Source organism: Gallinula chloropus (assembly GCF_964237585.1).
Source record: "Gallinula chloropus genome assembly, chromosome: 7".
Lineage (NCBI taxonomy): Eukaryota > Metazoa > Chordata > Aves > Gruiformes > Rallidae > Gallinula > Gallinula chloropus.
Window position 1 is genome coordinate 13,076,536 of NC_140092.1, and position 144,179 is coordinate 13,220,714.

Sequence of the window (144,179 nt, forward strand, 5' to 3'; positions counted from 1 at the left end):
GACATAGGGAACAGAATACTGTGTGCATGGAAGCGAGCTCATGTGAGAGCTAGTCATGCCATTTACTCAGCATCTCAATACGCTATAGGTTCACTCTGCATAACCCATGAGAAGCCATTTTCCACCAGCCCAGCTCCAGAGCTTGTTTTTCCCCCTCCCAACACTGACACTTCCCAGAGCAATAATCCTGGGTCCCCAATAATCACAGTCAGAGGAGAATCCCAGCACCAGCCCTCAGTTGGCTTATGAAAATGTTTTCCAGCTGCCATAGAAAACCTGAAGTAGCAATTGTTTCTCACAATTATGCTGGACAAGGAAAACCAAGCCTTCTCAACACAAAAACTCCTCCAGGATGGATTACTTTCCACAGTCATCAATTTTCTTCAGCAGTTCTTTCCCAGCCTCAACTGTACTGGTAGCTCTAGGCTTACTCTCTCAGGCCTCACCAGGGACTTATTCACAGACAGCCCACTCTACAGAATCCAAGCACTGGATCAGAAGCAGCTCTAACATTTTAAGCTGGCAGCATTTTTAGCACAAAATTTGGCATACACATGCAAGAAATTTAAGACTACATTACTGTACAAAACAAGAATAATATAGATTATTCAGTATTAAAATAATGCCAACAGGACCGGACTAGTTGTTATACACTGAAAATTGTCCATTACATTGCAAAGATCTCTGAAGTTTCCCTCCACGCACCTCTGCCCCCTGAAATCAAGCTATTGTATTCCTGTCCCTCTGAGCTTGGATAGCAAAATCCTCACTACTGTAATGGCACATCAATGCATGAGAAATCTAACAACTAAATAGTCATATACACACATCCATACATATGTGTGTGTGTGTGTTCCAGGTTTTACCTGAAAACCTGAGCTTTGTTTCAGGTTTTACCAAGATTTCATGTATTATCTCTTCTTGAGTTATTTTCATAGCATCATGCCAGGATGAAGGCAGGAAAAAGAACTTTAGCCAAGTTTCAAAAGCTTTTTTAAGGGTGGATTGACTCCCTCACCAAAATAAAAGCCACCACAGTAATTTGTTTTAAAAATCATACAAAAGATGCTGTACATATCTGGTTTTTTTACATACACACACACAAAAGCTAATTTGGAAATAAACAAAGTACTTTTAAGAACTTTTTATAGATGAAGAATTAGCATGCCTATGTGACTAGAAGAGTCTTCAGATGATTGCAGCTGGTAATAGGAGTGGAAGAAATTACTGAGATCTAATCCCTATTGATTTCACTTGCTATTTCTTTTCATTTCCTATTGTACCTTTGTGAGAGCGCCACTTTTCTTTCCTGTCTAATGTAAAAATGAAAAGCTGTGGTGACCTCATAAGCCTTGCTGTTTCCCAGCATAAATTAATCTTTCTGAAGACATAATAAAGAAATCTTACCGCTTGTTTTTGTCAACTGATTTTTTAAAGCACTGCACAATTACATCAATTCTCAGTTCTTTCTGCAGCAATGTACACATAGGTAACATTACACACTGCACACATGCAGTGATGTACATGTTACACATAGGTAACACTTTCTAATTCCACTCCTAATAAACTGCAGGTGTTCTGCAATAAAAGGGTAAAGAAATGTTTGTAATAGTCAAAATTCAGGTGTCAGTAGCCCTGTTCTTTTCATGTTGCAGCCAAGGATGGTACTTCAACAAGGGTGGTAAAGGCTCTGGAGGGGAAAACTTATGAGGAGAGGCCAAAGTCCCTTTGCTTTGTTCAGCCTGGAGAAAAGGAGGCTGAGGGGAGACCTCTGGCTTCCTGATGAGGAGTGAAGGGGCAGGCACTGGTCTCCTCTCTGGCAGCCAGTGATAGAACCCGAGGGAACAGTGTGAAGCTGTGACAGGGGAGGTTTAGGTTGGATGTTAGAAAGAGGTTCTTTACTGAGAGGGTACTCAGGCACTGCAACAGGCTCCCCAGGGAAGTGGTCACAGCACCAAACACATCTGAGCTCAAGAAGCATCTGGACAATGCACTCAGTCCCATGCTCTGAGCTGGCTGGTCCTATGTGGAGCCAGGAGTTGGACTTGGTGATCCTTATGGGTCACTTCCAACTCAGGATATCCTATGATTCTGTGATTCTTTAGTATGGACCAAATTCATGATGTGACATTGTCAGACTAAATGAGCTTTGTAAATTGATTGGCGTTGTAAGAATAAACTATAAGAGTTTCTATGGACACAAGCCTGATGTGCAATTTACAGCAACACAGAGAAAGAAGAGTCAACATATACTAAACAAGAAGTCAATACGTTATTAACTTTATTTTAATACTTCTTCCATTCAAAAACCTAGGCAATTAGAAAAATGTGAACTGTAAGTGTTGGTAAGTTTAGAGTTGTTACTGAAATGCACACTTCTCAGGATACCTGGCACATTTCCACATGCAATTTGTCCTCCTTCATAGCAGTGTTTTTATCCAGATCAAACATATGCAATGAATGATTAATACACTGGCATTGCTAGAATTAAGGCGTCTACACAACAGGCTACAGAATAGATATTTTAATTAAAAATAAAACAACCTCAGGTGAGTATCAGCAGAACATCCTAAAAACATGATAAAGTGGTTCCAAACACCTGTTTACTTTTTAGAAAAGCCCCTGCCATTTTTGCATGGCCTCTTTTTATCCATCAGCTATCTTTTCCCTTTTGGTAGAACCTCCCCAGCAGAGACCAGACTTTAGATCGTGTATCACAGAGCAACAGGTATTCAGAGTAATGGGTATATATTTACCACCTAAGGTTATTTTCCATTTTATTTTCAGCAGTTCCTCATTCCAGTTGTAAACAAAGTAAAAAGAGAGGAATTAGGAAGAAATATAACCATACTTTAGAAGCACCTCTTAGTGTCTTTAAACAAAATGCTTTTCTAAAACAGAATTTAAAGAGATAGAATAGGGTATCATTTCAGCAAGAAATAAGTAGTATTTTTAAAGAAAAATGTTTATATTATGAAAACCTTCTCTCATGAAAATGCATGAGACCTTAGATGAGACCTTAGAAAGTATCAATGCTTAGAGGTATTATCCTAGGCAGACTTGGATGTAACTTCAGGTCACTTTTATTGGGTTGCAGAACCCACCTTTCCAATGTATTTCAAAGTGGTTTAATAATAAAAAAGCAAAAATTCGATTAATTGGAAATTTTCAATCATGTGCTATATTTATTATTCACTGAAGCTTACAATAAACTGCAATACAGAGAGCAACATACATACTCAAGCAATCATTTCTTACCACCTCTGAAAACTGATTTAACCTGTTGCCAAAGCATGGCATGTTTCACTTAATAGTAAAACCAATTTTCAGTCCATTGCACTGCCTTCTCTGTCTCCATAGATGAGATATTTCATGGAAAAGGACTACAAAAAAATAACTAAGTGTACATAAAGCACTATTCCATTTGTTCTCTTGGTTATAGTCCTTAACTGTACATAAAGGTATTTGTCCCAAAAGCACAATGAAGCAGATGTGCTAAAGGTTATGGCAGACTAATGGCTGAAATTCTTCACTATTTTAAATTAACATCACTTCACTGAAAGCAGAGCCATGCAAGTTTCCAGCAGGTAAAAACATGATCAATGCATCTGGGATTTGAGGTTGCTGTCAAGGTCTGTACTTATAAGATAGAGGAATCTTCATGGCAGATAGCTTTCACTAGTTCCTAAATAACAGAGTGTAGCCAACATAAATCTTTGTAGAGCATAATTTTCAGTTGAAATACTAATATATATTTCCTTCTTTTAGCATTATCTATATCAAAGACGGTCTACAATATTTAGAATTTGGGGTTTAATCATGTTAATACAGCCCTGACACTGCATCAGGTTATTTCCAGTTAATGATTTGCTGATTAGTAACAAAGAACTCCAGCTACTGGAGTGACTGCATTAGTGGAAAAGAGAAGAAAAATGGATGTGATATATCATCTACCTTGACTTCTGTGAAGCCTTTGACACTACACCACACAACAACCTTGTCTTGAAATTGGAGACATACAGGTTTGATGGATGGACAAGGAAATGTCTCATCCAAACAGCTGAGGCCAATGTCCAAATGGAGATCAGTAACAAGTGGTGTCCCGCAGAGGACCAATATTATTTACTATCTTCATCAATGATGTAGGGGGTTTGAATGCATCCTCGACAAGTTTGTGGACAATACCAAGCTGATGCCATTAATATACTTGAGAGAAGACATGACATCCAGAGGAACCTTGACAGGTTCTTTACTGTAAGGGTGATGAGGGACTGGAACAGGCCTCCCAGAGCAGCTGTGGATGCTGCCTCCCTGGAAACATTCAAGGCCAGTTGGATGGGGCTTTGGACACCCTGGTCTAGTGAAAGATGTTCCTATCCATGGCAGGGGAGTTGTACTAGATGATTTTTGAAGGTCCCTTACAACCAAGACATCTTATAATTCAATGACTTCTTCCATTGATAGAACATTATAAATGTTTTATACTACTTAATTATGTGCCCTTTTATTAACTTGAGGATTAAGTTGTTAGTGTAGTTCTTACTGTGGGATCCCACTTTTGGGACAAGTGTTTTTTACAGTTGTTAATGCTTCTTCATACAAGTCTTCACCTTCCTTCCTACACAGAATATAGAATCACAGAGTAATAGAATGGTTAGGGTTGGAAGGATCCTAAAAGACCATCAAGTTTCAACTCCCCTGCCATGGGTAGGGACACTTTGCTTGCCAATGTGCAAGTGTGTTGTTTTTAATATATATAAAAACACATATATATGTTTACATATATATAAATATGTATATATAAAAATATATATAAACCACATTTCCATGTGGCTTTCAAATAAACCTTAATTCTATTCATCAGCACTGATATTTACATTTATTTTTATTCAGAAAATGTTTCTTTTTCTTATAGGTCACAGTATGACACCACAGCCCACTCAGCACTTTCAGCTGTGTCTCAACAGCTGTTCTGCTGTGCCTGAGAGAACTGGTGTTCCAGACTGGAGAAACTTCTGCCTTTCCATGTTTTTCCCTCATTCTAGAAAATTATCTTTATGAAAGGTAGATAAATTAAGCAACTACTACTGCCAGGTGCTTGATTTTCTGCCCAGACATTCATGATCCGATATTTTAGAAACAATATTTATGCCTTTAGAAATCTAAGTACTTTTTACAACTACCTTCAGCACGAGGAAAATGTTGGGACCCCTTACTCTGAAAGTATAGGTCCAGTTTCAGCTTCTATGGGAGCGAAATAGATCTTTTACTCCACAGGAAAAAAATTATAAATATTCAGTTGATTAAAAGTTGGATGCAAAATATTTGGGGGGGGAGGGGGGAGGGGATCACTGGGGGTGGGGGGCAGGGGGGATGGAACTAAGGCCACTTACAGGTATCACCCTGTAAATTAAGTGGTATTCAGCTTTTAATCCAAGATGGTAACATTTGTACTGTGGCTGAAGGGACAAAACTTATATATAGACACACAGTGTTTTGGCATGAATCAGTACCTATATAGTAGTGATAAGTAGAACTGATTGAAGAATTCTGGTTTGTAACTACATATTTTTGCACCAGGGCTATATAGGGTCAAGTCTCAAAAAGAAGACAATACATGGGATCCTGCTCCTCCCCTGCCATACAGCATCCAGATGGCGTCTCCCACAATTACTTAATTTTCTTCTCAGATTTCTTATCACCTTTTCATCATAGAGTGACAGTGGATTATTAAAACCATTGGATTATTAAGATTAGGAAACACCATTACTTTTCACATAATACACCTAAACACCAGTGAAAAACAATAGCCCTCTACAATCCACAGTGTGGATATATAAATAGTCCATTGGTTACTGTAAACAGTAATCATAAAAAATAATCCAAACTCCCTCAAGCAGGTAAAAAGGATAGTCCCCCCCCATCTGATGCTAGACATTTACAATATGTACTTCAAATCTCCGTGAAGATTTATCTGTTCCTATTGTTTGTAAAAACTGTTTAACTGTTTTCTAAGTGGCACAGCAAACCATGGGAACAGGCACAAAAAGAAAATGCCAAAGAAGTTAAGATGCACAAAAAATATTGCAACTAATTAGTCTAATCACAGCCCAGGTAAACTTCATAAGCTGCTTTGTGTGCTGGTCATTTCAGAGCTAATACAGGTTTTGCCCTGAAATGCAGACTGTGCTATTATCCAGTCTAAATTAGTATTTCATAGCAGACAAATATTTTTTCACCTTCAGGTCAGTCATTTAAAGCCAACTCCCCTTGTTAGGGGAAAGAAGTTTAAATTTACCATCTGTTGTGAGCCTTTTCTGAAGTATGTCAATGATCTCTGCTGAATTCAAAGCTGATGTGTCTGTACCACAGCATTCTCTCACATGCCATTTGACAAAGCATCTTGTTGCCAGACTTGGGCAGAACAGATATTTTAGATTTCTCTTTTCCATCAGTAACTGTTACAAATAAGAAAGGGTATACATGAGTGAAGTACGTGTACAAAGTACTTACTAGGGATGTCCAATTTTCGTTGGTTTCAGATGAATATAAAGCACAAGGCATGGATTCGTCACCTGTGCAGTGTCCAAGAATTCAACAGCCGCAGGGATGGCTACAGCCATCATTCATATGTGCACACCACACACAGTAGCTGACCTTTCCTGGCCCTTGTGATTTCAAGAGTACTATGGTACAGGGCTATCAGGGTAGCACCAAATCTCTGCACTGCCTTGCAAACGTTTTGTCAGTCTTTAAATTCACTTTTTAAAATGTGTATGTGCAAAAGTCCAAATAAAATCATCTAATAAGATTTAGTGGTTTCCTAACACTATTCTAAAATGTTTCTTTAATAGAATATTGTAGTACATAATCTTATAACAGGTATCTCTTAAGGTTTGCTAAAAGCCTTTGGTAGGCTTGTTTTCCCAGAAAATGGAGATAGATGTGTTTTCCAATTTTGACTGCCTTCAGTCCTATTCCATTTAAATTGTATTTAAAGTTGCATCAGCTTTATGTCAAGAAATGGAATGAGATAAACATAGTGTTTTGTATTCAAATTAAACAGCAGAAACTCCTCACTCAAGAAAACAGTTAGAAAGGTAAGCTGTTCTTAACATCGAAGGTCTTCAGAAACAAAAGAGAAAAGTATGCAAAATCTGAATTGTGAAACACAAATAATTAGGTATAAGAGAAGGAAACAATAGAGTTACCTGAATTAATAATTGCCTCTGTTGCAGTGTATTCAGTTTCTTCCATATTCACCTAGGATTTTTCTTCCTTCCACTTTTATTGATACTGAAGCAAGTAAGAGACAGAGTTGCTTTTTGAGTACTGTGTAACCACTGATATCATATAGGGTCGTGTTAAAACACACTTTTATAACATCCTTTATTCAAGGCTTCAGACATACTTCTGAGCTGCTTGAAAGCTTGAGACTAAAGCAAATCACTCAACTGACACTTCTGATACAAAGCCCTCTCCTGATAGATAACATCCTTTAAGTGCAGAAATGGAAGGTCCAGATATATATAGTACTTATTTTCTTGCCCCAGCTTGAGCCGATCCCTTTAGAAAGAAGAATCCACAGTTAAATACCAGCTAGTCAGAAGTAGGGCCAGTGACAGCCTGTGCATATTCCCCCGTGCCTGGTCAGAAGCACCGCGAGAAGCCAAGACAGTACAGTTCTGGTGCAGATGCTGTAGGAACACCAGACCTCTGTGTGCAGCTCCAGCGGATTAAAGATGTCTATATACCCCCCCTCCATGGTATGAGGGTACTAACCTTTAGAAGAACTATGTTAGGAGAGAATTTTCCATTACTGTAGAGAAATACGAGCCTGTTAGGTCTCCAAGCCTGAGGATACCCATGGATTTTATAACACCACCTAAGTACATTTTTCAGGTCTTCAGTGTTTCAAGAAATACAGGAGTCTAGCTCTGAATCACTATGATTAGATTGTATTTAAAGCAATGTATTCATCTTAAAACAACATGATGGATTAACCTCTCCCGTATGTGAGAATGAGGGATTCACAATACCACATATAACATAAGGCAAGGAAAGAACAGCCTGAACTGAGATATTAAAAGAGTGAGATAAGTGACAATGGCTGCCGGGCAGCAAAATTTTTGAGATTCAGCTTCTGCCCTAAGAATATGCATGTCTGCAGTTTCTCACCTATTGTGTTCTCATTTGACAGTCTCCCATCTGCTTTACTCCAGACTTTTTTTTAATATGCTTTCACACCTTGTCGTGGTTTAACCCGGCCGGCAGCTAAACCAACCACACAGCCATTCACTCCCCACAGCAGTGGGATGGAGAAAGAATCAAAAGAAGGAGACTCATGAGTTGAGATAAAGACAACTTAATAGGACATAAAGGGAACATTATTAAGACAAACAATAGTAATAGAATATACAAAATAAATTATGAAAAGCACTATCGCTCACCACCCAAAGCTAATGCTCAGCTAGTTCCTATGCTGATCCACCTCCTGGTCAAACCCCAGTTATATACAGAGCACAATGTCATATGGTATGGAGTATTTCTATGGACAGCTTGGGTCACCTGTCCTGGCTGTGCCTCTCCCACTCTCCTGGTTGCCCCCCACCTTCTTGTTAGCAGGACAGCGTGAAAAGCTGAGAAATCCTTGTCTGCTCAGCAACAACTAGAAGTATCAGAGTGTTATCAACATTACTCTCTTCTTAAATCCTAATCAGTACTATACCAGCCACCAGAAAGAAAATTAACTCCATCCGAGCCAAAACTAGGACACACTTTTTAGTTCGTCTGCTCTCTCCCTTGTCAGCTAGCCCTCCCTGGTTGAGTAATGGCAAGCTAAAAGATAAGTCTGGACAAGATAGACCTCCTGTTCCTCTCACATCAGCCCCTTCCGTATTTTTTTCATGACGCTTGGCAAACACCCTCTTTTTCCCCATTTTTTACTCTTGCAGCACAGTCTCGGTTATTTGTTCATTTCTCATTCACTAAACTTTCATCAGCATCATGGATATCTAACACTACTCTTTGTCCAAAAGCTTCCAGTGCTCATCCATGCTCTAAACATTATAACTTCATCTCAGCTCTCATACCATTGTTTGCTGGGATCTAACCAAGTTCTGTTCAAACCGCATCCTTCCTTCAAACCCCTACACTACGTTCCTTCACATTACCAGATCAGATCTGGTTTTAAAGGCTTACCATCCTAGATTATTTCTTGGACCTTGCCTCCTGTCACAACCACTTAGTCAGAAATGACTATTTATCTCCTTCCCCTGAAACTTTCACACTTCCTCCAATGCTGCCCACTCTGCAAAGTAAAAACCTTCTCATTCCAATATGCCACCCCACCCTCCCCCTTCATACACACATTTTCATTCAAATCCCTCCTGATACCTATTTTTGGTAAATCTTAAATAAAATTCACATTTCTTCATCCCCAATATTTAGCTGAGAGGATGCTGAAGTTCTAAAGGGAAAATTTAGCTACAAATATGCTTCTTTTTCCATCCTGTCAGAGATTCTCCCTGTAGTCATCTTCCAAAAGTCACTGCTCCATCCTGATGCCCTCTGCAAATGATGCAATTCTCATCTTTATGTAGTCACTACTTTGTCAACACATAAATCTCTCTAAAAGACATACTTCTGTCATGCTGCTTGTTCTCTCTCAAAACTGATCTGTGAATTGGTTAAGTTGTTAGAGAGCTCACCCCCACCATGGGTACTGGAAGTTCTTCACACCAAAGACAATCTCCCACTTCTGTTGGGATCCAGGAGATGCTCTGTGCATTTCAAGCCAGTCACATCTAGATTTTTCCCCTCCATTTTTGCACTATATCATTACTCAACTTTTTAAAGAGCCAAATAAATTCTATTACAGAATTTATAAGAAATAATACAAGAAACAAATCAAATGATATTCTCAGCTGCAGAGGTAGGTGCTTTATAAAAATCAGACCCATGACTGTTCCAGAAAGATTAAAAGCAGCAAGTATTTCTTCAATAAAGTGTAGACAGTGGGTTTTGATTAAGTAACTATATATATTTAATTTTATACAGGAATAAACCACTTCAGTAAACAATGAGATGATCAAAGAAAAGTAAGATACACCACTAGACTACAAGGTATAAACCATTACGTTTTTTCAGCCTTCCAGTGTGAAGGCTGCTTACATCTACTAAGAGAAACGTCGTCGAAGTCCTTTCTCATTTGCATTGTAAATGCACACAGCCTACTCCCACAGCCAACACTAAAAGCCAACCTGGTACAGCAATTCAGAACAGATTTCCTTGCTGCAGCAAATTCAGCGCCTGCTGTCACCACAGCACTTCAGAGAAGCAAGTCTGAAGTGTTACTCAAGTGGCAACTTAGAGCCCATTTTAAAATACATATTACAGTTACAATCCAGCAGTTAAGTCCATTGTTTCTGGAAGATCTCTCTGACTTCTCTCTGAATTTCTTAATTAAAACTAATTAGAAACTACTTTCCTGTTTAACCTCAGCAAGAATAATTATGTGAATAACTTCAATGCTCTCATAAGCTCTCTAGAAAGGCAAAGAAGGGGCTGCCCCATGAACAAACACTACTCCCTGCATGGGCAGCCCACGAGAATTTCACATTGACCACAGAAACACAGACCAAGCAGTGGGCTCCAATGCAAGGATTTCACTTTTTTTTTAAATCACATGCTGACTTACAGTTATTTTGTCTTTATTTCTCTTTGATCCTGAATAAAAATAAAATCTATTAGTTCAGTACTGGCTTTTAGCTCTGAAGATCTGCTGAGATCTTACTTTAAGTCTCAGCAGGAGTGGTTCTCATGTACCACAGAAACTCTGCAATGAAAACGAAGGTACCAACAGGACTGAAAACCAGCAGCGTTGCACATGGCCTTTCCTTACAAAAGTAACTTTTGAATATTTTCACTTTGAAAGCTGCCATTTGCACACAAAGACTATGTTGATACTCAGAAATCATCAGTCTCTCAGAGCAGCTACTAAGTTGATAAAACCTGTGGCATTCAACACAAAGGAAAGCATTTCCATTTTCTGCAGCCATTGAGCCACTTTTAAGATGTCATCAAGAAGAACGTATAGATTAGATCCACACTTCTAACCTCATTTTCACAGAAAGCTCAGAAATAACACAGCTCCTCTAAAACAAAAGTGATAAAAGATGGGATTTGGCTTCACTTCATAGATATATAATCCATTCAGGTACATCAAATAAAAAATACCAACTCCTGGAAATATGCAAAGCACATTTTCCAGGCCGGTGTTTTATTATCAAAATGAAAGTGTTTACATTGTGTAAACTACCCACCTCATAACCCCCTGAGTAATGTGGTGAGGCAACAAGTTGTTGGCAAAAAGGAAATACAGGAAACTGTCAGAGTTATTCATTTACCTATTGACCCGCTTTCTGACCAGGTCTGAGACACCTCTGAAAGTTATACGGAAACAGCTATAATCCTAATGAGAATTTCTGGTAGAATAAGTTATCAGAGGGATTATACTGTTCCATGACTGGGATAACCATTCTGGTATAAACAAGAGTGCAGAAGCCTCAAGGATTCATTAAAAATTTGCACATCAGTTTAGAGTAAACAGACATTTATTATGTTTTTTAATTAAAACAGTACAAGCAGCTGGATGTTATTTATTCTAGACTCAGCGTGCAGCTCCCATGAGGTGACTGACTCTTATCCAGCCTTGAAAGCAGCTGGCCACGGAATCAAACTGACCTGATCGTCTTCCTCTTCCTAATATGTAGTAACATTAAATGAAAAACATTTTATAATGTAGGTTCAAAATTACAAAATATGTTACTGTGATCGAAGCCAGACAACTTCAACTCAAACTTGAGAGTCTCTACAGCTCATCAGGTACTTGCCATCAGTGCTGTTGGGGAAGAGAGCGAGGAAGGTGAAGCTACAGCCCTTTTTCCACCATTATTCCTTGGGGCATATGGCTATATGCAGAGTGGCTGGTTTGTGCCCAGAGAACAGTATTAGCTAAGTAAAACAGCGATTATCAGAGTCTTTGGAGGAGGGACCTTTTACCATGACCTGTCTGATCCATGTGGGATGATTACAATGTGATTGCCCTCAGCTCTGGTGCAAAGAGCTAAAGGCATATCCATGATTTGCTAACCGACACCTCTCTTGCAAAGGTAATTTAATCCTGAGGTGAGTTCATTCATGACCAGGCTTCCACAGGTGATGACACTCAAAATAGTCAAGTTCATAATAATGTTAATCATATTTTGCTTATTCTTGTCTATAACACTTTAGGCCATTAGCCACACAGACACCAAGGAACAGCACTCAGCAGCAGTGACATGGCACAGTAATATGGTTATACAAAGGCATTGTATAACATTGCTCTTGGCAACAGCAAAAATCTATATCACATGCCTACAGTCACATCCTGTAATCCTTGGAACATGAGAAAGAAAAAGAAAAAAAGAATTTGTCAGGCAACTACTGCCACAGCTCACATCACACAAACAAATGCTGCCTGATGTCACAGCAGATATCTTGTATCAGCAGAATTATCCTTACAGTGAAAACTCAGAGAACTCTGATCTTTTGGAGCAGTATATTTGGCTCAATGAAAGAGAAAAAAAGCATGTCTTCCTTTCAGCTGCGCTATGTGTAAATGAGTTATAAGTGGGCCTCCATAAACCATTTTATTGGCCTTTTACCCACTGCAACAACAGCACCTGGCATCAACACTACCCATACAACTTCTCTATTGCCTTGTGCCTCACTTTGAAGAGGTCTGCAGAGCATTAATGACAGGTTTTCCTACCAGGAAACTTTTGCTCTCAGCTCCATTTTCACAGCTATCCCCATGCTAGCAATTCACTTTATGTTGCATAAGTTTGATAAAGTACATATGCAAGACTTGGTCCTTAGCTGATATAAATCCATGGGAGGTTCATACCCTATGCAGGAAAGAAAGTATGAGCTGTAGAAGTGTAGATGCAGCAGAATGTGCACTGACCTCATGGGAAAGAGTAAGTGTCCCTAGCCTAGGGATTGCCCTGATCTGCTAAACTAACATATTTCTGTATGTTTCTTTATGAAGTTTTAGCCTGAAGGAATGGATTGATGTCTTTCTCCCTGTCACCCCCCCATATGTTGATTTCTTACTCTTTTCCATAGCATTTTTTGTTTTCAACATTAACATATTCCAATGTTCTTAAAATAGCCTTTATCATCACAATCCAGTCATCTCACTACAGATATTGGAAAAAGCAATACAATTACTGATATACTGATTGTCGCATGTGTCAGCCTGACCTTTATGTCAGATGCTTCACAGTATCCTTCTTAATTAACATTTATTAATGGTCATAGCTATGAATGTTCCAATAATTAATTTTTATATTTTACTGTTTCACTGCTGTGAGCTACTCTTCCTTTTTCCTTTTCAATCTGCAGAAGCTCCATTGGACACTCTTGGAATCAGAAGAAACTGTTTTTCTCATTTGATTTACAACACTTCCCTTCCTGTTCCTCACCTTTTTTTTTTTTTTTTTACACTATCTACAAAGTATGGCAATCATGGTTTTTCAGACAAAAAGCCTCCACAGAGTCATCATATGTCTCAGTTGATACCAATGTCAGCATGAAGTCTCAGGTATATGGGGACAGGGGTGGGAAGACCCCAGTCATGTGCTAATGCACAGTTCAGTCCAAATGCTACTAGCCCAAGAGGTTCACAGTTTAGTGCAGCAAGTTCCTCTGCTGATGCTAACAGCAGACTCATTTAAACCATTTTACCTAGAATAGGTTCATGTATTTCAGACACTTATTTACATTTATTGCAAATAATGCTTAAAGAAGCAGCCTATTATAGTAAAAACTTTTAATATCACTGTCCAAAACCAAAGAGAGATGCATGCAAGGCATGTTACAGATAACTACTAAGGGCATCTCAACTCTCAGCAACGTTTTTGTTTGCTGTTTAGAGTAACAGTGAAAATGCCAGTTCAGAGAGCTGCCAGAGGAATCGGTCATAAATGTCAACATAAAATATTTTATACAATAGAATCATGTTCTTTATATGTAGTAAAAGCAAATTGCATGATGAATACAGTACATTAAGAAAACAACCTGACCAAAGTATAATGAATACAGGAACAATGGTAACATGAATCAAGAGTTCAAGTAAAGAAAAAAGAACAGGAAGATTACATGAACTGAAGTCACAGAAGTCCTGAGGGCACTAAGTTATAAAATTTGGCTTGACACACAGTATCTGGTTCTATGAGATTGGGTTATTCAAAGTGCAAGCTAGAGGAGCATTAGAATGCAGTTCATAGTGCTGAAATACAGTACAAACTCATTAAACTTATGGCTTCATAATTGTTCAAGCCTTATATACTTACTACTTTGTATCTCTTCCAGAGTCTGAAAGCAATGGACTCCTCCCTTTCCAAAGAAAGCTAAAAACCTGCATTTCCCTGTTTTGAAAGTTACAGTCAATTTTGAGTGTTTAGAACTCATAATTTGAGCTCCGCTCCCAATGCAACACCACAGTATTAAAGCAGATGAAAAATGGTTAAGTTTATGGGACCCTTACCAAAGTCAGAAATACTTGTATATTCTCCCACACACAGGGCTTAAACTGTTCTATCTTCTGTAGAGATGTTTGTTTAGTTGTGTCCAGGCTAAGGTAGTGGCTGCCAAACCTTTTTTCTTAACCCCCTAAACAGAGATAAACATATCAATAGAGCAAACACATACATTTAGTTGCAAAATCAGCTTGATCATCCTCAAGTATGGCTATCCAAAACCTAAAACACTGCTTGCTTCAGCTCTATTTTAAGCACAGGTGTTCTGCATTGAATGTTGGGAGGGTAGGTGGTGTCCTGATATGCTGGTTTATAGAAGTTTATTTATTTTTAAATTGACAATGAGATAACAATTACTTAGTGAGAAGGTATAAATAAAATGGATCCAGATTCTTCTGCAAAGTGCACAGCAACAGGCATGTTACAACAAGGAAAATTCTGTTTAATTTTAGAAGTTTCACCATGGCAGTGGTCAAGTATTGGAACAGGTTGCTCAGATGCTGTGGAAACTCTGTTCTTGGAAATACCCAGAATTCATCTAGGCCAACCCCAGATTTTCCAGGTGAGTTTTGAGCATCCCCAACTTCCTATAGGAATGAGGATGAAAGCAGCATCTACAGCTCCTTTCCAAGCTAAATTATTCTATGAATCTATAAATGACAGGTAAGTCAAAGGACCAGCGCGGCTCATAATGAACTCAAATAACTGCAGCCTAAGTAAAGAACAGGCTACATATTGTCAGATTCTTCTTTTTAAGTTGGGCACTACTGAAAATGCACAGCACTTTTTCCATTGTCCTTCAAAGAGGAGCACGTGTGAGAGAAATCAGACCATACAGCTTGCGTTCTTTACAAGTCAGCCTTTCCTTTAATCTTTGATTATATCAACATCAGTAAGAATATAATGAAGTTCTATACAGTTTTCAAATAACAGAAGTTAAGGTACTTTGCAGATGGTGTTGGTAATTTTAACTCATGTTTGCTCTCCACAAGATACATGCTGGTAATTCCTCAGCAGTTTGCAATGACGATCCCCTTTAAATATGTAAGATCCTGAGTACATAACACCTACATACTCATTTCCTGATACCAAATGGTGGGGTTATTACGCAAATGGTGAGGCTGTTTATACAACAAAGCATTTTGGCAGCCAGGAAATAAAAGTTTTACTAAAATTTTCTCCATAGTTGAGTAAAACTACGGAAGTATGATCCCCAGAAGAGGTAGTATTAGGAACTGGTCCTCAAGCACCCAGCTGGTGTGCTTGCACATCAAATATCCAACAGCTGGCATTCCATGCACCCCAGCCTACAGCTGTACTGCAGACAACAGCTGAGGGAAATGCAGATTCAGAAAATACCATCTCAGTGGCTCAGTCCCAGACTTTTTACAGCATTTTCATGCAATTTTACAATATCTCAGTTCACTTGAGATGAACAAAAACAGCCCAGCCCAAAACTTTCTGTAGTATAACAAAGATTGAGTCTCAATTGGCAAGACAGAACTTGTTAAAACATTGCCAGTAGATTCAAAGATATCTAATGATTTTAATGAGATGTTGCTGTTGTAGTTTAAAATACTAATCACTTCTCGCACTGAAGAGAATAACCCATGTGTGCTCAGAAAAGCAGCATGAGCCAATCATAACAAAAAGAGCAAATTTAAATTTGGAATTTCAGGGTGATTCATTGACCTGCCTTATTTAAAAGGAGCCTTTTAGCAGCTGTCATAACAGAGTCATGTGAAAACAAGCAAATATTTTAAGAATGCTCACTTTGCTCCCTTATACAATGAATCAAGCCATCTGTGCTACACTGGCCCTTCACTGATATTCCGTACACATAGAAGTTACTAGAAATCTTTCTAGTTTAGACTTCTGAGCCAATGCTTCCCTGAGGTACACCTCCAAGATGTTCTCCAGAAAGGCAGACAAAAATTAAGAAGCAACCATGTTTAGGATAACTGGGATTTCTGGTTTTGGGTTGGGGTTTTCTTCCCCTTTTCTCTTCTAGGAGAATACAAACATTAAAAGAGAATACGTGGATGCTTGGAACCACAGTGTTCTCTAAAGCCTGGAAAGACCCTCCAGGCAGTAAGCAGAAAACTTCAAAGAACCCCAAATCTTAAGAATTTGTGTTCTCAGCACACTGATTTCAATCCTCTTCTAGATACATAGGTTTGATCCATTTATTTCAATGCAAACAAAAAATGCCATTATTGAGTGGCAGTGATAGAAAGACACAATCTTATCTTTAGTTGTTTCCAGGTCTGTATGAGCATCTTCATTAGCATTGGAGCATTCAATCTTGGCACCCTGTGGCTTTTCTGTGCCTCTCTCAATAATATATTTATTGCTTTTTCCTCAAGGCTGAGATTGTGTATTTTACTAGAACAGGGACACAATTATAAGGTCATAAGAACTCTCAAGCCATAAAGAGATTTAATCCACATTTCTAGGAGTTGTTTTGGAAGTTGCATACATTTAAAAGACCCAGAGACACAAAGTATTATCACTGAATTACACTACACAGACTTTTACTTCCAAATCCCTTCTAAACTTTTTGTCTGAACAGCAACACCACCTGTGCATAGCCAACAGAATCACTGTCTTCCATATTGCCAGAGGAACAGAGCTTGAGAGCACACCAGTCCTCCCACCAATTGCTTTTGCTTCGCAGTAATGCTGAGGCAGCCAGCTGGCTGTAAGTTAAAGCCAGACCAAAGGTCAACATGCAGACAATAGAAGCTTGATGTAACTTGGGTTAACAGTGAACTCAAGCTAAGAGAACAAGTCAAGTGCAGCAGTTGAATCTCTTCACCTTACATTTCAGTCTTCAGCTCTTCCTGAGCATGATGGTCCAGGCTCTCATAAACAGTGGTCTGAGCAGAGCCATAGCCCAGCAACAGACAACACTTAGCAAAGATTTGTTGCTTTTAATTTCCTCTCTAGTAGGGCTGAACTTCCTAAAACAAAAAGTGACATCCAGTATCTAAACAAGCTTACTAAAGTGGTGTTCTTGGAACAAAATTACAGAGATGATTAATTAAAATTTAAAGCAATAAACAGTTATGTACCCAGCTACCTCTCCTCAAGTCTTATGCTCAAAGAGTAACTTCTTTAGACAGTGTTCAGTCTTTCCTCCTGAACCACTACAAGGTCCTTCTTCTGAGTTTTCTGGTTGTCTTGTGGTTCTCTTCCCCCATCCCCTCCCATGTTTTTTTTTGGGGGGGTAGCAGTTTCAGTCTGTCAGAAAGACACGGTGACGCTTCAGGCCAGAAGGCACACAGGCTGAGTATATGCCAAAACTCTGCTCTCCACTGTGTTAGTGGGTAGATTTAATTCACTTCATTTGACTGCATGTAGTGTGAATTGTCCTTTTTGTCAGTCCTAAGAAAAAAAATCTAAGAAAAGTTAACTGCTCATCATCTGAGTTTTAAGAGGGTGGCCTAATGCAGTTCTTCAAAATTTGACCTTGGATGATATAGATGCCACACTACAGAGTTACTATAACTCAATAAACTTACCTATTGATGGCAAATATACATCATTAGGCCAGGAAAAACATTAGAACCTGTCCTTCCTATAGTGTCTCTGAAGCAATTGAATAAGGTTGAGTTCAGAGAGCATACCACTTAACCAACTGGGAGAAGTTTGACAGCCATTGCCTCCTGTCAGCCCAAGTAAGCTCCACAAAGTAACATAAGGCAGAAGATATCCTTATCATCCTATTGCATCCTGGTTGTCACTTACTCATAGCCCTTCTACAAAGCTATCTGAGTTTTGGCATTTATATTTTGTATGGCTGAACAGATCATTTCAACAATCTTCAGCCACCATTATGAGCACCAGAAGGCAAAAGGTCCTCTTGGAAGTGTTTTTTACTCCATGTAACTGAAGTCTTACAATGTCCTTTCGGTCCCAATACACAGAATCAAATAATTTGCATAGGCAACCAAAAATTAGAGTAATGGTGGTAATCAGCAAAAATTTATATAAAAACATATTTATTCCATTTCTTTTTAATATCATTTGCTGTAAAATACAAAGCCAAAAAACAATTTTGTATCGCTTCTGAAACATTAACAGAAAATATTTAGATGGATTAAATGTTCAAACATAGAATTTACTGTAACTTACTCATGCATGCCCTTCAGAACGCTCTGGAAAATGCAGTAACTCATTTCTCATTTTGAAGTTAATGTTTTTTGCTTATGAAATAATAATTTTTAAGTATGATCCTGATGATAAAGAGCCTAATCTTATGGGGGTTATTTTGAGCACTTCCGAATTTGAGTACATTCAAATCTGTAGACCATAAAAAGCAACTGCTAATTTCAGTCTATATTCAGGCTCAGATTTTGAAACTGTTCCCCCACTTTCTACTACTTCTGTGAGAAAAAGTTCTAAAGCAACCTGCATCTAAGGGCAGTCTTTGTCTGGTTTCATCGATGTATTTTAAATCTTCTAAGCAAGACAGTCTAAAACATGCCTTAAGAGAAAAAACTATGCCATTTTTACAGAGGAAAGTGTTACAAACACAGAGATCTGTTTTTTTACACCTATTTGTGTTAAAGACACAAGACAGAATCAAATGCTCTAAACCAATGCAACAACTTCATTAGGTCACGATATTCTATCAAGCGAGCACATGAAGCGATGAATCATTCCACCTAGTGCTACTCCCATTGCCATTATGCTAAAGACTGCACTTCATGACTAACAAATAGAACAGACTTATAAGCATTTAACTTAAAAACCACACGACTTTTTGGATGCAGATGTCTATATAGAGCTTATCAGAGAAGTTTTCAGGGTACAGCAACCTTACACTAAACACATCGTAATCTACCCACACAAAATATTTTCTTGCATTTTAAGAAGCAGTAGTCATCTGGCTAACAAATATTCAGCTGTCTAGACAAGACAAGATTTGGATTGTAAAGTCAAAGGACTCTGTGGGTGGCTGTACAGATGTATTACACTCCACCAGCTTCACACTGGACAAACCCTGTCCCAGAAGTTTCAGACTTACATAGGTTCAACTACAACTGCCAAATTCCAGACAGGAACACTGAGGATGTCAGAAGTGCATCAAAGTGTTCTGTGAGTCTTGAGCTGTGATAAAGACAAGCCTTGAATGAACACACCCAAAAGATTCTACAAGTAAAACTAATCTTAACTGATTTTGTACTTTGGGGTTACAGATAAAAACATAAAATCAAGATATCCATGCTCATGTGATGCATGAAAGACTTTAGAGTCTTACTTCATTACTAAGAACAACAGACTTTTGTGTAGGAAAATTTCAACTCCAAAACCAGACTCAAGTTTAAGGTTCTTTGCCTTGAAAGAGACAAATATTGTTGTTTTCTATTAAACCTGAAATCAAGTTTGAAAAAGATGGAATTAAAAGCACATTGCTATTTGCAAATTTCTCCAGTTATGCGTAAGTATGTTGCAAGGCACAGATGTGGATTTCACCTTGACACTAGAGGATCCAAAGTTCATTTACAGTCTTAACACCGCATAAAGAAGGCATTTCTCATGCATATAGAACATCTATGTTAATATAATCTAGCTCGAATAAAGCCAGAGCTTTACTTGTAGGAATCCACTTACATGTTAAAAATTAAATCTTATTACAAGAATTTATTTTCATATTGCTATCAATACCACTTCCAGAACGCTACTAAGAATAACATAAAAGCTTGAACGTAATAAACTTAATCAACCAAATGCTAGAGAAATTGAAAAAAATATTTTAAACGTGTACACTTAGGGATGGAGAATTGACCTCCATAAAGCCCCATGAGCACAAAACACTGATCTATTTACTGTAGTTAGCGCAAGTATAAGACAAGCTACTATTTTAATATCGCATCTCATATCAAAGAATTTCTCTTGTGCAAAATTAAGCCAAGGGAGGATTTGCTCAACAATAGAAAGAACCTCTCTGGACCACATGCTCACACTACCTTTCTCAAAGAACAGAACAGCACTCTGCCCTGACAAGGCACAAGAGGGCCTTTTGACTCCTAGCAGGACAAAATGTTCACATTTGGCACATTTGCTCTTTTTTTAAGAAGTGAGACCAAAACAGCTCTTAAAGTTGGTGATCTCCTGGGCTAAGATAGACTTCAGCATTTTTATCAATTTTTTTGTTAGATCAGATTTTCACTGAAAGATCCAAGGAACCTGCTAGAAAAGCATGTAGCTTTATGGTTGATAAGGAAAAGAAATTTATTTTCATTATTATCCAGAAGAAGGAAGAGTTTAAGGCACATCTGCAGAACAAGAAATCAAAATTGGCACAGCACTTTTTTAAATAATATCTGCTGCTTCTTCACAGGGCTACTTATCCCAAATGTTACGCTGCTGTGATGCATCTGTAACTGCATGATAACCTAAGCACCCTCATTCAGATCTCTAGAGGGGCAGCACATCATGTTATGTAGATACAGCCTAAATGTTAGCATCTAAAAAAAGAGATCACACATTACAGGTATTTGTAACAGCAACTTCACCCACTGTGTTTCTTCCACTAAGCCAACAGAAGTGTCTTGCACTGGGTTTTGGGATGGAACCTGCTTCATTTTAGGGAAGAGTCAAAGACTAAACATGTCTGTAGGCTCTGTTTGTAGCCACAATAATTATCAAATCTTATTATTATGCACGATATAGCAGACAAGTTTATAGGATAACAATTGATGATTTTTCCTAGCTATAAAATAATAGGTACACTTGTACAGTCCTCAGAGATGAGCCATTCAAAAGAACGACAGTGGCTAAACTCCAGGTGATTTAAGATACCATATAGAGTATTTCTTAAATGACAAGAGAACTAGGGGTACAATAAAATATTTAGTATTCTAGAAGCAGAATCAAATCTACGATGCTTATGATAGTAACACTGTATTTAAGATGTCATTGTGACTGACAGTCATGCTGCATCACATTTCTTTACAGGCTACTTTGGTCAAGCTTGTGTGACAATTTGCATAACACTTGTCACCTTTTGTACATTAATTTAAAGCCATTAAATGGAGATTGATAATACAGGATGAAAAAAATTTAACAACATGGTGTGAGTTTCCTGTGAAAAGGGGAAAAAAATTGCTTTATCTTATTCATATAACCTCAAGGAACAGACAGTTTAAAACAAAGCCTTCTGAAACAGTACTATTATCCAACTAGAAAACATTCTGGAAGTATCTTTCTATTCTAGCATACATCTTTACAAGCCTGGCTAAGAACACTAAACTAAGCATACACTGCACACAACTCCCATCAGTTGTCAGCTTCTGAAGTTTCATTCTGGACATTAGACAGTACCTCTTGATTAATAGTCCTGCAGCATTGGAACAAGTTTCCCAGGGATTACGTAGGATTTACAGCCCTGAAGGTTCAAAATTTGGCTAAACCATGTTACAGACGAGCTGACTTAATGTTGACAACAGTCCTACACTGAGCAAGACCTTGGACTTCTAGAGGATCAAAATCCCTGCAAATTTCCCATAATTCCACTAATTCACAAGAAACAAGAATTTGACACAGAAACTTTACGGTTAATATATGTGAAACATTCCAACAAGATGTACTCAAGCTTTAATTTCCTGTCCTAGGTACAACATGCCTTGCCCTACCCTTGCCCCATTATTTTCTGAGCTTCCTGAGGGCACACAAACTATTAAAATTATCTTTTAGTGTTGCAACCAACTGCTTTCTCCTAGCAGTAATCATCAAGCTTCAAGACATTGCTCAGTACTCTATTTATGATGTCTCATAGTTTCAAGTGCACTGGACATAATGTACATCTCAGGGGGAAATCAGTCAACTGTGTGCACTATTTTGCCTAGGAGAAGCCTGTCTAGCACTTTTGTGTGGGCAGCTAATTTTCAAATGCCACTTTGAGTGGCAAAGAGCTTGAAAGTAGCTTTCCAGCAAATCATCTTCAAAAACTCTTTAGCCTCTTTGAAACAGAGGTCATGAATTCCTTTCAACCCTCAGCTTTGATTGCTCTAACCTCCATAATTAGTGCAGTATGCTGTAGAAAGCATTTTAAACCCAGAAATGGATTCTGAAATATACACACCCTCAGCTTCTGAAAGCAAAGAAAACCTGAATCTCAATAATTGCCGTGAAGTACAACAAATCTCACATCATTTAACATTTTAAAATCTCTATATTAGGCTTTGCTTCTCCTACATTTAAGACTTGATCCTCCTGAAGTCAGGAGGATTCGTTCAATTCAGAAATCGAATTTGGATTGATGCCATCATTCATGGAGTTATAAAGGAAACAGGAGTCAGCAATTCTAGGTTCATTACATCGAAGAAATCTACTCCCCCTTTACTTTCTCAGTTAATCTTGCACAGAGTACTGCCAACACAGGGAGCACCTTACATGGCAGTGTGCACAGCCGTAATGCCAGAGGTATTTTCAGGCCCTCAAAACGTACTAATAGTATGAAGAACAATGGCATGAAGATGGAACACTTGGGGAATGAGGAAGATACTGCAGTATCACCTGCATACCTGTTCCCTCTTATAAGAGAGCCTGGTGATACAAAGTCAAAAGCACACATCCACATCGCGCTCAGCGAGGCCAGAGCGACATTTACAATTACCTTTTTCCTTTAGGTCTTATAGTTTCCATCAGTTTAGACATCTTAGGTGATATCAAAAATACTACACAAGTATTTCAGTCCCAGCTTGTGATCATGGAGAGAGAGTAATTAGTACATCAGCATTCAAAGGATGCAAATTTACAGCAGACTGGAATCAAGTCCAGCATTCAAGGTTAGTTACACAAATACCTCAACTGTTATCCTGTCAGTGATCAGGGTCTCTTACAATTGCAAGATTATCAACAGAAATAAATCCTGGAGCATTCAGAGATTTATAGATTCAAGACCCCACCCAAAAATCAGCTGACAGTGAAAGGCAATGATACAGCCCAGATTGAAGAAATAGCAATTTAATTGACAAGTATAGATAAAGCTCTTGCCATGAATGCAAATGGAAAGGAATTTGAAGCTTAGCTGTAACCTTTAATATCAATGCAGACACTCTCACTGTGAAGACCTATGTGTTTACATTTGAGCTGGAATTGCATTGGTTTTGATCAAATTGAAGGATTTCCCTCAACTTTAGGTAAATTGTTTAGCAATATAAATAGGGTTGATAAATACAGCACCCATTATTCATTTTGATTTTAAGCTGAGACAGGCAGGAAAGTAGAAAATGTTATCAGGAACACTAGAAGAATGTCATGCAACAAAATGTCACCTTTTCCCTTGCAGTAAACACTCTTTCCCTCATTAATAGAGCATCGACTTTACTGAGATGTCTCCTTGCTTGGCAAGGAAACCACTACTGGCATCTTGTTCTGTATTTGTTTTCAAAAAAAAATAAAAGTAAACCAACTCTGAGGGCAGCACCAAACTAAGAAAGGTAGAGAAAATGAAGAGAAAAAAGGTTACTCATAGAAGCTATGTATGTTGTGGCTTTTTGTGTGCTGTTGGAGTGTTCCCCCCTGCCAACTGACTGCAAGGATAAAATTCTGAAAAGAGCAGAAAACATGCAAATTGAACAGGCTTTTGATTTAGGTGAACTTTGAAACGTGGATTAAGTAATTTCTCAGTTTATACCTCAGTTCTTTAATGCAAATTGCTCACCGTATTTCTCCTGAAACAGTTTCCTATTTCCATATTAAGAAGAATTTGAGCACCCATAAACTGTGATTCAGGACTAGAGAGATCTCTTAAGGTGAACACACAACTTCATCTCACAGCCATAAAGCAGCTTCCCCGATAAAACTTTGTGACCTATTTTACAGTTCCTTCCCTGGCTGGAAAAGGATTTGTGAAAGGACATGAATGTCACTTTCTCAGTATCAAGAGAGTAATAAACTGCCAGTTAAATTTCTAAATTGACGTATTTTATTAAGTTTGCATATAATCACAGAATGATTTGGGTTAGAAGAGACCTCAAAGGTCATCTGGTTCTAACTCCCTTGCCACAGGCAGGGAGGTGAGTGTTTGCATTAACCCCTTTGAAAAAGCACAGGTGCAGAAAAATAGTTCTCAAATCCTGATTCTGACCTTGAAAAAAGTTTAGAATGAGAACTATCTTTAAGGGCAATAAAAACATTACAAAGTGGCCCGAGGGCAGAAATAAGTACAAAATAAAAAGAATTCAGGTTGCAAAAATGCTACTAGATAAACACACATATACCCACATCATGCTGGTTTAGACTGGGATTGAGTTCATTTTCTTCAAAGTAGTTGGCATGGGGCTGCGTTTTGGTTTTGGACTGGAAACTGTGTTGATAATATAGAGATCTTTTAGTCACTGCTGAGCAGGGCTTACACACAAGTCAAGGCCTTTTCTGGCTCTCACACCACCCACCAGGGCACAGACTGGGAGCACAACAAGGAGTTGGGAGGGGACACAGCTAGGACACCTTACCCCAACAGACTAAAGGGATATTCCACACCATACAGCATCATGATCAACATATAAAGCTGAGGGAATTAGGATGGTGGAAGGAAGGTAGAACGTTTGGAGTGCTGGCTTTTGTCCTCCCTAGTCACCATTACACATGATGGAGCACTGCTCTCCAGGAGATGGCTGAACACCTGCCTGCCCATGGGAAGCAGGGAATGAATTCCTTGGTTTGCTTTGCTTGTGTGTGCAGCTTTTGCTTTGCTTCAACTGTCTTTATCTCAGAGTTTACCCTTAGAATTTTTTCCCTTTTACTCTTCTGATTATTTCCCCCATCCTGTTGAAGGAAGCAAGCAAGCAGCTGTGCAGTGTTTAGTTACCAGATGGGGTTAAGCCCCAACACACATACACACACACTATGTATATGAGATTGAACAGCTAGAAAAGCTGTGATAAGAAAGTGCCAGATGTGTCAATAAGCAGTATATTACAGTTGTAATACATGAGGAGTTTGTGTTAAAAATGTGATCCTTGGTGACACATACCAAGACAAAACAAACTGAAAGAGCAACAAGATACATACTTTATAACCTAAGACTATCAATATTTGAGATTCAGCATGCAGTCATCACACCAAAGGCTGGGATATCAATTAGATTCTCAGGTACAGGTGCTTCCCATTAGTGAAAACTGATCTTCCATCTGTGCTTCATGATGAGCCTGCAATATTCACTTTGATATCAACTTCACTACAATTACCTGTGCCACCTCACAGCAAGTCTACTGCAATGCAGCCAATGACAACTTACAATTCAAGTATTTTAAAATGCTCCATCGATGCTGCCTTTGCAACAGTCAAGCTGATGCCACATCTCAATGTGTCTTTCAGTTGTAAGGGCTTTGAGGGGACCCACAGCCTGCACAGTTTCCAACAGTCTACTGAGGTTTTATTCCTGCTTAAACAGTTGCTTAAAATAATCTCTTCACTAGCATAAAACTTATAAGCATTTCACACTCCTGACTCAAGCAGTCTAGTGATACATTTCCCACAGTAAAAAGAAACTAATAGGAGGCAGACAGTCGAGGCCTTTTGGGTAATTCAATTTTTACTGCTTCTAAAAAAAATATCTGTTCACCCATTTGCCTCTTGCTTGTCTTTCACACAGTTAAGGTTTGTGCCTTCATTACCCTCCACGTCAAGCCACACTTACGAGTACATTTGAGACAACCTGGCCATGATATCATTAGGCTGAAAAACTCGGACCCTGGGAATTTGCTTGTGCATTTCTGAAAAGCAGGGTGTTGTTCTTGTTGCCCAGTACTAATAACAGGAAGCTTCCATCACATCACCACGTTACTAGCCAGAGATGCATGAAAGCATTCAAATGTAACTTTGTTACCTACACTTTCTGCAAACTCAGCTTGCTTATAGGCACCAATCACACCTACATTAAGAAAAAGCATTCCCTTTGGGATCTCAGGACCACCACAAACAGGATAGAGACCAATATCTGATCATTTCCCTGACGATGTGTTTTATGCTATTGATCCTTCTTCCACTAGCAATTGCTTTCATGGCATGGCACACTCCTGTTGACATCCTGAATATTCCAACTACCTTTTTAAAAAACACCTCCAAGTTCACAGTCACTGAATTAGATGGTTTTACTACTCAGTTTCCTCAAAGAAAATGCAGCTAGGACAGTTGGTAGCACCTATGAGAATGCTGTTGCTTTTTCATACACAAGACATGCCAGTAGAGTCTTACGGCTCTTGTGAAGACCACAACCTCCCAAGAATGCAGAGTATCCAGTGGCAAGGAAGCTTCTTCAAAGCCTGCCATCTACACAACTGCAGTTACACTGATCATGTAAAGTTACAAGAGCTAATCATATTTAGCATAGGTCACAAGCTTATCACAGCCAAGTCAGAAATATTTTTTTTAAAAATATTGCACAATGCTATGGGTATAGTAAAGGCAGAGAACTAATGCCTCATTCTAAAGCAACCAGTCACTACTACCTCATTTTATCAGCCCTTGCTATGATTCGGGACATAGACACTTGGAGTACTCTACAGACACAGAATTAAATAAGCTTACCTTGGCAGGAAAACCTCAGGGAAGGGAGATTCTAGCTATTAAGAGAAACTTGGAAGTAGTTGTGGGGGTGTATTTCATTCAGTTTTGTCTACAGGAACTCCAGAATTACCATGACAAAGCTTGGTTTAGATCTACTTGTCTGAAGTGTAAATCATTTTACATGAAGACATGTACCACACCTCCCTGCACAGCTTGACTGCAAACCTATCAAACCAAGGCAGCAGCAAATACCCACTTTAACTTCTAATTAATGACCACCAGGTGCAAATAAATGAAGGACTAGGATCTTGATCTCTAGCCATACATTCTTATTCAGTAATAGTCCAGAGTTATGATTCTTTGGGTAGGGATAAATCTTCATCCAGCTCTCTTCATGATTCAGTTTTTGAAGATGCTCACATAAGCAGATAATGTGATCTGTGAAAAACGGCTTCTTAGGTTCAGGCTGTCAACAAATCTCAAACTGAATCAAGAAATTAATTTGTTAAATAATGAAATGAGCATGAATATGTACAGTTCTTCACAAGCCTATGAGAAGGATTTTTTTAATAGAGAAACAGGGGAAACAATCCCAACACACTTTAAATTCTCTTCCTGAGGACTGATTTGGTAGCCTCAGTAGCCACAGAAGTTAGTCTAGAAATGGCTTCATTCCCTAGAATAAAGGGCATCACTATGCTACACTGTTAATTCCTATATCCTGTAAACCAGATAAAATATCAGGAAGAGATTAAGTCACTTGGAAACCATTTTAAATACAGAATTGCCTCTTAAAACCTAAAGATTAAGCTCGCATGTTATTCAAATGTTATTCTAATAAAAATAGCATCAGTAGAAAAAATACCACATTTTTCCACACCACCAGTTTGATGACTACAAGGTTATTTTTTTATTGCATTATGAAAGAGTAATATGGAACTTTTCCTGTAACTTTAGATGTATGTTGGCAAGGGACCAGTCTGGCCCCGATTCTTCATCAACTTATAAGCATAGTATTACAAGTTTAGTTGTGATATTAATTAGATCTCAGATTACTTTATTGTTTGCTCTTAGGCAACATCTCTTTTCCTGCAATCAATTGGGATTTACTGTTATTTTTTAAAAAATAGCTTTCTGACTATGCTGGACCATAGAGATGTAGCAACTGCCAGTTGGACAAATACAAGTAAAAATATGAATTTCACTGCAAATAAGTGTATAAGTACTTCTCACCAGTTTAATTATAATATACTGGAAGTGCTGAGTGATTGCTTTTCATGAGGATGAACTGAAATGCTAATTAGCACTTTTTTAACAAGTGTTTCAGTTTATACAAGTGTTTACTGCCAATAAAAAAAGGATTAATATAGCTCTCCTTTTGTGCAGTTGCATTTAAATTTTATGCTCTATTGTCTTTGTACACAGTTTGTTTCTTCTTGGAAAGCTGGTGTGGTGGTATACTCAAATTCTTGCTCCTTAACTCTTGAATAAATAAAAAGTCAGTGAAATAAGCATTCATGCTTAAATGGTTTCATTCATACTGATCTCCAGAGCTAAGATTTCCAGTCTGGTATCTTTCTTGTCCCATTTATTTGTTTACATATCAGTTACATAAACACCTGACCTTTTTGATGTCATCATGTTCACAGAACCTGCATTTATTTCCACAGCTATGAAGCTCTTTGTATTGCTATTTCCATAACTCACTTCCTTACACCTCACTCATGGACAGGCTTTTCCACAAAATTCCACGCAAATTACCTTTTGATTGATACCCTGTTCAAAATAGGATATCCCTATCCAAACATGTTCCCCTCCAAAATAAATAGAAATGGGAAACTGGCACTTTGTGTATTTCCTTCCTCCTGCTGGACTCTGTAGGCAACAAGGTATTAGCCCTGCATTTGACATGCACATAAGCCATATGTGCAAGATACCACTTTTCAGACAGATGCAGGCAAAAAATTACAGGTACAGCTTGAATTAGTAACCTGCAGCCAGCGTGGAAGATTGCCTTGCTAACAGCCAGTTCAAAGCTGAGCTCAGCATGGCTCCCAAAGCCTGTTCAGGTGTACAGGTTAGCTTGCCAAAGTCATGGTGCAACAGAACTCGACTGCTATTTGTCTCCCACCTCTGATTTGCTGAATGATGATGCAACCCCATTGCAGTTTCAACCAGAACTGTGAGTCCAGGTACTTATGAACTACTCCATGCAAGCTCAGAGAAGTCTACTACTACAACTCTAGTTTAGATTAACAAAATAAAATCGTATGGTTCTAATGCTTCAGATCCTACCTACAGGGATCTCTTGATTTATTTAGGACTGCACATATGAGCCTGTTCTTTCAAGTCTGTTCTTGTGTCCAATTCATTTCTCACACAGAGATGTCAATTTACAACAACCAAACCATACATGCTCTGGTGCTCACCTGTCTTCAGCCTTAATCCAAAAGGAAGTCAAATGCAGTAACCCTTCAGCTCAAAAGCCATCTCTTTTAAGCTCACAAGTTTCCCTATGGACAGGGGTATCCTTTATTAATCTTCTGGTGGATTCAAGACATTAAAGAAAATAACCTGCCTGCAACCTGTCAGACATCACCCACTGAGACACAGACAGGTTTTGGTGTATGGCTTTAAGACTCAAGAGCCACTCCTCCTTTAGTTAGTGGACTATCATATACAGTATGAAGCGGGTTATTTCACTCATAATATATTCTTGACTAAAACCAGCATATCTCCCAAGAGGAGGAGAAACTAAACAGCATGCTTAAGAAAATTTTACACTCAACATCTGTTGCAAGTGCTTAGAAGATAAAATGGTAAGCTTTAGGGACCCAGCTAATTTCAATTTGACAAACATGAGCTGCATCAGAAAAGTTAAGTCCCTTAAGGCTTCAGGAAAGTCAGCAAAAAGGTAAAAAACTAATTCTCTGCTCACCTTTTATCCCATCCTGCCCCTTCAAATAATAAAAAAGTCCCTTTTTAGGGACTTAACAGGCCATCAACAAGCACAAGTTTTGAAAAATCGTTAAGCACACTGTTGGCTAGACAACAGATCAAAAGGAATGCAGAAAAGATTGGGATAAGCACAGAAAGCATGGAGCCTACGAGAAACACACCAAGAAAATGAGAGCACAGAAAGCACAGGACTTGCAGAATTGCAGATTTACCTAAGTTCAAGGATCTTTTAGCTGCACTAGAAGCCAACAGAAGGAACTGCAAGCAGAAGCAAATGCAGAAAACCCAGTGAACTGTGGCAAGGGTCCCCCCCACTCACAAGATACAAGGTTGGCAGAGAACTTGAGGTTTAGGCTTTGGTAGTTTTGCTGTTCTTAGAACTTCCATAGACTAGCTCCTTACAAGACCTTAGAAAGAACATTTCAATATGTTGGAAGGCACTTTAACTAGAAGCATCAGGAAAGAGCACAGCCCAATGTGTCTGTATAAAGAATTCACAATTCCGTTTTGCCAGTAGCAGACAACACATCCCTTGTAATACAAACTCTGGATTTCCATACCAGAACATTGCACAGTAAGTCACCAGAAGGACAAAAGTGTTTACATTTGAATTCATCAGCAACATCTCAAGCAAGAGAGCCCAATTTGCATGGAAGCACAAAAAAACACAGTAAGGATCACCCAAAGTGTACATTACCTTCTTGCAAAATTCTTTCAATGGTTTGCCATATTACTGTCTGAGTCCACTGTAACATGTTAATTTCACTCAATTTAAAATCTCAAAGCATTCACATTGGCAATAAATGTTCATCCAGAAGTGCTGTCTTACTAGCTAAAACTCTAAGAATATGTTCAAAAACTACTCAAAAATCAGTAAATTTCCACCAATCAACTTGGGCATCACCAGCTGCACAACGTTAAGATTCTAATTGCAAAGAGTGCAAGCACACCTGTTTTACTCAGGCTAACACAAACACATCTTTTTGCAGACATGGAGTAGCTCCACCCTTAGCCAATTTTTAGCAAAAATAGTAGTATATTGGAGCCAGCACAATTATATCCATCATCACTATGGTTACTCCTGATTTATTTGCACATTTATATTGAGAGTAATATAGCCCTTAAGTCTTCATGACTAGCTGCTTACGATGAGAGCCTATTTTCTCCCCAGCCACACCACATCTCATACACTACCATCTGGCCCTGTAAAAACAGCCTTGCAGAGACAGAAACAAAGCAAACTTTCTAGCTCAGGCCCATAGCAAGAAATAAAAATTAAGACTGCTTATTTACTCCTGAAGCTATTTTTAAAACTACTTATCCCAACATGCACATTACATGTCATTTATACAATACCCAATAGGCATTATGCTAAAATGAGATTTTACTCTGTATCAGGTGATTGCATCTTGTGCAAAATGCTTGCTAGCTACCAAAAACCGTTTGCTACTCTGAATACCCGACTCAGTTACTGACATCATGAGCATTTGTTTGACATGAATATGTAGATATGTGAAAATCTGTGTTCAAAACAAGACAGACTACAACGAAAGGTCAAGTTTGACAGGCTGGAAAAAAGCCTTCAGGCTCCTCTTCAAATCAAGTTTGAGTTTTCTTCAAAGGTCAATGTCATTGTGACCTATTTCAGTTTTCTTCATTCGTCAGCCTCAGGAATGCTTTGAAATATTATTGCTCTAAGCATTTGGGGAAAACCTCAAAACTGATGAAAATTTATCACTACATGACCAGCCCAGTGCAGCCTCCATAGCATGTCAGTCCCTGGGATTCAAGAAGCTTCTCTATCACGCATCTTTATATGAAAATTTAGAAACTGTTTCAGTCCAAGTGTTCCAAAAAACAGTACACTTATAGTCTAATGAACATTGTCCCAAATATAACAAATCCTTTTTACATAGTAATCCAAGTAACCTTTTTTTCTCCTTTTGAAGTAAGCCAATTATTTTTATACTCCATGTGCATTCCAGTCAGTGGTCATTAGAGCACTCACATGAGAGAAATCAAGAAGATACTGATTTGAGACTTTTTCCCCAGGAGACTTCCACAAGCACCCTGCAAATATGACATATCCCGTCTGTTCAAGTCTAAACTCCTGCATCAGCTGGCATCACAGATAAGATCCATAATTATCAACTAAAGACACACAGGTATGGCAGAATTTTTTTGGCTTTACTCAAGTTTGTGTCAGTTTAGGAAGAACTACACAAACCAAATCTATGAGGGTCATTTTCATACAGGAAGTATCTACAGAAATCCATTCAGATCTTGGGATCCTGCCTGATTAAAGCTGAGTCTTTGAACCATTTTTATTTCCACACCACATTACAAGTTCTCCAGTGTCATTTATTTCCCTGAAATACATTGCAGTAAAGACAGGAAGGGAAAGACACAGCAGGCATACATGAAGAAACAAAATCCTTCCCCAGAAACAGATTACATAAGTCAGGTCTAACATTTCTCCCTTGCACAAATCCTATTTAGGAAGGGATCTAGACCAGGCAGTGTTCCTGTCCACTTCCATACCTTGGAAATACAATAAGTTACAGAAGGAGCTACAGTAAGACACAAGTTGGAGACCTTTCACTTCACCTTACCTTAATAAATTCAAATACCACAGCTACATATCTTTGTCTACCCCAACAAAAAGACACAACAGAAATACTTCTGTGGCAGGTGTCTCCAGACAGGCCTAACATTTTCTAATTTAAGGTTTAAAAAAATAACCCAAGATTTTATTAGAAAAAATTGGGGTGGCAGGGTGCAGACACAACAGCGACACATTATGATATAGTATTTTTTTGCAGTAACTGCCTTTCAAAAGTCAGAGTTTCCCTGAAAATTCATAGATAAAGGTCTTTATCATTAATAACAATACACAGCACAATTAGATAATTCAACATAAGAAAACAAAGGTCATGATCACCACATTCCCTGATACACTGAGTACATTTCACCCCTTATTTTAAAAAGGATTTTCATACTATTTATACCATAAGAACCTTTCTTAAGTGGCATTCAAATACTTTGCAACTTCAGGGAAAGAGATGCACAAAGGTGGAGATAAATACTTTTTTCATAGGTAACATAGCACAATGCAATTTCATACAAGGCAGCTTTAGCATAATCTAACCATTATAGACAGGGTGACATCTAAACAATGACACCTCTCCCCTTCTCACTGGGAAATCATTCCATCTTCCACTCAAGTACATCCAGAGCATTTGGGAACAGCACCTCTTTGCATCAGCACCTGGCTACCTTCAATGCACCTCCTAACATTATACATGCTGTTACAAGATCATGTCAGACACCTGAGAGTGATTACACCAAGAGACAAGTGATCCTCAGCTCTAACACCTGTAGGCAACAGGTGTTCCTGCTGTGCAGAAATAGAAGAGGCATGGGAAGAGACATTCATAGGTAAGATAAGCAACTAGGAATTGGTTTGCTGGAGCTGGAAGTTCTGACCTCAATGCCTGAAATTCAAAGCAGCTTCCATGCATGCTAACACCTCCATTATACCCACACAGCTGGGTAAGACTTCACCAGGCCACTGGTCCTTCCATCAGGGAACACCACAAAGACTCTTCTCTATATGATTTTTGAGTAACTGTTTCATCTGAGCTCAGAGTTACCTCACAGTGTATTCTACAAAGCCAGAGGCCATTCTTGAAGAAGTCACTGCAATCCCCTGCTGCAAAACTTGTATCGCTAGCACTGCTCACTCACCCAAAACCCAGGTGCAAGCTCCAGTCAGACATATGGCTGAGCAAACAGTACTCGCACTAGACAGAGGATTACCAGGCCTGTTTCAGAGGAAAGCCAGACTTCAGTATGAAATAAACCACAGTGAATTCAGAGAGCTGCCAAACAGAAGTACACATTTTCTTTTCTACAGTCAGGTTGAGGATAATTAGCTGGTCAGCACAACTCAGTGGTCACTGACTGGCTTAAAAACTAAGCACATCTTCCTCTTCCTCACTTTCTCCTGCCAAAGGATCCATTTTCTTTCCTGCCACAGGTATACAGCAAAACCTAATTCACTTACAAACTCGCTTTGCAGGAAGGAGTAATGACCTTCAAAGTCTTCTCACTGTGTTAGCAGCAAACCAATGTGCACATGGTGAGCAAACAGAGGAGGAGATTGTTCAATACCCCACAATTTACAGATATTCCCAATCATTAAAGGAGATTATTATGCACATTAGCAAAAAGCATCTCCACAGGGGACCCTGTCCAAATAGGGCTACAGCATTAGGGTTACAGCTGTTGTAAGGAAAAAAAATGAGGTATTTCTCAAACTAAATTGCACACTTTCACACTGACTCCTCTTTCTGAAGCAGAGCAATGCCCCTGGCACTGTTGCTTGGCAAAGGCATCAGATACACAGTTGTGTGACACTTTTTACTAATAACAACTGCTTTACAAGGCCTACAACACAGAAAAGCACTTCCTCGGTCACTGCATATTCCATTTTTAGGGCAGCCTTGTAAAATTTCTGTAGAAGATGGGCATTATGGAGCAAGCTAATCTCAAGGGGGAAATACTGAAAACTCTACCCAGGAATCCCTTTACAAGCCTCCTCTCCTTCCTCTTCACAAGCCAGTACATCACACCTACATTGACACAGATAAACTAGAGCTTCTTTGCTCATATAAACCTACACAGTGAGTTACATTTCTCACAGAATTCTCTTAATGGAGTCATGAATTCCCTCATAATTTACATAAAGGGACAGGAACATTCCCAGGGAGCCTCCCCTACATCCAAGACTAAAATTCAGAATATGCTGAAACATAGTACAACACAAACACACCCACACCTTCAAGATTGCCCTATCTTTGTAATTACTTTTTCTAACCCTACCTCCTAGGGCTTTCCTCAATAAGAAACCCACAGACCCTTCCTAAGAACTTTTGTCTGTCTCTTTTTCTTCCCTAGCTCCTGAGGAGCAAAGCAAGCTCCTACTTACCCTTTCCTAATTCAACGTCCAGGTAAGAAGCAGACATAAACTTATGTCCCACTACATTTCCCTTCATAAAAACAAAGCCAGCAAACCAACCCTCCAGTTACCTCTGTTAATGCAGGGGAGACAAAGAGCACACAACCATCCTCAGGAATCCATGCAAACACCAATAAGCCTACCTCCTCCTTATTTCTAGGTGTAGGTGTGGGTGTGGGTGTGGCCTATCCCACCCAGCCCAGCCCCACTTGCCTCGCCTCGCCTCGCCTCACCTCATCAGGACCAGACATGAAACCCCTGTTCCATGGCAGGGGGAAGGGCTTACTCTATTTCTTGTTATATACGGTGTGTCTATAGCAGATTGAGTTGTTTTTCATAGCTTAGAAAGAGCTGGAATGTCAGTAACTTTGCTAATTCCAATGAAACCCTGCCAGGTATTTCACTTAGAGAAAGCTAATGGCATGGCTTTTTAAAAAATGCTTGTACTGAGGAACTACATTTTACAAAGTAGCAGCTTGGTGGTTTTTTTTAGCTGTTCTTAAATGATCTATGAAATCTGTAGTCCTTTGCAATCTGGAACGCATTTTCTTTAATCGAATACTATCTCACATTTTTTTTCTGCAGGGGGAAAAAAAGGGTCCTAATTATCTCCTCTGACCTAATAAAAACAGGACGGCTATTCTGTGACATTTCCATGTCCCAGGAATTGCTGAATAATCTGCTTTTACTGATTTAGACCTTTTGAAGATCCTGAAATTCAAAGACTGGCTTACAGTTTATGAATCCTGAGACACCAGAAAGGAATTGACAGAATAAATCTTAACTATCAAATCATGATGTCCTAGCAGCAGGGCTAGCTAATCCCAACCAAAACTAATCTTCTAAAACAGATGACCTGAACCAGATTTAACTTTAGTTGGACCTGTACGTTACAGTTTCAGCTGCATTATTACATAGTCACTCTCTTTAGCCAAAGAAAGGCATTGAAAGGGTCACTGTTCATCTTGTGCCACTCTCAAAAAAATAACAAAACAAAAGAACACAAAACCAAAAAACCCAACAGTGAAACAGCAAGAGAAAAACAGGCTTATGTCTAAGAAAAGGGCATCATTCTGTTGTATGCCTTCTTAATTTACAACTACACAATCCCTATGCAGCCTGGTCTAATTGGCAGCCCTGATTTGCTTCCTCTTACCCAAAGGAGAAAGAAGCAGCTTGCTCAGTGAACTCAGCCCGAACAGTGCCTCTCTCTGCTTTTGCACCAGTCCTGGTTTGCCACAGGGACCCGTGCAGCTGCTGCAGGTAGGGAGCTTTTACCTCTTGCCACTTGTCGCAGGCATTGCCCTATCCATAGCCCAGCAGCACAAACCCCAACTCCCAGCAGTGAGAACAAAACATAGCCCAGGAGGCATCTGAAAACCCAAATCTGTCCCTTGCAGCTGACAAAACTGGACTGCCCTACAGCTAGGGAATGAACATATTCCTTATCTAAGGGCCGGATCTCTTTTCATTAGATAACATACGTTTGGGATTGTTGGGAAATGTTGCTTCTTCACTTTCTTGCAAGAAGCCTAGTTACCATATGTGCATCAAAGTTATCTTACTGCCAGCAGCTGAAAAAGTGTGGGTGCCAGTCTGTGAATACCAAATAATAAAGGAATCCCCAGGAGATGTCTGATTCAATTTCCTCTGTAGTACAAGACAAACATGAAAATTCATTGTCTTGATTAGCTTTAGTGCAGGGAAGCATCTTTCACAGCTGATTGTAAATCTTCCGAATGATCTCATTTAGCTTTTAACCTTCCTCTCTTTTTCATCCCTGCACAGATTATTCCAGCCCAGACATTCATTTATTTAAATAGCCTAAGACATGCATATGTTGTCTCCAGTCAGAAAGAAAAGCCTCTGAAGTGCACAAATAAGACTAAGAACATTATAAACATCCGTCAGAGTTTCTTAATGCAATCTTATCCTGCAGAGCTTATTCCTAGAAATAAGAAAACTATGAGGAGCGTGCCCATCACAGATAAAATACATCCTACTTTCCTCAAAACTGCTGGTGTTAAAACCAGGGAATGAGGCAATAGTTTAAATCACCTTTCCAAGGACCTCCAAAATTACATGAACTTGTAACGTGCGTGAGCACAGTGCCAGTCTAGGTCACAGAAAGACAGGATGAGTATTGTGATCTAATGAGACACTGGCAGCATGCTCACACACAACTGCATTATTCTTGCAGTCACTGCATCTGGATTATTTGTGCCAACTCCTCTGCCCTTCCATTATTTCACCTGTGGTTTCTCTGTTACAGTTACCAAAGGAATTCTTCAAATGTCAGGAACTGTTTTGACCAAGAGGAAAATCACTAACATGTTTTTTCTAGAATTTTATTAATGCAAATGATGATGGAAATTACTGATCTGCTTTCAAAAGGCATATGGGAGATTAAATCACAAACAGAGCATCATATCTCAATCTGGTTTCTATCCATATTCTTCCTCATAGGTCAGAAAAATCTAAAAGCTGTTACACTTCACTAGGCAAAATATAAGGAATCACAATCTCGCAAGATACAGTCCTACCTCAGACACTCTTTGGCTTTAATCATGCTTTAGAAACTTTAGGTAGCTATAAATTTTACAGAATCTTCATGAAATAACTAAAGACCATCTTCTCAATGGTGCAAAATGTCCAAAACATTTGGGATGTGCTCTTTCCCCACCATCTCTTCCTAATATAAATAGGAGGCAACAACAATCATCAGGAATATTTTGTGCATGTGTTTTTCATTCATACACATTTCCACAAGACCTTAGAAGAATCATGCAAATTAATGTCTTCCTTCAAATAGAATTTAAAGACACAAATATTCAGGACATCTCATTTTAATTCTTCAAACTAAGGTCTAATCTAAACTATCTCCACAGTCTGTAGGAACAGATGGAAATGTTTAACCAGCTATTCAATGCATATATGCTAAAGCCTCTCAGGATGCAATGTAGAACCTGTGGACATATTTTCTCTCATCATGAATGACAACAGGTTTGTTAAGATATTTTAAACAACAGAAATCCTACCTGAATTCTTTATGTTAGATTTACCATACTACTTACCCAAAGAGAAGAAATAATTAACAAACAAACAATCAGTCATTATCAATAATATATTGCCATTGTGTCATCAAAGAAGAGAATATTTGGACAGTTTTGATAGCTGTCTTGCAGGCAGAAGCCATCTGGACACATCCATGACAACAGCAGAGCGGCCATCAGGCTTCATCCTCCAGAGAGGGGAAATCATAATATGCTGTGTTTTCTGGTAACTTTAATTGTATTAAAAGCAAATAATATGTAACAGCACAAGAGCACATAAATGAGTTTTTAATCATGTTTTTTATGCATGTTCTTACAAATGCATCAAGTACCTATCACTGGCCAGATCTTCCAGTGAGAAGTGGATGAACGCTTCTCCCTGAAATCAAGACAGAATAGATCAAACCTTCCAAATCCTGAGTTCATCAGGGAATGGGAATGGCAGCAAAGTTGAAGCAGTGCCAAGTCTTCTTCAAAACTACGTAAATTTCCTACTCATTTTATCTTTTTCCAGTTATTCCATTATCAGATCAAGAATACAGAATACCAATAAAGTTAGGACAGTCTGAGAAATCATCTCTAAATATCCACCAACCATTGTGCACCCATGTCAATGTCAGATAAACATCTGGTCAACCTGCATCAGAAGACAAGTCCAGAGGGAACTGAGTGAAGGCTGCCACCTCTTGGTGAATTAAATAGCACAAAAATTGGTTTATCTACTGAAAAATGACACGCCATATGTATTGGGTACACGTTCATTTATTTAAACGTATGCAGTCAGTAACATATCCTTTATGTCATACCAGTGTCAGTGTCATAAAAAAACCCAAACCCTAAAAATACACAGTCTTCCACAGAGGCCAAGACTACAGAATTTCCAAAAGAAATGAGCTTCATGAGTTTCTATTCAGAAACATACTTAGACTATCAAGCAGTAACATCAGCTGACATGATGTCTTATATTCTGAACACATAATACACAGTGAATAACATTAAAACATCCCCTATAAATTCTGTATACGTAGCATGTCAAACAGGTGAGATAAAGAGAGTATTTCAGGCTTAACCAATCTCTAATGTGAAGACACCAGTAAATTCATCTTCATTTTGTTCTACTACTAAACTCTGATAGACAACAAGTTAAAATTACTTTTATATAGCACACTTAGCACATACAGATACATGTTAACACATACACACACATCCCTCCTAAATGAAATGTAAGGTTTCTTTGTAAAATGTTTACTATTTCTACTTATTTTCTTCTGATTCAATACCACTATTTGAGTGCTCCAGCTTTTTCTTTTCTTTGGCAATAATTCTGGAGCTTTCATAAAGCTTTATAATACTGATAAAATCCCCAAAGCAGCAATAGCAGCACTGCAAGAGTTGCTATTTTGCTCATTCTATCCAAGACCTTTGTATTGAATTAAATCTAATGATGACTCTGCAAGGTCTTAATAAATACCAGCATGCATTTGAAATAATATTTGTCTTGTATTTTACACACATTGCATTCACCAGCTTGTTTTCATGTCTTACACAGGACACCAATCTGACAGCGATATAATCCACTTTTCTTCCCTTCAGGTAACCTTGAGGTAAGTACAAAGTCTGTGCATTCAAATGCCATTTAACTTTCTTTCTGTTGCATTCCTGCTTGATGAAGAACTGACACATTTATTGCTTTGACTAAAACTAAGAAGATCAAATTAAAATGAGAGGACCAAATAAAAAATAAACTTCTGTTTTAGTGTGAAGCAAGTGCACAATGCATTGATTAACAGGTAAATACGATTACCACAATGATGCCACTTTTGCTGACACTCCATATTTTATCTTAAGAATCCTGAGACATGAGTACTTCCACTTGACTGGACAAAAACCACCCCATGAAATATCCCAGCTTGCCCATCTGCAAAACCACCCTGGTTTTGGGGTGTTGAAGCAGGGAGAGTAACAAGGCTTGCTCCAGTTTGGGGTCAAGAAAGAGATGAGACACTTTAAGACCTTGAACCAACATCCTCTCTAAAGCAGATCCCACAGGTTTCCTTCAGAAGAGCCATGATTACGTGGACATTCAGGTCCTGGTTTGTCTTTAATTCCATCTCAGGCAACCCTAAGGGCCCAGTCTCTGCAGAGGTCAGTGCAGCTGTGAATTTGGGTCAAAACAGAAACGGTGGGTGGATAAATGCTCAGGGAAGTGCTTGTACTACACAGCACTACAAGCAATTGTTCTGCTGGGATCAGCACTGCTAAAAGTTTCTGAAACAAAATTTTAGAAATTATCCGTTATATCTGTTAAAATCAGAGGTAGTAATGAAAAACCTAACACCAGGCATCTGCAGTGTTGACAGGTCTTTTTATAGGCCTACAGAATGTGTTAAAGAATGTTTTATCAAAATGATTGCTTTGAAAAAGGCACTCTTTGACACTGCTCATTGGCTCAAATTTGTAGCTCACTATAGGACATTAGGCAGTAAATCCCACTTCTTTTCAGTTTAGAGTAAGTGGCACCAGACATTTATGGAACAAAGAAAAATGTTTTAGTATCAAAGAGGTATGTAAGCCCTTCATGGGGTGGATTACCAAGTCTACATCAGAGGAGGTATACAGACAGATACAAATACTGTTGCTAAACTGATGTTGAAGTCCCACAGATTAGGAAATTAATTAATCTATTCATAGTGCAAATTATTTTGCTTTTTAGTACAGGCCTCATTTAGTCAGCACAGTAAGTTCTGGAGCTAATTTTTCACAGAAGGTCTGCACAGTATGATTTAGCTTAACAATATCTAACTTGCCAATGATCATTTTTATATCTCCTGCAAAGCTTTCTGATTTCTAAACAAAATCTTCGCTCAAAATTGCATTTAGAGTACAGAATCAGAAAAGAAACTCAAGATTCAACATGAAGAGTTTCATTTTATAACAGCAAAGATATTCTTGAAATACTCTTGTAGTCTCTTAAATTCTGCTTTCTGAACTAGAGTATGAATTACTTCTACAGACTGAGTATCTCCCTAGGAGGCATTTTCATATTATTTATAGATGACTTGCTCTGGCCTGCTACATGCAGAGCTAACCCCCATGTAAGTGCAAGAAACACACTTTGATTAGTCTAGGCATTATATGTTCTCCCCCATAACTGGCCTCTGAGCACTATCTATACCGCAACTCCATACTCATATGGACCTACCAGAGCACACAGTGTTGCCAAGTACTGAACTTGCAGAGATCCAAGCACACAATGAAAATTAGGATGCATAGCATAGCAACTAAGTTGAGACCAAGCCAGATTGTGGTTCACCTCGCATTTGGCTTCCATCATATTTGTGACTTGCTCTCTGGGTGCTAAATAAACCTCTTCCACTCTGTTCTATAACTTCTTAATAGGGCTGACATACTTCTCATTAAAAGTTCAAATTCTTTTTTCTCCCACAGACAAGGTACAACTACCCTGTAAGTATCTGCTCTGAACAGATTCATATATCTGGGGCAATTCAAAAGAGTGGCAACCAGGGCAAGTATGCAGTTTTATTCCAATCACCTTCTTCAAAAGCTGGCTCCGATGCATAGACCTGTTCCATCTGGAACAGGCTGATTTGAGTTTGGGAGGAAGGGATTGCTCCTGAGGGGTCAGCAGGCTCCCGGGTGCAAATGAGGGTGTTCGGGGATTTGGCAGGAGGAACTACTTTTATCTTCAGAGGAAAATGAGTTTTCAGTGTAGAGAAATGAGAAGTAAATGTATCACTCATATCTGAACAGGTGTTTAAAATCTTATCCTTCTAGCAGTGTAGTACAGTAGCTGTGCTATTATGTCAGGCTGTGCTCCCAGCGCAGAATCACATCTACAGAGGGTAATTCTGAACCGCCGCTATCGCTATTTTAAAATAATCTAGCACAGAATCAGAGCAGGAGCTATAGATGTTGTCACCAACAATTTGTGGTGTCTAGGTGGGTGAGGCAAAGATAATCCATATGGCAGTGATAACACAATATGGAACGTAAGCTTAATTCCTTAGAAAACCCATGACTATCTACTATAAAAGCATTTTTAAAAATATGTTTTTAGGTTCCTCAAGGAAAAATTCTTGAGTTGTTGCCCACATCATTTATAATTAATTCAATAGAGAATCATCCTTGTGCACAGGCTCTGTTCTGAATGCTTGAGCATTCTGAATATTTTTTCATGGGCATTTCAAGGTTACTTCTCTTGTAAAATTTACATTTAATTCTGACTAGACAAAGGCATCTAAATCAGTCCAAAGTCATAGTGCAGTGGTTTTCTATATATAACTAAAACATATCACTTGAATAGGTAGCAACAGTGCCTCCTCAACTATCAAGATAATTACATGACACAGTATCACTTATCTGGCCGTGTTAGCCGCTGTTCAGTAATTTTTAATATCAGCTTCTCTTGTGTTTCAACTAGCTATGAGCTGCCTGGACTAACAATAGCAGAGAGGATATTAATTTAGCACTGAAGATGCATGCTGTAGTTTGACCCAAATATATCCTATTGTAGGTTTGCTTGGTGAAAGTCTTATGGCTCCTGTTACTCAGGAATTAAACTGGCTGGAAATGTTCTGCTGAATGCTTGTCAGAAAATGTCAGTGTGGAACACAAACTGGTTTAGTAAAAATATCTCAGGCTTGGAAAGCTTTTTCGAAATGCTGACTGAGTGCTCTAGGACATGAAACTTAGTGGAATCCAGAGCCCTTGAGGGTCCACACGTGTCTGTCCTTAGGACCTTCCCAAAGTCAGAAGCACAAGGTCCACATTTTCAGGGTGGATCTTTTGATGAGTAACCCAGCCTTCATCAGTGACCTTGCCTATTAACAACTAATCCACACCTTCACACCTGTTCATGAGCAGCTGATTTTCAGAAAAACCTACAGTTCTGCCTACTTGTCTGAGTCTTTGAGATGAAAGCTAAAAGATGCTTCCACCAAACAGAGAAAAACTCTGTTATTTTCTTCTGAGAAGTGTTGAGGTTGTTCTTGCTAGCAGGTAGAGTAAGAGTGCCTGTGCACTTTACAGCATGGATGTGGAATGGAAACATCGATGGTTCCCTTATGATTTCATTGACCTTTCTGTCAGTAAGTGAACTCTTTAGATGGAGACACTCTTCAGTGAATAAAAGGCGATTAAACTCCTTTGCAAGCCAACTAAAAAGTGAAAGTAGAAGGCACCTGTCCTACCTCAAAAAGAGCACAAGGGAATAGAATGAGTGAAGGATATCAGTGCACTGAAAACATTGTTTTTGTTAGCTTCATGTAAGGAAGCCAAATTGAAATTACTCTGATGATCCATTGACCTGTTTAAAGTGTGGGTTTAAAATATTAGTCTGGGGCTTTAAATCTGGTAGTATCTACCTCTACAACAGGCTTCCTCATCAGCTTAGGCAAGCTGATTGGTACATCAATTTCTCATGTGCCAAAATGAGCAGAATTCCAAAAGTTACAGGAGCTCCAGAAAATATCCATTGAGAAGTAGTGTCCAGGAGATGTCATAAATCAGCTTCTGAGTATTTTGTAAATATGGTGGGGTTTTAATGAAGAGCATCCTCACAAAGTGCAATATCTAAGCAGTTTTACAGCCAGTTGTTGTAGTTTTCATCATTTCCATGTTTGGAAATAATTTATCAAACTCAAAGGTGTTAAAATAGTGAAAAGAAAAATCAGGATTAGAGGAGAAACATGACAGATGTAGCAATCAAAGCAGGTCACACAACTTTTTGATTTTTTCCCCGTTCTCACTCAGAATCACTGCAGACTTACAATGTGTTATTTGATGAATAAAAATGAAGCCTCTATTCCGTAATTTAACTCTATTAGGAATAGCATTAGAACTGCTGTCAACAGCCTAAATATACACTGACTGCACAAAAATTGTTGCTCAAAAAACCAGAATTATTTTCCACTTCCCCTAAAGATCACAATAAATACATCGGGTTTGCTTCAGAAAACCCATTGCAACCAAAGTCTCCATCTCACGCTCCATCAGAACTAGATGCACACCTTCTTTAATACCCAGATGGTCTCAGATTAAGGCCTTGGGCTCCAGTCCCTCCTTCATCCTCCAAACTGCTCCTATCCTCCTGTAACGCCTCTCTGACACCCTTCTGTTAGGCACGGCTCTGGTACCTAACTGCAGCAGCCTTTGGCTGCAAAGTTGTTAAGCAGGGAAGGGAAAATCATCTCAGCGTTACCAGATGGGAAAGAGTGATGGGATCAGGACACGGCCTCTCCACAGTTTTCCTCACTGACTGTCACTGTGGGAAGGTAGTTGCTACAGCCCGAGTCTCTGCAGGCAAAATGCCTCCAGGAAATACCACTAGAGATCTTTCATGTTTAAATAAGCAACAGAATATATCACTGACTTTCATAGACATAAGAGAGTTGACTGTAATTTAGCTAAACACTTCTGAGTCAGGATCGTGGAGCTCTTCCTACTCCTGTGCATTCAAACACCTTTCTCCTGCCACAGACTCTTTCCTCCTTCAACCTTCTCTTGCTTGACTTCACTTGCTACTTCACTTCTACTTTTTCTTTATGCATCTTTACTTCTCATTGAAGTCCAAGGAATCACTAGTATTTTCTGCTCTCAAATAAAGTCCCTTAACTACAATTTCTCCCTTCAGCCTTTGATCCTACTGTTATCGAGTGTGACTCTTCTGGGAAAAGAATCCCAAATACATTTGTGGTTTCCCTTCATTTAAAAACTCCTTGAAAAGGGAATTAACCTCTACTTCTCTCCTTTATGTTGTTTTGGTGCCTTTCTGGAACAACTCAAGCAGGCACACAACTCGGTTGTGGAGAGACACTTAACGTTATATGGTCACAAACTTCCCCTTTGAGGAAAGCATAGCGAACATGTGTAGTTAAATGCCAGGATAGAAATCAGTTGTGCAGCACCAGTATCCTCTTCAGGATATTAAGTACAAGCTTATGTTTGGCAGAACTCTTTGTATTTTTATGGATTTTATTTTTTTAATTTTCAGAAGTTACTGGATGAAAAAGTGTTAAAAATGAATTCCAGTTCTTATTCTCCACACAGCACGTACATCAGGATCCTAATTAAAGGGCTCAAGAGTGAGAATATCAACATGAAAAGGTGTTAGCTCATTGCCACCTACAAGTGACAGGCACAATGAAAAATGTTAGAGGAAAAATACAGATTTTTTTTTTTTTTATGGGGGCTCCCTTGAATTATGGTAAAGTGTATGTATGCAACAGACTTCTGAAGCCTTTGAGGTGTTTACCAGACTCATCCCCATGACCAGGGTGTTATGCAGTCACCTACCTGGCTAGCACAACTGCACTGGGTCTATCTGATTTTGATAGACTCTACAAATTCTTTCAAAAGCAGTAAGCCAAAAGAAGATGGTGAACAATACTATTCTCTTAGAAAAGTTTAACAGAAGTGAGACAATGAGTTAATGCAAGCAGCATCCTAGAACTAGCACCAAGAGCTTACTTTTACAGTAGTACAGCTACTACCACCTCAAAGGTCTGGCTAGCTTTGGCCAGGACGTGATGCTATCAAGGGCTTGATGTGGCTACTGTTTCCACCCTTCAATTTTACATCACCAGAACACTTTCAACAACTGCCTTACTTTATTGTTTGGGCAAAAAGGAAAAATTAGGCTCTAGAAAACTTTTTCTGTAGAAGAGAAAACAGCCTGTGATATGGCACTTGCTAAATTGTAACTAGAAATTAAAGGAAACTAAATTACCCAAAGTGCCAGGTGAGACAATGATACAGAGTTTGTTCAAAAAAATGCTGGAAAGGAATCTCTTATTCTCCTGACAAGAATCTGAAATAATATGTCTATGACACACAGTACCACAATGGACAGCTGAACAAACTAAAGCTTGCTCTTTGGAAAGTGTGTGTTTATTTTGGACACCTCTGTTTTTCATCACTCAACTTGGAAGTCTGGAGCTAGGCTTTTTGCTCAACATTTGCCATTCTGAAAATCACCAACCTTCTTTTCAAGTGTACAGGGTCTCCTGTGACTGCCAGGATGTCCATGGAGGGAAGTCGCTCTCGTGAAGGTGATCATCATTCATTCTGCTTTAGGGCGTTCAGGTTTTTTTCTGGAATGCTGCCCAGTTCTGTCTGACAAGCTGTTTGTGTTGCAAGGCTGTTGATGTGTTGTAATGCAATTAAAAATGAAGGGGGTTTGCATCCATTTCTATTGATTTAGAAACACGCAGCCCTGTCGGCCCTGTCGTTTCTTTTGCCCCCACAGGAAGTGCGTCGTGAAGACTACAGATTGCACTCCTCAAACAGTAATTTTTCCCTTTTATTTGGTCAAATAGCCAGGCAATGAAGACTTCCTTACCCAGAACTAACAGCTGCCTCTGTCACCTTTTCCCTTTAATTATTTAGACTTCCCCCACACTCAGGCTGGCTTCCTGCTGGCAGCACTGCCGACTGTGTCTATTAATCATTAACTGTCGTTGTGCTTTAAAAAAAGGAAAGTGGAAAGATTGCTCATGAACAAAAATATACCTCTTTTTTTTCCTGATGAATAAATGACAGCTATGTGCTACCTGGATTTACAGTGTCCTCAAATATGTTTTCCCCTTTTTTTTCAGCAAACTGGCCATTCCCAGTAAGCCCATATTCCAGGGTTCCCTTTTTCCTGTCATATGAAGGTTGGGTAGTCTCTGTTAAAGCTTGCAAGTCCTCCTCTGCCACCACCTCCAGACAAGTATCAGGGGAACAAGACTGTGTTCTCCATGTAGTACGGGAGGATTATCCTACTACATCAGTGGGAAACAATCTCTTCCAGTGATCAACTAGACCTGCTTCGCTATTTCCCAGGAACCCTCCCAGCAGTACGTACTCTCAGGCCTCCTGGGCTGTCGTCCTGTAGATCACAGCCAGGACCTGCTTCTCTAAGTCCTTCCTTCTCATAGGAGTACACAAGGAGTTTCCAGGTCCAGACCCTCTTTCCCTGAATGCTTGGACATCCCACAACGTGTTTTCCTAGCAGGTTCTTTCTCTTCCTCAGGAAACCACAGGCACAGCTTAATGCTTGTCTGTACCAAGAGACACCGCAGAACAAGAGTGTTTCCCAAACCAGGACACATAAGGCTCATGCCAACTCAGAAAATAGGAAAACACTCCAGCTTACACTTGAATATATACTCAGTTTTGCTTCTCAGAGGCTGAAAAGCTGCTATAAGAGGAAAATCATATCAAAGTGTTTCTATTCACTGCACACTGTTTTGCACTTGGAATAAACTATCACCACATGCCTGACCCAGCCACTCTAATAAATAAATCACAGTATGTTTCACTCTGATGCTTTCCTGCAGGGTCCAAGAAAAGAGGATTTCAAAGAAAAGAACTTGTCCTGTGAAGAAATGGCCATTTGAGTGAGTATAATGAAAATCCTCCTCAAGTTGCACTACATCCTGACACAGACAAGTCAGCCTATGGATGGAAGTGACGTAGACGTGAGGACTCAAAAGCTGAATCTGTATGTCCAAAACTCTTTGAAGCCAATAAAAAAACAGTTGGTTTGGACCTAAGGAATCTGCTCTTCCTTGTCTCATTAGGAATTAAATATACCAACTGCTCTGTGTATTTCTAGGCTTTCTCTGCATTTTATTCTATTATGGGCACTATGTTACAGAATGTAAGAAAGGAAAGCTTTGTGAAAAATATTCCAGGGTAAAGCACTTGCCATTTATAAGGCTAAGAATTTACTTTATTCACTGTCATATATTCATAAATGTATAATATTTTGTCAATATTATTACCATTACCATGCATAATAATGTGTCATTACATGTTATTAAATATTTGTCATAATATTTATATTACTATCTTATAAGAACTGACCTCATAATTGTCAGGCACTCTTGGCTTCAAATGTATTAACTGTTTGGATCAGCCGTGTGTGTGTATACAAGCAGGTGTATGTGCTGGTGTATCATGTAGCCCTCATCACCTAGTATGTTTATCACAGCAATAAGCACAAAATGCACGTGTCTGAGCTGATTCAAAGCATCTTAAGTTTCATGTTTTCTGGAAATTATCACCAGAATAAAGGCTCTTGCTTGTGCTACCATTTAGCGAGGTCTACACTAGCAAGTAGTGTGGACCACTCTGTGGAGTGAAACTGTTGATGCAGAGGTTTTGACACCAGCAGCACACAGTTTAGGTTTTGGTATTTTACTTCAGGTTACCTCCGCTCTGGCCGCATGGGCTGAGTGCCACAGCTTGTCTTTCTGTTTAGTACCACCTGAAAGGAATCCAGTTCATGCACTCCAAGACTACTGTACAATGCCAGCTAAAACCCTGTCAGTGGGGACAACTGGGAGAGGCATCTCACCCAAACTGTATATGGATGCACTTCCCTGTAACTCAGTGGTGCCTGCCCTCCCGCTGCTGTCACTCCTGGGTTTCAAAGTCAGTCTGCGCTACAGAAGAAAAAGCAATTCTGTTCTTCAGCACCCACTGATTTGTTAACCATAATATGGATATTTACTTGCAAGGGAAAGCAAGGTAGATGGGACCAAAAATATTAATGTAAGCATCCATTAAAATATTAATTAAATTATAGCATAGGTATGATAGCAAATTAATTCACACTGAGGAAAACTACAGTTAATCAAACCTAATCCTGTTTATCTGTAAACATATTAAATCCAAGTTTTATAAATAAGAGAAAAAATACCACCATTGGCCACCTTAGTGCCTCCTGAAAACACAGCAAGACTCCAACATGTAATAGCTGCAAGGTGCCACCTATTCCTCTATCATTGCAGAATGTCACACAAGTAAACGGCTTTGTGCATTTCACTGTGATACCTAATTAAGTTTGTGAGCAATAAGCCTGTGAGATTAAAGTTTGTGAGAGTTTACAGTTGTCAGACACTTGCAGTGCTGTTTCTCCGGCAGTCATGGCATCATTGCACTCTGCAGGCACAGCCAGTTATTTGCTCAACAGATTACTTGGCAGCGAGCTTTTATCTTTGGAGCAGCTCAGCTGCCTGTCTCCTCTGGAGAGCAGCTAGCAACCTCTGTGACACCCTTAATATGAAGAATGAAACTTTAATTCATTCCTAAATACAGGCCACCCCTATGTCAAGAAGCCTCTGTTCTGCTGGCTTCCCAAAATACTGCCAAGTCACGAACATGTTACTTGCCAAGCAAACCAGCAAGGCAAATACCCTTGACTGGTGGTTTGAGCTCCTCACATTTAACACATGCAGTTTGTGTCCTCAAAGAAAAACGTTTGCTCTGAAAAGCTCCGTTTCAGTGTTATAACTGCAAACAAAAATAGAAAAAGAAACATTTAATACACACTGTCCCAGGAAACAGTGTCGTAAAAAATTCAGTACTCACATAAAAGACACTTCTCCTCAAGGGAACCATGAAGTGGAAATCACCGAGGAGGTGCCATGGTAACTTGTAACACCTATCTGCTCTCACCAATTCAATACCATGGGATGAATTTAGCACAGGATGTGGATCAAAACGCTATTTTCCAGGTGAAAAGCTAAATGACATCTTATGTACTTGCATTAAAAGAGTACCAAACACAATCCCTGCAAGAGTAGTAGATTTAAGTCCACTGTCTTGATTATTTCAAATTTTATTTTTTTTTTCCCTTTTTAAGAATCACAACCACTTAACTCTGTAAGGACATCCAGTAGTACCTGGAGGGACTCATGCTTGTTTTCTTCATGATCTCTAATGCTTCCAGCATACCTGTAATGTGAGGAGATGGTAGAGCTTGTATCTTAGCTCCTCCACAACTTAGAGATGAGGAAATTATGTATATAAACTTACTGCTAAAGCTATTCAGTCCTCAGTCCTCACTTTGACCCCCTTGCTCCTGAACATCCATGGGAAGAATTATTTTCTGAGGAAAGAGGCACTCACAAGCCGTAAGGCTGAGTGACCTAATTAGCAATTGTGGAACTAAGGATTCAGCAGCAGCCAAGGGTTCATGATCATCTGGATTTATATCCTTAAATTTCTCAGACCTAGTCCTAACAGATTTGCTTAGCCATTCCACAGGAAACTTTGATGGGCCTGAGAATTAAATCCTGACACCCTGGCCATGCCTCACTCAGTAGATAATTCTCTGAGTGAGTTGAAGAAAACATGTAACATCTATTTGAGCCGAAGAAAACCTAAAAGAAAATCCACTTTACTTGGTTACATATTTTCACACACCATAACACATTTTTCAACACCCAGTAACAAACTGAAACCTGCATACTTTGTACAACACCACAAAGCCACAAAATTACTGGAGGCATGAGAATTTGTGGCGTTAATATGCTCAACAACTGCTTGAAACAGATCAGGCCACCTGTAACAGAGGGGAGCAAAACCAGCCAACAGTCCTAACCCACCTGGCATGCAGGACTTGTCTTCCCGACTCAGATTTAGCTATTTGTTTAAGTCTGTGTGCACAAGCAGCATACAGCAAGGCAGGAGTCAGAGGGCTTCCTCCCAGCTCTAGATGTGCTCTGTCTCCTACTGAAATCAACAGGAGTGCTCACATCCTTGGAGGAAGCCACTTTCTCTCAGCTTGCGTGCTTCTTCTGTGCTTTCATGCACAAAGGAATTTGGGGGGTGATAAAATGCTCTCCATTCCTTTCTTTTTTTCTTTTTTTTTTTTCAGAATAAGAGTAAGAACTTGAGTTTCAGTCACCTCAACTGAGACTCAATAATTTGGGATCTGGTTCCCCAGACATGCCTGAGCTGTCACTTAGCATCTCCAGGCTTCACTTTGCCAATAGAAGAGGTCCACAAAAAAGCCAAGAGAGAGTATCCCCGTACTCCCCACGGGAGAATGGTTCTATTTCTGAACAAGAGGGAACTTCTTATTTTTAGGGGGTTTGTGGGTAGTTGGACACCTTGAAGGGAAGCTTTTACTTAGTCATTTTCATAAAAGATTTAAAGCAAACCAACTGGTTTCAGTTGGCATCCAGACAAACAAGAGAAAACCGTGTCTCTTGGAAGACCAGCCGCCTACTCTCTTATACAGGAAACCTAAAAAAGGAGAGACAGCTCAGCCAACAGGAAACCTTACATCACACGTTCAGCACACTTACCTGCGCACAGAGTGCTTGGCAACGGCAGAGTGAGAGGCTGGTGCCTGGAGTAAGCAGCTGGTGAGCGTCATGGCACTTGTCTCTCTTGGTACCTGCTGTTGCTCCCATCCAGCCCAAACATGCACATTTTCATCGGGAGAAAAACACAAAAGGGGCTGTAAACGATCTCACCCCAACAGCCGCCTTTGATACGACCGTGCAGCTGGGAGCTCTGAAACATTTTTGGATCTGCTGGTTTATACATTCCTCACACTGATGAAAGGCTGGACCCTGATGCCATTCTTTACAAGAAGCAGTGAATAACTCACAGAAGAGACTTACTGAATTATTTAAAAGGATTACCAAAGATGATTAACTGCCAAGAATAGATCTAAACTATTCTTGCAAATGAAAAAAAAAATACAGAAGCAATGACCCCAATGACAGGTTTTATTTGCAAATTAAAATTCATCCTTGGATGATGATAGTTGTCTTCATGATTCTTCAGCGAACGTTTTTACATCCAAACTGCCTAAGGGCCTTCATAACACTTCAGAGCACAGCACTGTACAACTGTGGCACAGCAACGGTTGCAAAACATGTCCTTGATGGCATTTGGTAACAAGGTACTCCATGCTCCATCAACTTACAGAAATCAGTATTAGCAACAGTGGACTAGAGACAGAAATCCACTGCCATCCTCTCCATGACAGAACAACTGGATTCATGCAGAGAAACTCCCTTTCACTCTCAGTGCTTGTCTCCAAGATCAAGCACTTTGTTCTGGGCTTGGAGCAGGTGGAGAGCTTCCCTTTCCCCCAGCATAGCTGCCGCATCCATTCGACAGCCAGATGAAAAATGATGGCATATACTAAATAAGACTAAAAAAAGTGACAGCTGCTTTTCAGAACCCCTGCAGGTAAAACAAAGCAGAGGAAGTTTGGGATTTTTTTCCTTTCTTAGCACTAAGATGACAAATTAATGTTGCTATTATAATCCCACTCCCCTGGGTCTTCGTATGTCTAAAATAAACTTGCCATGTCAACAAATCCCATAAAATCACATTAACTATGGAGTGTAAATGGCTTCATTTTCTATTAGCACAAACACATCAGAGAGTAGTGATTTTATTTTCCATGTAATGAGCACAAATAAATAAATAAATATACCAACACACACACATATAATCACATTGTTAAGCTTTATTCATCAGCAGCATTGCAGCATGAATATTTTGACTTGTCTGCTTAAAATTCACTTGCCACATGTGGAGCAGGTGTAGTTCACTTAGAAGAAGAAAACACTCATAAAATCCTGCACAGCAGATGGCCCTCTCCTAACTGTGCTGCAGACATGTAGATACTCACCAGGCTCAGCCTCTCCCTAATTGCTGTTTCAAATACGATTCCAAGATTACTTGCTGCAACAATCTATGCAAAAGCAGCAGCACAGAAACTTGGACAGATTCACCAGAGAAACATCTCAGCCTTCTGTCCCTCCTCCTCCCTTTCTTTCTGGTTTGTATTCAGATTGTGTTTCCTCAGAGGGAGTGTAATGTGTAGCTTCATTGCTGTCGTAAGCAACTTCTAGACCCAGAAGCCTTTCAGTCCACCTCAAATGTTATCACCATATGGAACTTCACCATGCTTGCACCATTACCACTATGTATATAAATATTTATGATGTTTTTTCTTGTTTTCTTGGTTTTGGATGTTTTTTTTTAAAGACTAAAGCTGCTTTTTACTGCCCTAGGAGAAGCTTCCATCAGGAATCAGAATGGGCAGGGGCCATGTCACCACCCCAAGATGGGAGGGAACTATGCAGGCAGAGGGGAGGGGGGGGGACTTAATTCAGATGGGGAACTGGGGGGAAGGACAGCTCAACACAGCTATGCCAAGTCATGATCCCCAGACACACAAGGACAGATCTGAGAGTGAGTGGCTGACCAAAGAGATGAAGACAAGGGGGTGGGAGTGGGAAATGAGACATCAAGACTGCACAAAAAGAATATAATATGTTGCACAAAAAGAATGCAATGGGAAACTAGGACCAGTAGCTAAGAGAGTAAAAAAAACTGGTTGGACAGATTGGAGAAGAATCTGGGAAAAGGATAGAAGGAATGGGTAAGATATCCTGAATTGGATAAAGAAGAGGAGAGTGAAGCAGGGTAACAGACAAAGCATGTGGCAAGAGTCTGATGGTGAGACAAGGAGGGAAATTACAGCTTACTGAGCAAGTTAAAAACCCATGGGAGCATATTTTGCCTGTTTTGTTGTAACTGTGGATAACCATTCAGGATGATGCAGGACCAGAAAACAAAGCAGGCTCATGATTTATTTTTAGCTGAGGTTAGGAGGTGCAGGAATGAGGCAGGGAATTGCAGGAAAAGATCACTTCATAGCTAAGAAAGTCAATGTTGCTCCAGAGAGGGAGGGAACTAGTCTACCCTGGCTCCCACCAGATTCCCTAGGATGCTAATTAAATTATTTAAAGTTTTAAGGGGTGATCATTAATTGTAAATTCATTTTCTGGGCATCTGCTTGGAAGTCTGAAGATTAAAACACAAAAGTGCTGAACACTCTCAGCTACAGCTGAAGCTGATAAAAATGGTGTCCTGTACTTGGTATCTTACACCAGCTACTTAGAAGAAATGCAGTCCTTGGTATCTCAGAGAGGGCATCCAAAAGTAACAGATACTTTAGGCGTTAATTTTCCTGTGCTTCAGTGGAATAAGTATGCTTCAATGATGAAACTTTCTCTGGCTTGAGTGCTATTCAGATTTTGGAAGTGCTTACATACTTACTAGCTTGGGAAATTACATGGAGGAGCTCAGGAAAGAAAGACTGCTTCTGTCTTCTAACAGGGTCTGAATGGTGAGCCACCAAGTATGCCACCCAATGCACACTGACCTGCAGTCGAAGATGGTTCCCTCTTTTCTGCACTATATCAAGGGCTAGTAAACTAGAGTACTGGGTGAGTTAATTCGAGATTGCTATCATGTGTAGGTGCAACAGGGTAAAATTTAAAGCTGTATGGGCAAATCTGAATGACTAACTTGGAAATCCTATTATTGTGTGAATTTAGCAATCCATACATCCTGGTGTGTCTTCAGAGTGCGTGTGTACATGTGTGTATGCATTTATCCTTGGGGAGCATACATCTATGCATGTGTGCAAGATATGTTCTAATTAGAATTCTAATTCTTCTCCTTCCATATGAAGAAACAGGTTTCTTTCAAGCTTCCAGTAGAAACTAAGACAAAAATAATTCCCATGTCTTCATCATGTTATTTTAGCAGCGAAGAACCTTTCAATCAAGTGTGACATGAGATAAAAATAAAGATGTGGTGTGGCCACTCAAAACATTTTTAAGAGAAAAGGCTGTTTGCCTTGCTAGGTTTCAAAGAAAATTGAGAATTTCAAAAGTTCAAAAAGGAGGAAAAAAAAAAGAAGAAAAAAGTGCAGACCACCTCCATTTCCAAGCCATTGCCATTCAAGGGGTTAAGGCAGGTTCCTGGCAGTACACTGTTTTTAGGATAAAGTAGAATTCCTTGTGTCAACGCCAGCTGGAAAGTAAGACTGGGACTTGGAGGTGAGAATAAAGTACCGCTGTATTTACAAAGGTACAAACCTAACCAGCTTGGAGTATTATCTTCCCTATTTTCCTTAAAGAAATAATAAATCTATATATTGTACAGGTGCATTATTTCATTCCTTGGCAGCTCCTAAAACCAGGATTGTTCTTATGCCTGTGTATCTGGAAATCTGATTCCAGGCTGGAGTCCCCTCCTTTCCCCAATTGGGAAATTGATGCAGTTTGAAAGCTTAACAACCATATAATCGTTCAGGTTGGAAAAGACCTTTAAGATCAGTGAGTCCAGATGTTAACCTTATTCATTACTGTGTATTCAAAACCAAAATAGCAAAATGGAAAAATATATTTTTATTATTATTAAATTGTGCAGAGAACATGAAGAAGTTACCAGAATTTCATTACAGATTCGCCCACATGAAAAATGTATTCCTGGACTAAAATACAGAGAAATACAAACTTGTCCTTGTTTTTAGAGACCAAAGCTTAGCTTCCTCTTTTGGATATAATAATGTAGGTGTTTCAGAGAAAGTGCAAGAACATTCTGGTGGGCCCATGTGGGATAGTCTGCCTCCCATAAATCTCTTGACGTGACACAGTGATCGACCGAAGTTGCAAAGTCTACTGAAGTGTAATACGCTTTCCAAATTGTTATTAATTATCATGAGACTGGACTGTCTTTTTTTTATAATCCATATATATTTCCTAGCTTGCTATTAAGGACCTTGATGTGTGGTGAAGGCTGACCTACCAATGCTTTCAACAGACCTAACCATGAACCTAATTTGAACCAATACAGTGTCATCTCCTAGACCTTGCAGTCAGCTCACACCCTGCTGTTCCAAACAGCTCCTCTGAGGAACAGTAGAGCAAAATGACTGTCGCTCCAGACAGGTTCTCTGTTACCATGTGTAAGCACATTGTCAAGTGAGACTAAAGGCTACCATCGAGTTTCTGTACTGGCAAAGCCTGACACAGCAACCTATTCCCAGCATGGAAGAGACTCATCTGAAAAGCCTAGAGGTGTCAGAGCACAAGCAGTTGCAGGGAGGGAGGGAGGGAGGAAACAAATATTTTTAGCAGTCAAAACTGGGTGGAAAATCAAGTAGAGTTAACCGAGCCCTGAAATGGCTGGAAAAGATCCTTACCAGAGCCCAGTACCCGTGTAAGATTCGCTAAGACATCTCTTATTTCTTGCAATCAGTTTCTTGACACAAATATAAACTCAGTAAGTCTAGGCAGCCTGTCATTCCTAATTTGCAAGGATAATAATAACAGGGGTGGGTTTTTTTAGTGAAGCATGAATTCTGTGAGCTCTCTAGTCTCAGCACATCTGCCCCTACTCTCCTGCCAATCCAACCACCCCAACGAAAGTCATACAGCACTGTGAAGAAAAAGAGGCAGAGAAGGAGCACAGAAAGTTTCTCCCCTCAGATTCAGCTGCACCAAGCTGAAGCAGAGACAAGCACAAATGGACGGGGTGTTCAAACAACAGGACCGCGGCCGTGGTTCCTGTGGTAAGGACTTTGCTCAGGCTCAGCACCTCAGCAGCTTGGGGACAAAAACTCCTGAAGGACACATCGAGACCTCATTAAACAGGCTGAAACAGGCACAGAGTCACAGGGTCTCTTTCTTGCTTAAAATGTGATTTTATTGCCTCCTTTCGTCTGTCGCTCTAGGCAACTGCCTGCTTCTCCTGCTCCTAAAACTGGGCCAGATTGCTAGGGAGCTGCAAAATACCACTCAGCTTTAAGCTAGTGTTCAATCGGAACATGTAACCCCACACAGGGGTCTTTTAGCTTCTATGTGAAAGGCAGGATGGTGGTCAATTTTCTGACCCTTAAACTTTGATTTTTGACCTGATGTTAAAACTCTGCCTTCCCAGCTCCTGCAAATTGCTACCATTTTGGAAAGATGACAACAGGAAGTCTGAACGTTCAGCCCCTGCATTGTATAGAACAGAACCAGGCTCTAAACATCTGAGGAGACCTGATGGGTATTTTAAGGACCTAGGTCATACTTCAGTGACTGTATTTTAGTGCTGGGCAAAACACTTTACTTGAAAGATATCAAAAAAAAAAAAAAAAAAGGTCAGCTTTTATGGCCCTGTCACATATTCTGTACAGGATCTCCAAAACTGCTAACTCCAGGTATGCCTTCACTTCAACACATTACTGAGCATGTCTCCAGTGACCACAGTGAAACCAAAGTTAAGACCACTACCAAGCTCTTGTGCACACCCCACAATATGTATTAACATATTCAAGTGCATATGAGCAAGAACACAAATTTAGCTTGCAGACAGAATAAATGTTTCTCATAGCCTAGCTCGTATCACAGCACTGCCTATAGTCCATCACTCGGGTTATTTCCCAAGCTCTTCAGACTATTAGAGCTCATCTATAATGTTCATTTTTATAGGAAACTGAACTCAGAATGGCATGTCTCAGAAAGCTGTGTGTAAACTGCAAGTCCTTATTCATGCTGGGTTTAAGCCAAAGAACTTGGTGCATTTTTTACTGGTCTCCATGGATTTGGATCAGGACTACTGAGCTATATATGCTTCATACCTCCAGTGTCTTACCATTTGCTGTGGGACTGCTTACGAAGTAAAGCCCTCTGAATTACTCTGAATTACAGCAGGATTAGGCCATCAAGAGTAACTTGGCTTTACCTGTGTGTTTTACTAAGGAGTGCATTCTGTAGCTTCATTTAAAGATATCTGAACGTGGAGCAAATGAGGCCAGAATGATAACCAAGAAACACACAGCTAACAGGGAAAAAAGGTACACTGAATGCCTATGAGTAAAGACTCCCCACTTCTTTACCCATCTACAGTTTTTCAGCATCAAGCTACTAGCCAGGTTTATATGAAGTGACAGATCTGGTTTTAGTCCTGTTCAGCACAAAGACACTTCCTGCATCAACTTTAATGGCAGACACTAAAGATGTTCACCAAGTACAGTGGAAGGTTTGGGGCTCGTGCCTTCAGTCAGTGCTCTGCAATCTTTTCTACATGATGAGAATCTCCACTCAGGCGGCTTCCACACAACTAGTCTGGGACTCAGACACCCTCTAAAGCAGCACATTTTCCTAAATGAAAAATTTACAAAAATGTAATATGAAACCGGGTCACTCTGATACATGTTTTACCATGAACACACCAGTATCCTCTTTATGACTTGTATTTGGGTTTACATGACGTTCTTTTGATATTCTTTTTGCTGAATTAACAACATATTTTCTGAATTTAAGAAAAGCTGCCAACTAATCTCCACACCAAGTCAGCCCAGAGTGCTTTCATACTGCTAAACTCCTAGGTAAAACAAAATAAAAAAAAAAGAAAAACAGGAGTTTCTCTGTAATCATTTCTTTATCCTCTCCACTTCAGCCTCATGGTATTTCATTCCCAGAATTTTATATTCAAAGGAGCTGAATCTGAGGATGTTGAGCCCCAAATGCTGGCGGATTGAAGCCGGGCAGCTGAAGAGATTACCACTCTGAGGCATCTGTCCAGTTCAGCTTTTGCAGAGGTGGCAGCTACCATGAGAGGATGCTGAGTCATGCAGAAAGGCAATCCAGTTTACACATCAAAACTGCAATAAAGATCAGCACAAGGTCTGAACTGTGTAGTGGGAGCCCGCAAGCTCCGTGGATTCCCTGCTTCACATGCGATGCCACCATGCCTGCCGGGAGAGCGATGGGCAGGGAGGACAGTTGGAAATGATAGCCTGGGTTTGTGAGACAATATATTCAGGTAAAACCTGATGCTGTTGTCAACACTGTCAGAGACAAAATTCCAAAAGAATTCAAATTACTCAAGTTTTTGGCTTAGTAAAGATGACTGCCAAAAAGTCTTAAAAATACACTGCATTCTGGCTGGCGTGGTAAAGGGGTAGATCAATGAGCCTCATCTTCCGAAGCAGCTGTCTGGGAAATTTATTGATGATAACACTAAGGCAGCAGCAATATGTAGTGAGAGTCTCTGCATCCTTACCAGGAGCTGCTTCCACAAGCAAATTCATATTTAAGAACTGCCTGGTACTTTATGCTAGAGAAGCAAAGGAGATGATAGCCCAGCCAAGAGTTAGTCCCAGCAAAGTACGTAAGACGTAATTCAGCCTACACTATAAATCATTTCCTTCATGCATTCATTAACTGCCTGCAGCCTCAAGGAGCTGCTTTTCAGCTCCCTATTAGAGAAATTACCTGTTCGTGACACAAGCCAGGAAAAGGCACGTCTAAGCACACTGGCTACACTAAGGGTAAGTGAAGTGCAGATAAGACCAATAGTTTTGTAAGCAGTGACATATATGAAGCCTCATTTCCTAGGGAATTGCATCCCATGACTGTCAGACTTTTTTAACTGAATTATACCAAAGCTTCAGGCTTGTCTTGAACAGAGCATCAGAGAATCCACAGAGAAGAGAAATATGTGTGTCTACCATTTTAACCGGCTTCAAGTGATATTTGCTCCTTACTGGACACCACTGAATCCCACCGGAATATACATTTTGACTGAAAGAGGGATTTACCCATTCCTAGGCACTCAGCTCCCAAGACAGCATTGAGCACTTTCTCTGCCCAATGTTGACATCTCAGTATTAATGGTTGAGAAGTATGTTGCATATTTTTCCTCCTTGCACTCTCCCCTGCCCAGCTACGTTCACAGAACTTACAGGAACCACGACACTGAGAATTAATGTCATAAAATTTTCCCCTCTGTTTCATTTGGTTAAAACCATCCCCAAATTTACAGGGTGCAGAACTAATAAAGCAAGTGCAAGCAAACAGCAACCAAACTGCTCACACGCAGAGATACACGGGGGGCACAGATCTGCCTATTTCTTCAAGAAATCAGGATTTTAAAAATATTTCTGTTCAGCAACACTTAAGGAACCCATCTGGCTGTCACCTTCGCTTCTGAAGGAGAGCTGAGCAGTTCGCGTTTGCCGACTTTAGCCGCGCTGTCCCCCTGGAAGCCAGCTCGGGCCCCCCGGCGCTGACACTGCCACAGCGGGCAGCGCGTCTGGCGGGGACCGCTGCGGGGGCGGGGGGATGCGAGCACCGAAAGAACGGGGCGGAGGGTGACCTCAGCTCTTAAATGCTGTGCGTAAACACACAGTAAGGTCGCTTTATATACATTGTACATAGTGTGTTGTATATTTCATATGTGTCAATACACAAACCGGGTTTCTATCAGACGCAGCACACGAAATAGCCTAGATACTAGCCGCATTAAAGACTTTTCTCTCTCCTGTCTTTTAATTCTGCCGAAACACCTGCAAAACCCCTCTGCCCAAATCTGCATCTCCCTCCCGAGCAGGCATTCCCACAGCTAACAGAGCCATAAGGCTCACTGACGCCCCGTGCCCACCCCTTTCCTTGCCTGCCCCCCCCCAGCCCCTCCCCTCTGCTTTGCTGCCAGGTCCCTGCCCGCCCGCCCCTCCCCAGGAGGTTTCTAAACTCCGCGGCTCGCCGAAGGGCCGCCGCCCGCTGGGGCTGGGGCCACCGCACCGCGCCGCGCCGCCACCCTCCAGCGGGGACCGGCCCGCCGCGCCCCCCCGCCCCGGCGCACGGCGGAGCAGCGGTCCGACCCCGCCGCCCTCCTGAATATTTCATCGGCGCTGCCCGACGGGATGCCCCGCCACTGACTGCTGCAAAGGGACCGCATCCCGCCGGCTGCTGGTCTCGCTGCTTCCTTCCTCTTTCATTTTTCAAACCGGGGCTTTTCATTTATTCCGATAAATAAATAACTGATTAAAAAGAGAAAGAAAGAAAGAAGAAAGCAGCAAGAGCATCCCTTTTGTATCTGAGCAGGTGGGACTCCTGCGCAGGCGATTACAGAACAAAACACAAGAAGGGCTCTGAACTCTTCCCAGCCCAAAGGATGAGCCGGCAGCAGTTTTCCTATAAAAATCCGATCTCGGGGCTGTGACAAACTCGGAGGAGGGAAGGTGCCGCCAGCCTTTGCCGGAGACGTCCCCGCTTTGGACACCGCAAACCCTCGTGGGCGGAGGGGGAAAGCCTTGAGACTCGCCGGCCCGACCGCGCAGCGGCTCTCCCGGCCTCCCGCTGCTCGCCGGGGCCGCGGGCCGGCGGCGCTGGGGAGAGGGCAGGCTGCAGCCGTCCCGCCGCCTCCGCAGCGCCCGGCACCGCTCCACCGCAAACTTTCTTACCGCTCCCTCCCTGCCGCTCGCCGCCGCCGGGGAGCGGCGCGGGGGGCGGCCGACGCCTCGCCTCCTCGCAGCCCCCGCGCCCAGGCGCCGGGCGGCGGCCCCAGCCGCGCCGCCGCCGAGGAGGCAGGCGGCGGCCCCGGGCAGCCGGAGGGTCCGCATGGCCGCTGTCGGCAAGCCGGTGGCGAGCGCCGCTGCCGCCGCGGCGGTCCGGGGGCTGCCCTGAGCCGGGGCCCGGCGGCCGCCTGCGAGGATCGCCCTGCAGCGCGGCAGCATGTGGCCGGCCGGGGCGGGCGGCAGGCTGCCCTGCCCGCGGGACGCGGCGCTGCGGCGGGCGGCTTTCTCCGGCAACCTCTCGGCGCTGCCGTCCCACCTGGTGCCGAGCGGCAGGAGCGTCCGCGTCTTCATCAGCGCCAACCCCGAAGGTAACCCGCGGCCCGCCGGGCCCCGCCGCTCCCCACCGCCCGCCCCGCAGCTCCCCCTGCCGCCCGCAGCGCCCGCGCCGCTCCCGGACCCGGCCGCCGCCGTGGCGCTTCTCGCTGCTCCCGGGCGGCGCCCGGCGCCCTCGCTCAGGGGGTCGGCGGCGTGACCGAGAGCGGCCCCTCGTCCTTCCGTCCGCTGCCGGCCCCGAGGGCCGCCGGGGCAGCGCCCACCGGGGAGCTGGACCGCTCCGCCCCGCCGGGCGCCGTGAGGGGCGGCGGGGTGGGCGGTGTGGGGCGAGAGGAGAGGCGGCTGGGGCAGGGGGGTGGCGGGGCGTGTGGCCCCGTTCCGGGCGGCTCGGTTTGCTGGGTGTCGATATACGGGCTCGGAGCGGGGGTTCGAGGCGCCGATGCGCTCCGCTCCTGAAGTTTTATGCCTGTAAATGACACGCTGAAAGTCATCGGGGGGTCTCTGTTTTGCGATGTCGGAGCAGCACGGGGGGCTCGGGACATGGAAACTGGCTGCTTTCCAGTGACTGGGGAGAAGCTTTTCCGGGGGGATGTTTTGTGGAGCTCTGCTGGGGGAGGCTGGTTAATAGAGTTTCCGACTGATTTCATAGCTCAGTCTCCGCCGGCTGAGGCTACATACAGCAAATGCGGTCCTTTGATCCCGGTCATGCTCGGCTTCTAAGGAAGCGTGCGCTGAAAGCTGCGGTTTTGGCTTAATAAAGTGGGGATGGCATGCTCGGTATCTGAACTAATTAGGCATCCTGCTACCTAAAGCCTATTTTTAACATTACCCTTTGCTACGAGGAATTTGCATGCGTTCAGGGGGTGTCATTCCCACTCATGAGATTGAAGTTGCTGAAGCATTCCCACTTGAAGCACGGAAATAATAAATTAAGCGTTTGCACCTATAGCATTTCTTGTCTGTAGAAACGAGCCCACTGTATTCACAATTCTCCTTCGCACCACCACCCACCGCCTTCCCCCCCAACACTTGTAATTCAACAATACTGTCACCTTTTGTGCAAACATCAGCGAGCTGAGAATCATGCCTGAAATGACAAAATAGTTTGGATTTTGCAGTGAAAATTGTCTTGGCACCAATAGTTACGCGAGCATGTGAAATAGCTCTCACAAGCAAAAAAAGTGGGCACAGTGCTGCCTTGAAGAATTCCCACACCTCCAGGTCTTCTGAGTTGCTCTTGACACAAGGAAACTCTCCGCTCTGGCATCTGACATCCCTGTTTGTTCAAAAAGACACCATTCTTTAGGAAGGGTGTGAAAACGCTAGCAGTTCATTGTTGCAGTGTAAGTGAAGATACAGAAATAGTGATAATTAAAAAAATAGTACTTGGCTCTGGAAGAAAATTGGTGTGGATTTTTAGAAGATACGTTTTCATTGGAAATGGATTGCTGCCAGCGTTGCCTTAACTGGGGAGCTACTGATGCTTCCGTAGTTGGCGTGAAAGGCATTTAGGGTGGCTTGGTGTAGTAGCTAGATATTTGCTAAAATTAAAAAAACCTAAACCACTAAGCTCATTCTGAAAGTTGGGGGTTGAAGCCATGTGTATCTATGTGCAGAACGTTACCCTTGAGTTGTTGTTTGTCAATTTCAGCTTTAAAAAAAGACCAAACCAAAAAAAAACAATGCCAAGAGGAAGAAAAGAATTCATTCATTTTAGGATTATTTACATTAGCTTCTTTGACAGATCACATGGTCCCAGTGATGAACACTACTTGTGTCCAAAATTGTATCTGCAACATTGCTCCGGCTTCCAGAAACTGTAGTGTTGGGCAGAAATTTGGGCAGAAAAAAAAGACAGGTTTTGATTATGAACATTTAGGGGCTCTGAATGATGGGAAACAACCATGCCTATTTATCAGTACTATCAGTGACACAGAAGTATTACTAACTGCACGTGGACTTATAAAAATAGTATATGACTGCACAAGGAAAAATAGTCTACAATAAGATTTAGATAACATCTGGTAAAATACTTGGAAATAAAAATACTGTTTGCAAAATACCTAGAAGAGTTCACAGTGCAAGAGTTCTGGGGAAAAAAAGGTTAAATTCTTCCAACTTAGCATATTTAACCCCAAACCACAATGTATATTTGCATATTTTCAGCATATCACCGCAGTTTATACCCATTCTTCTTGAAAGGGACTGGGAATCCCCAGACTTCCATAGTTAGAGGTGAATACCCTCAGCTATGCTCGGTATATCTCAGAGCTGGGGTGCTAAACAAGCTTAGAGATTAATCCTGCTAACAGTCAAAGAAAATTTTATCTACATCTTAAAGGGTACCAACTAAAAAGCAGGTTTCTTGAACTATATCAATATAGTAAGTGTATATTGAAGAACTCTAGCATGTCAGTTCTAGGTCTGTTCTTTCCGAGCATACTTCAGTATGACTGAAATATCTCATGTTTTTATTATGCAAATAGGAAAATGATTATTTGTAAAATTTCTTAAACAGAAATCCCTAAAAAGAACAATGAGAACAAGCATGGGTAATAGGAACAAAACTGGTTCATTTAACAGTCTCTTTTTCTAGAGGAAATTCTATAGATAAGTGAAACTCTGTTTTCCCCTAGCAGTTAACAGTATTGCCTTGGTCAAATTGTTGATATCAATTAATCAATGTTCATATCACTGAAGATGATTGGATCTTTAAAAACATTAAAGTTGCTTTCCTAATTGAATATAAATAAGTGTTTTCTCATTTCAGTAGATATAAGCTATCAAACGTCTTTTCAATACATATTTTGGATAAGAGAGGATAAAGATTTTAAGTAATGTATTGGTTTTCTCAAGACATTTTTATTGCTTCAGAGTGAAAAGCAAGTTAGAGTCACCTGATTGCAATAGATTTTCTTGCTGTTTCGTGTAGAACTCTGTGGACTGTAACAGCAATTGGATAAAGATAGTTTCTCTGGTACTCAGTAGTGCCTGTATAGGTTCGTTCCCTTAACATACAGTTCCTATTAAATACAGTAGGTATAAACATCGATACGGTCGAGTTACGTGGAGCTGTGACACCAGCCTTACAGAGGTTCAGAACACGGCAATGAGTCTCGTCACTACTTCGGACAGAAAATTATTTGAGTAAGGAATTACATGGTGGTATAAGGCAATGCTCCTGGTTGCAACAGATGCCTTCACAGGAGTTAGAGATTTGTTTTGAAAATGAGATGCTGTGGATTGGAATGTACAGTGAAAACTCTGGTAATTTTGAAATCTCTTGACTCTTCTGAAAGTGGGGAAGTCATGGAGCCCTCTGCTAGTTTGACTTAAGGTCTAGGTTTTGCTTCAATTAGGTAATCAGTAATTTTTTACTCCAAGCTCTAAGTTTTAGTTGTGAAGGTGCCTTTCTGTAACACAGTAGACAAATGAACGTGCTGAAGAGGATTATGTGTATAAAGGCAAATCCAACGCACGGGTGGTTCCATTGAGGACAGGATGATAATACCTTTACATAGCATCTGAGCGTGACCTGGCATAGGTAGTGGTAGCCAGTCTTATCACAAAGTGTAAACAGGGTTGCATTTAGCACTTCACAGGGGAAGGATGCTCCCTTTTCCATCCATTATTCCAGCTGCATACTGCTCCCTTCCTCTGTGCAGCACCTCTGCATGCTTTCTAAGTTCCAACACAGGATTGTATTCACTAGATCTTGACAGTTTACTTTTTAGCTGGTTTTATAGCCACTGAAAACATTTCTGTTTTGCAAACAGAAACAATTGTGATGAGATCATGAACAGGCTTTTATTTAACAGCCCTTTTGAATGCAAAGGGCTATGTTCCTCATGGGTTTGTGCCTTCAGTACCCATTTTTTAAAACTATAAAACCAACTACATATAAAAAGCCCCTAATACCAGATTTGGGATTATTAACAATCTTAAGTATGAACTCCTATTTATACATGTAGAAATGTAGAATGAGGATCTTACTGTAACAGGAGATACCTCTGATATTGCCGCTACTTTAATGCCCCCATTGTACTAGCACAGTACACAACTAACATGTACTGTCAGAGCCTCCCCAGCTTCCCCACCGATTGCGTGAGTGAGGTTTCCTTGTCCTGCACTATTGAATGGGTTTGAGTTCATACAGTCTGTGAATGGGTTTATCATACAGTTTCCATTGCTGTGCATCATCCAGGATGTTGTATTAATTTGAGAAACACTCATTTCTAATAAAGTACAAATGTTTGGTGCCCGATTATGTATTTTATCACGATACTCAAAGCAAAACTCTCACCTGCGGTCAGTTTTGCTGACTTTAGAAAAGGATTATTCCTATAAATAGTGGTTGCAGAATGGGTCTTACCAGTGGTTTTGTTTGGATCTATTGTTGCATGCTGCTTTGCAGGAATTCCATGTATTTTGACACGTGTTGATGTACATGTGAAAGAAGGAAAACGTTGCGTGCGTTTGCAGTTCAGTGCTACTGAACAGGCGGGTGGGTAGCTCACAACAGATGAAGAATTATGATTACTTCACTTACAAAGTTATGGCCATATGTGATAAGAGAAAGGCATAACTTTGCATTCATAGCATGTTACAGGTGTATTGTATTATTTTTACCTGAAATGCTGTTTCCCTTAAGAAAAATGTAATTGAGGAAGTGTCAATGTGGAAAAATACTCAGAAGCCAGAATAATGCTTAGTTAACGATGGTCCATTTTGGCCACTCCAAAATTCCATATAGTGTCCCTACTTGGATACATTGCATGAAGATATTTTTATAAAGACAATTTTATATAATCTGGGTGGAATTCATTCCTTAGCTAAAGGAAAACACAGATGTTCAAGTGTATGAAATTGCAAGGGAGGTGTTGCGGAGATGTGGAGACAAATAACTCCAGGACTTTTTTTATGTTAAGTGTTAGTTCTGGTTACCTAACTTTGTACCTATTTATGGTTTTACGTGACGCACATCACTGTAGTGTTTAAGAGCCACAAACCCAGCTACACTTGGGAAAAGTTCAATAATTTTCAAAGTTCAGTGTCTCAGAGTTTGGGAGAGCAGCATGGTTCAAGTATTCTGGGTTTGGTATGAGCCTTGATTTGAGATCTGTGTTATTTCAGAAGGCCCAGAGGTCAGCGATAACTATAGTTCATTAGGTTGAGAAGAAGGCTGCCTACCATTTTCAATATTTCTGTCTCTATGCAATGGTTTCTCTTTCCTCTTGTGTCACAGACCAACTGTGATGTTGGTGTGGTTCAGCAGAAATCAGGATGTGGCTCTCTTTGAGACTATATGACCAGGTCTCATGTAGACTTTCACTTCTTTTGCACATCAGGGCTGGTAGATCTCAAGCAGAGCCAGTACAAGATGATGTTTTGCTGAGCAGATCCTCAAGCCTTTGTTCCTGTTAGAGGAAATGCTTGCTTTGGGCTAGGATGGAGACTGAATTGAAGTTTATTCTGCCAGACACATAAACATGAGAAACTGTGAGTAAACTGTATGAAAAAAAAACCCTGTTGTTCATGTCTCCCTCTTCTTTTGTGGCTTCTTTGCTTGTGCAGCCTGGGGTCAAGACTAAACATTTACACTAAATGTACCAAATATGGTGGAAACATCAAGAACTTTTGCTTAATTTTCAACATTTTTTTAATTCATGTACTTGAAAAGTAGGATAGTTTGTTTGGGCTTGTTCTTTCTTTTTGATATTTAGATATAAAGAGTTACCTAAACCCCTTTCCTGCTAAGCAGCATCTGGAATTATCAGCACCAAAAAGTTGAGATTAGGTATTTACCCCATCTACTTAAAAACAGCACTTGATTTTTTTAATTGCGTGACCATTCTTTTTTAATTAAAAAAATTATTAAAGTTGTATTTTTCTATTATTTTTGTATGTGTGTCTGTAGTGTGTGTGTACAGGCATGCACACTTATACCCAAATTATATAAAATAGTATAAGCTGTATCAAATGGATATATAAAACTCAAACTATATGATTATAGGCAGTTTTCAAATTTGTTTCTAGGACCTCTTGTGAGAACTGGGTATTTATGTTCAAAGGGCATCACTCGAAGCAGCCACTGTAGCATTACTGAAGACCAGCCTCGGGTTTGTTAAATGCTATTGTAAGAGTAAAAGCTTTCCAAAGGGGTATTGGTTTCATCCACAAGTAAACTGGCAAACATTCAGGGCTGTATGCACTTGCAGCTTAGGTTCTGTGACTGTTTTTCTTAGCGTTAAAGAAGTAATATTAAAACAGAGCAGAACCCACAATTTGTTTTCTTCCTTTCCAACTTTGCAGATATTGCTTTATTTCTTCAGATGTATGCTAGATGAATGCTAGACTGGTTCCATATATTGTAGTTTATGTATGTATACATCCATGCATCTCTCTGTAAAACTAGAAATGCAGAGCAGTCAGTCGGGATGTGCGCAGGACACTGGAGTGTGCTTCATTTTTGTGCAAAACAGCCTTCCTTCCAGTGACAAAGAGGAACTTACAGCCCCTGTACACTCCACAGTTTCTTCGTACACTGAAGGAGAAACACTGGTGCAAATTCCATGTGATACTAGTTTCTCAAACAATCTGTTAGATGATGGACAGCAGCAGTATTGAATCGAGTCCTTGTGAACTGTTCCCTCAGCAAGGTGTGAGCATTAGCTTGTTACGAGAGGCAGCACCGTACCGGCGGCGTTACAGTGCCTTCCTCCATCAGCACAAGGGACCTTCTTTCCTGCCTGATCAAGGGCAGTGGGATGACCTCCCAGCTGAGCAACAGCCTGCTGTGCAGCAGGTGAACAAGGATTTCCAAGGCTGCATTTCAAGGAGACCACACATATTCTGTTGTGGGATTTCTGTGACCATGTAAGGACAGCATAGGGTTCCTAAGTTGGCATCCTCTCTCTAAGCTTATGCAGTGACATAACTCCTGTTAAGCAACTTATATCCATGACTGTGTGGGCATATGCATGTGTTCACAGATGCATAAACACATGAGAAAAATCCTACAGTAGACTTTAAGTTTGGGGGAGAAGTTTAAAATATTTATTATGGAAGGAAATCTTTAGATCAAGGAGTTACTGAACTTCTAATTCAAAATATGAGGGCAGTGCCTAAACTGCAATTCTTTTCACCTGAAACAAATGAAACTTCTTTGAATTTTCATCCACTGAAAGAGCATTTAGTGATAAGATATCCTTTCAGGCTGCAAGAATAATACGTAAGTAATATTTAGCTACCAGTAATTTAAGGTTTTAATATATTGAAGGTGGTAGATATAAATATAATGTAGTCATAGGTAGTCATGTATATGGAATACAGAGAAATCTGGCAGGTTTTAATATAGGCAGTGCTGTTCAAAGCAACTGCTTTATCCCCTTACTGGAATTTTAATTAAAGAAGGATAATAATAGATAGAGGACCCAATTTAATCATGGTTGTGCCAGTCCAACTCGAAAGTAACTGCACTGGCCTGTTGCTACTCTTACTAACCAGGAAGAGGCTTTCACTTCCAAAATCTTTAGTTAAACGGGAAGTAGCTAAGTCACTGGTAGCTGAAAGCAAGGTGAAGAGGAGGGAGCCCTGAGTCAGTCCAGAGTTCCATGTGCATGCCAGTAGGCAAGGAGGAGATGTACCACATTGAACTCCTGTAAGCCACCCCACCACCATGAAAATTATATACCTGCCTGTTTCACCTGGTCTTAAACTCCCTCTATAAGCATCTGCTAATGCCCATTGCCAGAGAGAAGATGCTGTGCTGGACAGACCAAATGCCTTACCAACTACAGACATTCCTGTACAGAACCTGGATCTAGTAAAACTGTTAAAAATGCACTTGGTGCCAGAAGCTAGAATGGCTAGAATAGCCAAACTGCCATGCTGGACGTTCTCCAGAGTCATGCTGTTGCTAAGTATCAGTCAATGGGACTGATCAGATAGCTGAACAGATCAGATTTCAGATTGTCAGACACTGAAAAATGCTCTTGTACAACCTGCGTTTGCTTGGGGTGGCACAGCTGCAGTCTTCAGTATGGTAGCATGCCTCTGTGGTATGACTAAATACTGGAAAACGTTTAGGAATAGATTCCAGTTCACCCTACTAGCAATTGAGTACCTTTGCAGTCTCACCTGTGTCCTCCAGCTCTCTGTTACCCTTCCTGAATCAGGTTTTGAGACATGCGGTTGTTACAGCGTGTGTATGATACACAGCAATGGTATTTGTAAATTTATTATTTAGAGTCTCTCATCAGTGAGATTTTATAAAACATTAAGATGAAATGAGGATTAATAACAAAGAGCTCGCTCTGAACAGCCTTAGTTTCAGAGAGCTTCCCAGCTGTAGCGGTTGCTGTTGTCGGGCATTTCTGAAGCCTAGACCCTTTGATGTGTTCGTATTATTAAAGTGCATTTGCATTTCTTACAAGCTACAGCCCTTCATAAAAGTATAAAACAGACATTCAGAAGCATATAGAAGTTCAGATTTGAAAGTAAATGGCTTGTGCAAACCCTCCAAAAAACCCCTTAAAATGCATAATGGCTTCAGTGTATACATTATCTGTTAGTATTGTTTATTTGTGTTGCATAATGTTGATGCCCAACCAGGTGACGTAGGAAGAAATGGCTGGCATTTTAGAATGTATGCAGCAGAGAACTTCATACTGTTTACACTCAATATTTATTCACAAGTGGTCTCACTGACTGCATTTTATTAGGTTAATATTACTGTTAAATGATTGAGAAACATTAAATAACCATGTGGGTTTAATGACTTGAGACGAGAGGGGTTATCCATTGGTTTTATGCACATCAGCTATCATATGTCAGATAAACAAGGAGCAAATGCAGTAAGATCAGACACAGTGAGTTAGAACAAAGGAGCCCAATGCTCCTCTTCTGACCCTGGCAGTCTCAGATGCGGGACTCAAGAATCGCAATAAAGGCAAAATGATGAAGATCATATCCCTGTGTTTAATAATCAATGAGGTCCTTTGCTTCCATGATTTTTTCTAGTTGCTTCACTAATTAGTCAGTAGTCTTGGTACTTGTAACAGCCTTTCCAAGGCTTGAGATGAAATTATTGTCCAGTGAAATGCCTAATCCTGCTAACTTTAGTGGGAATTTTGTATGAACAAGAACATATATATTCAGCCAGAAGAGATCTCAAAAAACAAAAGTGGAAATATCTGTGGAGTATGGCTACCTAAAAGAGTATTTCTATCCAGAACTATCTTTGTGATGATCCATTTTTGTCTATCTGTATATGGAAAGAGAGGTTAATTGTGAAAGCCTAGTTACGTGAATGTCCTTGTTTTCACAGGGTTATTAAAATGGAGCCATACTAAGAAATAAGTAAGGAAATTACAGTGTTCAGTAATCTAAGGAGCCTGTGGTATGAAGTCCAACCTAAAGCACTCCAGTGTGTCATGTAGGACTCTAATCTTAGGGTTATTTTATTATTGAGTTTTCCACACCTACCTGTGCCAGCATGACATATCTAGAAGAACTTGCTTTACTTTCATAATCATAACAAAAATAATGTGTGACTGGTTTATAAGGGCTTTACTTTAAACAAAAGGCTTAATCATTTTATTTTTTATACCTCCTGTTGCTCGCAAATTCTAGAAAAGGAGATCAGAGGAGAAATACTTTCTTACTTGCTAATAATGCTGGTGGCTAGACGCATTGTCTGTACTGTTCTGGCAAGACAAAATTATTTGTTTTGAAGAAAATGCCTATTTTTCTCCTTCGTTTTCCACCTGTAATGTTTTTTGGTCGCTCAGATACCAAGACCAGTGAGCAGTGTTAATCCCCTTTTTAGTAGCGGTTACTGGTAAATGTTAGGAGAGCGAACGCGTCGTATTGCTGTTTGATAATGTCTTATATATTTATTAGATTACATTTAAATGTGATGAAGATTTATGCAATGCTTTTGAAGCAAGAAGCATTCGTGTTTATGTTGTCCCTAATTTGGCATATCAAGACACTAGCGAAGTATGTATGATGGTTTACTTTGAAATGCAAGTCATTTACAGCATGGCATTATAAAGAATTAAGCAACCTGTGGTGAGCAAAAGGAGTGCTGCTGAGTTAAATGACATGCCATTTAAACCAGATATATGTGGCCATAACAGTGGTCTGAGAGACCAGTCAGTTATTTATTGTGAAAATCACAGACTGGGAGGCTCGAAGGGACCTCCTGAGGCCTTCGGATCTGACCGCCTGCCTGAAGCAGGATCAAACACACCTGTGCCATTCCTGACAGAAGGTTGTCTGCCTCTTCATGAGGGTTCCACTGATTCCCAACCAGTTAAGAAAATACATGGGAAAACAGACTGTACAGTATGCTGCTGCTCTTATCCCTTCCATAACAAATGGTTAAAAAATCTGTGAAAATCTGCTTAGAATGAGTTTCACTAACTTTCACTAGGGAATGTCATTATTCATTTCTCAAATCCAGTTTCTGCTTCTTCATCCTTTTGCCAAGTCAGGAAGCAGATCTATGCATCTCCATACAAAAGATAGGTAATACAAAGCAATAATCTCCCATGATTATTATGGATGCATATGGAAGCTTTCCTGAAAATGTGGCATTTATTTCCTGTGGTGGTTTATTTATGAATGGGAGGGAGAGATTCATTTACAGGATTTCTCTTATTCACCTGATGATTTCTTCTCACGTAGGGTATTCATTATATTATTGGCATTCTGTCAGATTTGTTTAATGTCAGCCAAAGAGTTAAAAATACTTTTCAAAAGAAACACAACACATGTAGAAGACCCGCAGATTATCTTATATTCCTCCTTTCTTTGGGAACTAAAAATGCAAATGATCTCCTTACACCCCACCTGTTTTAATTATTAATTTTCTGTATTCTACTTTCTATAACCAACCATGTGTATTAGTATATAATTCTGAGCAATTCCATTGCTGGTGTATTATTCCAGTGTTAGTACCACAGCCAGCTCCTCATAGTTATTATGTAAATTCAAAATTGCTTCAAATAAAAGGAATGAGATCCCCAGTTGTGGGTTCAGCTGTGTTTAGCCGTATGTAGGCACGGAAGGTAGAAGAGGACTTGCCCATGTCTTTAGCTATTCATTGGTCAATGGGCAAACACCTTTGCAGGCACTGAGAACAAGACTGATAGTGCCTGGCAGTGCTAGAGATGGAAATGAAGTGATGTCCACCCTTTCAGCCTTCGCCTACACTGCTGTTGACAGTATAACATCATAGAAGATCTTTATCCTCCTTTAAAGGTAATTGTATCTCATTGGCTATCATTATTGGGAAGATAAAAGAGTTGGGGAAGATGGTTAAAGTCATTTGAAAGTACTAACTTGGAACTACACTCTGTAGTTCAGTCACTGACCAGTTCTGGATGTTCTTAAAATACTATTTTCTGTATCACACTTGTGAAAGGTATCGTTGGGAAATTGAACAAAGATCTTTCAACATCTGCTTCTTACATTAGAATGTGTATTGTCTTTTTTCAGCTACCAACTCCTCAAGATTGTTAAAGCTGCAAGTTTTCTATTACCTTAATATATATCATCAACTAAAATCATTAGCAAGCAGCAGAAATTAATAAAATCTGGATCAAGAAAACAAAAATCAAGTAATCCAAAAAATATTTAACTCTTATAACCAAATATATTAGGAAAATTATAGAAAACGGCCTTTTCAACTGGATTATATAATCTTCACTAAAAATAATGCTTAGATGAATCATTAGAATTGGAAAGGGTACAGGAGAACAGAGGTAAGATAAATCACTTTTCCTTTACACATCAATCACTGTTTTCCTCTCAGATGTTACATAATCCATCAAAATGAGCTTGTTTTGTGAATTATTTGGTCATGCTCAATGACTTTTAGTGCAGCCTCCACCTGGAAATCACAGTTCTAAAAACTGTTGCACTGCAGTGCCTGTAAGTGGGTGGTAGAAGTTGTCTGTCAGTACGTGAAATAGTCTTTTAAGATACCAGTGGAGGTTCTCTTATTTAGGCAAGGCGTGGTTGAGTTTCTGGCACCCTTCCTTCATGTAATCCCATTGTTCTGCACTTACTGCTCCCTTGCAGCTGCTCTCCCTTGCAGGGATTGTCATTTAGTTTCTTTATTTTTGATAACTGTTTCTCTACAGCAGCCAAGAACTATTCTGACTGTGCAGTGATGTTATTTAATAGTCCTCTCTATCTAATATCAAAGAAAAAAAAAAAGACACTTCTAAAGAAAACTCCTACTTTGTTGATGCAGATTGACTGCACTGATATCAAGCACCACCTCTCACTTCTGTGGGTGTCTCTGCATTACCCACAAGCGTCAGGTTCAAACGTTTTCATCTTTTGGTGTAAAAGTCTTCACATATGTCCTGATTTCAGCTGGGATAGAGTTGTTTGTCTTTCCAGTATAGTGCTGTGTTTGGGATTTAAGATGAGAATAATGCTGATAACGCACTGATGTTTTAGTTGTTGCTAAGCAGTGCTTACACTAAATCAGGGACTTTTCAGCTTCTCATACTGCCCTGACAGCGAGTGGGCTGGGTGTACCCAAGAAGCTGGGATGGAACACAGCCAGGACAGCTGACCCCAAGTGATAAAAGGGACATTCTATACCATATGACATCATGCACAGTATATAAACTAGGAGAAAGGCTGGCTGTGGGGGCACTGCTCGGGGACAGGCTGGGCATCAGTCAGTTGGTGGTACCCAATTTTTTCATTTACACCACTTGTATTTCTTGGGTTGTTTTTTTCTCTTTTTTGTTCTTTCCCTTTTCCTCTAGTATTATTATTATATTTCCATTATTAAGCTGTTCTTATCCCACTTTTACAATTCTCTCTATCCTACTAGTCGTGGGAGTGAGCAAGCGGCTGTGTGTTCAGTTGTTGGCTGAGATTAAACCATGACAACATCTTTCACTTGAAGCCCATATAGTAGGCTACATTTATCAGTCATGCTTTTCCAAATGGCCCCACTGACTTCAGCAGGTTTTTTAGTGACCCAAAGCATAGCCGTGTTCTATCAAACTTAAAGAAAAATACAACCTGGATTAGAACTTTATGAGTAAAGAACTTAAATAGAAAGGTCAAAGAAGAGAAAGGCAGCTTTAACCAGAGCACAAACTGTGCTTGCAGAGCTCTTCCATAGCTTTAGCAGTGCTGCCAGAAGTAAAGTAACATAAGAATGTTCATTGGAATTTCTTCAGAATGAGATGCATTTAACGGGCCTGTGCTGGCCTGTACTGTGAAATTCGTGTGTGCTTTTATGAGCCTTGCTTTTACGTGTTTTCTTCATGGCTTGTCTCTTCTTTAAGCCTTCTCAAAGCCTATAGCATATTACTTCTTTTGCTTCCGATACTTGAATCTGCAGTTGGGTTAGGAGACAAAATGTCTGTGACATCCCATGGCTTTATTGATTACCACTGCTTCATTACCTCAAGTGCTTTAGTAGCATACTCTGATTGTTTTCTCTTTAGTGATGTCAGAATAAAAAGGTAGTGCTATTGCAATATGCATAAATTAATTGTTACAAACATTTACCATCATTGTACAGCTTTTTGTCTGCTTTCTAGGAAAGTTCCTATGTTTTTGAAGTGTGACTTGATGAGTTAGTAGGATTTTTGCACTATCTTTGTTGTGCTATGTATTCTGTTACACAATTCACTCGGAAGTCCTCTTCAGATTTCACAAGAAGTTGTTCTTTCACATTAATTTTGATTATAGCTTCAAATTCTTGTCCTTGCAGGGTTTGCTGTTTTCCAGTGCTTAGTTGTAATAAGCTGTGGTGTTCTGCAGAGATAATTTTCAGACTTAATTTTGGTGTCGCTAAATGTGCTGTGTCTTCAATTTCTCCTGTCACATCATTTAATTGTATGACAATAATTGTTTGTAAATTGTCATGTTTTTCAAGAGCTTTTCCTAGTTTGCTTTATTAAATGAAATAATTAGATTTTGTTGAATTCTTCCACTTGTGCAGTTTGCAGAATGCAAAATTTTCCCCCTGTAGAGATTCAGCCTAGAATCTCTAGAGCTAGAGCTCCCACTGCATTTGCATTTGCATTTGTGGTGTTTGCCATGGATTGTAGTTGAGGGATGCAAGGACACCTTGGCACCCAAGCTGCAATCTAGGGATCATTTGCAGGATTGGGAAAGGATTCCAGGTCAACCTAGCTCTTCTTTAATATCTACAACTAAGGATACTGTGTTCCCAAAGGGTAATGTGAGCTTAGTTATTAGGATACATTATGAGGTAAAATTCTGCTTCAGAACCCTCACTCCTACCATACCCACTGGATTTAATGAGTGAGCTGTGGAGGTTTTTTATTAATTTATTTATCGATAGAAGGGTTTCATCCAACCTCGGTTGGATAAGCCAATCAAAAGGTACCAGGTTTCAATACATCCCACAAATGTAGAACTTCATTTAAGATCCACTGAGATTAACACATCTTTCCATTAATATCACCAACTTTTGGATCAGAATCTAAATTCGTTTCATGAAAGCATATTGTCTGAATAATAAAACTCAGAACTCTCAGAAACCAACATTTGTTTAAATTGGGAACACAATCGTGTGAATAATTAAAAGTCTTTTGGTATTTCAGTATAGGAACTGCTTTTCCCTTCTGTTATGTCAGTTCCATACTGATATTTCCCCAGAATTCTGTATTTTAACAGAAGCATTGATTTTACTAGTTGCCTTATTTTTTTAACGTATATAAGTTGACAGTTGGGTGCTATTGTTAAGCCAATAGGTGGCACTAGGTAATCATACTAACTGTCAAGACGCAGGGTATTTTATAAGACGTCACTGTGAAATGGGGCCAGCTATTAAGCATTATAATTAAAAACTATTAAATACATATTCTGTATGTGCTCTTTTAAATTTGTCATCTTATTGACATGACAGTAGGGAAAATTTCAGAGAAATAGTTTTTTTAAAAAACTGCACCTCATTTCAAATTGGCTATTGTTTAATTTTGGACTAAAAAAAGAAGAGCTAATTGCTGCAACTAGAAGTTTTAGGCTTATAATTATGCCCTACATTTTGAATCCTGCCTCAGATAGCTAGGTCTTTTGTTTTGAAAATGTGTTTGTTTAAATGTTCTAGTGTAGACCACAAATTTGTAGTCACATCCTGTCATTTCTTCACAATTGAGAGATACATTTCAGGATTACTTACAATTTTTATGTTATTATGAGTTATTTCTTCTGATTTTCATGCCAGGCAGCCGTTTGTTTGGGCTCAAATGCTTAGCCCACTGTTGTATTTATTTTTTTAAGAACTTGAGAAGGTTGATGCTACCAATGTTATTGTGCAATATCCTGGTGGCTGGAGCTCTAACATCTGAGCTGAAGGACTCCTTCCTTAGTCCAGCAGAGTCATGCACACTTTCTGCATGTTCCACCGTAAGTCTGGGCACATCACAGTAACCTTGTAATATTTTGCTAGTTAGACTTTATTTGCAGGGTTGCAGTCAGTTGTGAGGTTTAGTTTAATCAATGAATGGCCTTCAGTCTGCCCAGTTCATCATTTGTCTTCTTAGAGAACCAGTAGAGACCTGAAGGTTGACAGTACAGTTTGGGAAGGGAACACTGGAAGAAGTGACACAGATCAATCTCTTCCCATTCCCTAAAAAGATACTTGTGGAGCTTTGGATGCTGATTCTAATGCTCTCTACTCACAGAAACCCCAGGGGAAGGAAATGACAACAGTCTATGGAGTTAATTTTCTAGGAAGACAAGGCTACTAGGTAGCTCAAGTAATTTTCCCCTGTCTTACCAGCTACATGAGTCAAACTCATTGTTTGCAAAGTGCTCTGAGATTCTCAGATGAAAGGCACTATAGAAATGCAAATGACTTATTATTATGGTATTATTTTCAGAGACAAGGTTTCCATAATATTTAGGGACATTTGTTACCTACTGGTATTCAAAGCTTTTAGTATCAGGGGGAATATACAATGCTATTGTGCATTCTTAGTAAAAGAAAAAAGCAGTTTAAAAGGAATAATTCAGCTGAATAGCCTATGTGACAAGAACATAGTAGCATTAAGACTTTTGGCAGCCACTTCCTTACTTGATGGTGTGGCAAAGTAATTTTTAACCTTATTTGCAGCATACCCTTAGATAATTCAGGAATAGAAATTGTCACTGCATTTAGTAGACAATGGTTATAAAATACCCACATTTTTTTAACATTGCAAAGCATTAAAGAAAATCCTAAGGCAAGAATCTGTCCTACCCATCCAGTAAGTCTAAGCATTTAGAATACTTAGAAGAAACAAATATCTGTGTATCTTAATGGATATACATTCAGGACTGGATTAGAAGATGTTCTGTGCTCATCCAGGGCCTCAGACCTCTACAGTCTCACAGAAGATAACACCACTGGATGATAATAACACATCTTAGTGCAAGAGACCAAGCTAGCAGAGGAGGTGTGAAAGAGGTGGGGTCAAAAACCCAGTAAGTTTCTGTCCTAATCCACTGCAAAGCACAGGAACACCAAGCACAGTGGGTGATACAGGAATTGTTTCTTTTGTGCATACAAGGAGCTGCTCTTTCCTGAGTGATGAGCTGGAGATGAAACCTGCAGGCAGCTCTGTGACCCTGTATGACGTTCATTTCTGTGGTGCCTTGAACAGCTGCAAGGGAAGCTTTTTTCTTTTTCTTTTCCTGCCTTGGTCCTTCCAGGTTCAGCCGCCTGCCTCAACCTGTTATGTCAGTCAACAATTTTCCTGCTGGCTCCCACGAGCTGGGTAACACCGTGTTTCTCTGTCAGTCAAACTGTGGGAGCACAAACACCCTCCCCGCCCAGGACTTTCCTCTGCTTGAGGGCCTTAGCTTGCATCATGCTTGGGTAAGGTTACTCACGGGCTACGTTTCTGTGAACAGGCCTGTCAGCTTGAATGCACTGCTCCCTTGAGGCTGTTCCAGTGGGGCTCACTGTCCTGCAATGGCAGCCCTGTGCAACACACGATAGCTGGACATGGCTGAGCAGCCTCCTTACTCAGCTGCATCGAGCCTCAGTTGAATAAAACTCATGGCGTGACAGCAGGCCATGCACATGAAACAGCTGTTCCAGTCACTGTGGCTGAGCTCAGGCCAGTATTGCCACCACCAAGAAGAGAAACTGGGGGGTCTCTGGCCTTAGGACAGAATAACCAGTACGTGAAAACGCTATTTCCATCAGTCTTCCCTGTTAACTCTTTCAGTTGCCTTGTATGCTTTGACATTTTCTTCCACTAGGCTGTTTCCCATAACTTGTTTTATTCTGGACATTAATGTTTGGCAGCTGTTTGAAAATACACAAGGATGTAAAAGGTACCTTCCTTATTAAAAGTAAAATAAGCAACTTCAATAGCAGAACAGCATGTGTTTGAAGGTCAGGCTTTGGCGTGGAAATAGTTCACACTGAGAAGCAGCACCTTGGAGTACTCTAATGAAAACAGGCAGTGGTTTGACTGAGGTACAAGCCTTCAGAAATCACACCTCACACAGTCGTGTTTAAACAGCAGTTGCCTGTTATTTGGCAGAAAGGCCATAAATATTTATGTGGCTTATCCAGTTCAGTCCTCAACATTACACTGGGAATGTATGGAGAGAGGCAGGGCTGCAACAGGGGTTCTTGGTCACCTTGAAGTGTAGGGGTGGGCAGGACAGTGGGGCTATGGACTGGCTTAGGAGGCAACTATTGCAAGAGTTAGCACTTGTAGGGAAGATGCGCGTTCATCGAGTCACTGTCTCACTCAAGACAGGGTTGGGTTTTTGTTTGATGTAAATATTGGAGATGAATTTGGGGGCTTGGGTCTTTGTTAAGTCTTCTCTTAACATTTTTTGCAGATGTAGTTTAATTCCCAGGTTTTATTGCAGGCTATCATTTGGATTTCAGGGCATCAGAACTAACATTAGGTGGTGTATAAAGCTCATCTCACAGCTACTGTCTCAGTTCTGCTGCTAGAAGAATGTCATTTAGTTAATCCGTTCAGCTGCAGCAGCAGCCTGGGAGGTGGAATTTGCCTGTGTGACATTTTTGTTGTAAGGAACTGCCAGCTTCACAGATATGCTGTCACTGTAAATCAGGTTAGAGTTTATTTAATTAAACCAGCCTATCTGCCATCCATACTAATTACTGTAGTTCATCTTAACTATATGAATTCTGTTTCCATGAAATTTCACAACTTGTTAAAAATACAGGAGTTCTGAAAATTCATTAATATAAGCCCCAGACTCAAATGCCAATTAGATTTGGAGGTAGGAATAAACATACAAGATGGATATGCCAAGTGCCTTATCCAGGACACAGTTCTAATTGAAGGAATGTTTAATCTCCTCTTTCATTTATAAGGTATTAGAAATGTAGCACTACTCCTGCCCTGTGTTGTTTCATTTTCTGAACATAACTCAAGTCATGCTGCAGGGAACAGCCCCATGTCCTAGAGCCAGTGGGGTAAGTCCTAGGGACACAAATAGAAAGGAGCAGAATACAGTCCTGAATTGAGTCTACAATGTATTTCCCATTTATCATTAAATCACATTTAGTCTTAATTTCTATCCTTTTTCAATTTTTTTTTCTCCTGAAATTTAACCCAGTAAGATTCTTCAATCTGCTGCCATATAGATCACCTAAGTAACTCCAAACACAGCCTGTGAATTGTTGCTTCCTTAATAACAAAGCTGTAGTCGTGATTTCTTTTTTTTTTTTTAGCTCCATAGCTGAGTAGTAAGTTGGGTTCAAACAGAGTTTATTCTTCTCAGTTATGAAGATGTGATGCTCTGTGTTTTGGTACACCAGCATGCCAAAGTTAACCTGTGTTAAGGCAAAGAATGTAGACTAGTAGAATATAGTCATGTGTCAAAGACTGATCTAAGGGCCTCACTGATTGCTAAGGTAAAAAACAAAGTGAAGTATTTTGAGTGAAGCAAAGTGCACAGGTACCTTTCAATAACAAGGTACAGCAACACCACACAGTACGGTGACTGCAAGCTAGCACTGAGAAAAGTTGCTTTGGAGCCAAAATAATACTGCTGCATTGGCACAGTGCAACCCTCAGGCTAATTAGCCTTGTTAGCTGTGTACTACATTCTGCAAGAAAAGGTTGATGTAGGCAATGAAGTATGAGAGCTAATTAATGACTGTGGATCCTAAGCAGGGAGCAACTCATCTGTCCCTCTATTCCTTACGTACTAACTCAGGCAGTTCTGGGTTGAGAATGAACATTGGGTCTTTGCACCCCATTTCAAAACATGGGATGCATCTGTATTCATCCAGACATGGAGTACATTTCTGAGGTGAATCTCTTGATCATCACCATCCAGTATACTTTGACTTACATCATAGAACTGCCTTGGTATGCCTGAACTGGGTTCCTTTTGGATGAAAACCATTAAGATAACTCCAGGGTCTCATCTAATGAACTCCAAGTGTTTGGGGGGAGGGGGATTGGGTTAAACCAAATCCAGATTGAAATCCCCCGAAAGGCACGTGGCAGGGATCTTGTGTACTAGGCACCAGCTATTTTACTCTACAGTTTTCCTCCCAGTGGCTCTCACAATAGCAAAAACCTCCCCAGGCACTGTATGAAGGACCTGGATGAGTAAGCCAAACCTGGAGGTTCTTCTGAGAAGCAGAATCACTGCTGGTTGCAAGGGGAACTCAGAATGTTATCTGAGCTAACCAGTCTCTTGAAGTACTGCTAACAGTAATTTAGTCAGCCATGAAAATGTCTAGTTGAGTCTTGAAGAGCTCTATGGACTTAGGAGCTTCTCCTAATGTCTAACATGAGATTTCCAAGCTGTAATATTTTGTTACTGCCTTCGTTGTACTGTCTGAAACTGCCGCAAAGAGCTTAGCATCCTCTTATAACTGCCTTAGAAGTAGTTGTAGATTGTGGTTAGGTCCCCCTTACAGACTTTGCTAGACTAAACAATCCCAGATCCCTCTATCCCTGGTTGTAAGCCACATGCTCTTGGCCCCTGACCATCTCAGTAGCTTCTTCAGTTTCCTCCCCATCCTTCTCCAGATTTGGGGTGCTCAGAAGGGGACAGAGCACTCCTGATGAAGCCTCTTCAGTGGTAACTTCTCCAGTGGGAAGTGATGGGTGAGGGAGTGAGGCCACACTCTTCCAAATGTAACCCAGAGCAAGGTCTCTTATTTGCAGAGTTCAGATTGGATATATAAAAGCTGTGTGCTCCAGGGTTAGGATCTTGCATTGAGTGGCATGCCCACTGTTAACTAGAGAGCTTGCAGTGGAGCAAGGACTTGACTAATGCTTCTGGGCCATTATTTTGTCATCAGAACACAGTAGCATGGCATATTTTAAAACATGAAAGCATAAATACATAATACTGTTGCACTTAGGGTGTTCTATGAAAATTACTATACCTTTGAGGCTTTTCCCCATCAGAAGTTTGTGAAGGAAGAACTGTGGCTGTTCCGATACGACTGAATGAAGCTCATGGCTTGAGCTGTGTGGTATATCCTCTTTACCTTGATGCAGATTTCACAAGAAATAGTTCTCTGGAGGTGTTCTGGATTGCTTTCTGTTTATAAAGGCAGATAGTAATTATATAACATTTGTGTAATATTTCAAAGATATATTTCAATATTAAGAAGAATATTAATAATCTGATGTAATTAATTACAGATTTAACACTCTCCTAAGATTCTCAAAATTAAAAATATTATAAATCTATAACCATGATTCTCTGAACATACTTCTAACTTAAATGTATCAGCTGTGTCTCTGATAACCAAAACATTCTTAGATTTGCACCCATATCTCTGGTTTACAGTATGAGGATTGTTAAATCAGTTTTAACCTATTGTTTTGTTCCAGTGCAGTTATACAAATATTGCTTTAACTGCAGTAGATGTTTTCCATCATTTTTCATCATGTGGTGCTCAGATCTTGTGGTTTACAACAGTTGTGGTTTATTTTTGAAAATAACTTAGAAATGACGTAATTCCTCTGTGTTGTAATTCAGTCAACACTGGTCACAATGTAGACCAAGCAAAATTCATCTTACTGGTCTTATTGGGAGAGAGAATAAAGTGTGTTATCTACACATGATTTCATTCATAACTAAATTTACTTCAGTATGTTTCTTGAGTGATATGTTTTATATAAATGTGTTCAGATTAACTTGGACAGACAGAACTTAATAATTTTAGTGTCATCGCCATATTGTACTTTGTTATCAAAACACATGTCATCTTGCCTGGTGAGAATAACAGGGTGTCAGAACTGTACATTTATTATGACAGCAGGAATAATCACCTAAACCAAGAGATACCACTAATAATGCTATTTTCTTCCTTTTAAAATACTGTGAGATTAAAGATGATGAAGACAGTGGTACCGTTTGACATGGTGTCATTAATTCATGTTACTGATTTATTTCTAAGTATAGAGATATATTTCATCTTTGGTATATCTCTTTGTTCCATGGTGTTTCTAATTAGTAAAATTAGTAAAATTCAGCTTCCTGAAAACTAAACAGAAAAAGGTAAAGAAATTCTGACAGCTGAATTAGAATTTTAGTTTGGAGATTAAATCCCAGCACTTGATTTTGCTTAGGGATGTGTATGTTTGAAGTGTTCTTTTTATATCATAAATCTAGATCTCTGAGTAAAAAAAATAATCTCATATAAATATTACTAGTAACATCTTTTCCCCCAACACAGATACGATAGCAGAAAGGAGTGCCCTCAGAGAACATGTGTATCCCAAACTCAGAGAATTCTGCAGGGAAAACTATGGGCTGGAATTTCAGGTAGGTTTCGTTGTGTTGAATCTTGCTTTACTTTTTTTTTGGAAATTAACTCTGTTAATGATATTTTAAAATACTGTAATTGTTGTCATATCACTGGTAAAATAGAACATTGGGGAAAAAAAATTCAGGTGTTAATTGTACTGAATTGATGTACTTTTTTTACAGGCAGCTTTGAGGTGAATTCTAAATAGGGGAAAAACCCAGGACTTTATGCAATGCAACATTGTATTGGTGGTAAAAGAACTATCGCAACAAAATGCAACTTTCACATTAGAAACAATGAAACCACTTCTACTTTAGATATTCACAGTGTTTAAGGAGAAATATGTTAGATCTGACTTAGTGTGTTCTAGAAACCATACTGAAGCTAATGCAGCCTATTTTTAATGTCATTGAAGTACACCATCTGTATATTCACATAGTTGTTACATTATACCTACTCTAGCTGTGGTTTTATTTTCCTCTGTAATGTGGAAAATAATTTAACCAGGTGAATACTGAAGCTGATTAACAAAATGAATAGAATGTGGAGCATTTATATTGAGATTCTATACTATGAAATTTGCTTCCTTTAAGGTCAATTGTAAAATTCCCATTGACTCAGTCAACTCCCATTTTCCTTTCTGTTATAAAAGGCTTAGACCCGTCCACATCTTTGGTAAGAGCCAATTGGTAATAAACACAGTTGCATGTGACTTAAAACACATGAGTTTGGCAACACAGTTAAAGTCACCGGTACTTTTAAGTCAGATGCATCCTAATTCACAGTCCAGCAGAGTCCCATACATGTCATCAGGCCTGGAGCTGTCTCTCTGCTAAAGGAAACAAGTGTTGTAAAAAGGTTGTTCAGTTTTTCAAAAATTCTGGTTCTACATCCTCAAGCCTTCCTCACATAATGGTATGCATCTCCCATCTTAATGACCCCAAAATTCAGCTTTTCAGGGCATAGCTTGCTTGGAAACAGCTAATGCCTTTTAGACCACATCCTTTTCCTCCCAGTGTATTATTCTGGATGTACATGCAGCTGCTTTTTTAATCAAAATAACAAGTTCTTAAATTAGGATATTTGGTTTTAATTCCCTGAGTCAGAGTGGAGTTGCTGAATCTGCACGGTGGTAAATTCCAGAGTGATTCTTTATTATGGTTATAAAAGAATTTCATCTGAAGGTCCTAGCTGATTGGGAAGTCCCAGCTGCTCTGGTACATGCAAGGAATAGCAAAAGATATTTAAACAGTAAAGCATTTCTTGCCTTTTACTACCATGTGAAATTGATGGAAAATATGAACTCTTATTTCTCAGTCATCTTTGAGAAGGCATCTCAGTGACAGGAACGCAGTGTCTACTCCAAGTAAATCATAATCTATTGAATTCTTTGTGAGAGGAAACATATCTGTCTTCAAATAGGTTGTAATGTAGTCTCTAGCAGAGGAATAATTAAGTTTACTCCAGCAAATTATTTTATTATATGGCTTCAACACCAGGAGCATCCTTGTGTGGCGTGAGGTCTGAAAAACAGCCCCACTGACACATTTCTGGAAACAGCTAGAAGGTTACTACATTATTGTGGAAGCAAAGTAGGAAAACTTGTACAGAAAATTACCACGAGAAAGCAGTAAAGTGTTTTGGAGGAGGCTCTGGGGTAGACTTTATCAAAACATTTTTGTAGCCCTTTCCATGCCCAGTAACCTGAGTTTCTTAGGTTTCAAGGTTTCAAGGCTACAGTTTTTAGTGCAGCGGTGTCAGGAAAGTATTACATACTTTTCAGATAGAGGGCTACATTTCTGTTTCCCTGTACAGAGATGAACAAGTGACTTTTCATTCTGATAGATAATCTACTGAGTACCACAAAGCTGACAATGTAGAGTGTCCTGAAGACACCCTCTTCCTCATAAATCATGACCCAAATGAAATGCATTTGAGTACATTAATTGCTCCAGCTTCTGCTGAGTCATCTGGCTGCACTGATAAGTGTTTCAGTTGTTGCAAAGCATGAGATCTGTCAGGCGTCCTCAAGTTGGTGAGAGCTGTTAGGGAACATATCCACCATGGGTGTGGAAGCAGAACTGAATATATTCACTCTATGAATTTGTTTGCTTGGTGGATCTTCCTTTTCCACTGAATCAAAAAATACCTCTGAGAAACAGGTATTGGTGAAGACAGATAGGAAGGAAGCTGAGAAAAAGACTTCCAGAGTGCACAGTGTTTTGTACCTGAACTACATTTTTAGGGGAGGAAAGAGAGGGTAAAGAAAGTGATTGTAATAGAAATTTTTTTGCTGCTAATTAACCAGTTGTAGTTAATTAGCAGCATACTCTATTTGCATACTCAGGACAATGAACTGTTTCAAGTAATTTTCACCATATGATATACCCTAGAAGGAAAGTGGAGTTTTGCATGAATGAATTTTTTTAGTGGTTTTTTAAGCAGTTGGAAGCGATAAAGATAAAAATTATTTCATTTACTTAGAAAGATCTGTGAAACTAAGATTGGTAGGACAAAAGCTAAAATAAGCAAAAGGAAACACTGAATTATGAATGAAAACTGTCTGTTGGATGACTAGTGAGGAACTGAATGAGACCAGAGTCAGTCCACCGTGAGTAGCTCTCGCGCAGAGCACTGCTTGTCATCTCACCTTGGCGGTCTAACTGAAAGCTGGAGTGGGTGGTTTGTCACGCAGCTTTTCCAAGCAAACACGTACTTCAGCGTCAGACACAGTTGTCTTTTTGTTTCCATTTCTTTAATTTTGTAAATCCTATTTATTTTAGCTAGCATAAAGAAGAGCTGATAAGCTTCTCGTTTTTAAATTCTGGTGCCGTTAGAGGTTTGATGGTGAAAATATTTCTTCTTCCAGAACAAAATTATAACTTGCTAAAATACTATGTGCCAAAATTGTGTTACCCTATAAAAATAATCTATGTTGTTATAACACACAGAAGGCAGCCGCTGAGCCCTTACAACATTTCCTACTGCAGAGACTTTCCTCTTCCCATTTACAGAGTTAGTATGATTTCTGAACAGTTAATTAAAACAGAAATTGCTTTTATGTTTCAGATGAACTGGAGCAGCACAATAAATTCATTCACCCAGTAATTCCAATATTTTTGACTGTATGCTGGGATGCTCTAATTTTATGACTAGAATACTTAAGCTCTATCATACATCATTTAAGTAATCAGACAGCTGAATAAAATGTGAAGTTCAATAACAAAGTCATATAGATAAACAGCAGGAGAGAGAGAGAAGGGAACACTTTTTTCCCAATCAGACTAAAAGAGGACAAAGAAGATATCAGTGCAAATGAGGGAGATAGGAAGGCTGTTTGAGATGCACTTTTGTAAAGCAGAAGCTGCTTGTTCCAGCAAAATTTTGGAACAGTTTCTCTAAAAAATAAATATACTAAGTGTGTTTTCTTGGCAGTGCAAGCTATAATGCATTTTATACATTGGGCTATTTACTTACCATCAGTCAGATGGTATGTTACTTCTTGTGTTTGGCAACAGTGTGCCTCCCCCAGCAAACACTGACACATGTCCCAAACTTTTCTGGCAGAAATAACCAACGAGAATGTTGGTAGTAAAATTAAACATGGGCATAAATGCTTCTAGGATTAGGTCTTAAACCTGGGTATTAATTGTTATGAGAAATTTCACAAGGTGATTAACCAGCTGTAAATCAGTGAATTTTACTTTTGCATTGACCCATTATTAGTTCTTATATTAGGTCTTCAAGATGATTTTAAGATCTGTTTAGATGACAGGTAGAGTGGTGGTTCTGTCTCTTATGGAAAGAGCAGAGTGCTTCCACAGTACAATCTACAGTGAACAATACTGTAATATATTTGTGTCTTAATATAATTTTGATTTTTATTTTAAACCATCCATTTGGACTTTCTTTGTTCAAGGTACACACGTGATGTTAACATCAATAGTAGCTTAAATGAGAGAGTAGTAGCATGTACCATATATTTTTTTCCAAAAGAAATGCATGGGTATGATCACTATTCTTTTGAATTCAATTTTCCACAGTAAGAAGTCAGCCTTTTGGTTAAAATATGTGGTGAAATCACACTTCATCGCTTAATTTCTCCAGATAAGTTTAACATCCATATTCCAGTTTCTTCCAGGAGTTTGTTTGCAACTAATTACCATCACAAAACTGAGTCTGTAGCTACAAATGAAAGGCTGAGCAGCAAGCTGTCTGCCACTGCATATCTATACAATCTCTGCTTCCAAAGTAACAAAGACCAGCTAACAAAGGCAGTACAGTATTACAGAACTGCACATATTCTTTCTTTTGAGCTATGTGCACAGGATGAGTTGATATCCTGTGGATACAAGTGACACAGGGTGTCAAGCCGTGGTCTTGACTGTGATTCACAGCAAAACTCCCATTAATTTCCATGGAGCCAGGATTTTATCGACGCTTTTGTCCTTATTCTTACCTATCCATTATGTGCAATCCAGTAGCAAATAAAGGCTACATCAAATCAAGATCTTGTCATGCTAATCTCTGCACAAAAATAGGAATATAAAATGAGAGACTGTCCCAGGAGGGACGATCTGGGAGAGAATATAAGATGTTTGAATTGCCATTTACCTAAGGAAACCCTGCCAGTCTCTGTCAGGACTGGATAGAATCCTCATTGCTGCTTACTGCACTGCAGAGTAATGCTTAGCAGTATTCAAAATGTTGACAAAGCTGATTTTTAATTTGATAGATAGGCCATATGATAAAGTAATGATGTTGTCTACTATTTTCCAGGTCATAGATTTATACTGGGGAGTTGAAGCAGATGAATGGGACAGTCCTGAGCTGCAAAAGACTCGTATGAAGCTGTTGGAAGATTGCTTGAAAAGTTCTGCAGGTCCATGTTTTGTTGTGGGTATAAAAATAATGTTTTACTTTACAACAAATTATATATTGTTAGCTTTCCTAACATGTATGATTCAGTAACAAACTGTTCTTATTTCTAAAATATTTTACATTCCTCACTGTACATTTGCTATACTGCATCCAAATGTTTCATTACCCAGCACTGCAGATTAACAGTGGTTATTCAGTACTAGTGGAGAGGAAAGAAAGATCTTTGGTGATCAGTGCCTATAGCAAGATGGATTTAGGAACCACAAGGTGTCATTTTACTACTATCACAACAGAAGCATGGACTGTTTAAGGAGGCCACCATTACTTTATTCTCACACATGCATTGTTGGCTGGCCTAGAAGGCCTGACTACCAAAAGACCAGCAGCAGCCAAGCACTGTCCTCTGTGATTGTGTTCTGCTGGTTAGGATGCCAGATATGAGAGTATGAAAAGACTGGAGGTTGGTGACAACCTGAGAAGGCTCCAAGCCTTTGTGTTCTTCCTGCTCTCTGCCTTCTCTTTACTGTTGCCTGAACAAGCATTGATGTCAGGCTTCTTCAAGAGTCCTGAAAAAAAAGATACATCTTGACTGCCTTTTCCTGTTGGTCCCGAAGGAGAGGCTGAGAGACTTTTACAGGAGTGGTTTATAAAGCTTTACATATTCCTTTCAATGTCAGAGAAGTCTTTTTTCTGTAGATGAACCTGTTGCTTTACACCAAACTCAACAGTCTCCAGCTACCCCACGCAGCTTTTAAAGCTGAAGTGGTGTGAGGTTATGAAGTCACACCGAACACTGCGTAGGGTTCTAAAGGCTGCAAGGCACTGCGAGTAGGCTCTATATATCAAGTCCTGCCAGGTATCCTCTTCCCCTTCCAGTGAATCACATACAATAGATTTTTTTTTCTGCCAATGATTTTATATTAAATATGCTATTCAGAGGAGTGCAATTTTTCGTGCTTCTCTGAATAGAAACATTTGTACCATGTTTTAAAATTAACATAGTTAACTTGAAAAATACTTAAAGACCAGTTTAGTGCATGGTGTGCTGACTGTTAGTTTTCAGTGCAGAGATAAAAAATACATGACTTTTTGATAAATACATTTTCCCAGCTGTTTAGAGAGTAGCAAATCATCTTTATCTGTGAAGAGTAAGGTTGTTCTTTAACTTTCTGGGTACATCTAGGTAGAGAGTCTCTCTAATGAGATCAGCTATTCACTGGTATATTCTCCATACTTAACAGGATCTATTAAAGCCTCAAAACAAAAGACAAGATGTTTTTGGAAGAACATGAGTTTATTTTCTAGGTGAAAAGCACTATATGCAATGGAGACTTCAGTGAAAGGGCAAGGATTTGTTATGATTAAGGATATGTCTCTAAAAGATAAATATTTCTGTTATTCCAAAACATATTTAATTATTTATCAGCTGTCTTGAGGCTCCATCTTTGTGAGAAATAAATGCAGGATATATGACAATTATTTTTCTATGCAGAGCTGTAGGACTGCAGAGATATTCAGATATATCTCAAGTGAAATTCACCTCTATAAAACTCTTCATTTGTGTATAAGAAGACAACCAACATTATTTTAAGACAAACTGACTGCAGAGGAAAAAAAATAGATATCCTGCCTACAGTGGATAAATTCATTTCCAGTTTCATTCTATTGCTGTAGAAGTACCGGAGCATACAAGGCAAAAGACAGACTCATTCAATATCTATCCATCACTCTGTATGTTTTCAAGGAATATATATATGCCTACTTAACTAATGTTGTTAATTCTTACACTAGTTGTCAGAATAAATTTTCCTAAACTACAAGCATTTTGCTTGCATAGTCACTTGCTTACAGCAACTGGAAGGGGAGTGTAAATGCTTGTCACTCAGACATCAAAGGACTCCTGACACTCTCCTCTTACAGCTTTAATTCCAATTTATTAACCTGTGCTTTGATGTTACACTTCAGTGGAAAATAGTTTTAAGACTATACCTTTCTATTCCAAAATTTCTATGTTTTTTTCCAAATTATAATGTATTTGCCAAGAGAATATTAGAAAACATAGATTTTCCTCTATACCTAAATGTAGTTAAGTGAATTCCTTATTCTCAGACTTCTCATAATGAGCCAGAGAAAAGTTCTGAAAAAAACTGCAAGTCCTTGATTATTTTTCTAAGTGAAGAATTTTAGAGGTTTAGTGAACTGAAACCACAGAATCCCATGGGGATGGAAAGGATAGAAACCACTGCCTGCTGTGAAAGCTGGAGGTCACTTCTCTCCATGCCAAAGATTGGCCAGAAAGCAAGCTGTAGCATGTGTTGCTCTGTACTTTTATCGCACCTTTAGAACCATCTCGCTGGTTCTGTTTCATTCACCTTCTTGCCTCCTTGCTTTGTCATGTAGCTGTAGCTTCAGAGCCCTGGGGAACAAAGGCCACCCTAAGTGTTTGACTGTAAAGAGCCTTCTGCTTGGAGCACTGAGAATGGGCTGGGTTTGATGCTGTCAGGACACTGTTTTTCACAAGGACACACTGGCCCAGATCTCTAGAGAGTTTGGGTAGCTTCCATCCTACGTAACTAAATTTAGTTTTCTGAATTTATTTTTCTACTTTTTATCTTCCCTTTCATGAAGAAACTGAGTTGGAGCAGAAGGACATGGCATTTTTCCTGTAGCAACACCCAGTGTCCTTAGACATGGATGTTCTAAAATCTATGAGGAAACATCATCCTGTAGCACTGCTGCACATTTCAGCAGCTTAGAATTTTGGAGCTGTTAAGATCTTCGTTCCTGATATTGTTACTAATGAAAGGTATCAAGCCAAATCAGAAATTCTAAATACAGCAAAACAGTTAGCAGTGAGGTTGCAATGAGCCAACCATTTCAATATTTATTACTGGTTTCCCAGGTATGGGCCAGAGTAGTAACTCTTCCAGTGACTTGACTGGCATACCCATAGAATTCTCGTTACATACATTTGGGTTTTACTTTGTTGTGCCTTAGTGGAATGGGGGTTATTTAATTTACAACACAAATTGAAGACAATTCTACTCCAAGTGTAATTAGTTTTAATTTATAGCAACATAATTAAAACCTGACTTTGGCTCTGCAGACTTTGGGCAACTTCCCATTTCTTGAGAAAGTTCTATAAAATGTGCCACTTGCATTCAGCTGGGCATTTTTTTCTTACTTTTCAATTACCACTTTTTTAATTCAGACACAGATCTGCGATTAAATCAGACTATTCAGAAATAACTAGCAGATGTGGATTGATTTTAGAAAGTGTTTATTTATGGCACTTTGTGCCTGCATTGTGATATCACATAGAGAGAAACAAAATTCAGTTCTTAAATTAGTGCAGCGTGTAAGGTGGAAGTCCTGAGCTATTCTTCAGATACAAAACAACAAAATCCAAGTGAACACATATTCATAAACACAAAGGTGAAGCTGTTCTGAAAAAAAATTGGGTAATTAATTTGCTGTGACACTTTCTTTTGGAATCTTTTACCTACTGCCTGAGCAATATCAACACTTGATCCGATTCAGGGTGAAGGGAGTTGTTTGGTTTTTTATTAGGTTTGATTTTTGCTTGCTTGGTTTTGTGTTGAGTAAAATCACTGCCAGATATACATGATCATTTATAAACTCATATCCTTTACTGTAGGTAAATACAAAACATGTTATTTTTGATCTACAGAATAATTTATCAAGACTTACTTATGAGGGGAGAAGTATTGTTTCTGTGGGAAAAATACTTTCCCTGTGAATTTTATGCAGAAATCACACTGGCTGTCTCTGAAATCTACATGGGGACACCTAAATGCAGTGTGTTTATTAAATTGTGAACTGCTTAAACTCTACATTGCATTACCATGCCAAAGACAAAAGTACTTTTAGTGCATCACTGGACCTTTACATTTTGTTGGGTTTTACTTCCTAATAAATTGGCAATACAGACAGGATGATAAGACTGACAATAAAGGTTATATTATCATGCCACAACGAGTACTGATCATCATTGGGATTCACCTGTTACAGATCTAGTCTTGACACCTTTAACAAGTAGGAGAAAAATACAGGTAACTCCACTAATATCAGAGCCATCTTCTAGATGATTTTCCATTAACAGCAGGGAGACATGAGGGACATAGACTGCTAATTTAAGAACCCAAGTACAGTGCTTGTTATCAATTAAGACCCTGAGCTATTTAGGGTATTGTCAGTCTATAGTAATTATTTGCAGACTAAGTTTACTGCCCTTTTGTTGGGATTTCCTATGATATACTCCAGCACTAACCTGCTATTGATTATGCTTTGGTGCAGATGAGGGAACTGGCAGGCTTCTCTGCACTTCTCCTTAAACACACCCTGCAAGTTACAGCACGTGGGTGCTCTCTTCCATCTGTGCGGCACCACGCAGTCTCTGCCTGAGCTGCTGTTCTTGCATGACTGCATCCTGAAACATTGTAAAATGAAAAGGAGACATGGAAATGAAATAGTTTGCTGCCTTTAATGATCTGCTCAAGTAAATATGTTTGGGTTTGTACAATCCTAAGAGATTCTCTCCACCCATCATGCAAATCATCTGGTCCAAAAAATAGTAAAAAAATATTCTACCTACCCTGAACAGCCATTGTAATTTACATTATCCCTCTCAAATTATTGATGGCATTCATGAACCATTAAAAATACCTAGCATTATAAAATTCAGATTCCAGTGGGATTTTAAAATAATATGAAGAATTTACAATATTTGGCATGTCCTTAAATCACCCTGAAATTGAAGAAAAAATATGATAGAGGAGTGAAATGCTTTTTACATCTCTGGATCTTTTTGTTGCTACAGTACGATGCATTCTTTAATCATTCCATGAAGTACACAGCTACTTGGTTCTCCTTGCTTAGTACAAATGGTTGATAATTAATTCTGAGCACATCCCAGCTCAGAGAAAATTTCAAATTATATTACTCCAGCTCTGCTGAATTTCCTCAACTCCCATTTCAGTTCCTGTGTTACTTTATGTTTTATTCCTATATGTGAAAACCAAATATATACAGGATCTGGAGCACCTGAATTACATTTTACTTTTGCTCTACTGGGAAAATTGACACAAATTTTAAGTTAGAGAGACTAAATCAGTCAAATGTGTCTACATTAAAACAGCTAGTTTAGGGAGAATGCTGAGCACCCAGTGCTTTTTGGGAATTCAGTAGAAGTTACATATTTGAAACATTTCAGAATTTAATTTTCCTCAAGGAAGCAGCTCTGTATGTAGTTCTTAAGTAAATGAGGAGAAATAGCTGGAACTAGACATGACGTAACAGCCCACCTCTCCCAGTAAAGTATATTCCAAGGAAAAAAACATCAAATTAGGAATTTTCTTTTCACTCTGCATCTGATTTAAAGCCCATCAGAATAAGAATTCCCTCTAACATAGGTGTCTTTGGGGTGATACAACATATTGGGAATGACTCCATAGGCCTTGTTGGCATTAAGCCAGCGTGTCTGTGGACACTAATCCTGGTTTAGATGGCCTTGGCCCACAGAAAAGATCTTTCTGTGAATGTCAAGGTAGAGCTTCAAAACAGATAAAGTGATGACATTTAAAGACATGGATGCCTATCTGTGCAATATGAGCTAGGGACCCTGCTCTGGCAGGGGGTGTTGGACCCGATGATTTCTCAAGGTCCCTTCCAACCCCTATGATTCTATGACATAGTATGCACCTTTAACCTCAGTGAGTCTTGGTGTTCTTTGACAGGCTCCAGACTACCAGGCAGAGAGTGTATACATCCCTTTCCATGTCCTTTGTCTCCGAACAACAGATACACACAAAGAGTAGAATCAAGCATAGAGTGATATTATATGATTATGCTATTCTGACTGAGTTCCTTGATCTGTTTTAGCACTAGGAATGTATTTTCCTGTGAATCATCTCTGATTCTCTAAATCTAAAATCCAGGGTCTAAAAATGCTTACCTATTTTTTAAACATACTCAGCTGAAAATAGCTGAAAGGTTCATCAGACAGCTTTTCCATGGAACATAGAAACTGCATGGGTTTTTACGTAGTCTAAAATGGTTTGCATTTTCAGCTTGCAGTCAGAAGACTCTACATTTTTTCTGCTAAGTCACCATATTTCTTTTTCTTGGCATAAATAGAATTTTGGGGGCTGCCTTCCAGAAAGGTTAAGTATTATATGTAATAAAAATGAACATATTAGTGAGAAAAAGATTAGCATGCTCTCAGATTTCCATCATTCTGTGCAATGTGTAGAGGAAGAAATAGGCTGCCTGAGATTTATGAGATTTATTTGCTTTTGACCATCAAGAGCTTTATTAAAACATCTTTTGAGGTAGTATTGTAATCAGCTAGATGTAATGGTCTGTTCTGCAGATGAAACTGTAGATCAGAAAGCCAACATCAGCTATTCTGCAGAAGTGGGATTCATTCCCGGCACCTCTGGTTGTCAAATAACAGACCCAGAAATAAACACTGGCCCACAAGGTAACTAGTTCACTTTTCAATCTGATATGCATAAATCCATCTGACGGTAGGTTGGGCTGGTTATTTTTTCTTGGGGTTTTAGTTTGACTTTCTGAAGATAATTATAATGTGTCATTTCACAGGATACTTTTTTCTTCAATGAAAGATACTAATTTACAAAAGTAAAATAAGAGACAGTATCAGTGTTCTTCATAGCCATACTGGTATGCATTCATAACGTATTGCCTCTTTTCTCTTACAATATTTGCTTTCTGGGCAAGGTGGGGTTTTTTGGAGTGACTATTCCATTAGCATGCAATGTAGCAACTAATTATCATATGCTTCTTGCTTTCCTAACTCAAACAGTAATTTTTATTCCGTTCCACCTTGAAAAAACGAACCAGAGAACACTTCTTAGAACGCTATGGAGATTGCAATAATTATGAGTAAACTACATGTTCTTTGCTTGTTACCTCTTTTGCATAGTATAGAAATTACTGCTTAAACCCATTTAAGAAGAATTTAGAATAGTAGTACTACTCAGGGCTAGAACAACAGCTCATCATCCGTACATAGACTTTTTTAGAGCATATAGTCTGCCTCTCAGTCACGCCATTGCTTGGCATAGGCAAGATGGTGTTTTTATTGAGATAAGGGTCATGACCTGACATGCTGTGCTATATTTCATTCATTTGCATGGGCATTTGCTACAATATTTTTCAACATTTGGCTAATGGCTTGACCTATTACCTGCTGCAGTGTTTAGTATTTACTGTTTGTACACTTATCATTAATTTTAAGTCTGATTATTTCTTAATTAAAAATAAGTGTTAGAAAAAGCATGAAGATATCCCAATAGAAAGCTACTATAGGGAAGGTTTTATTTTAATCTATTCACTTCTTGAAGAAGTACAGCAAGTGAAAGCTAAGATGATTTATGAAGGTGGGGCTTTTCATCTATATTACAAATGGAAAACTAATATTGGGTAGTTTTGAAGAACAGTAGTTTTTTAAATGTGGCAGCTGGAAGGTGACTTTATGAAAAGCTGGATTTATATTTAATATAATCATTATGGTTGGCAATCCCATTGTAATATGTGGTGATGTGAATTGCCTGCACAGATTGTTGACACTCTAAATACTTTAAGTAATGCTGTTCTTCATGAGCCGTAACCTTTGTCAAGTGCACAAGGTTTATGAAGTCAAGGAAAGTTGTCATCTCTCTTACTAGAGTAGTTGCTGTTGTCGTCTTCCTTTAGCTCAGCTCCTTTGAAGATCCCTTCCATACTTTTGCTATCTGTCCTGAACTGTTACTACAGCTTAGATTATTAGTTTCTCATAGGAATTAGTGCCTTTAATCCTGCTACTATGCTACTGCCCTTTCTTGCCTACTCCAAATGTCGCAAAATTAATAAACAGAAAAAAAAATGGTTCTTCCCCTCCAAGCACATGACAAGTAGGAAATGCATGCAAATCATTTAAGAACATACAGACCTTAACATCAGTGTTAAGTTTACTGGGCCAGTACTATAGCAATACTACTAAGATTGTTGGGGAAGGAAAATTATAGTCTGCTCATGCAAGAAGGAATCATCATTTCTTTTTATCTTTGGAGACATTATTGATAAAGTATCTGTTCAGAGAGTACCAGCCACCAACTGTCCTGAATAATAAGCTTTAAAACCAATGCCAACTGGCTTGGAAAAAAAGAATGTTTTTTTGTTACAACTGACACGTAAGAATCCAAAAATCATAAATAAAAAGTCATCAAAATCCAGGAACTAGTTAAAATAAATAATAAAGGCCATTCCACATGTACTTGCAAAGCAAATTTGATGTTACATTATGTTACTTTTTCTGTATACTCTGATAAACTATAAATTCTGGGTGCTGTAGAGAGGTAGCATTATAATCTGCTAGAGCTAAAGTCACTCATACTAAAAAATTGCCTCTGGGTCTTAATTTGTTTTATATCCCTGTAAAATACATTTATTAACAGTCTTCTGGGTGCTTCACTACACTCTACCAGTCACAGATCATATCAGGCTCATGGTGACTTTATTATTATATACAAGTTGTGAAATCAATTCCTTGGCATTTAATTACAAAATTAAGTTTCCATTTGTAGACTGGGTGAATACCAATCTGTTCAGCTCTAATAAGAAGGGGGAAAAGCAACAAAAAGAAATTAGCAGTGAAATGCCATATCATGTTACAACTAGATTCAACATTCCTAAAGTCAGGAGTGGTGTTAAAAATTCCATTATGCCATCAGTCATCTCTGCCTTTAATAATGCTCATTAATTAACACTTTCTAATACCTTCATATAGTGGCTATGTATGTTTCTGAGAAAAACAGCTTAATTACGTTACAGAAAACCATAAATATGTAATATTTATATCTATATCCAATATATCTATATCCAATGAAGAGTGTTATTTATGTGCTTACAGTAGGATTTGGATAGGTTTTGCAATCCTAAAAAGCCCTCCTCCACTGCTTTGGAGGTTCCTACAGACTAGATGTCTCTCCTTCAGTCCCTTAAGTGCTTAATTCATCTCTTCTTGCCATGCTTTTACCTCAGCCTGAGCTATCACGGTCATCATTTATCACTTAAATACCATCCCAAATTGGGGATTTGGAAACTAAGCAGCCCATCTGATAAGCACTAGTAAGACATCTCCCAGAAAATAAAGATGTGGGCCATTCTTTTTAGGGGGTGCATGGGGCAGCAGGAGACAGCATTCTTTCATACATAGGAAGCATTAAGGAGGGTAGTGAGAATGCAGAAGAGTCCATACTTTTGACTCCAGGGTGTGGTGTCCAGAAGCCAGTGCCCTGTTCTCCCAGCTTTCTGGCTCCTTGATGACTACATATCTGGATGCTCAACAAGGCACATTAACCAGCAACAGCAGGAGAAGCCTTTCTCCATTAGGCTTCACCTAAGAGATGCAAGACAGGATTTCAAACCCTTTCACAGCTCAGGTAAATGTTGTGATTATTTTACAAAGCAGGGGAGCTTACACCACCATGACTTGCTCTAAAAGACAACATTGATCTCCTTGCTGTTTCCAGGAAAGGTACATTTCCCACTCCCTGTAGGAAAGGTAGTGATTTTCACAGACAAGGTTATTGAATCCAGTCAAGGCTGTGTACTAAAGTCTTTTATTAAACCTAGCCCATGTAGTTTGTCTTTCTAGCCAGCTCCACTGATATAAAGTGTTCTGGGACCTGTCTGAGAGTTGACAGGAGTCTGGACAGCTGTAGGAGTTACCTGCAAGGTCCAAAGCTTTATGCAAGAGGAGAAATATACATGCCTGTCAAGAAATCTCCCACCCAATTTTTTAAAAAAGCAAAGTGAGAATGATACATTTGTTTGGAGGAGAATCAGAGTGAGTGAGCAGCTCAAATATGTAGCCAAAGGAAGGTAAAATCTTCTCCAAACCTTCCTCCACCCCACCTTTATTCACATACCTCTTTGCTAATTTTATTCTTTTGGACTGACTTTCTCACCTGCACCTATGCTCAGGGAGATCAAAGACCCAGCTATGGCAAACAGTGAAGGAAAAGGCAAAAAATTTAACTAAATTGGTGCTTCATGATCATGTAGAAGACAGGAGGAGTGTGGAAGAAGAAATCCATTGATACATTCACAGCCAGGAGACAGTTCTGATGAAGCAAAGTGTATCAGGGAGGTAGGTCATGAATTTCTTCTGAGAAAGTACATTCACTCTGCATGACTGACTGTTAGTTCCTAACCACGACCAACTGTTAGTTCCTAACCACTATGTCCTGAGACTCACCATTATTTCACATCTTCCTACCACTAGGGAGGGGCTTTGAGATTTAAAATTCTGCCCTGTGGGTGAAGTTCAGAGTTGAGGGAATTGGTTCATTTACAGCTGAATTTGGCTGCTCTCTTTAATTTTCTGAAAGACAGGTTAAGCATCAAGTAACTTGACTATCATTACTGTTCCTTATATCAGGAACAGTACTCACAGCAAAACTCTCATTTCAGGACTTACACCTCATTCTTCCACTCCCAATTCCAGTCAGTTTTCTTGCAACATAGTTCAGCAGCCCATTTTTGATTTTTTTTCATGGAACCGAAACCAATCCCCATCTCAAGTTTCTGAAATACATATAGCCTCCCACTGTACTTCCTCAGGGCCTCTGGGGGCAATAGGAAGAGAGAAATCAAGGCATGGCTCTGTAAAACAATGCACAGCGATATTTCTCAAGCCAAGGACCACAAGCGCACATCCAGGCAGGTATAAAACAAAAATCTGCTTTGGAGCACAGAAATGTCTTTATTATGCCTTTAGTTTTCTGTTCACTTCAGTAATTTAATTGAAAACATATTTCTTATTTTATAATTTATAGAGTCAGCTGAAGTTCTAAAACTAAATCTATTTACCCGTAAGCTTCAACCAAAGGATGGAGGTATGGACACTCCTGTTACCACCTAGGTATGGAGAAAAATCAGATGAAAATGTTTCATGCTACTCTATGGTATCATTTTCCCCTTAAAAAGCATGTAAAGCAACAGTCCCATCCCTGCTGATACATAAATACACAAGATCCTTTGTATATCAACACTCAAAATAGAAATTAATACTTTGCGAGCAATCCTTGGTCTCATTTTATAGACAGGCAATCTGAGGCAGTGGCAAAAGCATCAGAAAGTTACAAGTTCCATGGTGAGATGAAGCAGAAGTGAAAAGAAGATTTAAGAGACCTGCAGCAGCTCTGATGTCTTGTTTGCTAAGTTGCTCTGCCTCAGAACTTTCGGCAGTAGAAGGAAAATGCTGTTCTGAAGGCACTTAGGCCTTTTCATCATAAAAACTGCCGATTACAGTGGGTTTTTTTCTTTTTTTGGCTTCTTTTTCTTTTTGTTTCTAATGGAAGTATTTTTGGGAGACTTAATTCCAATGCAATGTAACTTTTGTCCTTTGATCACTACCATGGGTAGGCAAGAAAAGCAGTCAGAAGTATGTAACTGAAAACTGTTCTCTTTGTGCTTGTATCAGGAGGTCCTCATGCTGTACCACATTGTAGACAGGAGAAACAAGGAGCAGAGGTAGCTATTTTCAGGGTATATCTTGGGCACCAGCTACTCTGGAACTCCACCTTCCTAAAAGTTGGTTTAGATTAAGTTTGCTATTACAGTTTTCTCTATCTTGGCTTGAGTTCTTCAGTTGAGTTCAGTTTAATGGCTTAGAGTTTGTCCTAACAAGCAGTTAACATATATACTCCATTGAGATTTTCAATTAACTGAAATTATTTGGTTTTCTTCTTACTGAAATCATTAGTGCATTGAAAATAAATTTAAGTAAATACACTTTTCTGGTTTCACTTCCGATGATTCACTGTTGTTTAGCCATTAGCATTTTTGCTTTGAGTTTGAGACGAATTGGCTATTGTTCCCTTAAGGAATAAATAGAAGAAAACAGGACACTCCTTTCTGTTTGTTCCTGGTAGTGAATTTTCAGTTTCAATTCAAATCATATTTATATTTATTTCTCAGAAACAGGGTTCCAGCTAATGCTGTTATTTTGGTGGGGTGTTTTTTTTCCCAAAAAATATCTCTGCCTGCACCTGAACATCTTATATTGAGTAACTAAGTTCTGTAGGAAACTGCTACAATAGAGTGACATTATATTGTCAAATAAAACCCCAAAACACTTATAGTTGTACTAAATTTCTTTGAATGGGATGTTAAATAAAAGGCCCTTAAAACTGGACAGTTTGTTAGCGATTTTCAAGACATGACACACCTGTGTGTTTGGTTGTGCCAGCTAAGCACACATTTCTGCAGACAAGGAGGGTAAACACGCCTACGTGTTACAAAAGCTCCATGCCTTCCCTGACAGGAATATGCCACCCAGGCAGGTTCACACATGCAGGTGCCCTGTGTTACCACCTCCAAAGTCAATGTGAGAGACAGGAGATAGAATGTAGCCAGTATACAGATAAAAGGCAAGGCTTGAAAAGAATGGAGCGTTTCTTGTAGTTATGCTACAGAAGTGATTCTGTCGTGAATTCCTACATGCATATATATCCATTGAAAGGTAATTGATGGGTATTAGCATCTGATTATAATAAGTATGCTTCTTAGACAAAATGTTTAGAAGAAATTTGAGATCTTTTAAAGCTGATGTTAAATAGAAATGTCAATCTTTTACTTGTATCTTTTCTTTATGTATATTTTTTTATCTAGACAAGTCTGTTATACTACTGCATAACATACTTTTTATCAGCTAATAGATGTATTAACATCACCATAAGCAACAGAGCAAAAAATATTTTTCTGAGCAAAATGGCCCACTGAAATGTGGGGCTTTAAAGAAGAAGAAAGATTTATTTCTAAAGAAAGTTTTTACTACAAGAGGAAGCCTGGAAGCATAGGCTGAGGAAGCAGGTAGTTAGGTCTCTAACCCCAGGATTCACAGAAGGTGGTGAAGAGGAAGTGACTGCAGGAAAGACAGGGATCCAGAGGACTGACTTTGGTTAGGGCACTCATGCAGACTGTAAAAGATAAGTCTTGTGCCCCTGCTCCTGTTAATACTGAGTTACTTATACAATGCTGTGCCATTTCGTGTTCAGAAAGGAGCTGCGCTAGCAGGAGTTTTGACATGCTACTGTTACCCTGGCATTCATGCCCAGAAGCCTGATGAGTGGGCTGTATACCTGGTGACCACAGACTTGTCCTTCTTCCAGTTCAGGAGAGATTTTGAAACAGGCCTTTTGCTTCATGGGTGAGCTCGCTCATTACCCACCATGCTCTAATTATGAGCCCACTAGCTATGGCTGGCCCCTCACCAGCTTTCGGCGTGAGGCCTCCTGTTAAGGCATGGCATGATACCAGACTGCAATCCACCATTCTTTTGAGGATGGTAGGGCACCTCTGGGACATCAGTGAGAGCAGCGTTTCCCAACCACTTGCAGCAGATGAGCAGCATAATATCCCAAGGCACTTTAAAAACACTCAGATCCCTCCAAGTCAAGCAGCTGCTGAAGAACCACTTGGTGCATCTCAGTGGCATCTGAATGCTGATGTTGGGTGCCTGCAGGCAATTTTTAGCCCAGAGTGTGAAGCATTCATCTTCGGTGATGCGAGATACTCTTTCTCTTAATGGAGTTGTTCTACTTTGAGTAAGTGATCTCCATTTAAGCTTACATTAATTTAGCAGGCTGAAATGTGAGTCACTTGGGACCTCATATACAAGTGGGCAAGGCTTTCCTTTTGCTAGTGAGCAATTTCTATAAGGACAGGGCTAAGAGTTAGGAACAAGAGCTTCCAGTACCCAGTTACAACTAACCCTTGCATACCTAATTCCCTGCACCTAATTACTATGTCAAATGGGGACAATAATACTTCCTAATCCCTCATGGACACACAGAGGTGTGTTAGGTTAAAAATTAACACTGGCTGGATTTAATCCCTTCCAAGATTATTTCTTGAATGCTTATTCTTCAAAATGTTGGCAATCCAGGATTGCTCTGAGAAGAGGCAGAGGGACCTATATATGCACTTCAGTGTCACATATGGAACTTCACAAAGACTGAGAAGTAAGAATGGTATGATTGATTCCACAAAGCCCAGTGAAAGAACTTTGGACCAGATTATTCACGAGCTACAAAACTGAATCTGCAGCTTTCTGTGTTTCCACAACAGCAAAAAGATTGTTGCTGTTAAGTTGACTAGTATCTGGAATCACTTCACAAAACATTGCAAATCTGACTTCTCAAAGTACTTGGTTTACAGATGTTAATATATGATTTATCTTTTTTTAAAAAACGATGGATAAAACCAATCAGTAATTAATATAACTTGCTGTTATTTGACAGATTTTTTAAATTAAAATTACTACTAAATATCTTAGCTGGAGTTAATTTCCACTTGTTTTGTATTAATACAAGGTATAGTATTAGAGCTGAACATTTTAGTGATGATGTCTGCACTAGTTACATCACATGCACTGCAAATCCATCATATCTCAAGAACAAATCCAAATCTTGTTAGTTCCCTTCTTTTGGTCATTATTGTGACTGTTCCTATAATTTTATTTCCACACCAACAATATTAGAAGGAAAAATATTCCCCATCCTGATCTAAACTAATTTTTTAATCTTCATTTAATAGTTACTTCAGCCTCAGGCTTAACAAAGCTAACAAGGCTACTGCTGAGGTTGCTCTGTGTTAATTCTATAAAACTTTGTTAGATACAAATGGTTGCTGAGGGTTTTATACATGTTTGTCAGCCTGGTAGCCTAAAACAGTTCAATCACCTTCAGTCTAATGAATCTTTAATTTGTTGTTTTACTATTAAAGGAAAATGACTCATCAGGTGGGAGATTTTGATTCACGAGCCTGCATATAAAACTGTCTCTTGGTACTGAACATAGTGTAAACATTGCTGTTCCCTTTAGAAATAATTCCCTATAATAACCGTCAAAGTGCTGCAATGTTGTTTCCACAAATTGAAGATTTAGGTTATTATTGTAGAATACTGTGATATTTTTCATAAAGGCCTGAAACACTGGTAATTCTTATTTGCAGACTTAGTATGAAACGAAGTGAAAACTGGGAGAAATTATGTTTATTTTCAATTCTGTTGCTTAGTCCTTCTTCATTTTCTATGAAAAAAAAATCTTCATTTACTAGAATGCATAGGGAGTATGGAGGTGGGGTGGCTATTTCCAGAGGCTGCTGCACGCAGAAAAGTGCAATTTGGAGCTGCTCAGTTAGACCTCCAAAGGTCTGAATGTTTTTGTGGTACCCTGACAGACTACATGTACCCAGCCAGCTATAAATTTAACCATAATGACACCAAAAGAGTGAAGGAGAGGTGGCTGTTCCATGGTACCAGCTAGAAGGACATACTTCCAAGCCTCACCTGCATCACCAAACATGGGAAGGTGTAGTTTTCACAGCACGTGCGTGCAAATGCACCCATCCTAGGGCTGCTTGTAAACAAATAGTTTATTGAGACTGCAGCAAACACATAGAGTCTCTTTATAGTTCTTAGCCTTTTTTTTTTTTTTAATGGTTCAATGGATCTAGAGGAAGGTGTGTTTAGGTGAAGAACTGTTCCCCAGGAGCCTGGTGTGTTTGTGTGAGGTAACCCAGCATTTGAGCATCAGTCTCTCAGTAGAAAACAGCTGCACTCGCTCAGCATGCCTCCTCCTTCCAGCATTGGGGGTGATATCACAGTCCTTTAGAAAATCATTGTCAATTTTGTCCTCTTAGAAAAATTACGAGGAGTTGTGTTTCAACACCTCAGTGAAATGGCCAGTGAAACTGAGCTATAGATTGAGGCTGGTCTGGATTTACCAGGAAGCACAGGAATAACTCCATGAAGAGTTTCTAACACATAAAAATTTTTACCAGAATATTTTTTCAGATGGCCACAGGGAGTCAGGTTGTAATACCAGCACCTCAGGTAACTTCTGGGGTGGGCACTACCAGGAATGCAGCCACAGTGCAGTGCCTGGGACCGCCCTGGTTTAAGTGACAGACCTGCCTGGCACAGTGTTTATGATTTGCTGGTTCTATTTGTGTAATCAATTCCCTTCCTCATTCCAGTGCTCTTCTTTTATTCCATATCCTGTTCCTGTTTCTATTTCTCTTTGTTTACTTGTTAGTTCTACTGTATTAGAACATCAAAGATGCTAAGTCAATTAATTGCCTTTCTAAATGCACACATTCACCATCTAGCTGCCACAGGTACCCACAGAATCTCACTTCAGCTGCTCCTTAACTTTGCTTTAAATGCAGAAATATCTAAGTTTTGGCTAAAACATGGAGTCCTTCTTCACACCAGCCACCTGAAGCAGTATTCCTGAGTTAAACAGACAAATCTCAGAGGTGTGCTCTGAGCCTGGCTAACTCATGGAGCTTGTATAGCAGCCTTCTACCAAAACCCCTGCAATAGTCTTCTGGTGTGCTATGGGCACAGTTACCAAAGACTGGTTGACAGTGTGCTGCCTGCTGTTCCCTGAGCAGTTCTCACAGGAAAAATACATAGAAGTGGGGTGTTGGCATGGCCCCTGCAGCTTCCTTTTTGCCATGGTCCACTTTTAAAGTTCTAAAATTAAATGTTTTATCATACATGATGTTCAACTGGAGTGTTCCTTTCTTGGTACAGCTGTAGGCTTTAGGCTCTCCTGAACACTGGATGTCAACAAGAGCAAGCTAGATTCAGTTTTCACCTCGCAGTGTGATGTATATTCACTGACACACCTCTTTCCCCCACACTTCCTCATTCCTTTTCTTCCTAGCACTGTGCATGTGTCATCTTTTAAGATTAACCTTAAAACTTTTCCATAAACCACAACTAAACTAGAAGAGGATAAATAACCTCAGAGCAAATTGATACAGGGCTTATTTTGGTTTTTATTAAGCCTGATGGATGCTCACTGCCATCATGCCAAGTGGAGGATACTGTCTATGTGATTCCTCTTCTATGTATGTCTGTTATAACCTCAACCAAGGCCAAATATTAGCAATGCCATCTATAGCACATAGGTACACCATGAAAAACATATGTCCTCTACTATTTAACGTTCGATTTTTTAAAAATGACGGTTTTCAAATAATACTTGCCTAGGCCTCCATTTCATTTAAAAGCTCATGATACAGTTATCCATCATGATTCTAGTATTCTGCTCATGTCAAAGTTCCCTTCTGTTGTGTTTTGGTCAGGTATCCAGGAGGATGACCCCTAATAAAAGATTATTCACATGATGTCTGTTGCAATGACAGATAAGCTACAAGAAAAAAAATTCATCTTTTCATTTTAAGTACTGCCATTTGTTATTTACCTATAGTACAGTGGAGAGAGAACAGCACAAACTGTACCCAAGAAGCAGAAAAGTACACAGAATAATCCCAAAACAAATTTAGTTGATTAAATGCAGTACATTAAACCCAGACATTTTAATGTTGACATTTTAGTATTGTTAATGAAGGGCCCAGCTATTGATCTTTGCTTGGGCAACTGTCTATTAAATCCACTGGACTTAAATTCAGAAATAGTGTAGCCTAATGAATTTCAAGGAATAATTGCTGTACAAGGTAACTGCAAAATTTGCATAGCAAAGCTCCTCTAAGAGAAATTTATGAGATTTCTACATCAATCTGAATGTGCAAAGACTTGCAATCCTGCATGATATAAGTCATTAACCTCACTTGAATAAAGGAGGAAAATAATATTATATTTTGTTTAACCTCTGCAGCTTCAGAATTCCAAAACTATAGGGCTCTGTGAATAGATCAGAACAGTAAAACCATAGAAATTTTCCCCAGTTATCTCATTAGGTGAAGCAATGTAGTGCTCTCTATGCGGGGAGCTGCTAGTTAGAATGATCACATAGAAAAATGAATGTAATAAAAACACTGGATCATTTCATTAAAGTGATTATTATATAATTCTAGTTACTGAACACATTTGTTCCTTCCTTATGACTCCTTGATGTGCACCCTGAATGATGCTAATGTGGGATTTGAATGGGCAGCCAGGCAAACCCGGATTTCCCCTAACTCCTCTCTATTGCAGCAGCTACTTAAAGGACTTGGGTGCTGGGACTTGCCAGAGACTGGAACCCAGGCTGTATGAACTATCACCATTCCTACATTCTTTCATTGTTCCTAAGCAGTGGGCAGCCAGTAACTTGTTCCTGTCCACCAGCTCTTTGTCACTACCCCTCTACTGGAGGGTGCCAACTGTTTGCCACCAGAGCCACGTAGTTCACTTGAGCTCTTAATCACCTCCAGGCAAAACATGGCCAGGTTACTCTGCACAGAGTGAACTGTGGTCTGCGCTACCCGGAGTGGTTTTGCCTGGAAGAGGTGAGGAGCTCCTCGCGTGCGCTGCTCTGACATCTGTGCTCTGAGTGAGGCTACAGCATCTAGCATGATGAGCCACTCGAGTACCTTCTGCCAGCACAACTGGATTCAGGAAGGTGGTCTGCGGCTTCACACTTTTATAATCAGTGAAGCAGTCTTCATCATCATCAGTTATTGATTTTCAGGGTTTAGTTACAGCTGGAAGAGTTTAAAAGTGCTTCTCATTATAATAAGTGGTTTAAAAATAACGAATACTTAGATTTTTATTATTTACAAACAAGGTGGTTTACATTTCCAGGGTACTGCTGTATTTGCATTAGCATTACTTTACTAAGAGTTCTTTCTGATTCAAATCAAGATGCTGATATTGTTGGTTCCTCTCCACATTAAGTGCTCCTCATTAACTTAAAATCTTACTGAATACATTTAAATGAGGAAAGAAATTTTAAAATATTATTTTAAATGAAATGAGAATTCTCATTGACTTCTGTGGACCAAGATTTGAATGCAGAATGAATCTAGAAGTCAGAAATATGGAAGAAAATTTGAACAGAATGCAGTTATTTCCTACAACTCTATCTACTGTAAAGTAGTAAGACATTACAATTGTGTTTTTATAAAATATATATGGACAGCAAACTACAGAAATCAATTTTAAAAATGTATTCTGAGCATTGTAACCAATATCTTAATCCTCATTTTTGACAGTGAAATATATTTTGTGCCACAGTTTAAGAACTGACTTCCACAAAAAGTACACATTTAAGTACTAAAATGGTGTTTGATCCATTTCTTTTCAGTGTTTGGTCAAAACTGTATGCACTTGTCCTGCAGTGCATTCAGTGAACAGCTCCTGTGTCAAAGATACTGAATGTTTTTTTTGCAAGAGGGGAAGGCAAGTCAGCAAAGGAGCTTGTGGTTCTGCAACATTGATCCTTGGTATTGCTGGTGTAAACCACATCTTTAACAACACCAATATGAGCTGTACATAACATCATGTGAATTTTTATCACACAAAACATAAAATCTTCAGTTCTATTACTGTGGAAAGTAAGAGTAAAGCCAAGAGATAAAGAACACAGAAATGCACCCTTATAGTGAGTCCAGGGAAAAGGGTTTCCATATTCACTTTTGCATGTGAGATTAATCCCAATCTGTGAGAAATAAGAATCAATAGTACAAGAGTCAATATTGCACTAAGTATGTTGGATATTTTTTGATTACTTCCTTTTAATACCTTTGAATTTTTATTACCAGTTAATGTTATGAAACACAACGCATCTACTTGAAATTTTACTAAGTCATCATAGTAGGATACAGCTAGTACAGTACCATTAACTGTTTCCTTTCCTAGTCATTTCAAAGCCTTTAAACTACTACTGCACCTATTTTTATGAAATTGAGATCCTGAGGAGGGCTTTTGCATAACTAAAAAGAAAAATGTAATCCCTACTTTCCTCCAAATCCACAGGGCCTATTGGGAGAGAAATACGGGAACATCCGAATACCAGGGGAAGTTGAGTCGGCAGAATTTGAAATGATCCTGGATGCTGCTGTTGAGGCCAAGCTAGAGACAAGGATTTTAGAAGAGTGGTACTGCAGGGATGAGAATGCAGTGCCACCAGCATATTACCTCAGACCAAGATCTGAAATGCTGAAGAACTACCAGAATACGGTAAGTCATAGGCACCTCCTTACAAAACTCTTCTCTGTCAGTTGCAGTGGCGGCAGTAATTCCGCTGTCTCTGAACTAGCTTCTACAGCCCCATCCACAGCTGAGCAAGTGGTGCTGTGATGTTGCTTTCCCACATCTGGCAAAGGGAGCAGCTGCAAAACCCCAAGGAAGAAGGGGTCATGGCTCCTGCGTTAATATGCTCCCTGGTAACAGCCACAGCGAGTGGATTGTACTCATTCATGCCCAGTTGAGCCTAGAGTGGGGAAGTCATACAGGCTTCTCTTCTCTGTTGTTGGAACACGGAGCCCTCAGGCTCTCCTGGCTGGCATTGAGCTTTTGATAGATTTCAATAAGCAGGATTTGCAGAGGAAATAAACACTTTGCCTTCTGTCCCCATACAAGAAAGCTCTTGAACAGTCAAACAAGTGCTTAGTCGCTGTCCCAAGTCAGATCTCATACATTTAATTTACTAACTGTATTCTAACAGAAGATTTTGAATACTGTTAATTATCATTTTTAAAACAGTCATTTGTCTTTAACTGATGACAATAAAAGCTGTGTATTATCCATGTCTCAGGTCTACCCTCCTACACATGCAATATACCCGAGACAGATGTTAGCATGCAGAAAATGGAGCCCTTACCAGAGTGTTCACTTCACTTTGAGCACATACTGTATTATACAAGAAAATGAAATTAAACCACTAAACTGCTTCCACTTACAGTGGAGCAGAATGTTTTCTCTGTTGCATGAAAAAACATAAACAACTTAGATACCAAGTTTTAGTGAGTTGAAAAAAGCTTAATGTGGCTAACTGAAGTATTCATTGCCAGGGGGAAAGCAAGTTTTTTAACTTTGCATTCTTTTGCTAAGGCCCACAATACCCCTTTGAATGAACCTTGGCTTTCTTGTTATTAAAACTCTGTACCTTCCCTCAAGCTACTGATACACAGGGGTAAGTAAGAAGACATTCATAACTTAAAGCTAACACAGAGTTACATCTCATAAACTTACAGAAAGTAATAAAAGCTGCACCGCTCTGAACATGTCAAGAGTTGCTAGGGACCTTATCCTGGAGGATGCTGCTTTTCTTGTTGCACCCTCCAGGAAAACTGGAGACCCTCTAAACATTTCACCTGCAGTAAGTAATGCAGCAGTGGGTACCGGTGCCTTAGAGAAACCTGCCAGGTGCTGTCTGAAAGGATTACTGAATTTCAGAGTCCCCTCTCTGAAACAGTAACATTACTGTTACTATAGCAATGAATAAATGAAAGTAATGCCACATATAAACCTGTATTTTTCAAATATGGTTGCTAATATGAGGTGCTTAATTACAGGTACCAGGAACCTCATTTTCAGTTTTGAGATCCAAGTTTATTATTATTACTTCTTATTAAAGGAGGAATAATTTTAGCTGTATTACTGCTGCTTTTTTTATCATTATTTCAGACTTGGTTCTTAAAACTCCCTTTCTGTAAAGGTGTAGCTGGTCTTAATTCTTGAAAAATATTACATTAGCTGCCTACAGTAGGAATTCAGAAAAAGGAGACAACTTTCCTAATTCTAAAATGAGATACATTAGGATTAGCTGCAGTATAAAAAGTTGGGGTTTAGTGTATGTGTTTCTCTATTACTATGTTATCTACAACCTTTAATATTAGATTTCTACTTTCTGAAGCTGTAGATGTGTGTATTATAGCTACTGTTTAACTATGGTTATTTTTAAAAGATGGAATCTTCTTCAAACTCTATGAATGAGAACAAATGGCAAGATATATCAGAAGAGATTAAGAAGATTTTTAAGACTGCTGTGAAATTGCTGTATGAGAAAGGAAAAATGAAACACACCCAAGCAAAGAGATATCTTTCCTCTGGTAAAGTTCAGAGTAACCATTTCTATATATTAATTTATTATCTTTTCTCCTGACCTTTCCACAAACATGAAAATGTATTTCTGTTAGCATTTTTTATATAACTGAAGAGAAAAAAGATCCTATTGATTGTGCTTCTTGAGACCAAAAGCCGTACAAAAGCACCCAGTGATTTTTCTGTGCTTTTTCTGGTTTTTTACAGAAAACAGATGCGGTTACTTAAGAGGCTGCATGTTGGGGGTGGGGGATGTTCTTGAACTATTTATAAAGAAAAAGTTACCAGAGCCTCTGTTCTCTTTCATCCTCAGCTATTGAAGATGAACTTGATTTTGCCTTGGGTAAACAAACACCAGCTTTCCTAAAGAAGTGTGTTTGCTACATTCGGAAAATTGCCAACATCGAGCGTTTTGTTAAAATTCCAGAGATGGGAAAATACATGGATGTGGTACATACAGCTGGGAAGTTTCTACGAGATCCTGAAGCCCATGAGAAACTGATCAAGCTCAGGGATGAATTCATTCCTACCATCGTCGCATCGTCCAATCTGAGAGTGTACACTTCTGTCACTCACTGTGACATGAAACTGGGTTATTCCCAAGAAGTAGAGAACCATTACATCGAAGGGCTTGGGAAACAGTTCTATGAAGACATGATTGATATAATCCAAGCAACAGTGCAGCAGAATTTTGACACTGAGACAGACTTGCTGTACGATGAAGTTCTTCAACACTCATCGCTATGTAAAACGTACTCTGCATTTTATGAATACAGATGTGAGGCATTAAACATAATTCACAAGTATGTTCTACCTAGCAAAATAGGACACATTAACCCTATTATCATCTATGGAGGACCATGCACTGGGAAGACTCTTTTATTAGCTGAAGTGGCAAAGAAGGTAAATAAATACCTTACATAATATGGTGATGTTAGGAGTATTAGTGTGGAAAGGCCAACTTAGTTTTCATTTATTCTTTTGTCAACAGATCTGATATCAGCCTTCAGAACATAAAAAGTGTATCCTGCATGTTATTCATTGTACACATATTCAGAAAAAGACATCTTTCAATAATAATGTGTCTGTGTCATGTGCTTAGCCAAAATAAAAATACTTTGTCACAGCCCATAAAAACTTTACAGGAATTAATACATCTTTGAATTAACATCATATATTTTAGAAGGTTCTTTTTCCCTCTTGTTTCACTGAGGACCTGTGTATCTGGAACCATCTAAACATCGTAGGCCGTTTTTAGTCTTAACCACAAATACAATATGTCTTTCCAAGTCATGCCATCTTATGTTCTCATCAGAAATTATTCCAGAATTAGCTGGATACACTTGCTACAAATCTATTTGTAATAACCTGGAAAAATACCTGTGCTTATTTATCTGACATGCTGTTTCAGTCATTGAGCTGAGTACTACAGGGAGATGAGTGAAACACTTTGTGCAAGGCAGGATCAGATGCAGAAAAAGACCAAGCTGGCATCTCTAAGCCTAATTCTCCGGCTGGGAGTCACAACTTTGAGTTCCCTGGAGGATGCTCAGAGAGTTTTAGCACAGTGGGCTGGGAAACAGCTGTGTCAGCCAGAAAGTAATGGTGAAGGGAACAATAATGTTTAAAATCCCATATCTTTCCTGAATGTGACTTTCTGTAGAGTCCAATTAGTTGCATATATGACACTGGGAGCCAATGGGATCCTGGGGTGCATCAGGAGGAGTGTGGCCAGCAGGTCAAAGGAGGTGATTCTCCCCCTCTACTCTGCCCTGGTCAGGCCCCACCTGGAGTATTGTGTCCAGTTCTGGGCTCTCTGGTATAAAAAAGACAGGGACATCCTTGAGAGAGTCCAAAGAAGGGCTACGAAGATGGTTAAGGGCCTGGAGCATCTCCCCTATAAGGAAAGGCTGAATAAGCTGGGGCTGTTCAGTCTTGAGAAGACTAAGGGGGGACCTAATTAATGTTTATAAATATCTTAAGCATGGGATGCAGGGGGAATTGGCCAGTCCCTTTTCAGTGGTCTGTGGGGATAGGACAAGGGGCAATGGCTGCAAGTTGGAGCACAGGAAGTTCCGCACCAACATGCCGAAGAACTTTTTCACAGTGAGGGTGACAGAGCCCTGGGACAGGCTGCCCAGGGAGGTGGTGGAGTCTCCATCTCTGGAAGTATTCAAGACCTGTCTGGACACCTATCTGTGCAATATGTGCTAGGGAGCTGCTTTGGCAGGGGGGTTGGACCCGATGATCTCTCAAGGTCCCTTTCAACCCCTACGATTCTGTGATTCTATGATCTCATTTCAGATCTCATTTCAGATCTGAGTACGTAAGTTCACCTAGAGACTGGGGTTATGTTTTTCTTTTAAAATAGTCTGGAAGAACTTAAAGTGAGGTGAAAAGATTTAGCAAGTAAGAGAACCACATGTGTTAGCCTGCACAGACTGAGAGGATTTAAAGCCCCATTCCTCACTTGCTTAAAGTACAGTAACCAAAAAAACCCAGCACAAGATACTTTAAACCCCTTGCAGCAGTAAGAGCAAAAGTCACAGACACACCAAGATAGAGCGTTCTTCTATGGTCTAGGAATTAAGCTAACCAGCTGGTAAAGGGCAGTCTGTACCCTGTTCTCCAAAACCATCCGGGCATGCATTTATACTCAGCTGGGAATCACTGTTAAAGAAGTTAAAGTAGAAAGCTGGTCTGTTGGGCCAAGGAAGTTTATTTGTAAGAGAATCCATATACTGACTTTCAGGAGTGAGACAGATTTTACAGGGTACCCTGGGGTTTATGGACTACATTCTACTCATGTCTCCTTAGACATAAGCCTTTTTATAGATCCAGGTTTTAGTGTTTTGAGATGTTACCTGTGCTAAACAAAGATGACATATGATATGAATTACATTCAGTGCACACAAATCAAACCCTCCTTGAACTCTGCCAGTGAAAGCGTTTCCATTCAACCAGTGACATGGAAAATTACTTGTTTATATATAAGCAATCACTGTTTATAAACTCTGTTACTGTGCTTCATTTAGATATTAACTAAATTATGATCTATGTTCTAGGCCTATTCCTGGTTGCAAGAAGAGATGGGACCAGACTCTGACCCTGTGGTAGTTATAAGATTTCTGGGATCCACTGAAACAAGTACAGATCTGAAGAACATACTACAAAGCATTTGTGAACAATTAGCAGTCAACTATCGTTGCCTCGTACAAAGTTACCCAAAAAAGATTCATGACCTTCGGGATTTGTTTATAAATCTCTTGAACGAGTCTTCCTTCCACAGGCCACTGGTCATAATATTCGATGCCCTAGAACAGCTGACAGATAGTGATGACGGTAGGAAGCTCTGGTGGCTTCCCATTCACCTTCCCCGTTCAGTACGGATAATTTTGTCAACACTGCCAAACAAGCATGGGATCCTGCAAAAACTGAGGTGCCTTATTCATGAAGAAAACAACTACATTGAATTGACTGCAAGGGACAGAAAGATGTGTAGCCAAGTACTGAAACATCAGCTGCTGCGAGTTAAAAGAAAAGTAACATCAGGGCAACAAATCTATGTCAATGAAGCATTCTCCAAGTGCACACTCCCTATGTTTGTGAACTTAACCTTCAGAGAGGTCAGGAACTGGAGATCTCACAAAGATGTGGATGAGTCCTCCCTCTGTGTTACTGTCCATGAAAGCATAGAGCAGTTGTTTTGGTCACTGGAAAACAAGTGTGGATCAAGACTGTTGTCAAGAGCACTTGGCTACATCACCATGTCCAAATCCGGTCTGAGTGAAATGGAGCTGGAAGATATTTTAGCCCTTGACAACAGTGTTATGTGCGAACTGAGTGAGAGTGTCAGAGAAAGTAACCCACTGAGAATTCCATATATATACATTGCAAGGCTTAAGGAGGGCTTACAGGGGTACTTAATAGAGCGACAGGTGAAAAATGTAATGCTGCTTCTTTGGGCAAACAGGCACTTGCAACTAATTGCCCAGAAATTGTACCTGCACAACGAAGAAGATTTGCGTGAAATGCACACAGTCATGGCAGAGTATTTCCTTGGTGTTTGGTCAGGTGGACGAAGAAAACCCTTTTACAGCAATGACCAGTATCTGAATGGTTGTCCTGACCATGACACCAGAGGCCTGAACGAGGATGAAAAGCACTGCATGGATCAGACTGCTTTTGACAGGCAGGCACCTGATCAGCCATGGGTCTTTCAGTGTAATCCATTAGAGCCTGATATCTTTTTTATCAATCACAGAAAAATGACAGAGCTTATTCATCACTTGACACGATGTGGAAGGACAGACGATCTTCTGTACGGAGTCATTATGAACTTCAGCTGGCTGTACACCATGATCAGAATAGGACAGTTTGATAAAGCACTTTCGGACATAGAACTGGCTTACACCTACTCTCAAGAAAAGGAGCTGAAATTTCTGGCCAGTACCCTCCGCAGCATAAAGTTCAAAGTAGTAAAATACCCAGGCTCACTCTCTGCTGAATTGCAGCAGAGGCTTCTCCCAGTAGTAAGTTCATTGCCCAAACTCAGACACCTCCTCTTAGAATGTGACAAGGATGGACCCAAGTACTGCTCTATTGTCCCTTTGCATTCCTCCATGGATGTGACCTACAGTCCTGAGCGCCTGCCACTGTCATCCAGCTGCATGCATGTCACTGAGATTTTGCCTACTTTTAATCCCAGCACAATTATTGCGGCTTTAGAAAATGGCTCCATCAGCACCTGGGATGTAGAGACCCGCCAGTTGCTAAGGCAGATTACAACAGCTCCATCTGTTATCTTAGGGATGAAGCTCACTAGTGATGAAAAGTATCTTGTAGTGGCTACAACAAAAAACACACTTTTGATATACGATAACATAAATTCCTGTCTTCTGTCTGAGGTAGAAATTAAAGGGTCAAAACATTGTGGAATTGGGGGGGGCTCCAGTTTTATAAACGGATTTACGTTATCAGTCAACCATGCGCTTGCTTGGCTGGAGGCCAGCAAAGACGTCACTGTAATAGATCTCCTTTACGGCTGGCCTCTCTACCACTTCCACTGCTGGTACGAGGTGACCTGTGTGCAGTGTTCTCCAGATGGAGTTTATGCCTTCTGCGGGCAGTATTTGAACACCGCCACCATTTTTCACTTGGGCAGTGGAGAGAAGCTGGCCACTGTGACCTCTGAATTTTCTAGTGGATTTGTGAAATTCCTTCTCATTCTGGACACAGCCCAAGAAATGGTGATGGTGGACAACGAGGGTAGCCTCTCTGTTTGGAATACAGAGGAAATTGCAAATCCCCAGCTCACGGATGACTTTGACTGCAGGAGAGAAGACAGTGAAGTTGTCAGCATAGAGCTTTCTGAAGACCAAAGTGCAATTTTAATTTGTAAGGCTCTCAGCATTGAACTTCTTGATACTCGTGTGTGGAAGGTGGCCGAAAAGTTTAGAGCTAAACACAACGAGCGCTTTATATCTGCCGTGTTGTCCAAAAGTGGTAACTGTATAATTGCTTCAATGGAAAATACCTCAGCCATTTTTGTTTGGAGAAGAGATACTGGACAGTGTATGGCAAGCTTACAGGAAATCTCAGGAACTATAGTCAGGCTAATTAAATCAAATCATCATAACATGCTGCTATCCTTATCCACCAGTGGTGTCCTTTCTATTTGGGATATAGACATCATAACTGCTATGTCCAATATTGACAAATCTGGCAAGCCTATCCAAAGACTGGTGTTGCCAGCCAGAGGTGAATTAATATACACATTGGATGGATCAGATTCTGTCCATAAGTGGAACTTCAGCACTGGATTTATCGAAGCCGTTTTCAAGCATGAAGGTATTGTTGAAAACTGTGTGCTGACCTCTTCTGGAGAGATAATGGTTACATCAGATGATAAATGCAGCCAGTATGTGTGGCACACAGTTAGCGGTGAAAATATTTTTCGCATTAATGGCCAAAGGATCTCGGAGCTGATGATTACTCATAACGATCAATTTGTAGTCTCTCTCTGCGAGCAAAATGCATCCAGAGTTTGGCGACTGGCTACAGGACATAGGGTTTGCAATATTTTAGTTGCCTTACAGAATGCATTTATAACAACTGCAAATACATTCGTAGTCGGAATGGCCAAGAATAAAGTGCTGGCAGTGAGTCTCTGGACAGGCAGTATAACGAAGAAGTTCTGCTGTGATGACGGTGCAAGCATTGTAGATATTAAGCTGATACCAGACTGCCCAGATATTATAGTATTTATAACTTCCACTGAAACTGTGAACATCTGGAGCCTAACCGAGGAAGTCATCTGCAGGCGTGTACAATTGCCTCCGAATTTCTTAAAAAATTTGGAAGACTTTGAAATATCCCCAAATGGGAAGCTAGGAATTATAACCCGTGGTGATGAGAACATCAACGTGCTTGATTTATACAGTGGAAAGCTTCGTGTGGTTCACGCTCCAGGTGTTATCTGGCGGCAGAGGCTGTCTCGTGACGGCCGCTACCTTGTGTACATCTGCTTTCGCAGTGAGGAAGATGATGATAACGGTGCAGTCTCCAGCTTAATTGTAATGAGGCTAGCAGATGGCAAAAACATCGGTGCCTGCTCTCTTTATAAAACTCCCACTTTTCTTGCACTCTCACAGAGACATTTAAATATTATTATTGGATTTGATGACGGAAGTATAGGTACTTACACTGTAGTGGATCGAGTCGACGCTGCACTGAAAATCAAAATTGCTACTTCAAACAGCCGTCAGATTTTCAACAACACAACACAAGTGATTAGGCCAAAATGTCACAATTACAGCTTCAAAGTGACTGCAGACTGCATTTGGAGGGAATCAACAGAAGTATTTGCCAGGGACAGCCCCATTACAGTTACAGAGCCTGAGGTGAGTGAAGCAACACCAACCAAAAAACATAACTATTGCTATGAGAAAGTGTGCTCGGCCATAGATTGCAGAGGACATAGTTTTGCTCCTGACAACTGAGTAACCATCTGGACCAGCTTATCTGAATAACAGTGTACGTGCATAGATTTGTCTTCTGAACTCACGTAAAAATCAGAACATTCCTCAGAAGACAGCCAGAAACAGCAGAGGGCAGACCAGCTGTTTTTTCCTCAACAAATGTTCTTACATTTACTTAAACATAAAAACAAACATAAAGCAAATGGGCTGCAGGGTTTTTTAAATTTCGGAATACAAGGTTAAGTCCAGGATTTCACCAGGGCCTTGATTAAAAATTTCTAGCAATACTACCGAAATTGTTATGCTATTACAGAAGTTAGGTGATCTTATCTGGGATCGACAAACTGTTTTAACTAGAACTAAAGCTCCACATGATTGGTGAGAAGAGTCAGACCACTATTTTATATACCAAGTCGCCTAGATGGGTCGATAGCTAACAGCCAACTTTATACCCACTTGCAAAAATGTGTTTTTCTGCTTGATGGTGCAATGACAAGATGTCACCTGCCAACCTGGAACACTTGATACATTCCATCATCATTTAAAATATACCTACTATTTTTATTTATTTTTTTAGTTGGGATTAATCTTTGGGTTGAAAGGAGTAGGTGCCAGTCAGCTGCAAACATGTCAGCATCTGAGGTGATAAGTATTTGTTCACCTCAATGAATGGACTGGAAGTTTTGTTTTTTTTTAATTGCATGCAGGGATTTCAGGTTTCTGTAGTGTTAAAAAATGATAAAAAAACTAGGTCATAAAAGGACTATAGGGTTTGGGGTGGATTTTTTTGTTTGTGGAATTTTTTCGTCGTCGCAGTGTGTATTAGCACAAGTCATCATGAGAACCTTTTCAAAGAGAAAGGGCGTCACAGAGGAACAGTTAAACGCAGTAATTTCTTTATGTTAAAAGGTTGCTATCCGTTCTCTTGTAAGAAAGTCTAAAGTGTCTCCTGTGTCCCCAAAGTAATCTTAATAGAAAGTGTTCAGACATGCCATGTATTAAATCTTCACAACATCTGCCTTACTATCTTTTTTGTTCTTTCCCATGACAAATACAGATCAGATGACCAAACACTCTGGGACTTCTTGTATATGTGCTGAAATTCTCCACTAAACGTAAAGGCTATCCAAAGGTCCTTTACTGGTCCAATTTGTAAGGGGTTTTTCTTACTTCTGTATACTTAAAACTTCATTTTCTGCTTTAGAACTGTTCTGAGCCTTTTGTACAGTTTTACCAGTTCCAAGGCAGAATTTCTGAAGTAAAGACAAACGCTTTTACTTTGCCCAAGTTAAATAAACAAATAAATGCTGGACAACATCTGAAAGGATAAGAAGACTCTTCCCTCGTTACATATCCTAAAGATGGCACACCTATGGAAATATTTTCAAATTATTTAAACAAAACAGTTTTATTTTTAAAATCTGGACTCCATGCCACAAATTTCCAAGAAATGAATGCTAAGCTAGAACTTAATGTAGTGTGTGAATGTTCAGTGTACAAGCCAATATAGTATATTAAGTGACTTGAATGATTTTTCCTAACTTGTTTGCAACTAATAGATCATATTGAATGTTTTTATGTAAACTTTGTATTGTTGGGAAAACCTACCCAATCAGAGATTTATATTTTCATAAATGTCAAATTTAGTTAAATTTTGTTACAGAGTTGTTAAATTAGAAATCTATTGCAGTCTTCAAACAATATACAGTCTTGTGTATGCATTGTTTGTACTAATAAACTATGGAAACAGACTTGTGTGTGTCCTTTCATTTCAAGGAAATTTCACTTTGGCAGAGGGACACGAGGCATTTGCAGCACCCATTAGCCTGTATTTAAATAATTTTTAAAAGCTATACTCGTAAGGAAAAAAATCCAGGATTTTTCCCACTTCGGTTAACTAAAGTAAGCATTCAAAAACACAATTTGATCCACAAAGAAAAAAGCCTGCTTAGAGTCATAGAATTGTTTAGGTTGGAAGAGATACTGCATCCAACCATCAGCCTAGCATTGCCAAGTCCACCACTAAACCTTAAGCATCACATCTACACATCTAAATACCTCCAGGAATGGTGACTCAACCACTTCCCTGGGCAGCCAATGACTGATAAACCTTTCAATGATAATTTTTTCCTAATATCCAATATGAACCTTCCCTGGCACAACTTGAGGCCATTTCCTGTTGTCCTATAGCTTGTTACTTGGAGAGGAGACCGACACCCACCTGGCTACAACCTCCTCTCAGGTAGTTGTAGAAAGCCATAAGGTCTCCCCCCAGCCTCCTCCAGGATTAAACAACCCCAGTTCCCTCAGCCACTCCTCAATAGACTTGTCCTTCAGACCCTTGTCACCAGCTTCCTTGCCCTTCTCTGGACACATTCCACGCATCTTAATGACTTCCTTGTAGAGAGGGGCCCAAAACTGAACACTGCACTTGAGGTGTGGCCTCACAGTAAAGTACAGGGCACTATCATGTCCCTAGTCCAGCTGGCCACAATATTTCTGATACAAATCAGGATGCTGTTGGCTGCCTTGGCCACCTGGGCACACTGTCTCCCCATATTCAGCTGGCTGTTGACCAACACCCCCACATCCCTTTCTGCTGGGCAGCTTTCCATCTGCTCTTCCCCAAGCCATGGCATGGCATAGTGGTGTTGGGAGCCTTGTTAAATCTCATAAAATTGGTCTTGGCCCATCCAGCCAGCCTGTCCAGACCTCTCTGTAAAGCCTTCCTACCCTCAAGCAGATCCACTCTCCCACCAAACATGGTGTAGTCTGTAAACTCGCCGAGGGTGACTAGATTGCACACTGCTAGCGTTCAACAGACACAAAGGCTTGTGTAACATGCCCAGTAGATAGCACAGATGAGAGAGGTGCATCTGAAATGCTACTCCCCTTCTGACCTGAGGAGCTATGGGAAGGGGTTGAGGGATCCCTGCTTCCCAGGATCCAGTTCTGAAGGTAAGCAACTTCCACCTTCATGCAAACACTGGGCATGACTCATACATTTCAGCCTTGAACTCCTTGTGCAAAACCTGCATATCATTGGAAAGTTAGTTCCTTTATTACCTAGGAAGTGTAAAAATATAATTCCTATCTGCCAGGAAGGTGGCTAACTTTGGGTAGTAATGGCATACAACACAGAAAGTAAAACACAGAGAAACATTCTTCCTTTTTGGGAAATGCCACCAGAATCCAGGAAGCCCCAACTCAGCTGAGTGGCTTCCTAATAGAATACGCAGACTTGCCCCTCTTGTTTGCTAGTTCAATGAACTTTGTGGTCTTCTGCACAGTGGCTTGGCTTCTCAGGGCCAGAGCTAGACCCCAGCAAAACAGGGGATCGGCCTAAAAAGGCAAGCAGTGTTCCCTTCATCTCAGGCCAAAAAGGGAGTTGATTTTGAGTCTTGTCTAGTTGGTCAAAGCAATGGCTGACACATGAAAGCAGTGATGCTGTATGTAAGAAGGCATGGGTGTTCCTGTCCTGCTTTGAACCTTAGTTTTTTATGTTCTAACCAAAGACAGCAAGAGTGGGGCAGCACTACTGATTTTCTTAATTGTAAAACAATGAGAAAGACAAACACAAACATGGCTCATAATCTACTTAAGCCCTTCAGCCAAGTATTGGGTTACTAATCTCATTGAAGGATGCTGTTTCTTAAGTCCTGTCCCTTCTCATAGTAGATAAACTATCTCGTTCAGCTTTTCAGTTTCCTGAATCTGTTTCTCAGGGGTCAGACTCCTCACGCTGAGCCTAAGCAGCTGACACAGGTTTCTGAATGCCATTAGCCTGCTCAGTGTCCAAATACTTGCTGCTGCAAGAGCGAGCACTCCACAGTCCCTCACAAATCTGTCCCCAAGTACATCTATGCCATGGCACAGGGAGAAAAAGCTATTACAGTAGCTTCTGTAATAGTGAGCCATCCAAATACCAACTGCTGTTCTATCCCTACACTGGAATAGAGCAATTTACTTTCTTTTAAGGAGCACTATTTGCATGTCTAGAATAAAGCTTTCATCTTTTCTTTATCTAAAGTGCATCAATAAACAGGCTCAGACGGGGTCCATATTTTCTGACACAGGAGATTCTAGGAATAGGCAGTAGCTGGAAGAAACCTTTAGAGGGGAATGAGAAGGAAATTCTTTGGCAGACAAAGGTAAGCTGGAGGTCAGCTAGAAAAAAATATTTTTATCAGTCATTTCCTTTGCACCACAGCTGGGGAATGCACAGCCCAGGACTTAATTTCATACAGCCTGTGGCCATGCAACTTTTGCCTCACATTATTATCAGATAACATCAAAATGTGAGTTAACATGTAGCCTAGAAAAGGTAATCAGAAGGTATTCAGGTTTCAGTGGTTCCCCAGCCCTGATTTCTCCATGCTGCTTACTCAAGCCCTGTACAGAAACCTGTGAAAACAGAAGTTTTAGCTATCTAGCAAAGGGGATTTAAAACAAAAATCCATTGCTGTAATGGCATCCATATGCAAGAGGGACTATTTCAGCCCCAGATGAGCTTAAAATCCTGAGATTTTGCCCTTTCTCAAAAACTTCTTATGTGTGTCTATCTGTATGATACATCATAAAATGAGTCATTTGGGTCATTACCATTAGACTATTAGCAAGAATCTACACTGGTTTATTTTCTTGATTAAGAATTTTTAAAATACCTGTTTCAACATGAATATTAAGACTGCAAAAGGACAGAATTCTGAAATCTATTTCTTCTAACTACAAAACCAAAGACTTATCGTTTGTTTGTTTTACACATTATTTTTACTGTAACAATAAAATTGATTATGGAGTCATCCAAATGTGGACTAGGGCCTTTGGATAGTTTTGGTTATCAAGGATTTGTTATTAAGAATCATTCTCAAGCATTTATGCTACAAATGTGACCTACTTCAAAGTTCTCATACCCTGTTAAGGGCGTTACTCAGTATGTCATCCTGGAAGAACACGTCACTGCAGGGAGTGTAATGAGCTACATGTTTTCTTGTGGTTTACCTTTCTAGCCTGGTCACCAAACATCATTCCTTGTTTTTGGAGTTAGTCCTGATTTTTATGACATGAAGTGATGCTTTCAGTGTGGGTCTAAATCATAGTCTCCATTCTCAATTTCAATAGGGAGGTCAAAAGCTGAAGGAATAATCATCACAATTTTTCCCAGGGCAGGATGAGGTATTTATTGTGTGCTTCTCCAGAAGGAGCAGTTAGGACCACCATCCTTCTTGAAAAAGGGACATTCACTACTGAGGACCAGCTGTACAATGCTAAATTCACTTGAAAACACAGGCCAATAACCAGAATAGTCTGAGGGAACATCCTTCTGAGATGTCCAGCAGAGTATGTTCTTAAAAATACAAGTGGTTCCCAAAGTGACTGGTAAAACTTGCCCTTAGCAAGCTCTTCTCCCTGACTACACTGCCCTGTTATCCCAGGCCCATGCTGCTCTTGCTTACCAAGGGGTGAGGAGATTGGTGCTCCCATCCCAACTCCACAAAGTCCCTGACATGTTCCCAGCCATGGTACACTCTCCACTTGCAGTGCCTGCCCTTTTGGCAGCACACCAGTCCCCTCTCCAGCCTCAGTAGGGAATAAACAAAAGCAGCTTTAAGGCACATTCACAAGTTCCCACCATCACAGCTTTTGCCACCAGACAATACTGCTGCACCAGCATAAGTCTTACTTTTACTGAACATCTAACAGAGAGAAACAAAATCATGTCCTCAGTTTCATGCCACAGCTCTGATTCCACCAGCGTTTCAGTGCAGGTGAGAAAGCTTCTAGACTAAACCAGATCTGTTCAGCATATTTACAATGGAATGCATTACACTCTTGCAAGGTGAGAGATGAAGCGAAGAATCCAGACAGGTTAATGCACAGATGGAAACAGAACATCCCAAAAGCAACAGGATAGTTTGCTGCCATTTGTCTCCATGGCCTGTTAGTAAACTTCCCCACGCTTCCTGCTGTGATGTCACGTGTACAATTGTATCTGAAGTTACACAGTTCGCCTTTCAGGCTGTAATTTTTCAAGGCAGACTTCTATCTCAGCAGGAACAGTCTCCAGGAAATCTCAGCAGAAAGAGTTGATTGAGGTACAAGAATGAGATTAGAGGAAAAAGAGGATTTCTGCAGGCTGAATGTCTCAACTACTTTTCCTTTGAAAAAATGTTGTCACACCCGTGGTTTTTGAACAAGGACTATGGATTGGTGAGACAACTGATCATTTCATGCAGGACCCCTGGTGAAAACCTGACCAAACGATCAGCCTGAAAAGATCCCAGCAGTTGGCACATATTCATAGCAAAGGGCGGGTTTCAGGAACAGCGCTTTTGGAGCACAGCATGCTGGGGACTGCAGGGGCTGGGCAGAATTTCTCTGATACTGCAGAAATACCAGCAGCAGGTTTAAGACACCGCAAGAATGAATGGTCTGTGGAACATGAAAATACAGTAGCCCTGAAAAGGGTCTGACAGGTAGGCCAGGTCTTAGGAGAAAGGTGGAGGCAGCCTCTGTCCCCAAGGTTGCTTCCAGTGGCCTCCTGCTCTACAACACAGCCTTTCAAGCAGGGCATTTCTTAGTCTCTTAGCCCAGCTCATGAGCCCAATGGCAAAATGCAACTGGATGGAGAGCTCGCCCACGGGGGCTGTCGGCACCTTGGCAGGGCTGTAAGCCAGGTCCACTGCACACACCGTGCACAGGTCTGCACATAGGATCACGCTCCATGCTGCCAGGGTAGCCCATAGCTGTTTGCATCTCCCACCTTCCTCAGCTCCACTAACAACACGGGGATATATTAGCCTGACAACTCTTTACGTCGCAACCAGAGAGCCTCTTGGGGAGTTTAGTGAAGGCTTTGTAATAAGACATTTCCGCCTCTCCAAGTCCTCTTTCAGCCAACACTAAAGCTTGCAGGAGAAAAGAAAAACCCAAAGAAAATCTGCCCAAGAGCTGCTGCAGAGCTGTGCAGGTCGCTGGCTCACGGACTGTGAACGAAATCTGGCCATTACGTAAGGACACAGCTCTCTGCTTAAAGCAAGCACACCCAAAGCAGCTTTTATTCCTCCGCTGGCTGGCACCCGCTGTCCCAGCCGCGAGTGCGCGGCTGGCAGGGGCAGGCCGGGGCTAGGTGGCGCAGCCGAGTCTCGCTGCCCGCCGTGGGGACCGGCCCACTGCTGAAATGAGTTTGACAGTCTCAGCAGCAGCCCACCGCCGCGAGTACGAGGAGAAGCACAACAGGGCAAACCCAGCCCGCTGATGGGGCGGGGGGGGGGGGGGGGGGGTTAGGGGGATACTTTGGATGAGAAAGGCAAGGACTCCAGCACACTCCTTCCACAAGGAAGGCAATGAGGCAACACCCCACCCCCTCCCCCTTCCTTTCCACCCCCTGCCAGGCAAGAAGACAACCCTAAATCCACCATTATTTAGGATGAGAACAACACATCTACTCATACAGCAGCTGAACCTCATATAACTGCTTAACACAACAAACAAGCAAGCAAAGGATTTGGATGAATATTTCCAAAGCCCTATCAAGTAAGCTCTGTTAGGGCTGTGACACGTGCAGGTAGATGACACAATGTCACTGCCAGTTCTTTATAGGAGGGTTGGGGTGGGTTTTTTTACAGTTTCCAGATACATCAATATATGTTAAAGATTACAGCTGGAAAACACCTGACCTAGCTGCTTGCAGACATTGCCTAAGTTAAATCTCTCTCCTCCAGTACAGGGAACACTCTCCTATTGTGGCAGCAGAAAATCTTTCGTATCACCTTTGGAAACATCACACCCAAGCCAAAAGATTTCCAGGGAAGTCAGCAGCTTTCATAGGTAAATGTGATATGACGTCTGCAAATACACCTTGGAGCCGAGTTCCTTTATAAAGTCTCACCCAAAACAGTGGGGATTAAATGTCATTGCTAGGCAGAACGTAACAGAGGAACTTTGTGCCAGATCCCTCTGGCAATGCCTGTGATACAGGGAAATATAATTGTAACAATATGCAAACAACAGCATTAATATACTGACAGGCTCAGAATGTGTTGTGGTCCTTGCAAGCAACTGTCCCGGGAGCAGAGAGAACTATTTGGCACGTGTTCTTCCTCTTCTTTTTAAATCCTGACCAGAAAACAGTGAACTAACTCTCTCCCGTCTTCACCCAGCTTTCCAGTAAAGGGTTACAGATTCTAGGAAGTATTAAATGCAAACTTTAAAGGATTTTATTTTCATCTACAGTCACATGACGCCTTAATACCCAATGACACTAACTACAGTGTCTCATTAAGAGGTCATGCAAACTCCCAAGCTAAACAAGGCATTCTTACATATTTAACATTCAAATGCAGAAGCCAAGCTAAGCCATGGAAGATTGTAATCAGAAAAAAGCTACACTTCCCGATCCACACAAAAGCTACAGGTAGGAAAAAGTTCTTCTTTCTTTAAAATTGTAACATTGTTCTTTCAAGAGAAACTGTTTCCAGGACATGTTTTCTTTTGAGCTTTCAAAATACTCTAATACTTTTTTCGTGAAACTCTCCTACTTGTTCCACCTGTTGTAGAGTCAGTATTGTTGTCAGACTCAGGCATACTTGGCTCAGCAGAAATTCAAAGAAAAGCATTTTTAAGCCAAATCTATTTAAACAGGTAGTATTTTTAAGGATTTCTTAGCTATTGAAACCATTGTGTAAGAGTATGTGGGGCAAGGGGGGAGTCAATATGTCTTTGATGCCTAAACCAAAGAGATTTAGAACTCTTCTGACTTTACTTATGCCATGAATTGCACATTGTTTCAGTCACTTCAGTCAAAGCGTATTATAATAGATGTGGCTTCCTCACTGAACTTCCATGATTTCTGAATTCCTCCCCTAAAATTTGGTGCATTTAAAAAGAAAAAAAAAATCTTAGAAAAGTAAATGAAAGGCAGATGTGTGGAACACTACAGAGTCCCATAAAAGGAGAAAAATTTACAAAATAGGGAGTAAGAGGAAAGTCAGTTAAAACCCAGTTAATCAAGAATTTAAATTACATTAAAGCATATCCATTTTCACATGGAGTGATAAAGTTTCACTGACAATTGCTGGCAATATGACTGGAGTTAATTTCTTTTAACTTGTGCTGAAGGATTTTTCCAGGGTACAACATTAGCATTTCTATCACAAAGATCTTTTTCTCATCACAGTTTTTCTTCAAACTGTAACTGTTTTCAGACAGTGTTCTAAAGACTCATCGTTTTAATGCCTTTATAGGAATTTAGCTAGAAATTATATTCTGTGGAGCTACAGAATCTATATTTACTACCAGATCTCTCATGCATCAGAAGAGTTTCACTCCCTGCGGATTCCCACTGCACACAAGCAGCAAGTGGTGGTTATTGTTTTACTCCTTTGGTGGTTGGGTAGTGATTGTATTTTTTTCCCCAGTTACTCTATAAAACTCATCTCTCCTCACGTAACACCAAGGGATTCTAAAAAGAGGTGGAGAATAATGCTACCAACAGCAACTTGCTTCAGATAAGCTTGAAATTTTCTTTGCCAAAAAAAAAGGGGGTGGGGGGGTGGTGGTGGTTGTGGGGGAGGAAGGGGTGTCATTTACCAGAACTGAAAAAAAATTTGAGCCCCAACAAGTTTACCAGTAGAACTTCAAAAAAGGAATACTGCCATTTGCTTTCAGGGTGCCCATCTCAAAATGTAGTAGTGGTAATGTTGAGGAGGGCCAAGACCCTAGTATTACCTAGTATGTTCAGCTTGAGACATTAATTATCTTTTTAACAAACTAATTGTACTCCTAACCTCCCAGCAGAAGCGTTCACAACTGCACTGATGGGAAGGTAGCAAGAAGCCACTAAACTTTAAGAGAACTGTTCCAAATTTACTACAATTCACCAATTTAAATTAAAAGGAAAAAACCCAAACAAAAAAAAAAAGCCCAACCTATTTAGAAACTTTTGTAGGTAAGGGGCTTATTTGCTAAGCTAAATTTAAATCTCAGGAGAGCTCTCAAATAAACAGCCAACCTATTACACGTGCTGTTACTGAGGAGGAACATTGCACCTGACACGGTAGGAACAGCCTGCCACAGCCAGTTTCTTTTAAAAGATTTAAGGAATGTTTAAACAAAGTGGGTGTGTCGTGGTAAAACAGCACTTAGTAGCTCTGTAGTAAATTTGTTGAATGTTAGTTGTGCAAAGTATCTTTGCAGGGTGGAAGGTAGAATGAGATCTGAAGTTACTCTGTGACCAGAAAGACAGTCTGGCCAGTGAATGAAAGGGAACCCTAACTCCCTTCCTGAAGAAGTAAATACAAACGAGGCATCTGCTGTCTGTCGCTCCAGTAGTTCAGATATTTTTAATAACCTACAGTATTACACTTATTACAGGAATCTGTACTGCTCTAATTACTTTTTTTTTTTCCTGGTTAAATAAATCAACCCTTTCTCTTGCTTTGTCACATCAACATAGAGTCATATGTAGTGTTGTTTTGTGGGGAAGACATAGAAATCAAATACTTCCTGCTCATAAACAAGGAAAGGGAGTTTCTTGGAAACTGAGATTATCAGAAATCTAAGGGAGAATTTTTTTCATTTGGATTCTGGTGGAAGTCAACCAAGTGTAAAATTCAAAATACTACTGGAAGTTTGAAATAGGTTTTTCTTTATCCCAAAACCAGAGCTTAAGCAAACATTGGTCAAAAGGCAACCCAGACCTTCCAAAGGGCTCGGAAATGTCAGAAAGCTTGTACCAGATTTAAAGCTAATACTGTAAATCATCAACCTGATGATTTTTTCACAGTTCTGGGTAGGGGTGAAGGCAGAGCAAAACCTACAAGTGCAGGAAACTATGGATTCCTTGGAAAGCCTGGTTTAAAGTGGTCACCGTGTGAGCAAAACATTTGGGAGTGGTGAGGCCCTTCTCTAACCACACTGTTGTTTACATCTGACCTCAAGGAAACAAACTTGAATTCGTATTTGCTCTCAGGCTTTAGTGAATGAAAGCCAAAGAATGTTTTCTTCACATCTTTCAAGAAGGGATGGTCTTTGGCTATATTTGCACAGTATCTGGTTAAACATGGTCTCAGCATTGTCTACACCTTCCACTGACACTGTTTCACAAGAGAGTTGGTGGTGGGACAACACTCAACACACACAACCCACTGAAACACAATAAAATGTAGTCAGGCAATTAATATTTGTTTGGAACACGTAATTCCTCCTTCAGACCTTGTTTATCTACAGATTGTATACGGTCACTTCTCAGCAGAGCATGCCTGTGATTTCCACAGAACAAAGTTGTCATGGGGAAGACATGGCTAATGCAGAGCAGGAGGCCAGATGACCACTGCTCCTTAACCAGGAGCACCCCAGTTAGCACCTGATCATGCTAGTGAAGTAACATTGAAAACTGCTCAACCAAAAAATCACAGAATCACATAACTGTAGGGGTTGGAAGGGACCTCGAGAGATCATCGGGTCCAACGCCCCTGCCAAAGCAGCTCCCTAGGACATATCACTCAGGTGTGCAGATGGGTCTTGAATATCTCCAGAGATGGAGACTCCACCACCTCCCTGGGCAGCCTATTCCAGTGCTCTGTCACCCTCACTGTGTAAAAGTTCTTCCATGTATTGGTGCAGAACTGACACAGAGAAAAGAGAAATCAGTGACTTCTTTACTGAGCTGTAGAAAAGAGCTGGCAAGCAGGATATATTGCTGAGGAGAATACCCATCAAAGACAACGTAGTTTTACTTATTAGAGGTTTTATATCAAAATGGACAAAATAAATGAGTTTTGGTAGAAAGGTCAAAAGGCATTACTGTAAAGAGGAAAAAAGCAGCAGTTTTCCTGTGAGCTCTCCTCTGAGTCACCTTCACTTAGACATATGAAAGAACTTTAAAATTTTATTAAGAGGCAAGTACATTGTTTGGAAACTAAACATTTAATCACTTAACATAGGAAGCAGGGGAAAAAAAGGCCAGCATTTTCTCTTTTGTGTGATGTCTACAGTTTTTGTGCAATTTCATTTAGCTTCCATTTTTTCACTTTAACCAGAGATGTTTGCTGCCAAGCCACAGATGCTTTCTGGTTAGAAAAAAAAATGTTTCTGGTTGAATATTCTATTATTATTCACAAAAGTTACTTTCCAATTTGGGATAATGAGAATTAAGCCATCTCCTTGGGGCTTATTTTACAAAAATTTACCAACTGGGCCTGGCTCAACTTTGCATCATTTCCCAACTATTTAATATAGTCGTGCATTTCTATTAAAGAACAGTTAATTGTCTGAGTTTATATAAACAAGGTCCAATGCCTTGCTACAGCAGACAATCTACTTTTCAAAAAAAGCTGAATAACAAGGACAAGAGTATCGCACATCAAGAACACCACACAGCCAGCGATATCACAACCCTTTCAGCCTGAAGTCCTCCCCAGGATATTTTCATACTGGCTTCAGTGGGAATAGTATCAGACACTCACACTGTCAACAGAGACCAGGAGAAAAAGGAACAGCCCGATGCCAGCTGTGCCAGTGCTACCAAACATACAGCTGCTAATAGAAGTGACAGAAGTACCAGCTTGCCTGTGCTGGATAGAAAGCTCTCCAGATGATATCAAAACTGATTATTTCACTTCTGCTTGGGGTCCCATGCTCAGGAGAGGTGCTTCTGGATGCTACAGCACTTGGCCCAGGCAGGCTGGCACTAATATCCTCTTATGATACACTCTGGGGCAGAGTCTCTTCTGGCAGCATTCAGGCAGGAGAGGCAGGGAGTGTCTGAAATGAGCCATAGAGAGTCACATTCCCACAGTCTGGAGGACTTTGTCATGTTATGGGTCTGTTTTGCCTCTGATGCCTAACCTCCCGACTATCAATTGCAGCGACTGTATTTATTACACTTACTTCCCCCTTCATCCCACAGCCGCTTTGCAACACTGTTCTATCAGTGTAGATTTGGGAGTGTCCCACTTTATTGACCTTATTAAGCACCTGAGCTTTGTGCAACAGTGTAGGATGCCGAAAGCACCACCTATGCCCTGAGACAGCCACCCAACAATTTCCTCCTCTCCCTTCTGGGCTGCGCAGCCACCGGGGCGTAGCGGGGCCCTTCCCGAGGCCCGCCATGCACCAGGTCAGGCACCTCCCAGCTCCGGGCCTGGAGCCTGCAGCCAGACCCTGAGCACCCTTGCCTGCTGCTCCTCTCGCCCAGCTAGCAAATCCACGCTGCTCCACCTTACAAGCAGTTTCTTGCCCCTCAAAAAAGTATTACCAGCAATTGCATTTGCATGATTTTAACAGTACAAATTTCTACATAGCTGTTCTTCCCACCTACTTCTGATCTACTCATAGTAAAAGAGGTGTGTGTCTTGGGCAAATTCAGGCTTTTGAGGTAAGTTGGTAGTCTTGTTCGCTTCCAGCTCAGTGGAAAACAAGCAGTTACTGTCAGCTGTCAGGAACCTGAATAAAGCTTTGTTAAGGGCCCCTCTGTCTCTATTTTTGGTTTGGGTGTGGCATGGAAAAAACAATATTTACCATCTCAGTAGCTGTGCCCTTTGTGTATTTGTTTTCATATTGCCTTTCCCCCTGTGAATTCAGCAGATGTTGCACGGCTTGATATCAGCCCTGCGTTCCTGCTGTCAGAGTACGTGTATGTCTCCACTGAACATTAGCAATGAATAGGCAATGCCTGTGCAGAAAAGATACAGATTCAAGTGCCAGGCACTGTTTCAGAGGCAAACGTGGATAAAGACCAAAAATACTGTAAGATTTCATTTGCAATGTAAATTAAACAAAAGCTACAGTCATCCTCCCTGAACTGAAGGCCTCCAGGGGCCTGAGAAGCTACAGCCATGTGCAATGTCCAATTTCTGTCCTTAACATCTCTTTTTAAATTAAAATCACTTGGGAATATTTTTCCATTGCTCTGGGTGAATGGACACAGATTACTAAAAAGCTAGTCCATATTTACCACTATGCATTCAAAACTAATTTTCAGTGCAATTATCCAAGTGCAATTATCCAATTAATTACCTTGCACAAAAACATTTCCATTCACTTTATTTTTACATAGAGTACAAACATACAGACTTGCTAATGCACAGATGATCAAAAAAACCCAAGGATACTTTAAGAAGTCAGAGCAAAGCCAAGGACAAAGAGCTACATGCTAGGGGAAGGCCAACAAGCTGTCTTTCACAGCCAGGACACAGTATTCATCAAACTGCAGCCTTAGCTTTGTTTCTCCTCTCTGCCATGCTTCCACAATAAAGCACTACAGTCCAGCTTTCCAATGCAGCTGGACTTTCCTCCCAGTCGGAGAGAGAGAGAGAGCGAGCACCCATTCAGCTCAGAGTGCATACTGTTCCCCACATTTTGCACATGGGAGAAGGCCAGGTTTGAGAAGCAAGGAGCTAAATCAGTCCCATGGCTCTGTGCAGGAGGCAAAATTTGCATCCAAGTCTCCCAAACACTCTAAGAGCCGAATCTAGAGACTAACACCCTTTAAAAATCCAACCCAGTGTCAAAACATTTCTTGTCATGGGGCAATACGTGACCAGGCAATAAATAAAGTTCTAACACACAGGCAGCAGGTATTTGCTTTATGATAGAGCTACCTGAGACACACCATTTATTGCCATGGCATAAACACTTTGGAACAAGGAGTTCTGCTGGAAATGTCAGTCTGTTAGCGTACAGCAGCTCCACTGCTGGAACAGTCCAGCAAGTCAGACTTAATGGTGCAATTTTCATTGATAATTTTGGTGAACATAGTGCATTCTTTTGCATAGGGATAAATGAAAGAGGGAGGAAAAAAAGGATTACTAAACTGGCTCAATTCCAGACAACACTAAGTCTTCTAAGGCAATGAATACTTTCAAGTATTGTTCTACCAGGAGACTGAGAAAGGTTGCAAATAAAATCAAGATAAGCAATTCAATAATACAACAAAAATGCAGCTGTATTTCAGTGTTATCTCACCATTACCATATCTTAGCCACATTTGGACCTTTTTAATGCAGTGGTCAATACTTTGAATCTGCCCTGTTCAGAGAAATAATTATTGTAATTATAACATAAAAACTCTTTGCTCTTGTTCATGAAACCATTGCGCCTAATCATTCCCTCAGCCACCTATCATCACTCAATGTCTGTGAAGGAAATTGGTTTAAAATAACCAAATGGAAAAGTTCACCCACACTCTAAACAGCTCTAGATTAAATTATCTCTATGCTTTACACATTAATCTAAGTGCTATATTAAAAAAAAAAAAAAAAAGAAAACCCCTTTGAATCTAAAAGAACTCATGTAAGAGAAAAAGTCACATCACATAAAAGGGTCTTTATTAAGGTATTGTAGCAGAGACTTTTCTTGATGATGCCTGAGTGTGACTTGAGTGTGTTTTCTGTTTTAAAAGGTTTGTTATTCATTCTCACAGTACTTTGCAACTACAGCATAAATACTCCTCTGCTTTTTTTTCCTGGCTTCCCCCCCTCCCACAGCCCCCTTTCTGTGAAATGTTCAGGAACAATGAAGTAAAAGATGCATCCTAGTATGTTTCCCACCCTTGTGCAGTAACATGTAGGGGGGTACATCTTGAGCAGTGAAACTGTGGAATAAACATACACACACATTCAGAAAGGTAAAGGAAAAAGAAATGCAGCAAGTGTATTAGTATCTTTCAGCCTATGTCTGAACTGACAGCTGATACACATATAATCTGATAAAGAAACTGATTTATATGGCTTATTATGCTTTCAGAGGATGCCTGGTTTTTAGAATATCCTTCTCTAACATCCTCACAGATGACTGGGTCTAAGCAGTTCTACTTATAAGCTACAAGAGCCAGGTACACTATAGTCATACCATTCCCTGAAATAACAAATTTGAAACCTTTGGTGCCCCTACATGTATGGCATTCATCTGAACTGCAGACCACTGGTATCTGATATAAAAATATTACCAACTCTGCTTCCACAACATGTCAAATTCTTCTGCTGAGGAAAGGATCTTTTTCAGGTGTCCCAACACAAGCTATATTACTTATCTAAATTTCATGCTGTGATCCAATTAAAAAGCAACAAGAACAACGAGTAATGATGAAAGTGAAAAAAGTTACTTTAGTACTGCTTCCACACAGAACAACTGGGTAAGGAAAATCTGAGTTTGAGGTTAGTTTAAAATGAGCAAAGCCAAGTCTTTCTTTCAAACCCACCGACTCATCTGCACCAAGCTTATTTTTCTCTAGGCTTTAAATTTACTTCTCCCACTCTATTTTCCCATCTATGCTTTACCCAAGCACTGTGCTCCATGCACAGCCTTCTGATTCTTTGGCCTGCTAGCAAGCACAAATTTGGGCAGAGGCTGAGTTCTTAATTCATGGGGTCTCTTTCAGTCTTGCCAGGAAATTATACATTTTTGGCTAGCGAATGAATTTATAGCATGTGCTTGGTGGATCATACCTACTCCTCTGTGTAGGATTCACTTTGGGCAAGCAGTAACAAATCAAGGATGTAACTCTAGCAAACTCCAGCTATTTATAAACAGGTTTCAGTATTTTTTCCTTCTGTTTACATTCCAAATTGAAGATCCAGTTACAACTTAAAATCTTCCCAAAAGATTTTCCAGTCTGCCAGCCAGACAAAATGTAAAGTTTTTCCTGTATCTACCTGAATTTCCTTTGAAACAATGAAACCAAATTGACTCTTTTCCCCTTTAAGGAGCTAGTTCCATGTTTTCCCCCCAAACCTGTTGAGTTACCTTAACCTGCTAAGCTGCCACACATGTTAAATTGCCTTAGTCACATAGTTTTGAGGTCTGAAAATTATCGATTCTTCTAATCTTAAGAAATTATTTCTAGTTTCTGTATCATTTCATCTTGATGCAAAAAGACTAATCTGTAAAAATAATGGTTTGTAAGGCCAGTATTTTAGATGAGCCCCAGGAACATGGCTTACTGCAAAGCTGTGGTTTGCACTGCTGTAGCAACTGCATTAAATGAGGTTTTGTTAGGGTAAAGTAAACCTGACTGAATTTCTCTAAAGTATGTTCAGGACAGATAATCCAGCAGTGGTATGCTCTCTCTGCTACAGGGCTTGTATTGTTCAGCTATCACTCCATGAAGGAGCATAGATTTGTGTGTTCTACTCTAGACGTGAAATAAAGTTAATCAAAGCCTGAGATTTATTTGTTCAGGAAAACAGATTTTTTCCTGGCCTGTTCAATTCCACTTTATCTCAGATTCCTACAGCCTACAATATTATTCTGTCCAAAGAGCTCGGTGTGCCGTGCAGTGCTAACACAGTTGAACATCTCACCTAGACAACGGCACAAATTCTCTAACCCAAGGACCGAGTCCACCTGTTTTCAAGGTTTGGCCTCCTGTTTCCCCATCTGTGCAAGTCTCCATTGTTACCCTGCAGGATTTGTACTTCATTCAGGTTGCTTTGGTTTTCCTCATTTCCATAGCCTCCCTGGTAAGGAGCATAATATCCAAAGATATTATAAAAAAAAGCCTTTTATGCTCCAGGGCATATACAGGGTTTCTTGAAGAAGGCTCTGGAAACTTTGCAAAAGAAACAGCGCAAGTAAATACACCACTGGCCAGGAAAAGCCACGCTCCCTCTCCCAAGCAAATGGAAAAGTTAACTCTATCAAGCCTCGCAGATTCTGGAGTCCTTCATCCTCAAACCTTCCTCATCACACAGCTCATTTGACATAGGGAAAACTAAGCTTAAGTTGGCATGGACCCCATTCATTTATGCCAAGAAAATCCCACACAATTTGGAATTAATCAACAGCACAGAAATCCCCTCCCACCGACCACATGGAGCCCAGTCTCCAAAAATCTGCAGTGTCTCTCTAGTGCAGTATTTGAAACAAACCTGTTTGCAGAATTAGCTTCACGCTCCTCCCGTGCTGCCTTCCCACACAGGGAGATGTGCTATTTTCCTTCCATGAGAAAAATAGCACACCTATGCAGGAAACAAAGGCTTAGATAGTCAAAAAGCCTGATTTGAGAAAATCTACTGAGCCAATACACTTTTCTCCCACTAAGAAACACTGTATTTCTAGTCCAGCAAAAAAAAGCAACACAAACAAGACTTAGTACTCCTGTCAATGAGCCCTTTTGAAAGGCCTGGTAACAAAGGTACACCTGAAACAGAGCCTGGGCTTCAGCTTTCTTCTTTCTCTAGGCATTTCTTTTGCTTTCCAGGAGGCCTGAGGATCTCTTTATGGAAGCAAAGATTGCAATTGATTGCCACAAAGCTTTCCATGACTGGCCTTTTTGAAGCATCCAGGTGAGATGCCTGGAAGACTCTGATGTGTTTGTTTTTCACAGCATACAATTACCCAGCTCCCATTATACATCAGGGCTTCTTGTCTCTTCCCTTCCTGCAGGATTTGCCGCATATAAATAGGCTGTAGGTGCTTTGCCTCTGAGATACCTTCAGGTTTCTTTGCAGTATTTCCTTGTTTGTGTTATAGCCAAATCTGCGGGCACCAGAAGTGATAAAAGCCTCATTGTTCTGGCTGTCATAGAGACACCTAACAAGACATACCCTATTTAAGCATTTATAGGCTACCTATAGACTGTTCCAAACTGGATCCAGTCTTCTGGCACTGTTTTACTTTAGGGAGAATAAGGTAGCATAATCCAATCCCGCCTTTCTTATTCGTGAAGAATACACTGTCTCTGAGAAATAAATATCTGGGGTTTAATCCTGTTGGATTTAGGAGGCACTTAACCACAGGTACCTGCAATCTCAAGCAATGGATGAGATCAGAAGGTTAATTAACACAACATGTGATGGCCATTGCCTCATGTTCTGGTTCTGGTGTCTGCTCTGTGCATGAGGTGGGCAGCAGGGACTCTTCAAGGTCAAGAAAACACCAGGTTTGTGAACCTTAAGTTGCTTTGAACAATGTTGAGCTGCCTTTCGCAGAGAGAGGGGTACCTGCCACTAGCATGCTGCTGTCAAAAACAGAAACAGGACTTTAGACAGCTACATAGATTTTGCGGGTAAAAATCTTGCCCATAATGGGTACTAATGCACCACACAGCCAAGCAGGGTCTCATGATGTGGCACTTGACCACTGCTGGAGCTGGGCTGGAGCTGTGTCCCACAGACCACTTCTGCAGCCCACCCACCACTGGTGCAATGGAGAGCACAGGTCAGCAGCGCTAGCAGAAAAGCCATGAACAGACTGCTGGGTGTTAGTCAGGCTTCTTAATCACAAAGCTGTCCTCCCCAATCATTGCTCCACCCAAATCACACAGCTAATTGCCCTAATATTATCATTTGCCACCTGTTTCCTTCTTCTCAGGCTTTGCTTAGAGACATCCTTTCCCTAAGCCTGACTACCCAAGTTTCCAAACTTTTCACATCTGTAAAACTTTCTACTATCTGAAAAAGTAATAAATAAATCAAAATAGTATCAGGGAATCTTTCAAAATAGCTTGAGCTAGTCAAGCTGTGCTGCTTTTGTACAACATTATGTGCAATGTATTTCTTTCCAGAGGCAGCGACAGTGAAGCTTTTCCACTCCCCCTCACTGCGCAGGCTGCAGCAGGGCTGGTATTTTAAGACAGTGTCACAATAGCACAGGCATTGCAAATTAAACAGCAGGCTTGTTCTGCAAACTCCCTTGTTGGTTTCTGACTATTAAATACCACCTGAATAAGGACACTCCTTTGTTGGAGGAAGAAAGGAGGAAATCAGCAGAGAGCTGCCTCTCTGTCCTCTCACCTCTGGAGAAAACCTCTTGCCCGCATTGCTGGGGACCATCAGATGCTGCACTCAGAGCTTGTGCCCAAGGGGACATCGAGACACCCTCAGCTCCAGCTGTCTTAGGACAATGCAATGGTTTGAGCGGGTGTCAAACTCTCTGGTTCACAAGTTCACCATTAAGCTCTGGCCACAGCAGAATGGGCTTTTCTCTTTTTTGTTCATTATGAATCTTCACACTCAGTTTCTTCCTTTCGAATACATACAGCACAAGGAATAGGTGAGAAAAGGGCTGTCACTTGGCAGCAGTTCAGCATCACTGAAACTTCCTTGTGACAGGAAACTACTCCACAAGTCACTCATCTGTCACTTTTGCTGGAAGAAAGTTTTGCTACAGAGAAAATAAAAATATAAGCTTGATGCATTTAAAGGATTCCAAGAAGTAATATGTCAGAGAGTAGAATGTGAAAAAGCCTTCTTTTCTCTAAAGGACAAAAATATCTTATTCCTTCAGACCCTTTCCTCACCTCATCACAATGAGCCATGTAGACTGAAACTTGATCAGATAGCAGAAGGGTTAGGTAGTCCACTGACTACATTTTTATGCAGATTTGCCAGTCCATCCTAGCTGAAATGAATTCTGGTGTCTTTCTGACTATAACAAGGCAGGATCTGATAGAATCTAGCAGCTCTCTGGGCCTCCATCAGCAACACAACCACTTTCCTGTCACTTCACCATCTCATCTTACCAGTGTTGTGATCCAAACCAGGAAAGAAGCTCAGTTCTTTGGATAGTAAACTGGCAGACTGACAAGGAACATAAAAACTAAGTCCTGATGTTTTTTCCAGGGATACAAGAACCTCAAAGTTCTTTCAAATAAGGAAAAATCAGCACAAGGACCATTTCAACCTTGACTCCACAAAATGATCTTTGGACAGAAAATTTTAAAAGGAAACCAAAAACAAGAGTCTGCATTTTCTCAACCAGAACAAAGCTACATTTTTTTGTAGTTTCTGTAAACCAGACTTACCATTTCCCGCTCATCCTTATTACCACATGTTGTTTGAAAAACTACATACAATAAATGTGAAAGTCTCTAAATGTCAGAATGTTGGGAAGCATGAATGATGAATCTCCACAAGAGACCTAGAACACTGCAGCACAAAGGTCAGCACAGCCCCTTACCTGCTCTGGTGTCCCCAGTCCAGACAGACATCTTTCCCACTAGGACTGAGAAAAAACTTAAACATTTGATGGGGACAAAAAGCCCTCATTATTAGGGGATAATACTGATTTTTAAGTCTCTTAGACCCTCAGTTAAAGGTGATTTGTAACAAACAAGCACAGCACCAATATTGGCTTAGGGAATGCATAATGGAGGTCCAGGATTTTAATTTTAACCAATTTTAATGTTAAAAAAAATCCCCTAGGTTTTGTCAAAACTTGGGAACCATTCATTGTGAGAATCAAATCACATGACTGAAGTCTTATCTGGTTACACTGCAGATAAACCTTTGCTAGAGATTTAACCATCCTCAGCAACTCCAAAACATACATAAAGCTCATCCAGTTGTGATGCACAGCATTTGTTAGTGTAAAATCAAGAGGAATGCTGATTAACATTGACCTTTGTGTTCTTGGCTTAAAATCCCAAGGATACATACAAATCACATTAGTTAAGGTAATACCTGAATTTGAGACCTGCTTTACAGATTATGTGATCAAAGACTGCAAACAGTGAAGATGTCTCCCACCATTTAAAACTACCCCTTTGGTTTCAATCCTGCATATGCCAATGGTGAGTAAACACCAACACCTGGTAAACCCCAAGGAATCCAGGGGGTCTCACACCAGGACACTGCAGGGGTCTCTCTGCACAAGAGCTGTGATGATCCAGCCTGTACTAAATGCCTCCAAGGATCCAGTTCCATGCTTTCCCCCCAAACCTGTTGAGTTATGATGCACCAACTTAAAATTGGTTTATCTTGATTAGTTTGCTCTTTCTTCATGACAGTGTTGTTTCTGTGAGTAAACAAGGCTTCAATCTTAAGTAGATGCTTGGACTGCCAGTCTCATAGGATTAGCAATTTTAAGTTAAGGAATAGGTTGCAAGAAAAAGTAATTTCATGCTTCAAAAAGAACTTTGAAATAAAAGTCTTGGAAGCTAGAACCATCACTTCATAGTCCTATCCAAACGTTGATGTCATCACTACATTTCAAAGCAGCTTTTAATTAAGTTAAATAAAGAAAACAGATGCTGCTGAAGAAATGCCCAGTAAGAATTTCTATTTCTAGATAGAACTGTTTAAAATGGATAACCAATTCTGCTAACTGTGGGATGTGATACACACGACTGAGTTTATAGGTGTTTAATGAGAGTTTTGTGCCATTTAATAAGTCACTGTGAGCAGTCAGCACAAAGATAATGATGTAAATAGAGTGGGCCTATAGCCTCCACATCTTCTAATTAAAAACATATATAAATTGTGTAAGTCATTCCCAGTAGCATTTGCTCTGAACTGTAACAGCATTTACTTTCCTCCTAAAAAGCTTCATATGCCCATATCAAAAAAGTCCTTTTTCAGTTTCCTTAGCTTAGTTGAGCATCCCCACAAGGTAACCATTCAGGGAACACTTTCTGTGTTTAAACTCTGCCAATTAATGGTCCTGTAACCCAGGTCCCATCCTGGCCATAACACAATGTTAAGAAAGTTAAATTGTATCAGTGTGGAAATCCATAGCACAAAGAAGAAATAAGAATTAGGTCAGTCTAATTGAATTGCAGTAGCTTGTCTGAACACACCTTTGCTCCCCACTCTGGTGGGGCATTAGAGACCACACTAGGGAAATGTTCTCATTTTCCAAATCTTCTTCCTGCTTCGCTGAGGCGACTTCCAAAATCTTCACCTTTGCCACTGCCTGCTTTGCTCAGAGGACTCACTGCTGATATATCCCCCTGAGCTTTTATTTAGCCAGAGGATGAAAATACTGCTAGCTTTAAAGCTAGAACTTTCCAACAGGCCAGGAGAAGCTAGTTTCAGCAGGATTTTGTGTGTCTTTTAGGCCCCTACATGCACATTAAGGCTTATCAGAAACACCTACGTTTCTCACCCAGAGGAGCTACCCTACTGCAGTCAGGTCTTGCTCTGATGTGCACAGCATGCTGCCTGCACAAGGAGCAGAAGGGAAAAGAACAGAGCTGTTGACTGCTTTGGCAACGGGATTTTCTGGCCTTTGGGGACAGCTTCATACCTCCCTCACACAAGTCAAGTAACTGCCGGAAAAGCAGTTAGCCTCAAGTAAGCCTCATACTAACGCTTCACCTCACTGACACCAGCTCCAGCCTTGGAGCTCCAGCACTAAGTGCTCCGGGAGAGATGCAGGCACCAGGAAGCCATCAGCCAAATTCTCCTGGACTGTAGCCCCCATCCCCTAGTCATGGCAGTGGCATTCAGGCTGCTGGTACAAGTATTTCATAAGAAACTGCAAAACATACATGTGTGATTTTGAGCATATATTGTTTTCAAATACAAACAAAATCAAATACATCAATTACCGATGTAACCTGAGCTACATAAATGTATGCCAACTACAAAATGAGGGTCCATCTGTTTGTTCAACACAGTATCATACTTCCTAAGCAAGAGGAAACCTGGCTACACCTTCTCAACAAAAGCTTGTTTTCAGAAGGATGACGTAGTACCCTACCACAAATGACAGCAGCCACTGTGACTCACTTAACCTTCTAAATAGAGGATGTACACTCTCAGAAACTAACTTTGAGCTTTCCACACACTAACTACAAACAAGCAGAAAACATATATATACACACAGATATATGCATGCACCTAAAAACAGTGATGGAGAAAACCTGCTCCCTAGCCTGCAATTGCTATCACTGAACAATCAAAGTGTTCTACAAAGCACCTCTATTCCACATTGGTTCGTTCTTTGTGTCAGTGTAATATTCACACAATTCTGAACTACAATGAATAAGCCCCACTCTGAAGTTGGGGCCTTAAAGGCAGCATATGTTACCTAAATATATATGTGAATGCTAAGCACATTGGGATTCTTTCAACCACAATCTACGTAAGGACAATTTTTTCAGATGTTGCATTAGAAGAGTCATGTTCAACTAATTATAGTTCGGAACATTTTGCTACTATGTCTACTTGCAAAGAAAAGAAATACCATTCCTCAAAGTTCAAATTTTCAAAGCCTTCACCAAAATACTCTTATTACCTCTATTAGCACAATCTTTACTATTAAAGCCATTTATATGTTAGTTTTTGAATGAATCTCTAATCTTCTGACAAGATTATAGACATAATGTGTTTCCTCGGGAGATTTTTCTACTTAGAGAATCAGTCTGCAATCTTCTCACTGTCTAAATTATAGCCCATGATTTAATGTCATCCATTTCCACATCCTCAAAAACATAAATGAAGGGAAATCCCATTTTTACAGGTGGCTCCCCATGTCTCTCTGCCAACAGAAGAGATTATGAGTTACGCTCTTCAGAAACCTTCATAATTTTTGTAGCTAAATTAGATGTTACTTTGTCACCACCGCCTGAAAATAGTCTGGGAACGGATCTGAATCACTGGGAGATGACTGGATGTTTGGGAACACCGCTTACAGAACCAGGTCCTGAGCAAGAAAGCTGCAAACCAGACAAAAGCCAGCAAGACAGGCTAACCACATGGATACATTTACATCAGGTAGCACATGCCACGTCAGACAGCTTTAATGAACAAGACAGTGGAAAGAGAAGATACACATCCACAGTACATACACTTCCCTTTCCCCTCCACCAGTAAATAAACGATTTTTTGGTTAAAATACAGACAACACAAGCTCACCAGTGAAAGCAAGCAAATAAAACATCCAGGCAGGGCTGCAGAGAGGGGCTGCAGGGAGTGTAGGGGAAACAGCATGAGAACAGGCTTACAGCACACCCTGGGCTCTGCCCCACTGTAAATCACCTCTTACTGCTGGGCACCACCATGGCATTACAGCCCTGCACTGAGCCACAGTGCTTTCCAGTCCTGCACAAAAGGGCTGAAAACGAGCCTTTCCCCCAGTGCATCCTCATGAAACTCCTGACAACAGCAGAGACAGTCTGACCAGCTAAAAGCAGGGCATGACTTGCAGATAAGGCTCTGCCTTTAATTTGTCAGAGGCTTCAGCAATCAAGCAATAAACAAAGCTAAGTCTAACACTCAATTACAAGTAATTCACAGTCCAGCTTTTACCATGCTTAAGGACCACACAAGTTTTTTCCCCTCAGAGGAATGCCCACCGCCATGGAGAAGACACGGTAGAACGTGCAGCAGTGAAGGCTAAACTGCAATAAACTTCAGTTCACATTAATACGTGCTGTGAACCCTGGCACAAAGGATTAGAAGAAATGCAGCATCTTCCACCTTCCCTACACTGAAAATTACTTTATCTAGTAAAGAGAAGAGTCCAATGGCTGGGGATGATGATTTATTTTTTCAGCCATCCCCATGTAAAAGCCCAGAGGATGCACCACAGCCTTTACACAAAGCTGCACGAAAACAGACTGAAAAAGGTTTTTTTACATGATAAAACGCCTCTAGGTATAGGTTAATGGTAATTTAAGAAATTAAAGGGTTTTTATTAAAGCTGTTATATATAGATGAGAAAGGTAAAATATTTATTCCACAGTTAAACAAAACAATGTTCTCTTATAACAAACACAAAGACCTAGTGCACCAGTGGGACGGTGTCTGACATCCTTTGTGAACATTCCCCAGAATGACCAATGCCTGTGTCTGGCCAGTACAGCTACAAGCGTGTTTAAATATTTAAACTTAGAAAAGAAGCAGCATATTTTGACTGAAATTTGTTATGGATGTTCTTGTTTTGGCATGAGTGTTTAAAAACCAAGGATCATGGATCTTGTCAGGATATGAGAATGACAGGGAAAGGAAGAAAGGTCGGAGGATTTTTCCTGATTAAAATGTGCAGTGGCTTGCATTCCTAACACTCACTCTGAATCTTAAGTTCCAGATAAATATTCATAAATGCACTCAGCACACGTCTGGTAACGTTTTGAAATTTAGAGACCCAATTTTCCTTGAATCCCCAGATGGGTCCTGCTCAAAAAAACTCTAAGCAACAAACAGAAAGAACCCCAACACAAAGAAGCTAGAACTGATACTGCTAGTACAACATCACAGGGTTTAAGCAATCACAGGAGAGTAGATGCCATTCTGCACCTAAAGTTGCCAGGATGCTCTCACACCTGTAGGCAACATGGGGAATATAAAGCACCATTCAAACATCTTTTCGTTGTTTTCAAGCTTATTTTTCGGTATTTGAATAAAGCACCATTGGGTTTCTATTTACTTAGAGATTAACTCCACATCTCAGACATCCACACTAACCAAAAAGACCTATCCATACAAGAGCCTAAATAATGTTCTGAACAACTTTTTCTTCTTAAAAAAGCTGCCTTGCTCAGTATACATTTTCCAAGGTCCTTTAGCTGTCTAGACAGAGAAATCCTACGCTGCATTGTAGACTAAAGGGAAAGCATAACCATCTTGTTACATAATACAAATACTGGGGAACATTCAATCAGATCAAAAAAGGGACTAGTTCAGAACAGAGCGAACAGAATTCTTCCTCCAGCATAACTAGTCTGTGCAATTGCTATGTATAAATTTGTTACCAAGGGAAAGAGCACAGTGAGGTTTTCACAGAAAACAACCAACACCACCCAGCACCACAGCAGTGTACATGACCAAGCCAACTGTAACTTTTTTAAAGTTAAAGGTATTAGGAGAATGTCAATCTTCAAGCTCAGCGTTAAGCCATGTTTGATGTGAGGTAAAAATTGCATGATACTGTCTTACTGAGGGGTGTTTGCACAACTTTTGGACACCCATAATGCTGACTACAGCAGTGAACTTGGGGGCCTGATCCAGCCTGACTCTTTCTGTGTCTCTTTCTATGTATAAGGTAGAAGTAAAAATTCAAGAAAAATCAAACAATGCAGAGATATTCCTGGTGATGCACTGCAGGGATAGTTTTAAGAATAACCTTTTTTCCTTGTTCTTTTTTAACAGAGTGTCAGGTTAAATCTACTTGGTTTTGGGTTTTTTTAACCATATTACAATTAAATTCTCTATCATGGAAAACAGACAAAACCCACTCTTCTTGTTTTCCCCTAGAGTTTTCCACAGTGGCTATTATTAATGCCTTTGTTGAGCAGAGCTCGGGTGGAACCAAGAAAACAGGAGCTAACCTGCTGCTCCTTTGTGGCTCTGATCTGGGTGTCCAAAGAACAAGGATTTGTTGCAGTCATTGGCTTGCCACCTGCCTGAGGCATTCAACTGTATCTGGCACAATGATGCTGGAAAGCATTCATGAGTAAATACACAATAACATTTGTATGTTTACAGCATCTGCGAGAGGTGCAGGTAGGGCAACTTCTCTACTGTGTGTTTCCAGAGCAAGTCAAACCCATTAATTAAATTCATGCTCTTGTCCAGCTTCAAAAGGAAAAACAGAGCTGATTTATGGGCACTGACAGTTGCAGGAA

At 40.1% G+C, this 144,179-nt stretch overlaps 1 protein-coding gene across 1 annotated transcript; it reads left to right on the forward strand.

Moving 5' to 3' along the window:
* Positions 1–61,264: 61,264 nt before the first annotated feature.
* On the forward strand, positions 61,265–116,908 carry NWD2 (NACHT and WD repeat domain containing 2; the record flags this gene model as incomplete). Its single annotated transcript, XM_084267070.1, has 7 exons — positions 61,265–61,415; positions 83,081–83,169; positions 87,932–88,048; positions 107,838–108,041; positions 109,771–109,915; positions 110,221–110,810; positions 112,973–116,908. 7 exons carry the CDS (start codon positions 61,265–61,267, stop codon positions 116,906–116,908), a joined length of 5,232 nt encoding a protein of 1,743 aa, XP_084123196.1.
* Between the last annotated feature and the right edge of the window lie 27,271 nt (positions 116,909–144,179).